We start from the raw sequence: 144,179 nt of genomic DNA, 5'->3' as shown, positions 1-144,179 counted from the left end.
CTGAACTAGGGAGGCGACCCATCGCCTATGCATCTAGGACTCTATCGGCTCAAGAAGCCAAGTATTCTATCTATGAGCTCGAAGGGTTGGCAGTCTTATTTGCCTTAGAGAAGTTCCGTCTCTATCTGGAACATGTCAAATTCGACCTGGAGACAGATAATCAAGCCTTAAGCTGGGTCTTAGGTAGGCCGCGTGGTACTGGTCGTATAGCCCGTTGGGCCATCCGTATTTCTGCCTTCCAATTCGATGTCCGGCATATCAGAGGTACCGAAAATGTTGTCGCTGATGGACTCAGCCGTATGTTTTCCAACGACGTCGAGACCCATGAACAGGTCGACAGTTCATCACCTTCCGAGTCCATACCATCTGGTGTTAATGCCATCTTAACTGATGCTCCCATGCTCTTTAGGGATATCGAGAAATACCAACGTGAAGATCCGACGTTGGCTCCGATAATGGAAACCCTTTCTTCTGGGGAACATGTTGTCCCTTATGTTCTGAGGAATGGTGTTCTATGTTGCCCTTCGAGGCATGATAAGATGATGAAGGTTGTCGTTCCAGCTGTTCCTGTGCCTATGATCTTCAAATACTATCATGAGACCCCATTAGGAGGGCATCTTGGAATCTTTAAAACTCGTGAGAAGATTCGTGAAATGTTCATCTGGAAGGGTATGGACGGTGAAATCCGTGAACTAGTAAAAGCTTGTAAATCTTGTTTGCTCAGTAAACCCACCATGTCCACCAAGGTAGGCCTTTTGTCTTCGCATCAAGCGTCGCGTCCCATGGAACGCCTGTATATCGATTATGTAGGACCCTTCCCCCAGTCAAAGGGAAATGCCAACAAGTTCATCTTTTATGCGTAGATGGCTTTACTAGATTTTCCTGGTTATTTCCGACTAAGCTGGCTACCGCTCAGTCCACCATTACTTGCCTAAATTCTATTTTTGCTTCTTTCGGTCCGTGCCAATATATTGTATCTGATAATGCTAAGGCTTTTACATCTAATTTATTTCGTAAGTTCTGCTTTGACCTGTCCATCTCTCATGTGACAACTTCTGCTTATTACCCTCAACCATCTCTGGCTGAACGGGTTAACCGTAATCTCAGGTCCGCGCTTATTGCCTATCACCATGAAGATCATTCCAGGTGGGACACGTCCCTGCATTGGTTAGCTTTTGCTTTGAATTCGGCGGTTCACGAATCACATAAATTTACTCCAGCTTCTTTGATGTTCAAATTTGTTCCCAAAACCCCTCTCTCTAACCTCTGGTCTCTGAGTGACATTCTACCTGAGACAATAGATCCGGACAACATTAAAGATCTTTGGAAGAAGGCTAAAGCCAATCTTAAAGTGTCTCATGAAAAGGTTAGGGAAAGGTATGATCGTGGACGGAGACCCACCAATTTGAAGGTAGGCGACCAAGTGATGGTCAAGAATTTTGTTCCCGCGGGCAAGCTTGCCCCCAGATTTCATGGGCCGTGTGTCATTCTCGATTTCCTGACGCCGGTTACGTTATTATTAAGTAATCCAGCTACCGAGAGGATATTTAGGTTTCACCTGTCACTGGTGAAACCGGTGTAATTTCTGGGTTAACTTGCTTCATATAATCGTGAAAGGAATATGAAGGTTATATTTTTTTTGAGTTTTCACTTTTAAGGCATTCTGCCCCTTCTATAATATTTTGTTTCATATGTAAGTTTTTTGTAAACCCCTCCCGCACGGTTAAACTGCCATCCTGTCCTTGCCACGGCCATTACCACGCTCCCGCCTCCTGCTCCACTCTACACAGTGGCTTAATTAAGGCCATGGATTTTTGCACGCCGCTGGCCCCTCAACCTCTCCACAAAGCCTGTGCCCTCAACAAAATGATGATGGTCCAACAATTCTGCCGCCTAGCTTTAATGTTTCAGTGCCCCCGCAGCCGCGCGGCGCCGTGCGGCGACTGGGTTAGAGGAAGGGCCCCCTCTTCCCCAGCGAGGGCTACATGTGCACGGCGAGCCGGAGCCCTCCTCCCGGCCGAGGCTGATGTGCGGCGCACGACCTGCTACTGGCCCGCAGCCTGTATCTGTTCACCGCGGGCGCGGCGTGCTTCAACACCACTGCTCCCCTCATAGTGCGGGCGAGCGGTATCTCAGGGTACTTAAGGGGTCCGAGCGGCCTCTTCTGGACGCAAGCTGCAACGGCCGGTCTGGCCATCCAACTTCATCAACATCAACTACATGGAAATTTACTGTCAGCAATTACTGCACTTGGGAATTCAACAGCAATATTTGGTGGACCTTGCAAAATTTTTCTTCACTTTTAAGTATTAAAAGTTTATCTTCTGAATTCAACTTCTATAAAACATAAAAACTTTACTTCACCAAGTTACAACAAAAAATTTGAAACTGAATTAAACCATATTAAGAAAATCTTATAAATACTTCTGCAATTAATCTCCATATCAACATCAAAACTTGGACCTTTCCAAACAAATTGCATGTGTCACCCCTGGAGGAACTTTTGGGGGGGGGGAGGTCTGTACCGGGCGGTACACCTCCACGCCGCTAATTTAAAATGTGCGCCAATTGAAACTCCTCTGCTGGAGGAAGTCTGAACTTTATTGACGGTATTAATTTTCAAATTTCTCAGAAGATGTCACTACGTGGAAAATTTGGAGTTTTTGAACTGTGTCATTTTCGACGTATTTTTGTTTTGCTTGTAGAAAGAAGTGTGAACTTTCTCTTCTAGAGGACACTACTGAAGATCAACAATAGTGCACCCTAGTGCGGAGTGAAAGAACTGTTTTTTTTGGAGAAATTTTTATTTCAAAAGTTTGTTTCTTGTTAAATTTCTTTCTGTTATTGTTTAAGTTGGCTGTATACCCCTCTCTTTCCCCTTGTTTTGTATTTAGCCAATCCCGAATTTCTTTTATTAATTTCTGACCAATCGGATGTATCTCCCCCCAACTTGAATATGTTGCTGTATCCTACCCAATAAAGTTTTTGTGGGAGGGTGTTCTCATTCCCCTAACGCCTCGAACATTCCGCGAGAGGATATAAACTGCTGATTTTAGGGTCTCCGGGCCACTTCTGTTCCATCTTTCAGTGTGTAAAGTACATAGCAGGGGGCGGGAAGCGCCTCTTTCTTCGGCGACAGTCAACAACCAGGTAATGGCCGACTAATTACTTCTTTTCTTGCTTGCTCAGCAGTTTAACTCTCGGGGCGGGTCCGAAGTTTTTCCATTATGTAACCTTCCTTAAAATGTAAAGAAACTTGTATCTATTCTATCTTTTAAACTACATATTGGGATAGAGAGTGCTTAACCCTCTCGAGCTCCCACTCATATTGTTTTGAGGTGAACTTATATTTTTCTCAACCTATTCTTCTTCGACTTAATGTAAATTGTTTCCTTCTTAAGTCACCTCTTTAGTATGGGATTAGCCCTTGTATTAACGGCCTAGTGCCAAGTAGGTTTTAAACAAAGCGTATTAGGAGCGCAAGTTCGCCTCCTCTCAAATTGTTATTTTAGAGGTCAAGTAATTAATCTTTTCTCACTTAATAGACCTCAGTAGGTTGGGTATTTTACCCCTGTGTCTATGTCCAGAGAGGACAACTTGAAGGTGGAGTTTGGTGTGGCCTTTGAGAGGCTTAAAGTTGAGAGCGAGGGGCTCTTTCTTGAAAATTAAGTGTTGTATGCCTCGAGGAGGCTTTTCTGTGTAATTTGGAGCAAGTGCTCTGGAACATGAACGGGGTTTTCGGCCCCTCTGGTAAAATTTATTTTGGAGTAAAGTCGGGCTAATTGCTCAAGAATTGTGAATTTGGGGCTCGAAGCCCAAATCCTGTAAATCCTGTAATTGGAACTGTTGTTGCCTTGCTACTCTGTACCTGCCGTAATTGTTATTTCTTAATTTTGAAAAGAAAATATAACCTCGTTAAATTTTAAATTAATTTTACTTTCGTAGCTTGAGACCTGTTCACCACCCCGCACCTTCTTTCACCTCTACCTACCACCAAAACACGGTAACAAGTGGTAGCAGAGCGTGGTTGAATGGGTCTCATTTTAGCCCCTTTTGACGGCTAAACAGTGTTTTGATCCGAACTCTAACCATTTTCTCAGTTGCTGGAATTTTTTGAGTTTTTCAAAATTGTTCTGTCATTATGCCCGGCCCTCGCGATGTTCTCCATCTTAACTATTTGCGCAAAGAGGAGTTGATCTGTGAGTTAACTATCAGAAATGTGCAATCTGGAGGCACGGTTGCGGTAGACACAAACAAGCTTAGAGAGTCCCTTGAATTGCCCATTTCCATCCCCACCTTGGGAGAGAAAGAAATTGACGACTCTCTTTCCACGATCGTCGAGAATATTACTGGGCTAGCCTCTGTAGTTAGTTTTTTTGATGAAAATGATCCTTCTCCTAATCAAATTAAGCGTGTGCAAGCCACGCTGTTTCATGTTTCAAATAGAGTTAACGATCTGTTGTCTCTAAAGTTGAATGACGTTCAGAAGAAGGAAGCTCGTACGCTACTTGAAAATATTTCTGAGTTATCTAGCAAGGTCACTCAATTGTTAACTGGGGAAATTCCTCCCAAAATTGATCAACCCACCACGATGAATGCAGGTTCCGAGGAAGAGCCTCCTAAGGGAGAAGTTAATAGGATAACCGTTGCTGATCAAACTATCTCTGCCCCATTGGACAACGAGTCTGGACGCCGGGCATCGTTGAATAATATACGTTCGGAATTAACTTCATTGCCACTGAAACCTTTACCTACTATGTCACCCGGGTTCAGCAGTTTGCCTCATCCATTGGCAATGTTGCTCAGAGGTATCTCTAAGTTTTCCGTTAATACCACTAGTGAAGTAATTTCCTTTTTAAGATTTTTAGTTGAATTTCAGGATCATGCCCTTGTGTTTTCTCTTTCTCCATGTCAAATTTTGCAAATTATCTATCCCTATGCAATTGGTATTCTCTCTGATAAAATAGTAAGAGCCATTGCCGAGCAATCATCTATTGAGGATTTCCACGCCCACTTGCTAGCTAACTTCATCCCGGCTAGGGCCAGGTCCTCCCTTATTCAGAAGTACTATTATCGTGTACAGCGTTTGGATGAAAACTTGGCAGATTTTATCCAAGATATTAAATTCTATACTAGGGTGTTTGCTCTTCATTTTCCTGAAGACCAGATTGTACAGGCTATTGTAGAAGGAATTTCACCACCCTATAGGTCATATTTGTGTTTCGCGGCGTGCCCGAAAACTTTCTCCGAACTTGAAGCGTTGGCCGTCTCAGCGGAAGGAGTGAGATACGCCGATTCCCTGCGTGTCGCGAAAGAACCCCCGCCTTCTTTTAGTAATACTCGGCCTCCACCTCGCCCATCAGTCACACCTCGTAAATGTTATGCTTGCGGGTCGCCTGACCATCTTCGCAATAAGTGTCCACTGATCAAGTCTAGTAGGGCAAATAATGGAGCTGGTTCATCACAAGGCTGTTTTAAATGTGGGGCTTTCTCACATATCGCCAAGAATTGCCCAAACTCAAATAGCACCCGCTCCTGCTCAACTTCTGGTGCAAATTCCACCAATGCCAATAATAAAATGTGACTAGCGGCTTCGGCTGAGTCGACTAATTCTGCTTCTCAAGGCTCAGCCCCTGGCAAAAAGGTCGTGAATTCAGGGAACGTTCAATTTGCAAATCCATCTTTCGAATGCCCCAAAGAATGTCTTAGGATTGCGGCGGATACCCCCGCACCTGTTCCTTTTCTTAAGATTGAGTTAAATAACGAGCCTATAACAGCTATATTAGATTCAGGCAGTGTTTGTTCAATTATTTCGGACCAATGGTATTCAAAATTGAAGTCTGTCTGTAAATTACCTGACTATGGCTCATCTACTGTTCAATATGTTTCGGCTAATTCATCTCCATTAGAAATTTTAGGTTCTGTACAGGTCAAAATTCGTATTTTTAAATTCACATGGAAAACCAAACTGTTTGTGGCTAAGCACTTGTCTTGCCCCATCATACTGGGAGCGGACTTCATTTCTCGCACTGGTCTTGTGCTCGATCTTCAGAGTAAGTCGTGCACGTTCAAATTTGCGTCCAATTGTAAAATTCCCTTGCTAAAGTGTAATTCTGTATCATGTTCATCTATTTCGCCTACCCAGGATGAGATGTTGTTAGACCTTAGACAATCGTCCCCACTCTGGCAAACTAGCGAAACTGACAAACTAAGGAAAATGTAGTTCTGAAGTTCTGGTCTAGATTTTGTTATTTATATATAGTCTACACTCTGACAAAATCTCACATCTGCAGCTCGTTCTGTATGCCTAACACATAAAACCAATAATTAAATATAAAAATTGATTTGACATGAGTAATCACAACTTATCTCAGCTCTCCTAACCTCTTGACAATTTGCAGATTCGTTAGTTTGCCAGAGCAGGGACGACATCTACCTGAGGAGCAGGCTGATAGTATTCGTAAATTATGTCAGTCATTTCCAGAGGTGTTCTCGGATACTCTTGGTGTTACTGACCTTATCGAATACAAAATTGAGGTCACGGATTCGATTCCCGTCCGTTTTCCACCTTATAGGCTATCGCCACCTAAAATGAAGGCTCTGAAAGAAATCATTGATCAGATGTTGAAGGATGGTATTATTAGGCCCTCCAAGTCGGCGTATTCGTCACCTATTTTTCTAGTCCCGAAACCCCAAGGAGGCTTCAGGCTTGTCATTGATTATAGGGCTCTCAATCGGAAGGTGGTGTTACAATCTGTGCCCCTTCCCGACCTTCATTCTTGTTTTTCATGGTTCCGTAAGGCCAAGTTCTTTACTATCTTGGACTTGAATCAGGCCTATAATCAAATTCCCCTTGCCGAAGAGTCTAAACATCTTACAGCGTTTGCCACGGACTGGAATTTATACGAATACAACCGCGTGCCTTTCGGGCTCCCCACGGGAGCAGCTGTACTCACTAGGCTACTAGATAGGGTCTTCTCCGACATCAAATTTGAGTACTTATATCACTACTTGGATGATGTCGTCGTATTTTCAGAGACTTTTGAAGAACATCTAGATCATCTGCGAGAAGTTCTCGATCGCCTTCGTAAGGCTGGGTTAACTGTCAAGTTGTCCAAGGTTGCCTTTGCTAAGCCCTCTATGTCGTTCCTAGGGCATATTGTGTCACCTGATGGTGTAGCGGTCGATCATTCTAGAACACAGGCCATCCGTGATTTTAAACCTCCCAATGACATTAAAGGTATCGCCAGGTTCATTGGTATGGTGAATTTCTTCAGGAAGTTCATTCCTAACTTTGCTAATAGAGCGGCGCCCTTGAACCTTCTTCGTAGGATAGGCATCAAATTCGAGTGGGGACCTTCTCAACAAGCCGCTTTTGAAGATCTTAAATTAGCTCTCTGTAATGCCCCTGTACTTGCTATGCCTGATTTCTCGAAGAAATTCATCGTCCAAACCGACGCGTCGTCGTCAGCAGTAGCTGCAGTCCTTCTTCAAGAGACTGAACTAGGGAGGCGACCCATCGCCTATGCATCTAGGACTCTATCGGCTCAAGAAGCCAAGTATTCTATCTATGAGCTCGAAGGGTTGGCAGTCTTATTTGCCTTAGAGAAGTTCCGTCTCTATCTGGAACATGTCAAATTCGACCTGGAGACAGATAATCAAGCCTTAAGCTGGGTCTTAGGTAGGCCGCGTGGTACTGGTCGTATAGCCCGTTGGGCCATCCGTATTTCTGCCTTCCAATTCGATGTCCGGCATATCAGAGGTACCGAAAATGTTGTCGCTGATGGACTCAGCCGTATGTTTTCCAACGACGTCGAGACCCATGAACAGGTCGACAGTTCATCACCTTCCGAGTCCATACCATCTGGTGTTAATGCCATCTTAACTGATGCTCCCATGCTCTTTAGGGATATCGAGAAATACCAACGTGAAGATCCGACGTTGGCTCCGATAATGGAAACCCTTTCTTCTGGGGAACATGTTGTCCCTTATGTTCTGAGGAATGGTGTTCTATGTTGCCCTTCGAGGCATGATAAGATGATGAAGGTTGTCGTTCCAGCTGTTCCTGTGCCTATGATCTTCAAATACTATCATGAGACCCCATTAGGAGGGCATCTTGGAATCTTTAAAACTCGTGAGAAGATTCGTGAAATGTTCATCTGGAAGGGTATGGACGGTGAAATCCGTGAACTAGTAAAAGCTTGTAAATCTTGTTTGCTCAGTAAACCCACCATGTCCACCAAGGTAGGCCTTTTGTCTTCGCATCAAGCGTCGCGTCCCATGGAACGCCTGTATATCGATTATGTAGGACCCTTCCCCCAGTCAAAGGGAAATGCCAACAAGTTCATCTTTTATGCGTAGATGGCTTTACTAGATTTTCCTGGTTATTTCCGACTAAGCTGGCTACCGCTCAGTCCACCATTACTTGCCTAAATTCTATTTTTGCTTCTTTCGGTCCGTGCCAATATATTGTATCTGATAATGCTAAGGCTTTTACATCTAATTTATTTCGTAAGTTCTGCTTTGACCTGTCCATCTCTCATGTGACAACTTCTGCTTATTACCCTCAACCATCTCTGGCTGAACGGGTTAACCGTAATCTCAGGTCCGCGCTTATTGCCTATCACCATGAAGATCATTCCAGGTGGGACACGTCCCTGCATTGGTTAGCTTTTGCTTTGAATTCGGCGGTTCACGAATCACATAAATTTACTCCAGCTTCTTTGATGTTCAAATTTGTTCCCAAAACCCCGCTCTCTAACCTCTGGTCTCTGAGTGACATTCTACCTGAGACAATAGATCCGGACAACATTAAAGATCTTTGGAAGAAGGCTAAAGCCAATCTTAAAGTGTCTCATGAAAAGGTTAGGGAAAGGTATGATCGTGGACGGAGACCCACCAATTTGAAGGTAGGCGACCAAGTGATGGTCAAGAATTTTGTTCCCGCGGGCAAGCTTGCCCCCAGATTTCATGGGCCGTGTGTCATTCTCGATTTCCTGACGCCGGTTACGTTATTATTAAGTAATCCAGCTACCGAGAGGATATTTAGGTTTCACCTGTCACTGGTGAAACCGGTGTAATTTCTGGGTTAACTTGCTTCATATAATCGTGAAAGGAATATGAAGGTTATATTTTTTTTGAGTTTTCACTTTTAAGGCATTCTGCCCCTTCTATAATATTTTGTTTCATATGTAAGTTTTTTGTAAACCCCTCCCGCACGGTTAAACTGCCATCCTGTCCTTGCCACGGCCATTACCACGCTCCCGCCTCCTGCTCCACTCTACACAGTGGCTTAATTAAGGCCATGGATTTTTGCACGCCGCTGGCCCCTCAACCTCTCCACAAAGCCTGTGCCCTCAACAAAATGATGATGGTCCAACAATTCTGCCGCCTAGCTTTAATGTTTCAGTGCCCCCGCAGCCGCGCGGCGCCGTGCGGCGACTGGGTTAGAGGAAGGGCCCCCTCTTCCCCAGCGAGGGCTACATGTGCACGGCGAGCCGGAGCCCTCCTCCCGGCCGAGGCTGATGTGCGGCGTACGACCTGCTACTGGCCCGCAGCCTGTATCTGTTCACCGCGGGCGCGGCGTGCTTCAACACCACTGCTCCCCTCATAGTGCGGGCGAGCGGTATCTCAGGGTACTTAAGGGGTCCGAGCGGCCTCTTCTGGACGCAAGCTGCAACGGCCGGTCTGGCCATCCAACTTCATCAACATCAACTACATGGAAATTTACTGTCAGCAATTACTGCACTTGGGAATTCAACAGCAATATTTGGTGGACCTTGCAAAATTTTTCTTCACTTTTAAGTATTAAAAGTTTATCTTCTGAATTCAACTTCTATAAAACATAAAAACTTTACTTCACCAAGTTAAAACAAAAAATTTGAAACTGAATCAAACCATATTAAGAAAATCTTATAAATACTTCTGCAATTAATCTCCATATCAACATCAAAACTTGGACCTTTCCAAACAAATTGCATGTGTCACCCCTGGAGGAACTTTTGGGGGGGGGAGGTCTGTACCGGGCGGTACACCTCCACGCCGCTAATTTAAAATGTGCGCCAATTGAAACTCCTCTGCTGGAGGAAGTCTGAACTTTATTGACGGTATTAATTTTCAAATTTCTCAGAAGATGTCACTACGTGGAAAATTTGGAGTTTTTGAACTGTGTCATTTTCGACGTATTTTTGTTTTGCTTGTAGAAAGAAGTGTGAACTTTCTCTTCTAGAGGACACTACTGAAGATCAACAATAGTGCACCCTAGTGCGGAGTGAAAGAACTGTTTTTTTTGGAGAAATTTTTATTTCAAAAGTTTGTTTCTTGTTAAATTTCTTTCTGTTATTGTTTAAGTTGGCTGTATACCCCTCTCTTTCCCCTTGTTTTGTATTTAGCCAATCCCGAATTTCTTTTATTAATTTCTGACCAATCGGATGTATCTTCCCCCAACTTGAATATGTTGCTGTATCCTACCCAATAAAGTTTTTGTGGGAGGGTGTTCTCATTCCCCTAACGCCTCGAACTTTCCGCGAGAGGATATAAACTGCTGATTTTAGGGTCTCCGGGCCACTTCTGTTCCATCTTTCAGTGTGTAAAGTACATAGCAGGGGGCGGGAAGCGCCTCTTTCTTCGGCGACAGTCAACAACCAGGTAATGGCCGACTAATTACTTCTTTTCTTGCTTGCTCAGCAGTTTAACTCTCGGGGCGGGTCCGAAGTTTTTCCATTATGTAACCTTCCTTAAAATGTAAAGAAACTTGTATCTATTCTATCTTTTAAACTACATATTGGGATAGAGAGTGCTTAACCCTCTCGAGCTCCCACTCATATTGTTTTGAGGTGAACTTATATTTTTCTCAACCTATTCTTCTTCGACTTAATGTAAATTGTTTCCTTCTTAAGTCACCTCTTTAGTATGGGATTAGCCCTTGTATTAACGGCCTAGTGCCAAGTAGGTTTTAAACAAAGCGTATTAGGAGCGCAAGTTCGCCTCCTCTCAAATTGTTATTTTAGAGGTCAAGTAATTAATCTTTTCTCACTTAATAGACCTCAGTAGGTTGGGTATTTTACCCCTGTGTCTATGTCCAGAGAGGACAACTTGAAGGTGGAGTTTGGTGTGGCCTTTGAGAGGCTTAAAGTTGAGAGCGAGGGGCTCTTTCTTGAAAATTAAGTGTTGTATGCCTCGAGGAGGCTTTTCTGTGTAATTTGGAGCAAGTGCTCTGGAACATGAACGGGGTTTTCGGCCCCTCTGGTAAAATTTATTTTGGAGTAAAGTCGGGCTAATTGCTCAAGAATTGTGAATTTGGGGCTCGAAGCCCAAATCCTGTAAATCCTGTAATTGGAACTGTTGTTGCCTTGCTACTCTGTACCTGCCGTAATTGTTATTTCTTAATTTTGAAAAGAAAATATAACCTCGTTAAATTTTAAATTAATTTTACTTTCGTAGCTTGAGACCTGTTCACCACCCCGCACCTTCTTTCACCTCTACCTACCACCAAAACACGGTAACAATTATTATTATTATTATTACTATTATTATGCTTGTTTTACTTTCTAGTAACTACTTCTATGGTTTTAAAAAACGTCCTTTTGCAGCAGTTTTATCCCGCAGGAATTTTTTTACCAGCCAGTATATCTATCGACCCTAGCCTGCCGTTTTTGTGTAACTTCAAATAGGCCCTACCATCGAACTGAGTCGGGATCGATCCCACGAACCTCAGCTCAGATGAAAAGCTCTCTATCTATCTATCTATCTATCTATCTATCTATCTATCTATCTATCTATCTATCTATCTATCTATCTATCTATCTATCTATCTATCTATCTATCTATCTATCTATCTATTATTATTATTATTATTATTATTATTATTATTATTATTATTATTATTATTATTATTATTATTATTATTACCCATACATCTTCATTACAGAATGTTATGCCGTTCAGCGTTCAGTCTGCAAGCCTCTGTAAATTTACTAACCGCCATCACAAATGTGTAAATAGGTCTGAGACCTCGTTTAGTTCTATACCTGTTATCTTTAAATCGTTAGTAACTGTCTCTAATCATCGTCGTCTTGATCTCCCTCTACTTCTCATAATACCCATAACAGAGTCCATTATACTTTTAAGTAACCTATCCTCCTCCATTCGCCTCATATGACCTCACCACCGAAGCAGGCTTATGCGTACAGCTTCATCCATCGAGTTCAGTCCTAACTGATCCTTTATTTTTCTAATTCCGATTACCCTCCTTCCATTGTTCCCGCATGTTTGTAACAGCAATCATTCTTGCTACGTTCATGTCTGTTACTTCTAACTTATCAGAAACGTGTCCTGAGCCTACCCAGCTTTAACTCCAGCTAAGCAAAGTTGGTCTGCAAACAGACCGATGTAACGAGAGTTTCATCTGGGAGCTGACTTCCTCCTTACAGAATACTGTTCATCGCAAATGCGAGCTCACTGGTTTAACTTCACTTCACCTTGATTCAGTCTCACTTACTATACTACCATCCTGGCAGAACATTCATCCTAAATACTTGTGACACAAACTGCGTGACCTACTCGCTCGGTATTATTATTACTATTATTATTATTATCATTTTGTACAAATAAGTTACTTGAAGTTTCTTCTGTTCCTGAATCACATTTTGGCGGGACAGTGACACAGGATTGCATATATCGTACAATATGAAAACATTTTGATTAGCTGACATTTTACAAAGAAGATGTATAACTAGCGTTCGCAACAAACCGTCAACCACTAAGGAGTGAAGAAGTTGCGACTGAAGATATGTAAAGACAAAGTAGGCCTAATCAAAGAATTAATGTAAAGGATTAGAAGTTAATGAGAAGCAAATTGCCGTTCTACCATAAAATTCTTTCCTGTACTCACGAAATGGTACTCTCTAAGGTTAACGTACATGGTCATCCCCGCGATACTCGTACGGTATTCCTTATGCATCTCCACGTTTCCAAGTATTTTCGTGTGAAAACTGTGGAAACTTATGCATTTTCACACCCTCTTCCTCCTTATTCCGTACACATTAGTTAATTATCATTAACCGAGCGAGTTCGGCGTTTGGTTAAGGACGCGCAGCTGTGAGCTTGCAATCGGGAGACCGTGGGTTCGAACCTCACTGTCGGCAGCCCTGAATATGGTTTTCCGTCGTTTCCACATTTCACACAAGGCAAATATTCGTCTCTACCTTAATTAAGGCCACGGACGCTTCTTTCCCACTCCTAGCCCGTTCCTATCCTATTGTCACCATATGACCTATCTGGGTCGATGCGACGTGGCGCCAATAATAAAGAAAATTTATCACTTGATAGCATGAATATAGTGCTACAGAATATCTGACAAGGGAACTGGTTGGGTTGAACCACACTAATATCAATGAAACTTACAAGGACGCGCTATTAAGACACTACAAACTTTATGGTAATAATCGTTCTACCGTAAGGTAATATTTATCTAGTTTGAAAACGGTAATTTTTCACTACAGTATAAACTGGAATGTGGCGTATTTAATGCAGTGATTGCAATGAAACGGCTAGGTGATCGATTAAGATATCAAAACATCGTGCACGCATGCTGTCGTTACACAGACCGCCCACGGCATGACAAAATGGGTCGTTCTGGACAGACATCCGGCAGTTTCTACGTATATCCAAATAAAATACTATATTAAAAGCATCACGCTAATGTATAGATCAATATTTCATATGATATCGTCCCTAAAGAAACAACAACGCGTATCTGACAATGCTCTTCCCTCCCATTTTTTTCCTTAAGACTGATCGCGTCTTTCGGCCACGGAAGTACACTGTATAACAAAAAAAAAGTCGACGCACCAGGGAGTAATTGTCCGATGGCGATAAAAATAGGTGGATGTGAGGAACAGACATAAGGAAACAAACGATCAAAAGTGTAGAACAATCGAATGATTTATTGCAGAGTTGCAGCGTTAAAAATTGAGGATGTCAATAAGGTGTTGGTCTACCCCTGGCCTGGATGCAAGCTGTCACTCGACGTGGCATAGACTGATAAAGTTCTCGGATGGTGTCCGATGGTGTCCTGCGGAATTTCGTGCCAAATGGTCTCCAACTGTTGGGCTAAATCAGCGACATTCCGGGATGTTCGCAATCGCCTTCCCATGACGTCCGAAATGTGTTCTATGGGGGAGAGATCAGACGACAGAGCTGGCCAAGGAAGGATAGGGTAAGCTTGAAGACAGTTCATAGCAACACGTGCCGTGTGGGGCCGGGCATTATCCTGTTTGAAAGTAAGGCTTGGATGTCGCTGAAGGAATGGTAACACAACCGGCCGTAGAATGTCATCAACATACCGCTGTGCTGTCAGTGTGCCAGGAATAATGACCAGAGGGGTCCGGCTATCAAAGGAGATGGGACCCCAGATCATCACCCCCTGCTGTGGGGCTGTGTGGCGTGCGATAGTCAAGGCAGGATCTCCACGCTGGCCTGGACGTCTCCAAACACGTCTGCGGTTGTCGTCAGGGCACCGCTGGAAATGGGACTCGTCACTAAAGACTATTCGTCCCCAGTCAGCGCAGTTCTACGTTGCTCGAGCGCGGCACCACTGTGTTCTGGCTTGACGGTGAACAGGCGTGAGTGGTAAGCGGCGTAAAGGACGGCGCGAGCGCAAATTCCTCTAGCTCAGGCATCTGTTGATTGTCATGGTGGACACATGTGTGCGGGTCACACCCTGGATCGTTGATAACGACGACTCCGGTGCTGTGACAGCTGTTCTGACAATCGCTCTCTCAGCCCGTGCTGTTGTGGCCCTCAGTCGACCACTGTGTCCTGACACTGATGCCTGCCGTTGCTGACCCACGCTTGCCAGCATCGTCTGATAGCCGCATCACTTCGACCCAAATGTCCACCGACAACTCGGTTCGACCAACCAGCTTCTTTCACTCCGATCGCACGACGTCATTCAAACTCTGACATCTGCTCGTAATGAGCACGAATCCTTCGGCGTGACAATCTTGCAGCCGACGTCAAGATATCGCAGTCGAATGCAACAGCTACTTTGAGCATACGCTTCAGAATCGCGCCTTGTATACACCTGAAGCATGCGAATTTCGGATGCGCGGGAGCCCCCGCTATTCATTTATTGGATACGAAAGTTCAATCACTTGCTTGTTCTGTCCGAATGTCTTTGCATACGTAATTTCCTTACAATCGGACAACGCCTTCTCGGTGCGTCGTTTTTTTATAGAGTGTATATGCAGTCCATCAGAACTATTTTCGTTGAGTTTACTTTCATACGCTCATGTGTACAGGAAAATGAACCTTACCAGACCGGACGTTTTGTTTTTTTGCTAGTGGGTTTACGTCGCACCGACACAGATACGTCTTATGGCGACGCGAACAAGACCGGAGTGTAGGAATGTTTGTTTGTATGACATATTTACGCACTCCCACAGTGTAATGTATTTAAGGCCCATTTACCTATACACATTTGAATAGGAAAATGACACAACGAAAAAATATTCAGATGGACTGCATATCCACATCATCCTTAAGAAACAATATCGTGTATGTGAAAATATTTCCTTAAAACTTGTCACGCCTCCCAGCCACATAGGGATATGCAGACCATCAGAAATATTTTACCTGTGTTCACTATCCTTTGCTTTTGTGTAAAGGAAAATTAAGTCTGATTATATTACACTGTAGGAGTCCGCAAATACGTCATGGAAACCTACATTCCTACAATACCGTATGGTAAGGTTCATCTTTCTTTACAGATACGCAAATGAAAATGAACAGAACCAAACTTGTTCTGATGGGCATCGTATCCATGTGTGGGTGGGAGGCGTGACCGGTCTTATGGAACATAATGGATAGAGAGAGTATTATCAGATAAGTGGAAGCGACTATATTTGGCTGGGAGGCGTGAACAGTCTCAAGGAGAAAAAAAAGATATGCAGAGCGTTGTAGAATGCGAGGTTTTTCCAGCAGCGAAGATATGCTAACTGACCATTCATCGAAGTTTCATGAACATCTGTCGGCTCCATCCAAGATCAACTACAATATCTTCTTATTTTCTTCTTTTCTTACCGCTCTTCCCACATATATGGGGTCGCGGTTGCGAACGGTGTCGTACATGTGGATTTGGCTTTATTTTTCGGCTGGATGCCCTTCCTGACGCCAACCCTACATGGAGAGATGTAATCACTGTTGCGTGTTTCTGTAGTATTTGGTAGTGTAGTGTGTTGTCGGAATATGTAGAGGAAAGTGTTGGACAAACACAAAGACCCAATCCCCGGGCCAGAAGAATTAATCAGAGGCGATTAAAATTCTCGACCTGGCCGGGACCCTCTGAATCGAAAGCTTCAACGCGGACCATTCAGCCAATGAGTCGGACCGAAGATCAACTACAGTATATCAGACCTTAATGCATGGATCGATATTACCTAAAATGGCGCCGCTATCGCTTTGTCCAAATGCAAACGTGAACATTTGCGGAGCTTCAGTTTAGTTCCGTCTGTTCGTTTAGTCTCAATACAAACATTAGTATAGTGATGTATTTATTGTAATATGGTTTTAAAACTATTTTGATATATTAGGACGTGTCGATCGTATTGTGTGTATGGATGTAATTCATATTACAGCAGGTACACTCACGTTCAGATCAAGTGTAATTAATGCATCGTCATGATTTCGTAGTTACAAATATTTTACTAGGTGCACTAAAATATTCGAGTATAAATTTGCCAATAGGGAGGATGTTTTCCGTGAACTTGGTGAGCTATTTCTTCCTAATAATGCCAAATTTCTGTGTTGGTGCCTATCTTAGTACATTTCTCAATTTTTTTGCTAGGGGCTTTACGTCGCACTGACACAGATAGGTCTTATGGCGACGAAGGGATAGGAAAGGCCTAGGAGTTGGAAGGAAGCGGCCGTGGCCTTAATTAAGGTACAGCCCCAGCATTTGCCTGGTGTGAAAACGGGAAACCACGGAAAACCATCTTCAGGGCTGCCGATAGTGGGATTCGAACCTACTATCTACCGGATGCAAGCTCACAGCCACGCGCCTCTACGCGCACGGCCAACTCACCCGGTATATTTCTCAATTAACATAAGTTACCTTTTGAGGTTTTTAAAAAGTGAGGTTATAACAAGTGATAAATCTGTTTATTTTATCTGTGAATGAAGATTTTATTGAAAACCTACAACCTGTTTTCCAGTCATTGACCGGGTCAGCGATGTAATGAATGAAGCAGATGTAGGCTGTTAGTACGATGAGGTCGCCACTCCCAAAGTGATTTATTAATGAATGATATATGCTATGAAATGAGAATGGAGAGTGTTGATGGAATGAAAGATGACAGGGAAGACCGGAGTACCCAGAGAAAAATCTGTCCCGCCTCCGCTTTGTCCAGCACAAATCTCACATGGAGTGACCGGGATTTGAACCACGGTATCCAGCGGTGAGAGGCCGACGCGCTGCCGTCTGAGCCACGGAGGCTCTTGAAGATTGTATTCTCTTTGTTAAATTAAAGGACACGTTATCAACTGATATACTGTCACTTACATTTCGTATTTACTTTGCCAACGATTTGGGCGTTAAAGTCCTTTATACCAAAATGCATATGCCACCACAGAACTTCAAATCCATTCTCCTATTCATTATCTGATGTGGTACAGATGTAGTATAGCAGTCTGGTGAGTCATTATCAGAATTATTGTTATGAGAGAATAGAAATTCGTGACAAGATTATGTTTCTAATAAATTTCTTGAACAAGGTAGGCTATTATACCGCATTTAAAAGCGTATAGATATATACAAGTCATTCAAATAAATGTATTTCTAAAACAAGACATAGGCTATAAACAAGTATTGATTTATAGGAAGAATTTACGGTCTGGAATAATTTACTAAGGGTGCACCCTACTATGTCTATACCAAATCGGTAAATTTCCAACTTCTATAAAATCATTTAAGAAAAGACTAGGTAAACAAATGATACGTAATCTGCCACTTAGAAGACAGCCCTAACTTCAGATGATTGATTGATTGATTAATTAATTGCTTGCTTGATTGATTGATTGATTGATTGATTGATTGATTGATTGATTCGTAACTGCCACAATTTGAAACGCGTCATATATTCCCCCAGGACCGTTATTTTAGAATTCAAACTCATATTACCTATTTGCTGGACCGTACTAGTTCATAGAAAAGACATACTTTGATTTTTTCACATAATGCTTTTCTAAATATCGACTATTTCTAGATAGTATTGGTCTATTACGCCGGCCCCCTGGTGTAGCGGTAGTATGCCTGCCTCTCGTCCGGAGGCCCTGGGTTCGATTCCCGGCCAGGTCAGGGATTTTTCTCTCGACCCGAGGGCTAGTTCGAGGTCCACTCAGCCTACGTGATTTGAAATGAGGAGCTATCTGACGATTAGATGGCGGCCCCGGTCTCAAAAGCCCAGAATAACGTCCGAGAGGATGCGTCGTGCCGACCACACGGCCCATCGTAATCTGCAGGCCTTCGGGCTGAGCAGCGGTCGCTGGGTAGGCCAAAGCCCTTTCAAGGGCGTTAAGTGCCGTGGGGTTTGGTTTGTTTTTTGTTGGTTGTTGGTCTATTACCCCAAGTAAAGTATTCTGTTCGTTATTATTGACAACTTAGCAATTCAACACGGTAATGAGAAGGTTAGAGCCTCCGTGGCTCAGGCAGCAGCGCGCCGGCCTCTCACCGCTGGGTTCCGCGGTTCAAATCCCGGTCAGTCCATGTGAGATTTGTGCTGGACAAAGCGGAGGGGGGTGGGCAGGTTTTTCTCCGGCTACTCCGGTTTTCCCTGTCATATTTCTTTCCAGCAACACTCTCCAATATCATTTCACTTCATCTGCCATTCATTAATCATTGCCTCAGAAGAGTACGACAGGTTTTGCCAGCCGGCACAATTCCTATCCTCGTCGCTAGATGGAGGCTTCATTCATTCCTATCCTGAACCGGTCGAATTACTGGAAACAGGCTGTCAATTTTCAATCAGAAGGTTATGTTTATGTATTACAGGCTTGTAATACAACCGATGTGTCGGCCATGTAGATTTTGTATTAAGTTCTGATACTCTCGTACAAATAGATGGTCGAACTGGTCCCTTGTGAAGTGCGATCTGAGGATACGTACACTTTCTGGCGATTGCATTGCTTGACATCTACTCTGTCACCCCATGCTGGAGCCTTTCACTGCTTTATAAGAGTTTGAGCCTGCTAATTATAATGGGGTACATCTTTTCATCAGTAATAGCGATCCTTAAGGCAGCTTAATGCAGGGAATGTGATTTGAAACAACCGAAAATAAGGTGAATTATTTGAGAAATGAAACGAGAAGCGGTCTTACCTTTCTGTCCAGGTTGGTATTTCAATTAGGACACGACCTTGCAGGTATGCTGTCAAAGGAAGCTTTAAGATAAGGCTCTGAGGAACTCAAACATAATAGTTAAATGAACTGCGCTGTCGGGAGTTAGTAAAAACTGGTTTGAGAAGGAACTGGAATTCTGTATTTCCCTAGTGTTATCTGTTTATTTGGAAAGAACACAGAACTTCAATTTCACTAGTGTGATGGTCCTTATGGCGTAGATTTATACCATGCGCAAGGGCACACTTAAAAAAAGACCGAACTCGAGGATGCTCTTTGTTTACGATTTAAAATCCTCCTTTCCTTTATCTTCTCGTGATGTTCGTTAAGGAATCGTCATTTAGGTTAATATATATTCCGAAGAAACAGGTAAATTGCAGACTGAGATCAATTATGATAACTTTAAAGTGGTTAATAAATATTCTTTTACGAGGTTAAAATGCTTTTAACGTGCTAGATTCGTGGTAAATTTTATATGTTATAGCACTCAGTAACGGTCAATAAACACTCGTGAAATTTCGATAGAGTGAGAATTACAATGTGGATCACTCTGTCTTCCTTAAACTACCAATCTGTTGCTACGAACTTTGTCACGTTGTTTTATGTATACCATTACATGAGTATGTTCTGATGATTGAATTGTTTAAGACTTTTTCATAGAAAAACTGAGTGAGTAGTGAGCTGTTTCCTTTTCATAACCGTCCAAGCTGGAATAGGCCTTTCTCCTAACACACTAAGCTCTATAGGGTAGGGAAAGCTTCTTACCGGTTATTACTGGTTAGTCTAAGAACGTAAATCCTGGTTTGAAACTGGAGATAAGTTTCCTGCGAAGCTTCCCGTCCTCTTACTGAGTGACCCAGACGGTTGAGGCGCTGGCCTTTTGACTCCAACTTGGCAGGTTCGATCCTGGGTTAGTGCGGTGGTATATGAAGGTGCTCAAATACGTCAGCATATTGTCGGTAGATTTACTGGCCCGTAATAGAACTCCTTCCGGACAAAATTCCAGCACCTCGGCGTCTCCGAAAACCAAAATAAGTGGTTAGTGGGACTTAAAAACAATAACATTATTAGCGAACTCTGTATCGTTTCGTGGCCGAGGACGTTATTCCTGGCCTTAATTATGCCATGGAATTCTCTCATCCTTGTGAGGCAAACTGAAATGTAATCAATTCCCAGAGTTAGTGGCCGATGTGACCATGAAAGCGCAGTAATTCAACTAAGGTATTGTTTCTCTGAGTTCCTATATCGACAAGTCGTATGTCTAGGCAACAGTGGTCCTGTCAGACCCAAAACCTTTCAAATCGAATGAGTGGCTACGGGATAACGGATATGAGTCATTTGACTGGGAGATTACATTCGACAGAGAGTGGGTTTGAACCTCGCCGTCCATTGCCATAAATATGGTTTCCCGTGGTTTCAAATGTTCACATTAGACGAATACTGGGATACATCTTGATTAAGGCCACGGACGTTACTTTTCTTGTCCTTAATCTCAACTACTTCATCATCTTCGAAAGTTTTTGTGAGTTTATACGACGTTAAACAAATGACAATTGATAGACCCTGTAAGTGCTCTATTCACCACAGTTCATTTTTAAATACTTTGTTTGATAAGAAGGAAACCCTACTTTCCAGTGTCCCCTCAGTCAATTTAACTTCAAAGATTTACAGTCTGTCGAAAGTTCTAATTATAACACACCTGTAAACAAACACACAGTAATAAACAAGGAATGACCTGTTTCTGTTTTATGCTAGTGGCTTTACGTCGCACCGACACAGATAGGTCTTATGGCGACGGTGGGTTAGGAAAGGCCTAGGAGTTGGAAGGAAGCGGCCATGGTACAGCCTCAGCATTTACCTGGTGTGAAAAAGGGAAACCACGGAAAACCATAATCGGGTCTGTCAACAGTGGGATTCGAACCCACTATCTCCCGGATGCAAACTCACAGCCGCGCGCCCCTAACCACACAGCCAATTCACCCGGTGATGACATGTTTCGTCCTACAGGAACATCCTCATATTCTATCAAATCACTTTAAATCATGCACACATATGTATAATATCGTTTACGTTGGGTAAGTTGTGAATTGGCAATTTCGAGGTGACAGTGGAGGACTACTATAATCATAATTTGTATCATTTCTTCATAACGTCACCAATTCACATTTATTGACAAGTTTATGCAACGTAAACGATATTGTACTGTCCGCACACTTTATCTTGATGCATTTGTGTACGGGGTGAGGAGTAAGGAGGGAGCTGTCCCGGTATCGATAGTGCTGCCTGGTGCTGCCAACTGAATGAAAATGAAATCTGAATTGAATCGAGAAGATGATCGATCGATATGAAATTTCTAAACCGTTATCATCTTAAGCCAACAACTATGTCACATACACATTATATAACATTATAAAACATATCTCTCGATGCGAATCTTGTTCCTAGCATGAATTCTATACTTTGACTTTGATGTGTAAACAACAACAGTACCAGTACGTAAAGTTTACGCCAGATGTCGCACAACGATGCTTAAGCGATTCATAGTTTGTGTTTCAGAGGTTGCCGGTATGAATCTCGAAGATCGCCGAGGTCGACCGCTTCAGCCCTAGGATGTAAATGCACCAAGATAAAGTGTGCGGATAGTACATATGTGTGCTTGATTTAAAGTGTTTTGATAGAATCTAAGGATGTTCTTGTAACAGTGAAACGTGGTATTTTTTGTTTATTAGTGTGTGTTAGTTTACGGGTATATTATAGTGTTATGTGTGTTATAATTAGTGCTTTGGACAGAATGAAAGCTTTAAAGTTACATTATATTTTAATACTCTCATATAACAAAACGTTTCTCCACCTGAAGATCCACAGTAAAAATCTCGGTAACCAACTGTGTAACTATTGATAAAGAGTTAGTTCTCTGGGCTCATGGACACAATTTTAAAACTGGGATTTAATAGTGCATGGTTGCGAGAGCTGGTCTAGTGATAGCGTATCTGCCCCTTACCTGGACGCCCCGGGGTCGATTCTCGAGCCGGTCAGGGATTTTTACTTGGATCCTTAGGTTCTTTCTTTTCTGTGCTAGCTGTTTTATGTCGCACCAACACAGATAGGTCTATGGCGACGATGAGTTAGGAAAGACCTAGGATTTGGAAGGAAGCGGCCGTGGCCTTAATTAAGGTACAGCCTCAGCATTTATCTGGTGTGAAAAAGGGAAACACGGAAAACCATATTCAGGGCTGCCAACAGTGGGATTCCAACCCACTATCTCCTGGATGCAAGCTCACAGCCGCGCACCCCTAACCGCACGGCCAACTCGCCCGGTGATCCTTGGGTTCGTTCGAGGTCCACTCAGCCTATGTGATCGGACGGTCATATAACGGCCTCGGTCTCGAAAGCCAAGAATAACGGCTGAGAGGATTGGTCGCGCTGACTACACGGGGCCTCGTAATCTGCAGACATGTGAGCTGAACAGCGGTCGCTTAGTATGCCAAGGCCTATCATGCCATGGGATTTGTTTGTTTGACTACGGGAGACTCGCGTCGGTGTTGTTGACCGCCACGTCAAAGAAGATTCTTTCTCTTCAGACGGTTAAATGGACTCATATAAGTTATACCGATTGTTCTGCCCCTATTCATCATCATCATCATCTGTTTACCCTCCAGGTTCGGTTTTTCCCTCGGACTTCGCGAGGGATCCCACCTCTGCCGCCTCAAGGGCAGTGTCCTTGAGCTTCAGACTCTTGGTCGGGGGATACAACTGGGGAGTATGCCCAGTACCTCGCCCAGGCGGCCTCACCTGCTATGCTGAACAGGGGCCTTGTGGAGGGATGGGAAGATTGGAAGGGATAAGCAAGGAAGAGGGAAGGAAGCGGCCGTGGCCTTAAGTTAGGTACCATCCCGGCATTCGCCTGGAGGAGAAGTGGGAAACCACGGAAAACCACTTCCAGGATGGCTGAGATGGGAATCGAATCCACCTCTACTCAGTTGACCTCCCGAGGCTGAGTGGACCCCGTTCCAGCCCTCGTACCACTTTCCAAATTTCGTGGCAGAGCCGGGAATCGAACCCGGGCCTCCGGGGGTGGCAGCTAATCACGCTAACCACTACACCACAGAGGCGGCCTCTGCCCCTATTCACTCAGTTTTAAGCAACCCGCAGATTAAAGCCTAACCTAAAAACACTGACCTTGGCTACTCACAGCGATGTTTGGTCTTACTCCGCTTTCTATTATTCGTTTCCTCCTGTCAAGGAAATCAGTATTAACGATAAAATACCGAATGATTGTTATGAATTGTGAAATTTCTACATCACAGAAACTTCATGTACAGAGAATATGATGGCTGAATGACTAGAAGAAGTGTTCATATAATACTGCCATATGACGGCTAGTGATAGCCAAGCGTGCCTGAAGTAAGAGAAGGAATTCGATGCTCGTTTGTCGGAGGTTCGGATGCGATATAAGATGTTTCTTTTTATTTTGTTGTGAAATGTTTGTGTGAGTCACGTTGTTGAAAACACATGTAAATCATGATCAATTCGCATGTTGCAGGTACTCTTGTTGTGTTCATTTCTAAGTATCTCTCAAAAGAGCTATTTGAATTAAAATAAGCTATTACCAACAGAGGTGCAATGGGCTTGTGTATGGCCATTCGGTTAATGAAGGAAATGTTCAAAATGACCACCTGCTTCGTTAAAGTATATCTGAGTATGGTAGAGGTGAGTCATTCTTGCTTACTGCAGCGTATGTGGTGTAACCTGCATGAACTTTGCTGAAAATATTACTATGTGCTGTTGCATGTGCCCTACGTTGTCCTTCGAGTCGAACATGAATTGGTGTGTCATAATGGTGACTGTAAGTCCAGTGTGCTTCATTCGTTGTAGCCATTTGCCATATAAAAGTCGCATGTATGCTTTCTTTCTGAAGGTGAAGTGACTTTTGAGACTTATGGAAGCTAAACCTTAATAAATTGAACCTTAACTACGAATGACTTAAGAGTATAAAAATAAAAATGAAAAGCTGGCAGCTAGATTCGAACAATGAATCCCTCGGAAAAATCACACGCTAGCTGCGATTATTACCATGTACGCACTCCAGGCAAAGAATAACAGGTCTCGCATCTCTGTACTAATGGAATAATCTACGCTACCGCTTCGAAACTGATCTTGAATGTTACAAGATCTGAACTCGAATATGCAGACAGGTTTACCTTGCTGCAAACACCAAAGCGTGCTAAAGAATCATGTCTCTCTTGATCCCAGGTAGTTGCAACCATTCCCTAAGAGTAGAGTATATGCCTATTCTCCTTCTCCTTCTTCTTCTTAATCTGTTCACCCTCGAGGGTCGGTTTCGAACTCGGACTCAGCGAGGGATCCCACCTTACCGCCTCAAGGGCAGTGCCTGGAGCTTCAGACTCTGAGTCGGAGGATACAACTAGGGAAGATGGCCAGTACCTCGCCCAGGTGGCCTCACCTGCTATGCTGAAGGGGAGCCTTGTGGGGGGATGCGAAGATTGGAAGGGATAGACAAGGAAGAATGAAGGAAGCGTCCGTGGCCTTAAGTTAGGTGCCATCCCGGCATTTGCCCGGAGGAGAAGTGGGAAACCACGGAAAACCACTTCGAGGATGGCTGATGCGGGAATCGAACCCACCTCTACTCAGTTGACCGACAGTCTAGCTCGAGCAGTCGAGGAGAGAGGTTGCGTAGCGAAGTGCGTGCTGTAAACATGGTTGGCATTGAACAGTACCGGGCCGCTATTGGGAAATGGCAGGCAAGGCAGAAGAAGGAGGTCAGGAATGGATTGGTGACGGACGGATTGAAAATGAGTGAAGCGGTGCTGGTGGTGACAGTGATAGCAGTGTTACTGGTTATTGGGGGGGTGGAAGTGAACCCAGGCCCAAATACCAGTGGAAAATTTAGCGCAGAGGATTTGGCCGCACTCAGGGTGGTTGTAAGTGAAGTGATGCAGGAAAAGTGTCAATGGGATAAGGTGCAGGAAATAAAGGACATGATGGAGGAGCAGAGAAGGGAGATAGGGAACATGAAGAAATGGCTTGAAACGAAGACAGAGGAATCGAGCAGGAGAGTGGTCAATAACGAGAAAGAAATCGAGTTATTGAGAGGGGAAGTGAAGCATCTGAAAGACGAGGTGATGAAGATGAAGAAAGAAGCGGAGGGGTACAGGCAGGAGAGATTGAAAAAAGCCATATTTTTATATGGAATTGAGGAAGGGGCGAGAGAGAGCAAGATTGAGCTGATATTTAAGGTGGTGGAAGCTATACGTGATGTTATGAAGGTAAACTTTAGTGAGGTAGACATTGATGATGTAGAGAGAGTTGGTAGAATCAAAGGTCGGAGGCCAATTAGGGTTACATTGTTCTCAACCCTAATGGCAGATTCTGTGTTAAGAAACAGCAAGAATTTACAAGGGCGGAAAATAGGGGTGAAAGGAGACATGGGAAGAGAAGGAAGTGAAAACGCGAAGATCTTGAATAGGCACCTTTGGAGAGCGAGGAACCAGGGGCTAAAGGCCCGAATAAGAGGTCTGAGGTTGGAGGTGACGAACGGGCGATGGGTCAGAGTTCATTCAGTTTCTAAGCTAAAGGAAATGGACGAAAACGAGAGGGTTGAGAGTGGTGAGAGGTCAAGGCAAGATGGGAAGAAGAAAGAAGAAAAGAAGAGGAGGAGGGACGTGGCAGGAGAGCAAGGCATCTCGGAGGAGAATGGGCAGTGCAGCCGGGAGACAGAAGACCAAGATAGTGAAGTGGACGGTGAGAGTGGACCGCAAGAAACTGGGAGAGGAGAGTGTAGTGGTGCAGTGAGTAAGAAAGGACAAAGGGAGATGGATTCAGAAGTCCAAAATAGTGAGGGGGAGAGTGGGGGTGAGCAGCAAGAAGAGGTGAGTGCAGGGTGCAGTGGTGTAGCGAAAAAGAAAGGTCAAGAGGAGACAGATCGACAAGAAGGTAAAAAACTTATGAGTAAAGTCAGGAGTAAGAGCTTAAAAGACATATGGGGAAAAGTACGTAAAGGGATGGAGGATACAGAGGGAGAGAGGTCGATAAATACTAGAAGTAAGAATAGAGTGGGAGACCTAGAAGGGAGGGAGGGAAAGTTATAACAATTTTGGAAGATAGGATGTGTGAATATTGAAGGAGTAAGGAGCAAATTAGGAAACAAGAAAGTTAGGGAAGTAATTGAAAGTTTCGATGTTGTGGCACTCTTAGAGACGTGGTTGGAAACAGGGAGGGAGATTACATGGAAGGGGTTTGAGATAAAATATAAATATAGAAGAAAAGAGAGGAATAAGGGACGAGCACCAGGAGGGATGATAGTTCTAATTAGGGAAGAAATTAGTGAAAGAGTAGAGGATATAGAGACCGATATGATGGAAACCATATGGCTGAGATTGAATTTGGGAGAGAGAGAGGGACGGAGGAAGAAAATAAATCTAGCTTTTGTTTACTGTCATCCTAGTAATTCAGAATATGCAAATAAATATTTTTTTGAAGAGTTATTGGTGGATATTGGTAGGATAAGGGGAATGTATCCAGGGGAGGAGGATATGTTGTTATTTGGGGATTGGAACGCGAGAATAGGAGAACAGAGCCCAATTTATAGTAGGGAGGATGGAATGTGTTTGTTAGAAAGCAGAAGGAGTGAGGACAAAATTACAAATAGTTATGGAGAGAAGCTCCTAGAGATGTGTGCTGTGGGAAACTTGTATATTCTGAATGGGTGGATAGAGGGTGACAGGACGGGGAAATTGACATATGTTACGGAGAAAGGGGGTAGTGTGATAGATATGGTTCTGAGCTCGGAAGGGATGATTGAGGAAGTTGTAAGTATGGAAATAGGAGATTGGATTGAGTCACACCATTTCCCGGTGAGGGTTATGCTGAAAAGAGAGGTAGAGAAGCGTACAATGAAGGAAAATGAGACAAAGGATAAACGAGGGAGGGGTTATAATAAGTACAAATGGACAGAGAAGGTAGGCCGGGATTGGAATAGGGTAGTAAAGGAGGAGTTACATCTTCTGAAATATGGGTGGGAAGGGGCGTTAGAAGAAAATGATACTGATAAAGCCTTGGAATTGTTGCTACATCCAATAAAGATGATAGCGCAGAAGGTGAAAGCTAGAAAAGGAAATAAGAAAGAGGGAGAAGAATGGTTTAATAGGGAGTGTGAAGGATTGCGGAGGAGGGTGATGGACGCTTTAGGAGAATATAGAAGGAAAGGTGGAAGCCAAGAAAGGGAGTTTTTCTGTAGATTGAGGAAGGAGTATAAAAAGAAAATTTCTGAGACAAAAAAGACGTGGTTAGAGGAACAAATGGAAGCCATAAATAATGACTGCAAGACTAACAATTTTGAGAGAGTCTGGGATAAGATTAATAGAATTATTAAGGGTGGAAGGAATATGGAGAGAACGAGTATTGAGGAAGTGCAATGGGTCAGGCACTTCGAGGAATTACTAGGAAAAAAGGGGGGTGATAGATGGAGAGGTTCGGGAGAAGAAGTAATTTGGAGTAATAGGGGAGTGGCAATTTATGACTTGGATAAAGAAATCACAAGAGAGGAAATCCGGGGAGTGATAAGTAGAGCCAGAGCGAAGTCGGCCGGGGGGTGTAATGGTATAAATAATAAGTTTTGGAAGGAAATTAGTAAAAATGAGATAATGATAGAGGGCATGGTGAAACTATTCAATAGGATATTCGAGGGAGGAAATTACCCTAGGGAATGGGAAACAGGAATTATATGCCCTATATACAAGGGAAAGGGTAGTAGGAACGATGTGAACAGTTATAGGGGTATATCTCTGTTGGATTCTCTGAGTAAAATATATACGGGGGTGCTAGCGAACAGAATAAGTGGGTGGGCGGAAGAAAATGGAATTTTGACAGATTACCAAGGGGGATTTAGGAAAAAGAAAAGAACAGTGGATAATATAATGATAGTAAAGACTGTTTTAGAAAAGTATAAGAATATGAATAGAAGTACGGTTTATGTAGCAGCAATAGATTTTGAGAAAGCTTTTGATAAGGTAAATAGAGAGGCCCTACGAGAGAAATTAGGTAGGCTAGGGATTTCGGAGAAGATGTTGAGGGCAGTGGAAGGAATATACAGGGACGTCAGGTTTTGTGTAAAATTGGGAGAAGAGAGAATGAGTGGACCATTGGAGTCCAAGGTGGGTTTAAAACAAGGTTGCAAGTTATCGCCCATACTGTTTATTTTATTTATAAACGATATTTTAGAGGGGTTTGGGGCAGGAAATTGGGCTGTACCGGTAATTAATGGTTTGGAAGTGCCAGGACTGATATTTGCGGATGATGTGTTATTGATGACGTTAACTTCAGGGGCGATGAATAGGGCCTTAGAGTCAGTGATGCTATTTGCGAGGAAATGGGGATTGAAAATTAATGGAAATAAGTCTAAAATATTGATAGTACAGGTGAACAAAAGAAGAAAGATGGAAGGGAATTGGGTAATACAGGGAGAAAGACTGGAACAGGTAAGGAAGCTGGAATATCTAGGAGTTATTTTTAATGATAAAGGAACTTGGAGTGACCAGATCAAAAGAATGAAATATAGAGGCTTGGCAGCCTTAGCCTCAGTCAGAAATTTGCTACTCAAGTTCCCGGGGATCAGTTATAAAACACTGAGACTCGTGTTCAGGTCGGTAATAGTGGGGAGGGTATTATACGGAGCAGAAGTTTGGGGGCTGGATGAAAAAAGAGAGGAACTAAGAAAGATTGTTAGTAGTTTTGCTAAGTTAGTGATGGGCTTACCGAGGTGTACAGCAAATGTAGGGGCGGAATTAATGTGTGGGGAGGATTTGGAATCAGAGGGTGTGAAAAGAATAGTTAGATATTGGATGAATTTAAAAAGACAGGAAGGTGGGAGAGTTTTACAGGCTGCATATGTACAGCAATTTAAGAGCATGTATAAGGGGGGATGGTTAGAAAAAATAAAAGGATATTTAGAGAGGATAGGATTAGGGCACCTGTGGGGGGAGGTTTGGTCAAAGACAGAAGTGAGAGGGATGAAAATACTAGAAAGGAGAATTAGGGATATCCATAGGCAGAAATTATTGGGGGAAAGCAGACTAAGAAATTCGCTGATTGTTTTGACGAAAATAGAGGAGATAGCAGGGTTGAATATTAGATACGTTGATAGGTCAAATCGATATGGGATGATGTGGTGGCTTTTAGGTCTGCCAAGGAATAAGGGCTGGTTACAGGGCAGGGATAAGACAAGGTGTGTACTTTGTGGAGATGTGAATGATGAGTTTCACTTGCTAAGAGACTGTGAGGGAACGAGGGGGTTAAGACATAGATTATTGAGTGCCGAGAATCGGGAAGTACTGGGGAGAGGGGATGAGAACGCAATACTGAGATGGATTCTTAAACAATGGGAAAAAGGGGGTGAATTGAACAGGTATTTTTGTGCGACAAAAAAGGCCTGCGAGAGTAAAATGAAGGAGAGTGAGTTAGAGGGTGGGCAGGGGAATAGGGGGGTAGAATAGTTATCTGTATAAGGGAAGGAGATAGTAGGTTAAAATTTTAATGGTTTAGTGTATATAGGGACTGAGTATTTAGTTAGGGGAGTTGGGTAAGAGGACAGGATGGCATGGTCTGTTTGTTTTATGATATGTCAGTAATTGTTATTCATTGTAATTTTATTAGGCTAGGATGGTAACTATTTGTGAAGACTGAAATATGGTAAATAATTTGTGAAGGCTGAGACGTGGTAAGGGTGAAGTGATATATTTATTGTGATATTTGGAGTTGACGCTGATTGGTAAGTCTTACGATATGTCAGTAATTGTTATTCACTGTAAATTTATTAGGTTATGATGGTAATTATTTGTGAAGGCCGAAATGTGGCAATGGTGAAGTGGTATATTTATTGTTGATGTATATAAGAGAGAGGATAGCATGATAGTGTGGTATGAGATTGAGAGGTGGTATATGAAGCGATGTGTTGGTATTGAAGGGTAGCTGTATTAGCTTTTAGTTGGGTAGGAGGTTTATTTAATGCTAACTAAGTGAGTGTTAAGAGGGACAAGAGTTTTGGATGGTAGAGATTGGAATGTGGTGTTGGTGAAGAGATGGTATATGAGTGTTTGGTATTTTAAGGTGAAGATGGCCTGGTATCTAGATACGATTAAGGTAAGATGTGTCATATTGCTGAAATGAGGTGTTGGAGAAGTGGTGGTATAAAATGGTCGCAGTTATTGAGGACTATGGTTGAAATATGGTGAGAAGCGGTGTTAAGCGGTGTTATTTTGTAAATCTGAGATGTTGTAAATTTAGATTTAGTGGTGTATTGTGGAAGGTATAGGAGGTGGATCTGGAATGGAAATTGTGGATAAGAGGTGGTATCTGAATCCGGGAGTTGGTATGTAGATGGTTTATTTATTGCTGAATTAGTTTAGATTTATCGAAAAAAAAAAAAAAAATGTGGTGTGGGAGAAGTGTTGGTATAGGCGAAGATGGTTTGGTAATGAGATGGTTTAATTTATTGCTGAAACTTTTGGAGTTGGAGAGATGATTGTATTAAGTGCGGGTTGGTAAATGTAGTGTATGATGGATTGAAGGGCAATTGCGGAATGTTGGTTGTTATGGTTTGGACAGAGAGTAAGTTAGAGGACAATGAAGATGACGTATGTGCTGAATCCACAAGGACACGGAATGAGTGGTGGTTGCGATAGCAAATGTAATGCTGAGCATGGCTTGGGTTTTAAAATGAGATCAAGCATGGCTAAATAATGGTCAAGTTGCAACATGAGAGGTAGTAATGCATTGAAATAAAAGTGGTATTTAAGGTAAGTGTGGAGGGAGACCAGTGTTGAAATTTGATTGTAAGTTATTATGATTTTCTGCTGGGTTAGGATTGTGTTATTTATTGTTGTGAACGTGGAGGACTTTTGTTTGTGTTATGGCTGGTTAGAATGTAAGTGCTGACTGTCGATGTTTTGGTATTGATCGGGAGTAGGTCAGGGAAAAGGAATGTGACGAAAGTTGCTGTAGGCATAAGGACAAGTGATGAGTTTGCTGGATCCTCGAGCCGAGGACTGCTACAGAATTGTTATCATTTTTGTTATTATTTATTCCTATTATCTCTATTATCATTATTTTATTTTTATGTATTATATTATTATTATCATTATTTTATTATTATTTTTATTATTATTATTATTTTTTTAATTATAATTATTAATATTGTGTCTTATTGCTTTGTGAACATGTAATGGGGCGGAAAGCCTGTTTGTTCATAAATAAATACTAATACTAATACTAATACTCAGTTGACCACCCGAGGCTGAGTGGAGCCCGTTCGCGCCCTCGTAACCCTTTTTAAATTTCGTGGCAGAGCCAGGAATTGAACCGGGACCTCCGATTGTGGCAGCTAATCACGCTGACCAGTACACCACAGAGGCATATACAGTACCTATTACTTGGCTAAATGTGTCCAGCATTATGTTTCAGGTGGTATTCACAATGAATTTGTCCTTAGTCGGTGCTTACGTGGCGACAATTATTATGTCTTTTTATTGTAACGTCCTTAGAAGAACATCTGAGACTTCAGAAAAGTCAAATCTTTGTAAAGGATGCCTAGAAGGAGACCAAATAAAAATTTTAAATTGCGTGACTCAATAACATTTCGAACCCCCACTGTAGCTTATCCAAGCATATTTAACATGCCTAATTCCGTGCAGCTAGTTCCAGGTTGAACGTTTAGTTCTTACAACTCGTTTTGTAAAATTACTGATGTGTTACAACCTTATGGTCCAGTTTCATGACTTAATTGAACGCTGTAACGGTAGTAACTACATGGCGTAAGCTATCACATCTGCTGTACAGCATTTGCATGCAACAGATTGTTGAATACTGCGAAAAACGCGTTTCTATCAATTTCGATGTGATGAGACTATACAAAATGGCGGTGAATTGACATGGATGTAATTGGCCCTAACCGATCATGTTTTCTATGACACTGTGACCATACTTTTCTGTCAAAAGGAAATGGCCTCTTGAACCAATCAGGCGCGCAATTTTTTCACAGGCATTAAATGTGTGGCTATTGTTTGTACAGTACAGTAACATTTCGTAAAAATAACTGGGATTGGACTCCGCTCTACATAAAATGGTAGAGATTTTTGAGATGGGCCTCACTTACTGACCCTTGTACCGTTTTTTGCAATGTGCGGCGAAGTCTATATCGGACTTACTGCACATACAATTGCTGTAAGATGTTGCGCAAGATTGGACTAGGAGACATTTAAATCCTAGCTGGTTGCATATATCATCATCATCATCATCATCATCTGTTTACCCTCCAGGTTCGGTTTTTCCCTCGGACTTCGCGAGGGATCCCACCTCTACCGCCCCAAGGGCAGTGTCCTGGAGCTTCAGACTCTTGGTCGGGGGATACAACTGGGGAGTATGACCAGTACCTCGCCCAGGCGGCCTCACCTGCTATGCTGAACAGGGGCCTTGTGGAGGGATGGGAAGATTGGAAGGGATAGGCAAGGAAGAGGGAAGGAAGCGGCCGTGGCCTTAAGTTAGGTACCATCCTGGCATTCGCCTGGAGGAGAAGTGGGAAACCACGGAAAACCACTTCCAGGATGGCTGAGATGGGAATCGAACCCACCTCTACTCAGTTGACCTCCCGAGGCTGAGTGGACCCCGTTCCAGCCCTCATACCACTTTTCAAATTTCGTGGCAGAGCCGGGAATCGAACCCGGGCCTCCGGGGGTGGCAGCTAATCACGCTAACCACTACACCACAGAGGCGGCCTGGTTGCATATATATGGGAAAAAATAGAGGCAGCTGTACCACCCGGTATAACACTGATACGAATTCCCAGCTCTGAGAGCAACAATTCCGAGTAAGATATCAGTGCTTTATTATACTTCTGTTAAATGAGAGGGTACTTATTTCAACATTTGTGACAAAATTCGCCAAGCAAAGTGAAAAGGAATCGCCCTGTATGGACCGCTAAAAGAGTGTCGGCCCCGGATCATAAGATAGAGGGTTCAAACCTGGCAGGCATAGCAGAATTTATGAACGGTGGTAAAGGTTCATTCGATATTCCATGTGGTACGATGTCGGCACCTTTGGTGTACAACAGAAAACATTAATTGTAACTCAATCACAGGCCGTCCAATAGTGATGCTTGCACACGGTACTTGAGGACATACGATTATTATTATTATTATTATTATTATTATTATTATTATTATTATTATTATTATTATTATTATGATTATTATTATTATTATCATTATTATTATTATTATCAACAGCTGAAAAAGTTATAGGTATATGTACAAAACTGACTATTGACTACTATAATGTGGATTATTTTACAGCATTATAGTTAAAATATATTATGATTATTTCTTGGCTGACTTTCCTCAATGACGGCCAAGTTTCGAATTCTAGTCAATCCCGGGTTGACATTTTTGTCTCCTGAAAAGTCACGAAGCATTATGCACCCAGCCAAAACAGAAGTGTATGCCAGATAGGGCCCCGTGGCAGTCTATCGGATGACTTTTGAAGATACAGGGACCCCAAATGTAGTGCTCTTTGTTTTTCGTGGTATCGTTGCATTAACAAACGCAGGACGTGCATAGTGCAGTACCGATTGTCCCTTAAACGTTTACAAAGCTACATTGGTTCTGGGTGATGTTGAGTAGGCCGTGAAGACGGCAGTCCAGAACAGGTTCGACGATCTTCGTTGTATGATATAGTGGACGAATTGGACGGTGGCTGGAACAGTCCACGACATCACTTCTACCCTTCCATATTGGCACTGTTATGCTAGTAAGCCAGATGAATGGTTCTTTGATTTCGACAATGATTCTGTTGAATAAATCCGCAGGGGATTGAGCCGCCATATGTCGAAGCAGTGTCCATACCTCAGCTGGAAGTTCATCTAGTCCAGCCGTCTTCCCATTCTTCATTTTCTTTATAACAGCGTCTACTCTATCAGCATATCGTCGCTGCCGGGACACAACCTCCTTTGTGAAGTGTTCTAGCTTAGAATTTTGGCCGGTAAGTTTCTGTCATCTAAGGTGCAATATTGTGTGAATATTGACGAGGCATTCTCGCTTTTCATAATATGCTGTGGGTCAGTAAATCTCCTAAACTATTATCACATAGGAGGTTTTGTCCCGGCAACGCCGATATATATCAGAGGCAGGGCCGAAACAAAAAATCTGAGTTTGGTATTTGAGGATGAGGGAATTCCTCATTACAAATTTTCTCAAAATGCCTCCCCCGACGGCCAAGAATTTCATCTGGTTTTTGTAGTAGTTCGTTCTTTATCCTTTACACTTATGACGTTCCGATTGTCCTGCGTGGAGCAGTGGCGATTCCTTGCCGGCTAGTAGAACGACTAATCGTCCTCTGGGTGTTCAGCTGGTCATAGACATCTAATTTTGCCTTTGCACTTCACTTATTGCTACTGACTTCAGCTGTCTGTATTGTTGACGATGTCCTAATACAAGTCTTATTTGCCTTAATGGGCTTTTGAAACATTTGTATATGTCCACCGCCATGCCTGCATATTGACGAAATGATGACCAGGCCTTGTCATTCCTAGGATGATTGTGGCACACGTCTTCATGTGTTTAGTGGCTGCTGACGAGACCTGAGAAGCAGTATCACCAGGTTGTAGAGCATCTAAAGTAACAAGGGAGAATTTCAGCTGGGTATGATGCTGATTTATTTATTCCTTCAAGCTTTCGCCTGGTGATCCAGTCGAATATTGATTATGATGCTGATGATGTTTGTTGTTTAAAGGAACCTTCATCTCCTAGTGGTACGAAATGAGACGAAATGCAATGACAATTTAAAAATCCAAAATTCATCCACTGACCAGAATTCAAAACATGATGATGGAGAATGAATTGATGAATAGAGTTTAAAACAATCAGTGGATCCGACCCACAATGCCTCACCTTCCCAGAAAATACATTACTGAACAAGGGATTGCTTCCAAAGCACTGTCCTGAATCGATGGTATTTGTTGCCTAAATTTGTTCAAAATTGAAGTCAACGTCCCCTCATAATGGTACTTATCGCTAGTAAAGTGGCACCATGGTATTTGTCAGGTTGCGGTACTAATCAAAAGGAGCGTAAACTCACCGTGTTCCAAACATTATGGTACTAGTCAGACCTGTGGTGTTTCTCACATAATGGCGCCATCTCAGACAACGCAAACCCATGGTGTTACTCATATAGGTGTACTAATCACAGGGGCTCGTACTATCCCGTGTTGTTTCTCACACAGTGGGTACAAATCACAGGCAACTTAAGCCCGTGATGTTCCTCATATAGTGGTACTAATCACAGGTACTGGAAACCCACATTGAACCGTTCTCTGCTGCTACTAATCACAAACCTACTGTGTACCTAACATAGTGGTACTACTCGGAAGTAAAGGCGACGGGTGGTTTTCTTCGCGTGATGATACTAACCAAAAGTAGTTTCATGGTTCTAATTCAATTATCCCTTGGTCGCCCCCTTTTAGACGCCTCTCACGACAGGCAGGGGATACCGTGGGAGTATTCTTCGTCCGCGTCTCCCATCCACAGGGAGTAGAGAGAGAAAAAAGGAAAAAGAACGGTTCCGCCATTTCGAAAAAAGAAGTAACGGACGAAGAAAGTTAAGGGCCAAGAAGGTCGTGATAATGAAAGACTCCCTAGGCCTCAAATACTCTAAGGCCATCGGGGTCGGAAAATAACAAGAGTTGACCAAGGGTGGTCGGACAGGATAGATGAATGTGAGGAGCCTGGTACAAGTAAGTGGAAGGAATGCCAGGACTCAGCTAAGGACCCCGTGGTCGTCTAACCATTCTCCCAAGTTGAGAGCCCCTGGGGTCCCTTTCAGTCGCCTCTTACGATAGGCAGGGGATACCGTGGGTGTATTATTCATCTGCGTCCTCCACCCATAGGCGGTCCAGTCGAATCTTAAAGCTTGGCAGGAGCAGACGACGGTGAAATTTAATGTTGTCTGACGGAATAACCTTCGTCTCAGTTACCGACTTCAAATCACGTTTCCTTATCAATAAAGTCGATTAGTTTATTTCTTCATCTTCGACTGTAGGTGATGAAGTGCGAGTGACGCGTCCTGAAAAATGTGCTGACAACCGCTAAGTCATAAGCTTCGGTGCAGTCCATGATTCGGTTCCTATCCACATTCCGCACTCGTTAACATTGACTACGATGGATTCCTTTCTTTTTTAACGGATAATGTGGTCGGTTTTGTTTTTAAGTGGTCGTATTTGGGAATTATATCCAAATATAAATATTTTTTGTTAAACAGAAAGAATTTGTCCATTTTCATGCTTTTAATTTTGAGTGCTTTGAGTCTTTTGGTTTCGTAATTGGCCAGACTGTCTGAAAAATTTGTAATATATGGAGGCATTCCTTTTCAGTTTCAACTCAGTAATTGTGTAACTGTTAGGTTTTCAGTCTGCCGAAACTACTTTTGTGTGATAAATTTATAAACTACCTGGAAAGGAAAACATACGGTAAAACAGTATTATACTTGCCAAGAAACAACTTGATAAAAATATAATGCCGTCTTTCGTTTTTGACAGAACGTCATCATGTTCTATCAAATCACACTCAAATATTTAGAAATATATGAACATTTATATTTATTTATGTTTAAAAACTTAGGAATTTGAAATTGGAACTAATGTTATTAAAGTTCTCTTTTCTCTCCGTTCTAAGATACCATGGATTCTGTCATAAATTTCTAGTCTTGTACGCTATGCTCATATAAATAACCGCCGATTAATAATAGGTTGTAATACTCGAGAGCTTGCTAGTAACTTTAAAGGCCATTCCAAAACTCGTGCTTTTCGTTGTCAGGGCAACCAGTTTTTTGAGGATAACGTGAAGCTACACGTAGGGCTTTGGTGTCACCATTTACCTTGTCTGACATTAGCCAGATAAACGAATCACTTCGATAACGTTATCTCGGAACTTGGAGCATACCGCCTTGGCCACGCCATTCTGATTTGGTGTTTTTCCATGATAGAATAACTTTTACCCTTCTCCAATTCTTAGATGAGGGCAATGTCGGTGTATTGTTCCTTTATGACATCAAGTTCACGACTGCGAGTTGTAAAGAGTATCAGTTTTCTTTCTTACAAATTGTTTTTAAGTCGCACCGACACAGACAAGTCTCATGGCGACGATGGGATACGAAAGGCTTGTGAGTGAAAAGGAAGTGGCCGTGGCCTTAATTAAGGTACAGTTTATTCTTCTGCCTCTACTCTACATGATGAAGTGCGAGTGACGCTTCATGAAAAACGTGCTGACAACTGCTAAGTCATAAACTTCGGTGTAGTCCATGATTCGGTTCCTATCCACATTTCGCACTCGATGACCTTGACTACGACGGATTCCTTTCTCTTTTTACCGGATAATATGGAAATGAAATTTGCCTGGTGTGAAAATGGGAAACCACGGAAATACAACTTCAGGGCTGCCGACAGTGGGGCTTGAACCCACTATCTCCCGGATGCAAGCTCACAGCTAGGAGCCCTTAACCGCAGGGCAAACTCGCCCGGTAAGTATCAACGTTTAGACGCCATCCTGATTTCGTGGACTTGCTTAGTTAGCCCACCCCGTCTTTGACTGGGTAGTCCTCGCCCAACACTCGCACCACCTGGATGAAGATGATGTGCGTCGGGTGAGACGGGGAACGCTCTAACATTCCTTACATACTTGCATACTTGTAGCAATGTCTGACGCAAAGCATTTTTAGTGGTACTCCCATCAGGAAAACATTTAGGCCGTTCCTGACATGGAGAACAGAGGCCTCTTATTGCCGCTCCACTGGCGAACAGACGCTACATGCAAGGAGGTTCAGTAGTACCGGTATTTCCCCTACTGAGCGCTCTTTGCCCTCCTAGAAAACTTTTCCTCTCTAAGCCTTTCGCTTTTGTAGTGGATCAGGTGATTTTCCGCCGCCTGACAATCGGCGTGTAGTCGCTAGCTGTACTGTAACAGTATCAACTTGTCCTAACTCCTGTCCGTAAATTCGCATTTTTGCTTCATATTTCGTTTTTATCTCTGATTAGGTGTATGAAATTAGAAAGTAAGTCCATTTTAAATTTATTTTGACTCTCTATCTGCCTGTCAGTTACGACATCACGGGAAAACGGCTTCACACCATTTTTGGAAGCTCGGTATTAAAGTTCAGGGATAGGGGGTTGTTAACGAGGCTTCATATTATATGCTTAAGATACAGTGGCGTAGTAAAACTGAGAGGGCCGGAAATGGAAATGAAATTGTTCTCCTTTAATATTAGCTATATCGGAAAACTGAACACAACAGATGATGTACAATATATAATTTCATGTTTTACTGATCTTTGCCGTAAGAGCAATTATAACGGCGATATCCGAGTTCATTACATTTTTTCAAACTTACGAATATATCTCTGAACTAGTTCTACATAAAACGTGTACATAACAAATGGAACTTCCAAAACATATACTACCGGGCGAGTTGGCCGTGCGCGTAGAGGTGCGCGGCTGTGAGCTTGCATCCGGGAGATAGTAAGTTCGAATCCCACTGTCGGCAGCCCTGAAGTTGTATTTCCGTGGTTTCCCATTTTCACACCAGGCAAATTTCATTTCCATATTGAACCCATGACCTTTGTGCCCTAAGAACGTTATGCATTATATAACAATTAAATTAAAAGTTGGATTCTTGATAGCATGGATTTGACACGTGACGAGGGGGTGATTACCTTCGGTCCCACGCTATGGGGTACGTGACGTCAACCACACGTGTCGACGGCGGAAGAATCTCAAGTCATTTTTATGAACTATTTCAAAGCGCGTGTACACGGCGTGACCACGCCAAGTCAAAAAAATATAGTGCCTATCAAAGGAGGTCAATCATCTCACAAATCGAACCCGTAAAATTTTTAAATGTCCATGAACACTACCGCCAGAAATGTAGCAAGCATGTAGTCACTTTCAAAACTCTTGAAATTGCAGTTTAGGTAAGTCAGAAAATTTATAGGAATTTTCTTGGCGGCAAAGGGAGAGATCCGAAGAGAGGGGGTAACTGCTATAAATATAAAGGGACGCCATGACGAAGCTTCCTTCTTCGGCATTTGTGATACAAAGCGGACGAAATTGTTGAGCTGCTCTGCGAAATCAAATCAACGAAAGTAGACTGAGTTCGACTGCAGATTTTAGCCATTGCGGCTAAGTCTTGACTCCATGGGGAGATAGTTTTCTTGAGAGAAATAAGTGTATCAGATAGGACGGTCAAAGTACTGAAATATTCTAATGTGATTAAGTAATTCGTGTGCGGGAGTAATTATAATCCATCGTGTGCGTTCAAGCAATCAAGTGAAGGGTATTTTCTTTTTTTTATGCTTTATTCCAGGAAACCTGAAGAAACACAATGATATGTACAGCCATGAATGTAAAAATGGCTAAATAAAATGCCGGGGTCGCAGGTGAGCCCTATGACGAACAATGGTGTGACTACATAAGGTAATGTGACTTTCCATCTTACTACCTCTTATATCTCGTCTCGTGATTTCTAAAAGTGTATTTGCATGGGGATATACGACGCAGTGGTCGCCCTACTAAGTTTTGTAAATGTGAGAGTACGACTAAAAGAGTCATTTGTTTTATTTTCCACTTGGATAAATTTTTGAAGTCTTGCGAGGGCCGTATAATGTTGTAAAAAGTTATTGAATAGGATTCCGAAGTGATATCACGTCCAATGTAGATCGTCATCCGTGTGAGTGTACTGCCTATATTTTGTGATGTCAAATTAAGATGTTCATTCGACGTAAAATTCTTCTGTCTGCAATTTGACGTTAATAATAATAATCCATGGTCACTCATTTTCAATCGGGCCGGGCTGAGTGGCTCAGACGGTTGAGGCGCTGGCCTTCTGACCCCAACGTGGCAGGTTCGATCCTGGCTCAGTCCGGTGGTATTTGAAGGTGCTCAAATACGTCAGCCTCGTGTCGGTAGATTTACTGGCACGTAAAAGAACTCCTGCGGGACTAAATTCCGGCACCTCGGCGTCTCCGAAAACCATAAAAGAGTAGTTAGTGGGACGTAAAGCAAATAACATTATTATTATTATTTTCAATCGAGTGGAAGCGCGCTGTCGGGTGAGAGCCAAGGGTGATGAATTTGGTCATGGAGAGAAACGTTTTTCTATGCCCATTTTAAACTGTGTCTGACTGACAATAAAAAGATCTAGTAGAATGTTTCAGTCATTTCTCGTAAAAATCAAGTTATTAAATACGATATAATTTATGCGAAGTTATTCATGATTAATGCATTGTGCGATATTAGACGTCGGTATTTCTAGTGAGGATTTTATTCCAGTTCTTTGTCGATGATAATTGTGGAGCTGGGAAACAGAGGTTAGTTTTGTGGATCAGGTTGGACCTGTCATTGAAGCCGGGACCCTGAAGCCCGAGGAGTGTTTTATATGAGTTGAGATGAGATGTGCGAATCAGGTTAGAGTCCTGTCATTGAAGCCGGGATATGATAGCCCGAGGAATATTTATAATGTTGAGAATGGAAAGAAATTCATAGAAATCCATAGCGGTATAATTGGCGACGCGTATAATTAGTGTGGGCATCTTGAAGCATATCTGTGCATTTTGTTGGTTAGAATATCGTATTTGTTTAATTATGTCGGCAGAGTTTAAAGGGAACATTTGAGAAGTCAGTCAACTGTGAATAAACCAGGTGGTTCCTGTAACTGCCAAGCGAGCGAGGGGGGTGAGACACCTCAGCTATCTAACGGGACAGGCTTGGTATTGAGACTGTATTCTCGGCCAGGGAAACGTTAAAATGCTGGATTTAGTTGAAATTTCATAGCCGGTAATGATCTAAGTATTGTGAAGTACTGTAATTGGGGACGTAATGAACATTTGAAACCATGAACTTTGAGTATAAGGAACAGAGTAACCCAATTTCAGGGTTGTCCAAAATATAGAGCGATGGTCATGATGATCGGTTTGTCTGTGAGGGGTGTGCAAAATTCATAATGGTAATGACGAGATATGACATCGTAATTATATGGCGAGTTGTTTGGTTTGTACGTAGATTATTAGGATATCCAAGTGTTAATAACGGTTAGGATTATATTGAATTTTAAAGTGTGATATCACGAGATGAGATATATAGCTGGACATGAATGATGTAACAAATTCTTTTCCAGCCAGATAAACATCGCAATATTGAATTCACATCACAGCTGCGTAGAAATTTGTGAGGAAACCAGAGTCCGCGGAGGTGAAATTTGTTGTTTGTTAATATTTCGTTAAATCATTTAAATTTATTAAATTATTAAATTCAGTGAAACCGCATTTTGAAATAACTTGAATCAAGCGAATAACTTGGAGATGCATTCTGGAAATTTTAGTTTGTTGTCTGGGGAATATTAAAAATAAAGTAAAGATTAAAGGGACATATCCGAAGAAAATGGATTTTACTGCCACAAAGTTTGTGAGCATTGCTATTGTTGTAATTATTGAACTTTGATTGATTGAGCAGTGAATGTGCTGGGGATAGTAAAGTGGAAACTTTGGTCATCAACCGATGTAACTTAATTGTGTTTAGCCTTCAGCCTAGAAACTTGGATGGTCAGGGGGTCATCAACCTCAGTGACTTAGAGTAGGGCCATATGCCATTGTAGCATCATTTCCTTGCGGTCATCATCCACAATGACTTTAAAGTAACTTAGAAGATTAGAGGTCGGTCCATGACATAGACGCAGGTCACATCGATTCAATTAAGGGTCCATGCCGTAGAACCACTGTGTGGCACACACCGATTGGACGGCCTTAATTATAACCAGAGTCCAGAGTTCGTGTTACGAGGGCTGGACCATAACGAATCACTATGATGGTACATGTGGTCTCACATGGAAGCCGAATTTAAGGATTTCCAGACTTTCCTTTCTTAAATGATTAATAATTGAGACAATGGTTTCTAGTAAGAATGTCCATCAGGCAGTTACGTTAAAGTCTCACACCAGTGTTCTGACCATTATGTAAAAATGATTGTGGTGTCCAGTGGACACAATTGACTTCTATGATACCAGTGACAGATTGCTTCAGAATTTCCTGAATAAATAGGAATCTTTTAAACAGACCTTTCATTCCAGTAGATAGATTAGAATTAATGAACCCTACCTTTACCTCAGCAAGTGACGAAGAACCCGAAACGACCCAAGAGACAGATCTCATGAGCTTTGCTGATAGGTAAGGAAGGTAGGTATCCCTCAATATGGACCTAAAGGGTTCAATATTATCCGGTAAAAAGAGAAAGGAATCCGTCGTAGTCAAGGTCATCGAGTGCGAAATGTGGATAGGAACCGAATCATGGACTACAAATGCTGGGGCTGTACATTAATTAAGGCCACGGCCGCTTCCTTCCAACTCCTAGGCCTTTCCTACCCCATCGTCGCCATAAGACCTATCTGTGTCGGTGCGACGTAAAGCCCCTAGCAAAAAAAAACTTATAGCTACTGGATACACGTTTTACCCAACGAGTTATAATAGCGGTAATATTGATGGATTGAGACTTTTTCTACTCAGTAGCCCGCTGGTGACCATCATCGTCGAGGCGTCAAGTCTCTATTAGTCTGGTACCCTGGATACCTGGTTCAAGTCCCGCTGAAGAAAAAAATCTCCACCAGAACTTTGGCCGGCAGATTGCATGCAGAAAGCTTCGATTGAATTCCAATCTTCTCCGCAGTGCTCAAGTGGAGTGAAGGCATATGACGCAGTAGTTGGTGATTCGGATAGGGGCGTTAGGCTGACCGTTTGGTATTATTCTAGAGGAGTAGGCATTGTGCCGACAACAGATTTCACCATCTACCAACCTCATTATCATCCTCATCCTACATCAAGACACAGAGGTCGCCCATGGTTTTCAAATAATAAGGCCTGCACCAAGCGAGCCGAACGCGTCCTCGGACACTACCGGCGCTAAGGACCGTACTCTAAATAAATAAATAAATAAATAAATAAATAAATAAATAAATAAATAAATAAATAAATGCAGTTTACAGAGGCCATTGCCGGCGAGCGTTTTTGGCAGGGAAGTACTGTTCAGTCGTCACAGTAACGAATGAACTGGGGATAGTGGTGGCTACTGTGGTAACTTTGCTGATGGTTTCTATAAGCTGCAAAACCGAATGTATATTAGCACCTTCGATCAGCATGTTAACGAAGATGACCATGCTGTAGTCCTAAAACAGTTTTTTCAAATTTCCATTCTTTTTACCAAAGTCAACTTTAGGGGTCACTTGCGTGATTCCTAAAATAATGTAGCTTATCTCATTCAGAACGTGATCAAGGACATCAGTGAATTATGCCATATCTCAAATGTTAATAGTAATTCTAAGAGGCTTAGAAGTATGAAGTTTTCCTTGGTCCGTCTCTGTGATGTAGTGGTTAGTGTGATTAGCTGTCAGCCCCAGAGGCCCGGGTTCGATTCCCGGCTCTGTCAAGAAATTTGAAAAGTTTTACGAGGGCTGGAACGGGGTACACTCAGCCTCGGGAGGTCAACTGAGTAGAGGTGGGTTCGATTCCGACCTCATCCATCCTGGAAGTAGTTTTCCGTGGTTTCCCAATTCTCCTCCAGGCAAATGCCGGGATGGTACCTAACCAAGGTCACGGCCGCTTGCTTCCCTCTTCCTTGTCTATCCCTTCCAACCTTCCCCCCCCCACCAAGGCCGCTGTTCAGCATAGCGGGTGAGGCCACCTGGGTGAGGTACTGGTCATCCTCCCCAGTTGTATCCCCAACCCGATGTCTCACGCTCCAGGACACTGACCTTGAGACGGTAGAGGTGGGATCCCTAGCTGAGTCCGAGGTAAAACCAAGCCTGGAGGGTAAGCAAATTAAGAAATGAAGGAAGAGCATTTTCTTTTACAATTTAGCCATTACTCTTAGGTACGAAGCGCATTTTAGGTGTACTAAGGATGAACTTATCAGAATATTCCACCAGTTTTCGATATCTAAAAGAGATACAAAGGAAATAAAGATCTGGCTCGATAATTCTTCTTAAAACAGGAAGTGGTCCCTCTCTTCATTTTTCGTCTGTGTGGCAAACAAACTGATGAGGGAGCTGTTGTTAAACTACTGTTAAATATTTTGAACCTGGTCAAACAGTTGATTTCTTTGATTGTGATTCATACAATCAGTTCAAAGAACGGTTAACAATCTTTAATCTTTTTCTGATTTTGTTAAAGCTGTGAAACGGGCATCACCTCACGCTGAGGAGCCTGTAATGGAGCAAATCGTTTTTTTTTTTTTTTTGTGAGGGAGGATTATTCATTGTCATATCAGCTGAGTTCTATCACGTTTAGGCCACACTTAAATGACATGGCTGTGGTAAAGTTCAACATACGAACTCAACTTTGTGAAATACTCAAAGGCATATTTTTTAAGTCGCACCAACACAGATCAGTTTTATCGCGTCGATGGGATAGGAATGGGCTAGAATTGGGAAGGACGCGACCGTGGCCTTCGTTAAGGTACAGCTCCAGCACTTGACAGATATGAAAATGGGAAACCACAGAAAACATACTTCAGGGATGCCGACAACGGGGTTCGAACACACTATCTCCCGAATGCAAGCTCACGGCTGCGCGACACTGACGGCTAACTTGATCGCTAACACAGAAGTGATTTCAACTTAGCTGACCATGAAGAAAGCAAACTTCATAACCACAAAACTTACAAAATTAATTACATTAAATGTCCTGCCAGGGACTTAAGAAACTAGGTGAAATGTGTGCCTGTTGAAAAGAAGCAAAATCGGCTTGAAAATGTTGGTTGACTGATCTGAAACGAAAGACATCAATCTAATTTCAAAAGAAAACTAGAACGTAACCCTGACAATTTTCGTATTAAAAAGTAAATTTGTTTATGGCCCTTCATACAATGACATTTATGAATTTATGCAACAGTTATCTTTCAACGTTAAGTGATTTTTAAACTGAAACAAAAGGCTGTTCTTTCACATATTTAAACTTGTTAAACCTCAACCGGAATTTCTTTCGTTTTTAATTCACCCCTTTTCATGTATAAATACAAAAGTGAGAGATCTTGACATGCGGTTGTTAAGTGTCTGTAAAGTACATTTTTAACAAGGGTTAATTAGCATTGAACCTAAAATCCACTATGTAGATTGTGAATAGTCCAGACCAACTCCAGACAGACAAATCTTATCATACTAATTTATAACTAAATATGCCTCCCCTGTGAATCATGTGACATTGCTGCGGTGGGGAGGGTTGCGTGTCCCAATGAAGCAGATAGCCGAACAGTAAGTGTAACCATATCGGATGGGTATCTGTTGAGAGACCAGACTAACGAATGGTTCATCGAAAGGTGAGTAGCAGTCTTTCGTAAGTTGCAAGGGTGGCATTGAGGATTACTGAATGGTGGTGTTGTAATGATATTTAACAAGGCTTAGCTGTGTTGATACTGCTTCACAGCTGAAAGGAACGGGAAACTTCAGCCGTAACTAACTGCGAAAGACATGCAGCTCTCTGTATGAATAAATTATATACTGATTATGGCTTCCTCCAGGTAGAATATTCCGGAGGTAAAATAGCTCCCATTCGAATCTCTGCTTGAGGACTATACGCAACTGGCAAGAAAGGCAGGATTTTTCGTCATGCAACTACAGAATTATCAACAAAACATCAAACATAGGAAATGCAGGAGTTGGTTTACTAATGAATAATAATAAAGGACAGCGGGAAAGCTACTACGACCAACATAGTTAATGAATTATTGTTGTCAGGATAGACACCAAGCCAATGTCCAACCACTATAGTGCAGGTCTATACAAATTCTACTTCTTCAGCAGATCTATACAGATTCTAGTTCTGCAGATGATGAAGAAATCGAAAGAATATATGAAGAGATAAAATATATAATACATTATGTAAAAGGAGACGAGAATCTAATTGTGATGGGAGACGGGAATGCTGTAGTGGGCCAAGGAAGGGAAGAAAATGTCGCAAAACAATTCGGACTGGCACGAAGGAATGAAAGAGCAAGTCGGCTAGTTGGAATCTGCAGTGATCATAATTCAGTCCTTGCTAATACTTGGTTCAAACACCACAACGATATCTGTATACGTGGGAAATACCTGGATACACGAGAATTTATAAAATAGACTTAATTATGATAAGGCAAAGTTTCACAAATCAGATGTTGGATTGCAAGACATTCCCAGGAGCAGATGTGGACTCTGAGAGAAACTTGGTGGCCATGAAATATAATCGGAAGTAGAAGAAATTGAATAAAGGAAGGAATGCAAGAATATGGGGTCTAGATCATGTGATGGATTGTTTTGAGGGACATTTTGCGCAAGGTATCTACGAAAGCCGGCTGGTTGAATTCTGCACCGATCATAATTTATTCCTTGAGAACACTTGGTTTAAACACCACCAAAGACGGCTGTATATATGGAAGAGACCTGGAGACACTGGAAGGTATCAAATAGACTTCATTATGATTAGGCAGAAATTCAGAAACCAAGTGTTGGATTGTACCACAACCTGTTGGGTCATGAAATGTCATATGAAATGGAAAAAATTGAAGAAAGGTAGAAATGCAAGGAAATCGGTTCTAGACAAATTGAAAGAAAAGAGTGTGAGGGATTGTTTCAAGGAACATGTAATACAAGGACTAAATAAGAGGGCTGAAGGAAGCACAGTAGAGGAAGAATGGACAGTCATGAAGAATGAGATCAGTAGGCTGTTGAAGAAAAGTTTGGATGAAAGGAAAGATCACCTAAAAACAATGGATAACTCAAGACGTACTAGACATGACTGAAGACCGACGAAAGTACAAGAATGCAAAAAATGAGGAGGGAAAAAAGAATACAGGCGATTAAAGAATGAAGTTGATAGAAAGTGCACGTCAGCTAGTGAATAATGGTTGAAAGAGAAAAGCAAAGATGTTGAATGTTGTATGATTGTACGAATGTTAGATGGTGCATACAGGTATATCCATGAAACATTTCGATAAAACAAAAGTAAGGGTATTTAAGAGTTCATTTGGAAAACCACTTCTAGGGAATGACGACAAGGCAGAAAGATGGGAAGAACATCTTAAACAATTGTAATTAGGGAAAGAAGCAGATAATACGTTCCTCGAGCAAGAAGAGTGTGTTGATATTGATGCAATGGGAGAGCCAGTTTTCAGGTCAGAATTCTACAGAACTTTGGGAGACCTAAATTAGAACAAGGCATTTGGAATTGATGACATACCATCAGAATTACTGACTACCTTAAGAAAAACTAGCTTGGGGAGGTGACTCCATTTAGTGTGTAAAATGAATAACACACTAGAAGTGCCATCCTATTTTAGACAGAATGTTGTTATAAGTATTCCCTAGAGATCAGGTGCTGACAAGTGTGAAAACTATCGCGCCATTAGTTCAGAATCTCAAGTTTGCAAAACTTTAAAACGTATTATTTACAAAATAATATAAAGACAAGTTGAAGCTGAAGTTGGAGATCACCTTGGCTTCAGAAGAAATGGAGGTAAACGTTAACCAATCCTGATTTTACGTTTGACATTTTTTTAAAGTGGTATTTGTTCGGAGCGTCAACCCATGTGGATCTTTTGCCCATACTGGCACCTTATTGTATGAACCTGCATGTAATTGGAATGGCGATAGTGTGGAATGCTGTGTGTGAGGAAAGGAAGATTAAGGACGTCACAAGCACCCAGTCCCCAGGCCAGGGATAATAATCATTACAATTAACAAACCCCTGACAAGCCCGGAAACGAACCCGGGGCCGCCCGGTGACAGGCGGACGCGTTGCACCCCCCCCCCCACGGGGCCGGACTACGTTTGTCCTTAATCGAATTCAGAAAGACAAGCCAACGCGCACGACATTCGTAGATCTAGTAAAGGCACTCCATTATATTGATTGGACCAAGCTATTTTGTAGGCAATGTGTACAGAAATCAGTCATCAGTGATAAGAATCGAAGGCTATGAAAACGAAGCAGCAATTCAGAAAGGAGTGATATAAGACTTTTGCTTGTTCCCTTTCCATTTCAATGTTTATACAGAACAGGTGGTAAAGGAAATCAAAGAGGAAATTAATGGAGTGTAGTAGTTGAAGAAGTTCAGATGCACGAAGTATTAGATTAGGAAATGAAATCTCACAGGAAGCAGATCAATATAATTACTAGGTTAGTGGAATAATTAATGATTGCGAAAGTAAGGAAGTCAAAATGCAGACTAGTACAAACAAGGAAAGACTTATTTAAAGAAAATTTGCTCATTTCTAACATTGAAATAAGAATCAGAAAGACTTTTTTGACAAATTTCTTCTAGAGTGTGGCATTGTATGGAAGTGAAACATGGGTGGTAACTGGCTCAGAAACAACGATAAGGAAATACAGGAATAATGCAACGTATGAATATGATAAACATATTAAAGTAGATATAGGACGTAGTAGTTACGTAGAAATGAAAATGTTAGCAAATGATAGGGTGGAAATGAGAGACAGAATTACTGGACACACCTTGAAACACCTAGGAGTTGTTCAGTTAGTTTGCAGGGAGGTAGAGATGGTAAAAACTGTAGAGGAAGTCCAGCGTATGAATATGACAAACAGTCCGGCTCCATGGCTATATGGTTAGCGTGCTGGCCTATAGTCAGAGGGGTCCCGACCGAGCTCGATAGCTGCAGTCGCTTAAGAGCGGCCAGTATCCAGTATTCGAGAGAGAGAGTGGGTTCGAACCCCACTGTCGGCAGCCCTGAAGATGGTTTTCCGTGGTTTTCCATTTTCACACCAGGCAAATGCCGGTGCTGTACCTTAATTAAGGCCACGGTCACTTCCTTCTCACTCCTAGCCCTTTCCGTCCAATCTTCGCCATAAGACCTACCTGTGCCGGTGCGACGTAAAGCAAATAGCAAATAGAGGGGTCCCGGTTTCGATTCCGTGTAGGGTCGGGAATTTTAACCATCATTGGTTAATTTCGCCGACTCGAGGGCTGGGGGTATGTGTCGTCTTCATCATCATTTGATCCGCATCACGATGCGCAGGTAGCCTACGGGCGTCAAATCAAAAACCTTCACCTGGCGAGCCGAACATGTCCTAGGACACTCCCGGCACTAAAAGTCATACGCCATTTCATTTCATATGGCAAACAGACGAGAGTAGTCGTAGGATGTAATAGTTGCATAGAAATGAAATTGTTAGCTCAGGTTAGGATGGCATGGAGGGCTCCATAAAACCAGTTTATGGACTGATAACACAAACAACAACAACAACAACAACAAGAAAAACAACTAAATATGCTAAGCAAATAGGCATATCTATTTTTCCAAGTAAGATATATTTTTTCCGTCAAAAATGTTGTTAAATCTGGTGGCCCTAACGCCCCTTGCGATCTAGGTTTATTCAGCTTGCCGCCTTTATTACATGTCTTAAAAACATCTATCCCTCTATCTAAGTCAGGATAGTCTAACGAAGCGTGTGGTTATGGACTAGAAGACAGCAGGAATCTTGAGCGACACTAATAATTCCTTACAGGCACGATGATTGAACTCGTAAAACGAGCCAGGATACGAAGCACGTACCTTTCAAGAGGTGTAAATATAGATCAGGAACAGGAATTGTAAAGTCTGGGAACTTCCCGCTGCTTGTTAAGCCTCATAATAGCTCACTTTGCATGGGCGCAGTCGGAGATATAATAGTGGACAGAGGTGCAGGGCGCGGAAGATCAACATTCCACGCAAATAGGTTTTTATCATTTTACCTCCAATTGCCTGGGATGAGGCAGGGATTCTATAGCGGTTTCTACAGACGGGTTTGTTTATGTAGCCCTGTAAAGGCCGTTGGTATCGTCACCTAGGGTACGGAGCTGATTTTGATGAGGTTAGGAAACATGCGATATGATTTTAGTAACCTACACGGTTTAACTCAGCACTTTCCCGAACTGACATCCTCCGTGTTCGATACCAAGCTGCGATCGATGTTGTATGGACAGTTTGTCAAGTAGCAACATCTTTGGCGTAACGGATTGGCATTCCTCGGCGACGAGCTGCCTAGGGTGACCAGGATTAGCCGGCTTCTGCGCGTACACCAGTTATTTTACGTGGCCCAAGAGGAAAATATCCAAGGACGTAAGGTCCGGCGATCTGGCGGGCCGGAAAACAGCTCCTCATCTTCCTGTCCATTTATCATAATACGTGGCATGGAGATGGTTCTGGACGACCACCACTGCTTGGAATGGAGACCCATCATATTCAAAACTACATCCTACAGCGGTCAAAGAGTGGCACATGTTCCAACAACGAAGGATATTGATCGTGGTGAAACTGCAGATTGCGTGCTCACGTCAGAAGACCCTGAAAGTAATGTGGACCAATGAAGTAAACACTCATAATGCACACCATCAGTTCACGCCTCCACTGTACCTAAATATCTGCCTATCGTACTCAATGGGATTTATTTACATTTCAACAGTGTATTTTATCGCGATTAGCAGTGCCACTCTTCTGGAACCGCGATTCGCCCGTAAATAGGATGCTCGCTAAAATCGCTGTATGACTGCCCACAAGCTGTAGGGTCCATAGACAGAAAGCTACCTGTACTTCGAAATCATGACCGTAGGGCTCGTGGTACAAGTGCAGATGGTAGTGGTGAAGCCGATAGGTGTGCAATAACCACATAACAGACGTCCGGCTGAAGTTCGTCTGTTGTGAAATAGCTCGTGTACATGTGTGTACGTTATATCGGATAGCGTCCAACATATACTCGTTATTGTGAGCAGATTTCAGAGGATGATCTCGAACAGGCCATGTCTTTCCCAGGGACGCTGTTGCAAGCAGATATTTTTCTCTACTCCGAAATTTCATGCCGGCCGGTTGTCGTCTAACCGGATAGCTTTCTTGACATAGGCTTTGTACGTGGGATGCATTCTGTCTATTTTTCCCATAGATGAGTAACATATCCACATTCACATCGCTGGAATATATTACGAGGCAATGAAGAAGCTTTGCGTTGTGTTGTGTTCTGGCCTGTTAGTTGAGGTGTTTTTTTTTCTTTTCTGCTGCCACTCAGCTCCGCTAGATGTTATTACAAAGACTAACCGGTCATCGGCGGGTATACAACGGCTCGTTATTGATACAATATGGGCTTCTTCAGACATAATGAACAAGTTTTAACGTGAAGTAAAAATGCACATTAGGTTTCATATTCAGACAAAGTGTCACTGTGTCCAGCATTTAACAGGCCACATCAGCAGAACGTGGAGAATCATGCCCTTATTACCATTACCATTATTATTATTATTATTATTATTATTATTATTATTATTATTAAGAAGGCCTACATTATAAGGAATGGTGTAAGGGTAGTGTATGCCCTCTTATCTGAAGGACTTAGATTCAATCCCCGACTTGTAAAAGGAAGCTGAAAATAAAAGCAACGAGTATGACATGAAAATGGGTATTTCCAAGACTGAAGTGAAATCAGGTGGGGAGAAACCTAAGAAAATAATCATACAAAATCGGAAAAGGTATATCATTTCAAGTACTTAGGGTGTGTATTCTCCCAGGATGGTAATATGTTATAGAAACTGAATCAAGGTGTAGAACTAAAAGTAAAGAAATGAGCTCGCGATTGCAATGAACGATATTCTGTAAGGAAGAAGTGAGTTCTCTGAAGAAACTTTATTTACAACGTCCAGTTTTAATATCACTTTGCTGTACTGGAGTGGACATGGAGTGGATTCAGTTTATCTTCTTCAGGTGAAATGAAATGTCGTATGTCTTTTAGTGCCGGAATATCCCAGGACGGGTTCGGCTCGCCAGGTGCAGGTCTTTCTGTTTGACGCCCGTAGGTGACCTGCTCGTCGTGATGAGGATGAAATGATGATGACAACACATACACCTAGCCCCCGTGCCATTGGAATTAACCAATTAAAGTTAAAATCCCCGACCCGGCCGGGAATCGAACCCGGGACCCTCTGAACCGAAGGCGAGTACGCTGACCGTTCAGCCAACGAGTCGGACATCTTCTTTAGGTAATAGACTTGAAAACATGAAAACTGCTAAAAACAGATGGGAACAAAAGCAGGAGGGTACAGGGATGGGGAGATCAAGGCTAATTTAGGAATTCATTCCACAGGGAAAGCTATAAGACCCTTCTTTAGGAAAACTGTGGATAGGAAGGGCATTATTAGATACGTGGTTTGCTCACGCAGCGACGATATTAAACAAATAATTTCCTAACAGTTCAAAGAAAAGGTAATTAAATACACGAATCCCTTTAATATCATCCTTGTAATTATTTATCTGACGAGTTTTCACTTAACGAAATCCTCTTAGGAAACATCAGGAAGAACTGGAATATCATACATTGACTGATATAGTTACCCGCTAATTTTCACTACTAACCTTCAGGTTTCTCAAGAAATAAGCGACCATGAAATCATCTCTTGCTGCTCACGTAAACAGAATGACCTAACATATAAGGTCAACATTAATAAAGCAGAAATCCCCAGTCCATAAATAAATCAGTAGGAACTCTTTATTTAGGAGTAGAGCTCCCCTGATATATCTGGGTAACACTGGGGCAATCATGGAGCCTGAGGTGAGTCTGGCTACCAGTGTTTCCACTTATTTGAGCCGATTTCTCCTTTCAGCTTTTCTGTCTGGTCGCTCTCAATCATTTATTACTTCTCTCTACAACTTCGATCGTAAGAGACTTTGGAAGCTTACTATTCTCCCATCCTTCCCGTAGTGCGTTAGTTCGGTGCGGGATTTTGGGTTCGATTCGGAGTCGAAATTGCTTTAGCCCAGAGATTAAGTGTTTATTACGTCAATATTACACCTACCGCACTCAACACCATTAACACTATTCTCCTCAACATTTTGAAGTAGTTAGTATCAAAGTGTAAACACCACACCCCTCGTCAGAGAGTATGCTTTACAAGGGTTGCACCAAGCTTAAACAAACACACTAACCACCTCTTTTTCTCCTCCTTCTTCTTCTTGTTCTTCTCTTTATTGTTATTATTTTATTCCGAGAATTTTTCTTTACCATTTCATGGAGGTGCCCACGTTTTTCTTCTTCTCCTCCTTCTTCTCCTACGATACATACCTCGAGAGGCTACAAATCTCGTTGCTTTGCTCCTTAAATCCACAACCATCGACAGGGCGAAGTGTACCACAGCCGTGTTGCCTAAGCAGTCACTGAATAGTAAATAGGAAAATAGAGTGAGCTCTGAGTGCACCTTGGCGCACATAAGAAGGAAAATAACTTTAAGGAAAGATTTTAAATTTTATTGCAATGTATCAGTTGTTTTAGGATCTTAAGAGAACAGTTAATGTTTGCTATACACTATCTACACATAGGAAGTCGCAGGGATTCGAAAACAGGACACTCGGTTTCGAAGTAGAGAATTTCGATCATGTTGCTGGCGTGTTCCTCTAGATAATAATTTCGTGTGGCTATTTCTAGCCGAGTGCAGCCCTTGTAAGGCAGACCCCCCGATGAGGGTGGGCGGCATCTGCCATTTGTAGGTAACTGCGTGTTATTGTGTTGGAGGATAGTGTTATGTGTGGTGTGTGAGTTGCAGGGATGTTGGGGACAGCACAACCACCGAGCCATTGGAATTAACCAATGAAGGTTAAAATCCTCGACCCGGCCGGGAATCGAACCCGGGACCCTCTGAACCGAAGGCCAGTACGCTAACCATTCAGCCAACGAGTCGGACTTCCTCTAGATAAAATATATATACATAATTTAAATATTATAAATCTTACTTATCTTACGGGGTACATTACTGCAGCAAACATGCGGTATGTAATACATTTACAGAAGTAAAACTATACTTGTTTCACTTGATTTGCAGATAAAATTTCAAGTATTAGGGGTCAGTCCGTTGAAGAAAATTAGTGTGTTTTATCACAACCAATGGTTTATGGACAGCATTTTGTATATACTCTGTAATTCTACAATTGATTAATGAATCTTAAGGTGAGTCGTACAGTTCTCTGTGTACAGATTCAAGTTCAAGTGTTACAAAATGAGAGATTTATCTTGTTACGAAGAACGCTAAGAGTAATACAAAATTTTAGAAACAAGCAATAGTTATAGAGGATCTATTGTCTCACCGAATATATTGGCACCTGTAATCAATGTCATGTGTTTGTCACAAACGTGTTTGTAAAGACTAGCCATGATTGCCTTAGTATATTAAAGCTAGTTTTTCATTCAGCCACATCAAGAAGCCATTAAGTTGATAGTCTTGTACACCGATAACATGCTGAGAGTCTTTCGATGTTACCTCTGTCAAAATTCCTTTTAAAATGCAGACAATACTTAGAGTAAGAATTGGATGCAGTTGGGAAAGAATGTTCGGCATATAACATAAAGGAAATGAGCTCTGAAAGGTTTCTAAACCTCAGCTGTATTGGAGAGCATTTTATCTAGTTCGCCTTTCAACAGAGAATTGATTTTACAAGCGTCATTTCAAAAACTTCCCGTTGCATACTTTCATAAACAAGTGAGCAACAAATGCTGATGGTTGTTAAATAACCGGACCAAGCCACACAGCTTTATATAAAGGCGTTTTCATGTTCAAACGTAATTACCGTCGTAAAATTGAAATGTAATTTGATGAAGAATGTTTTGAATAAAGATGTGGTACTCCATTGGCTGTTTAATTGATTTATGTCTATTTATGTGATCAAAATTAGTGATAGGAAAGGTAAATTGATTCGGAAGAGTCGAAGGGAAATTTTGTGTGTATAAAGGGTGGCTGAAGTGTTATTTCAGAACTAATTTCATTATTCCCATCACTAACGAGTATTTTCTAACTATACACCCGCATATTTTTCCATAAATATCCCTGGCGGCAAAATTCCGATGCCTTCCTAGCCTGATCTTTTCATTTGCGGGCACATTTAACTTCCAATTAAAAAAATAAAAGCACAGTTATAACTATTTCGTCCCTGGAAGATCGCAGTACATGTCCTCTCAAACCTAACTTGCTAGCTCCGTCACAACAATGTATGTAAGCTCACCGGACAACTGTTACCTTTTCCTGTGCGGGAGTATCTGTTTTAGGGCCAGGGATTTTACGTCTGCCCCTGTTCTAAATGCCTGTAGAATGTGTGTTTGCGTTGGGACTGGGACCGGGTTCGGTCCCTGTGCGATCTCAGTCCGGGGCTCTGTGCTGATGAGTTGGTTATCAAGTCCAGAGGCGGAGTCACACGGTATTAAATGATGCATGTAATAATTTTTCCAGGGGTGACTGCGCCCCTGGGGTACAAGTCAGGTGATTTTTCAGGACAATCGAGATGTAGTAGGGCGGGAACTTGTTCATAAAACCAGTCACATATGCGTCCAGCCCGGCGAACTTTGCTGTTAACATTGTAGACATGAAATGGCTTTTGGGTATATGCCGTGTCAAGAAAACAAGGTGATACTCTTTACATTTTACAGAAAAATTTGCTGAGCGTCCTCAGAATTAAGTAGAAGTCTTCCTTGTGAACAGTCGAGATTTTCTTCTGAAAACGCCGAGGAAAGTTCTGTCCGAAACGTAAAGAGTTGTCCTTTCCCACTGTCATACCAACACTAGGCCTACTTCTAGTCATTCAGCCATCACATTCTCTGTACATGAAGCCTCTGTGATACAGAATTTTCACGATTATTTACCATCATTCTGTACTTCATCGTTTATTCTGATTTCGTTCACAATAATAAACGAATTATAGAACGCGTAGTAAGACCAGACATTTCTGTGAGTAGCCAACGTCAATGTTTTCAGATTAGGCTATAATCTGAGGGTTACAATAAACTGAGTGAATAGGGACAGCCCTACCACTCGGTATATCGTCGTTGAATGAGCAATACCGCATATCCGAAAATACTCTTCCTATCCACTAGTTTCCGTAAGACTGGTCACGCCTCCATCCATATATGGATATTCAGCCCATTATAAATAATTTTGTTGTCTTCATTTTCTTGTGCTGACTTCCTGGGTTTGGGGACTGGATGTTTGTGTTGTTTGACCATCGCTGCACCTCATGCACCACACTTACTATTTCCTCTACCACTATAACACACAGTTCCACATACACTCCTGATTCCACTCACCCTTGTCGGAGGGCCTGCCTTACAAGGACTGCACGAGGGTAGTAGTAGTCTAGGTTAAACATTCTACCCAGCCGGGAATCGAAACCGGGACCCGCTGAATCAAAGGCGAATTTGCTGACCATTCAGCCTATGAGCCGTACTTATTGCAGTAAATGTGAGTTAACCTGGAATTATCTTTATTCTTTTCTAGATGGTGGTGCCGTTGGTAATAGTGCATGGGGTACTATGTCCTTGACATTACCAGTTTGCGGTACCATATCACATCTATTAACAAAATTTATGACTCGACATTCACTTTTAAAATCAGCTGTAACCTCCGCTTATGTGGCAAGAAAATTTGCGGCTGAAAGTGTCACAAAGTCTCACTCCTCATCACTATCTCCGTCATCCCGATCACTTTTGTCACCATTCTATAGTGAGAAAATAACAAGCCGAAGGACTTAATCACCAATTTCCAATTCCGCGATTTTTGAATCAACGAAATTGTCAAGGTAATATATTTTAACTGTCTGTGAATTATTCAGTTTCGTAACGAGTTAATGTTAATGTTATGCAGTCACCATATTTCATACATTACAGTAAAACTACGAATTACCACTATTAAAGATAATGATGGAAGGATGATAAAAAACTTACTGGTACCAATGATGAAGTCTAGTATTAAAATAATAATCATTAAACTGGTACTACCTAAAATAAAAGGTGCAATATTACTGAATTTACTTGATGATGATGATGATGATGCTTGTTGTTTTAAGGGGCCTAACATCGAAGGTCATCGGCCCCTAATGGAACGAGATGGACGACATGATACATGATATTTAAAATTTTAAAATATATCCACTGACAAGAGTTTAAAAAAATGGTGATGAGAAAATGAGTATGAGATTAAAACAACAGTGGATCGAATTCGCAATGCCTTATTTTCTAATGAAATAAGAGAAAATACAGGAATACATTAGTCGTTAAAATAACACATTAAAATACGCAACACAAACTAAAATGAAGTCAATGGGATAAAAGCGCAATTGACACAAATACACGAGGACAAAGAACATCATTAGACACGATAAAACAGACCACTATCCCTCTTAAAAAACGAATGACGAGGTCTGCTTACTGACTGAATTTACTTAACGGTACGAGTATTTTTTTACTTCTTCCCACCATGTCTGCTCTTGATAGCCGATTACAATATTTGAAACAATGCTAAATGCTAAAAATAAAAGAAGATCTTGAGGTTTTGAATATGTTCCTTCCTCACAAACCATGAAAGTTCTGAATTCAAAAATAATTAGATCAGATATGTGCAGTTATTTCGAAGTTAATATTGCATGCCTATGTTAATAGGATATCTTTTAATTTTTACATAACTGTTGCATCCTCCATCTGTTCTAATTTGTTCGTCATATTCGTACCTTGGCCTACCCCTACTGTTCTTGGCCCCTACACTTCCTTCAAAAACCAACTGAACTAGTCCCGGGTGTATTAAGATGTGTCCTCTTATTCAATCTCTTCTTCTCGTCAAATTTAGCCAAATCGATCTCCTCTCACCAATTCGAGTCAGTATTTCTTCATTCGTGATTCACTCTATCCGTCTCACCCTTAGTTTCCTTCTGTATCACCACATTACAAAATCTTATCGACGGCTTACTTCTAAAACCTCGCATGCCCCAGTGCTCTTCCTATCTATTATATTCCTTAAGACTTGTCACGCCTCCCAGCCACATATGAATATGCAGCCCATCAGAACATTTTTCATTGAAATGAACCTTAAATGCATTATACGGTAGGAGTGAGTAACTTCGCTTTCACACAATATCCCTACAATACTGTACGGTAAAGTCTATTTTCCTTTACACGTCAGCACAGGAAAACAAACCCAACGAAAATTATTCCGATGGACTGCATATAAATATGAGGCTGGGAGGCGTGACTAGTCTTAAGGAATATAATGGACAGGAAGAGCAATGGGACATACGAGGTTTTAGAAGTAAGCCATCGTTATATTCCTTTTCTTTCTGAACTGGTTGCCGTCCATATTTCTCTTCCATACCATGCCACGCTTCACATGGAAGTTTTCAGAAACATCTTTCTAATGCCTATGTGAATGTTCGAAGTGAGCAAATTTCTTTTCTTGTGAAAGATCTTCCTTGCCTGTGGTAGTCTTCATTTTCTGTCCTCCTTACTTCTGCCATAGTTAGTTATATTACTATCTAAGTAACAATATTCATCTACTTCCTTTAAGTCTTCATTACCTAAGCTAATACTACCTGTGTCACCTGACTTCGTTCAACTGCACTCCATTACTTTTGTTCTGGACTTATTTATTTTCATCTTGTATTCCTTACCCAAGGCTCCGCCCATACCATTCAGAAATTTCTCTAGTCTTCTGCAGTCTCAGATAATAATCAATGACATCGTAACATCTCAGGGTTTTGACTTCCTCTCCTTGGATTGTGGTTCCCTTTCCAAATTCCCCTTTGGTATCCTTTGCTGCCTGTATAAACAGTAAAACAAATAAATATAAATATAAATATAAATATAAATATAAATATAAATATAAATATAAATATAAATATAAATATAAATATAAATATAAATATAAATATAAACAATAAAAAGGAAGGGGAACAAACTGCAGCCTAGCCTCACTCCTTTCTGGATTATTGATTCTTTTTCAAAGCCCTCGATTCTTATCATTACCGACTGATTTCTATACAGATTGCAGATAATACTTCGATCTTGGCATATGATCTCGATCACGTTCAAAATCTCCTAATGAACATTATAGAATGTCTTTTCTAGATCTACGAACGTAATATACGTGGGCTTGTCCTTCTTAATTCGATCCACTAAGATCAGACATAAAGTCTGCTTCACGTCTTCCTATATTTCTTCTGCAGCCAAATTGATCTTCTGCCAACTCAATTTCAACTTATCTTTCCATTCTTCCGTTAATAATAAATGGTAACATTATGCAGGCGGCGTGAGATACTAAACTACTAATGGTGCGGTAGTTTTCACACTTGTCAGCACCGGCTTTCATGGTAATAGGTATAATGAAATTTTGCCGAAAATAGAATAACACTTCTCCTGTCTCATACATTTTACACACTAATTGGAATAACGTCGCCATGCTGGTTTCTCCTAAGGCAGTCAGCAATTCAGAGGGAATATCATCAATTCCAGATACCTTGTTCCATATATGTCCCTGAAAGCTCTTTCAAATTCTGACCTAAAAATTCGGCCTCCCATTTCGTCAACATCAACAGCCCCTTCTTGTTCCATATGAAGATCATCGACGTCATTACCGTGATACAACTGTTGGAAAAGTGCTGCCATCTTCCTGCCTTGTCTTCATTCCATAGAATAGGTTTTCTATCTGAGATATTAATACTCATACACCTAGTTTTGCTTTCTCCAAATGTTTACTCGATTTTCCTCATGTAGCATTTACCACTCCTACAAACATACAACCTTCAACATCCTTGCATTTCTCCTTCTGCCAGTTTTCCTTAGCTGCCCTGCACAAAAATATATTCACTTTATTCCTTAATCGCCTATATTCTTTTCTGCTCTCTATAGTTTTTGCATGCTTGTGTTTTCGTCTTTCATCGACCGGGTCTAGTGTCTCCTGAGTTATCCATTGATTATTAGTTGATATTCCCTTTCTTCCTAACATTTCTTCAGCACTCCTACTGACCTCAGTCTTCACGACTGTCGATTCTTCCTCTCTTGTGTTTTCTTCAGCCTTTTCATTTAGTCCTTATGCAACATGTTCCTTGAAACAATCCCTCACGCACTTTTCTTTCAACTTGTCTAGATCCCATCTCCTTGAATTTCTCCATTTCTTCAATTTCTTCAACTTCTGATGACATTTCATGAATAGCAAGTTGTGATCAGAGTCCACATCTGTTCTTGGGAAAGTTTTGCAATTGAACACAAGGTTTCTGTATATGTGCCTAATCTTTATGAAGTCTCTTTGATACCTTCCAGTGTCTCTCAGTGTCGTATACAGCCGTCGTTTGTGGTGTTTGAATCAAGCATTAGCAAGGACTAAATTATGATCGGTGCAGAATTCAACCGACTGACTTCCTCTGTGGTCTGACTGTAATTCTCATGAAATTCATTTACATCAGCCTACCTTATTGATTGACTGACTGTTCGATTGATTAATAGATAGATAGATAGATAGATAGATAGATAGATAGATAGATAGATAGATAGATAGATAGATAGATAGATAGATAGATAGATAGGTAGGTTGGTTGGTTGGTTGGTTGGTTGGTTGGTTGGTTGGTTGGTTGGTTGGTTGGTTGGTTGGTTGGTTGGTTGGTTGGTTGCAATTTTAAGGAGATATGCAACTTAGCACCATCATCCTCCCTTAAATAGCAATAATATTTTAATCAGGGAAGATTGTATTTCAACTTGTTTGTTGATATCACGATCATAGCCCTGCAAACCCCAGTTCAACGAAACACAACCAACCACATGGATGCCACTTTAAAATTAAAAAAAACCATATTAATTGACAGGGATTTTAAACGTCCGCCACCTTGGTGAGAAGCCAGTGGCAATGTCACTCAGCTACTAAACCTCAAAACAGTATATTCTATTGTTTTAAACGTTGCTGTAAAAATTTAAACATTTAAATGTGTTTTTAAGTTGACGAGAATAGCTCATTTTGTGATTTCTACAATACTTAGGGTCTGATATTGAATGGAGGTTCATTTATGGGAGAAACAGGCTACCTAGCACACTGAACACAGTAACCAACTCAACGTGCAGCAGTCTGTTGTCCGAACCATCAGTCCCCTTTGTTTTGATTCTGCTTTCAGTTGAGCTGACCTGCCAATGGAAATACTCTAATATAAAATATATTGAGCTCTACTTTTTTTATTTTAAATATTGAAATCGTCGGAAAATAAAACGGTTTTTATAATAACTTGGGCTTCACGTTCTCATTTCTAGGAAGTACTTTCTCTAAATGGAGTGAACAAAAATATTTGCTTCGTTGTAAGACATCCCGATACCAAATAGTACGGTTTAATAATACGTGAGGAAATACACAGTGATTCTTTACATACTACATTTCGTGAAATGTTTTGCAATTTTACTCAGCCATTTGTGACTTCGCGTGTGAGTTATTAAAATTCCAATTTTTCCTGCTGCAGTACGTAAATCATTCTAAGAAATCCTCACAAAACATCAACAACGAGTTTTAATTCACTTGATTTTTAACAGTAACTGCAAACAGGATAAGTTGTGCAGAGTGTGTGAAACTACACGTCACCCATTGTGTGATAATATTCTACCTAGTTATCCCTCAACTTAAAAAAAAATAGAATCTACGTCAGTGTCTTGTAATGTAGGCCTACACCATTGTATGTAGTATGTTGTACCTTTTTGCGAGGCAAAGGAAACTGCTGAGAAGAAGCGAGTGAAATTCTGACTGAATGTAGAGCAGTTTAACTTTGAATTGTACAGATCATTTTATGATTTGCTTGCGGATATTTTCTAATAGAATATCAGTTATCATTGTTTCATTGTTGTCGGTGATTTTGTCATCGTGTCACATTCTGTTTCGGGTTTTGACAGTAGAAGTTTGTAACCAGTTGAAGTGACGTAGTAGTATCTTAAAACAATATTTACACCACTAATGGCATATTTTTAGATGATCACACCGAACCCATGAGTCCCAGAGACGAGAAATTTACTATTTTATAGGGTTGGGTAATAGTCAAGAAGGAGTCCCATTTTTCAGTTCTGGAATCTTCTATATTAAATCGAATGCTTCAAGATGGATACGGCCTCGCCACGTGTGAGCCTTTCACCCTGTTCTGACGGGAGAGTCCTGCTCGAAACCCATGTGTGTTATCGCCAGAGTTAAAAACGCAGTGTTCACGATTCTCAAGACTCCAACGGTTTCAAACGTGTTTATTTGGAGATTTGGAGACTGAATCTGTGATGGGCGAATTTGTCCGCATACTTTGAGTACCAGCACGACAAAGACACTCAATAATCAATAAAATGTAATTTTTGAGAATTATTGCACCACACGTTTACGGCGGGAAGCATTTGTCAATATACTTGGCGTAATCATATTTCTGGGGGTTATTTGCTGAAAATGTTCTTTTGTTGGGTTTCTATCTACAGAATAATATTAATACGAGCTCTAAATCAATATATCGATGGCTTACTTCTAAAACCTCGTATCCCCAATGCACTTCCTATCCATTTCCTTCCTTAGGAATGGTCACGCCTCACAGCCACATATGGATGTACAGTCCATCAGAACAATTTTAGTTGTGTTCATTTTCCTATGGGTGCGTGTAAAGGAAAATGAACCTTAAATACGTTAAACTGTAGGAGTGCTTAACTTCGCCATGAAAACAACATCCCTAAAATACTGTATCGTAAGGTCCATTTTCCTTTACACGTCAGCACAGGAGAATGAACACTACGAAAAAGAACTGATGGATTGGATATAAATATGTGGCTAGGAGGCGTGAGCAGTTTTAAGGAATATAATGGGTAGGAAGAACATTGTAACATACGAGTTTTTAGAAGTAAGCCGACGATATCAAGATTGTCTAGTATAGGTTCTTTGCAGTCAGTTACTCGTCACTGTGCTCCGTTTCCAGCAAACAATCCATGGAAGTTCGGTGCCTCGGACCACTATAAAACGGAGTTGTTTAATATCACAGCCACATTGGTACTAATGGCAGCTAAATGAAGATAGGTGATTGGCCTGATCAAACCAGGAAGGCATTATAAATGAGCCAACCCGAGAGGGATAAGTGAGGAATAGGGTTTACTTTCCTGCCACGACCATGCAGACTGGCCCGTAGTTAAGGTCCAAATATATCGTGGCTGAGGAAGCAATACCGCGTGTCTGACAATGCTCTTCCTATCCATTTCCTTTCTTAAGACATGTCAAGCCACCGAGCTACATATTGATGTGCAATCCATCAGAATAATTTTCTCTGTGTTCATTTTCCTATGCGAACCCATACAGGTAATTGAATGTTAAATGCATCGTGCTGTAGTAGTCCTTAAATACGTATTGCTAACAGATATTCCTATACCACGGTAAGGCGAGTCTCATTTTCCTTTAGGCCCCCGCGATAGAAAATGAACACAACAAAAGATTGTTCTGATGGACTTCATAGCCACATGTGGCTGACAGGTACGACGAAACTTAAGGAAAATAATAGATGGGAATTCATTGTCAGTTACGCGGAATTACTTCCTCAGCAAATTTATTTTTCAATATAATTGTTCAGTTATAGGCGTCTGTTATGTTTGGCATTGTTCTGAATGTAAATAACTCTTGCACATTAATGTTATTCACAAGACAACTTCACTTGAAACATATTGGAAGATTTATGGAATATTTTGTCGTTTTAGATGTTGGCTGGAAGTTCATCGAAAATTTCTGGTATTGGTCAGTTTTATACTGTCGACTGAAATACAAGGCAGTGGACGTACTGTATTATAAGTATTATGAATATAATTCCTGTCGTTGAACGAAGCGATTTACTTTAGAGCGTTTAACATATATTCGAAGACACTCATAAAATCGTGCAGCTTTCTCTGCAAATATTCCAGGACGTCGGAACCAGAGACAGAAAGGAGGCAAATTTGTGGGGAGATAGAAGTGAAGTGGTTCGCACTTACTGTTTGAGAGCACTTATCTCTGTCATAACGATGTGCTACGAACTTAGAAATACCACATAATCTAATTAGTATTCTGGGTCCTTTAAAATATTTACAATGAGTGTGAGATATGAGGAAGATATGAGGTAGATAATTAGCTGTGTCTTGGTTCTTAAGAGAGACTCAATTAACGCGAGAGGAGTTAACAAAAGCGCTGCAGCTATACAACATACGGTAATGGAGAGAAGTGCATAGCTTTAAGTTACTGTGAAGTGCTATCATCGCTTACCGGTATCTATTAAATTCTTCCAGTAGCGAGTGAGGATGTGAGCGTATGCTGATAAGAATATTCAGAGAATCACACAGTGCATACCCCTTATATCTACGTTAAAAGGATTACACGGTATACTTGTGGATAAGCGAGGCTCTTTATATCCTGCTTAGTATGTACTTCAAGTGATGTCCAATTATTATATCGACGGCTTACTTCTGAAACCTCGCATGCGCCAGTACTCCTCCTATATATTATATTCCTTAAGACTTGTCACGCCTCCCAGCCACATATGAATATGCAGCCCATCAGAACTTTTTGCATTGCGTTCATTTTCCTATGGTATAGTGTAAAGGAAAATGAACCTTAAATGCATTATACGGTAGGAGTGAGTAACTTCGCTTTCACACAATATCCCTACAATACTGTCCGGTAAAGTCTATTTTCCATTACACGTCAGCACAGGAAAACAAACCCAACGAAAATTATTCCGATGGACTGCATATAAATATGAGGCTGGGAGGCGTGACTAGTCTTAAGGAATATAATGGATAGGAAGATCATTGGGACATACGAGGTTTTAGAAGTAAGCCATCGACATTCTGATAGTAAAAGAGTAAGTTACACTAAAAGCTGGTTAAATGATAGTTGGAAAGTGTTCAAGTTGGCGGGTTCGATTTCGACTCAGTCTGGTAGTATTTAAATGTACTCGAATACGTCAACCTAAAGACTATCCTGTTTACTGGCCTGTGAAAGAAATCCTGTGGGATAAACTTCCGGCACATCGTCGTCTCCAAAATCTGTAAATGTAGCTACTAGGGACGTAAAACAATATTATAATTATTGTTATTGTTATTATTGTTTCTTTTCGCTATTGCTAGTCAGGTTCAGCACCTTTAAAGCTAGACCCTACGAAGAGAGTGGGTGGTTTCTGCCGTGCATAGGAGACTGCGTGTAAATATGACGCAGCAGAGTGTTGCGTCTTGTGTACTGTATGAGTTGCTGTGATGTTGGGGACAACACAAACAGCCAGTCCCCGGTTAAGATCAAAATCTCCGAGCAGGCCGGTAATTGAACCCGAGGCCCTGAGAATCACTGGCCAATAAGGTGAACATTCATCCAAGGAGCTGGACCTTGTTAATCGACGGGAAAGTATAACTAAATACAACACTTTATGAATATTTGCAGGATTCATAAAATAGATCTTATCTCATCTCTACCTAGTATGAAATAAAGTCCTCGATCCTGTCTGCCTCTCTGCCTGTCTGTCCGTCTATGACCACCGGGTGGAATTTGATAACGTTTTCACAATTCTATTAAGCATTTACTGAGAAAGGTTTATTCATACAAACCTTCATCTATGATCAAAGGAAGATCAGCAGTAATGATTTCAGTGAAAAAAGCCGAAGAAAAACGGCCGTTCATGTACCTTTTTAGCTTACGCTTGAAAAAACGTTGAAGGTAGGCCTCCATCTATACTGCAAGCGTAAGAATTGTACATTCATACACCCATCATCATTATATACTCTTATGCTTCTCAGCGTTCAGTCTGCATGCCTCTGTGAGATTGCTGACCGCCACCATATTTCTCTGTTGCTAACTACTTCTGTGGCCTCGTTTATTCCTATACCTCACATCTTTAAATCGCTAGAAACTGAGTCTAATCATCCTTGCCTTGATTTCCTTCTACTTATCTTAAACTCCATAACACAAACCATAATTATCCTAGGTAACCTCTTCTCCTCCATTCGCCTCACATGACCCCACCACCGAAGCCGGTTCATGCGCACTGGTTCATCCAAGGAGTTCATTCCCAACTTATAATTTATCTCCTCATTCCTACTACCTTCCTGCTATTGTTCCCACCTGTTTGCACCAGTAATTATTCTCGTTACATTCATGACTATTATTTCTAAGTTATGAATAAGAAATCCTGAATCCCCCAGCGTTCACTCCCGTAAAGCAAAGTTGCTTAGAAAACAGACCGATGTAGAAATAGTTTTGTCCGGGGGGTGACTTGCTTCTTATAAAATAGTGTTGATCGCAACAGCAAGCTCACTGCATTAGCTTTGATGCACCTTGATTCAATCTCACTATACTACCATCCTGGGAGAACACACATCCTAAATACTGGAAATGATCTACCTGTTCCAGCTTTGTATCCCAAATCTGGCATTGAATTTCATTGGATTTCTTTCCTACTCACATGAATTTAGACTTGGAAACGCTAATATTCATACAATATTCACGGCACCTAGGAGCCTCCGTGGCTCAGGCGGCAGCGTACGGGCTTCTCACCACTGGGTCCCTTGGTTCACATCCCGGTCACTCCATCTGAGATGTGCGCTGGACAAAGCGGAGGTGGGACAGGCTTTCTTCGGGCACTCCGATTTTCCCTGCCATGCCTCATTCCGGCAATACTTTCCAAAATAATTTCACTTCACCTGTAAGTCACTAATCATTGCTCCAGAGAAGTCAGACAGGCTTCGGCAGCCGTCACAATTCCTATCCTCGCTGCTAGATGAGGCTTAATTCATTCCATTCCTGACCCGGTCGAAACAGGCTGAGAATTTTTGTTTTCAGTCATTGCACCTATTTTCAAATTCCATGATATTAGATTGCAGGCTTTCGGTACAATCTGCCATTGAGACCAAGTCATCCGCACAGGCCAAACTGCTTACTAAATATTCACCTAATTGAATCCCTCCCTGCAACTTAATACTTCTCAGCAGATGATCGATGTACAATATGAACAACAAAGGTGAATGAACCCGGCGATTTGGCCGTGCGGTTAGGAGCACGCGGCTGTAAGCTTGCATCCGGGAGATAGTGGGTTCGAATCCCACTGTCGGCAGCCCTTAAGATGGTTTTCCGTGTTTTTCCATTTTCACACCAGGCAAATGCTGGGGCTGTGCCTTAATTAAGGCCACGGCCGCTTCCTTCCAATTCCTAGGCCTTTCCTTTCCCATCGTCGCCATAAGACCTATCTGTGTCGGTGCGACGTAAAACCACTAGCAAAAAAACAACAAAAACAAAAAAGAAGGTGAAAGATTACAGCCATCTCTAACACCTGTAAGTACCTTAAACTGAAAATACATTCTGTCTTCAAACCACACTGCAGCCCAATTGAAAACATAAATGCTTTTGGTTGATTTTAGTACTCTACGGTTCTACTGTTAATCTCATAGTTCTTCAGCAACGTGAACATCTCCTCTCTCGGTACTGTGTCACATGCATTCTCTATATCTATGAAACATAAACTTAACTGTGCATTCCTATTGTAGCATTTTTTCAGTTACTTGGCGCATACTGAAAATCTCATCCTGACAGCCCCTCTGAGGCCTGAAACTACACTGGTTTTCATCCAACTCACTCTGAACCGCTGATCGCGCCCTCCGTTCCAAAACGATACTGAGTACCTTGCCTGGTATACTGATCAATGAGATACCTCGGTATTTGGTGCAATCATTCATATTCCCTTGCTTACTATTGCAATTATTGCTTTTGTCCAATCAGAAGGTAAACACACCATGCTAATCTTATTACTTAAGGAAGCCATTTCATCCCGGCCATCCCAGTATATGTCAGCATTTCAGGTATAATTTCATCCATTCCTGCTGATTTATGACAATGGAGTTTATTTACCATCCCTTCCACTTCCTCAAGTGTAATTTCACCAACATCATTGTCGTCCTCCCGAGGAGTTCGGTTGTTCACGAGATCGCGTGGAAGATATTTCCTTTTACACTGAGAAGATTTTAAATATTTTCCTTCGACCAGTTCAGTGATTCCCGGAGATCTATTATGAGTTCACCTGAATTATCCAAAACACTATTAATTTCATTTTTCCCTCCGTTTCTATGATTTTTTCGATAGTTGCTTTACGTCGCACCGACACAGATAGGTCTTATGGCGACGATGGTACAGGGAAGGGCTAGGAGTCGGAAGGAAACGGCCGTCGCCTTAATTAAGGTACACACCGGGCGAGTTGGCCGTGCGCGTAGAGGCGCGCGGCTGTGAGCTTGCATCCAGGAGATAGTAGGTTCGAATCCCACTATCGGCAGCTCTGAAAATGGTTTTCCGTGGTTTCCCATTTTCACACCAGGCAAATGCTGGGGCTGTACCTTAATTAAGGCCACGGCCGCTTCCTTCCAACTCCTAAGCCTTTCCTATCCCATCGTCGCCATAAGACCTATCTGTGTCGGTGCGACGTAAAGCCCCCAGCAAAAAAAATTAAGGTACAGCCCCAGCATTTGCCTGGTGTGAAAATGGGAAACCACGGAAAACCATTTTCAGGGCTGCCGACAGTGAGGTTCGAACCTACTATCTCCCGAATACTGGATACTGGCCGCACTTAAGCGACTGAAGCTATCGAGCTCGGTGATTATTTATCACTCTTCAGATAGGATTCACTGCTGTTTGACCTAGACTATCTCAGTCCTTTCTGGATCCATTTCTGATACGCCTTCTTTTTTACGTTTACAAGCTGCTCTCACTGCATTACTCCACTTTTTTCCATCTTCACGCACAGTTGTTCCCGGGCATTCCCCTGCTATTTCTACTACAGCATTCCTGTATGCCACCCATTTCTTTTCTATGTCCTGAACATATTTCTTGTCCATTGTTTGGAATTTTTCACTTATTGTATCTATGTACTTCTGTTTAAAACTCTCGCCCTGGAGACGGACTTCATATTCTCTATTCTTGGTCTAGAGGTACTCAGTTCTGTACAGATCAGATGATGGTCCGTATCATCAAAATATCCCTGGAAGACACTCCTAGCAGATTTCCTGAATGTACAGTCGGTTAAGACATAGCCTTTTATGGTTCTGGTGCTCCTGCCCTCCCATGTGTAGTAGCGAATAGCCTTATGCTTGAAGAATGTGTTCTTAACTGCTAATCCCAAACTAGTTCAGTAGTCGAAGGAAACGCTTCCCATTCCTACTAGCCTCCATAACTTCGCCACATTTATCAATTACCCATTCATATACTTCAGTTCTATTTCCAACTCTAGCATTGAAATCGCCCATTATCACTACTCTATCCTTGCTGTTGTCAATGGCTACGATGTCACTCAATGCTTCATAAAATTTGTCGACTTCATCCTCATCTGGAAATTCCTTCAACTTCAAAATCTACTCACATGATACACTCGTTTACGTGCCTAACTGAAGCTATGTTGCGTGCAAAAGGTCGGTGGATTGTATAGTCCTAACCACTTGATCACAAGGAGAGACATGACTCAGAATAAGTCCGAGATGCCGACTCGCATTCCATAGCACCCGCTATCCCGACTTTCATGACCACTTACTAGGCCACTCAGCCGTTGCCCATGGTTCACGGACTAGGACGTAACCACATTAAACCACACCACGAGCCACCAAGGTTTGTTCAACATCAAAAAGTTCTACAAAAATGTACGTGGCGGGATATATCTGTCTTTAATACATAACCTATGACTGTTCGTATGTTAAAGTTTTCAGTAAGGGAACGTCAAATTAACTTTTAAATAATTTGTTAAAAATTGTAAAATAAATTGTATATTCACCTCAAGTAACTAACGTAGATTAAAATGTAATTTACAGAAATTAATTTTCAATATATACTTTCGGAGATGACGTCCTTTTCAGTTTTTCACGTAATCTCCACCCTGAACTATGGTAATGTAAATGACCGCCTTTAGAGCGACTGAATACGAGGGCTGTAACTAAGGTAGTGGCAACGTATTCCAGACACTCGCAGAAGATCGGGCATGCGTAAATAGGATATGGGAGCTGTCGCGTGGCGCTGTTGTCGATGTGTAGTTTGCATTTGACGGGAAATCAGTTGGGAGTGTTGTGACTGCGTGGCGTTGAAGTGAAGAGTGTCGATTTCACCGCTCTAAAGCATGTCTTCAAAGGTGATCAGCGTTCGTGGATTTGAATGGAAGTTGCCCGTGGCAAAATTGCATCAGAATGTTATCGAAGATTACGTGTAGCCTTTGGCAAGAATGCATTACCGAATAGGATCCGTGCATATAGAAATGTGCTGCTGCGGGTGGAAATTACGAGAAATACTTAGGGGCATCTTCATCAACAGTTGACCATAAAAATCCAGAATATGTTTAATGTTTATATACATATAGTAAAGCAAATAACATTATTATATACATATATCCAATCATTTTGCAGTGGCCCTATGTTGCTGAATCCCTTTCTATGCGTTTGTCTAAAGCCATTATTAAAATCTATGACCACATTCCCTATGCGTTGATCCGGCCATGTTTGTGACGTAGGTAGCCACCGTGATGGATCACACTGGCGTGAAAAGTAGAGCATTGCGTCCCTGTATATTCCGTTCCCAAGTTTTGTTTTGTTTTGTTTTTGACACAGTATATGATACCTATGTATGTTTATTAAGCTAATTTCTTATCTTCCCCACCCCCTTTATAATTAATATAATTATCATCCTTCATAGTTTTAGCTTCACTGGATAAAAAGACTAGTGCCTGGGTATATCGCAAAAGCGGAACCCAATAATAAATTAAGAAGGAGAATAAGTAGAAGAAGAAGAATCATTTTACAATGCTATGTAGTAGTAGTAGTAGTAGAAGAAGAAGAAGAATCATTTTTCAGTGTTGTCTTCATATGATTATTTTTAATGGCATAGCGTTCGGGGGGAACTACTGTATACGCTTGTTGGCAGCATTAATAGATACTGATATGCAAAATGTTTCTCCACGACCTCATGAAATGCATTTGAAAAGACGGTGGATCATAGCAGCAAAGAGCATGAAGAAATTCGGAATTCATACAATTTAATTAATACAAAATAGCTCTTCACAACTTGTATTTTAACCATTTTATAAATAGGTTAATAATTAGATACAAATTATTATAGCAATGTAATATTTGCAAAGCAAGCTGTAGCAGGCCATCTTTTTAGAGCACACACATCATAATAGATACGCATTGTATTGTGCTGCCATAGTCTTAATTTTAGCCAGTAAAATAATAATAATAATAATAATAATAATAATAATAATAATAATAATAATAATAATAATAATAATAATAATAATAATAATAATAATAATAATATACCGTACAGTACTACAGACCAAAGTGTGAAATTTTATAGTATTATGTTACAATCTAAATCCAAATCTACTTACACAAATAGGCCTCCATTACGCACGCAATATCAATAGCTCATAAAATATCGCATTTTCTTTCTTTCTTTTTTCTTTCTTTCTTTCTTTCTTTCTTTCTTTCTTCTTCTTAATCTGTTTACCCTCCAGGGTTGGTTTTTCCCTCAGACGCAGCGAGGGATACTACCTCTACCGCCTCAAGGGCAGTTTCCTGGAGCTTCATGTTCTGGGTCGGGGATACAACTGGAGAGGATGACCAGTACCTCACCCAGGTGGCCTCAGCTGCTATACTGAACAAGGGCCTTGCGGGGGGATGGGAAGATTGGAAGGGATATACAAGGAAGAGGGAAGGAAGCGGCGGCGGCCGTCAGTTAGGTACCATCCCGCATTTGCCTGGAGGAGAAGTGGGACACCACGGAAAATCATTTCCAGGATGGCTAAGGTGGGAATCGGACCCACGTTTACTCAGTTGACCTCCCGAGGCTGAGTGGATTCCGTTCCAGCACCTCGTACCACTTTTCAAATTTCGTGGCAGAGCCGGGAATTGAACCCGGGCCTCCGGGGGTGGCAGCTAATCACACTAATCACTACACCACAGAGGCGGACATAATACCGTATATTACGTCCGTAAATTCATGTTGTCGCCCCGAGGTGGTGCACATTTTTTCAAGCACACCCCGAAAGGAAATGACCTGCGTGCACCGTTCTAAACATATACAAGTTTCTGGCAATGCCAGGATTCAAGCCCGGGTCTCCGAGGAAGGCAGCTAGTAGTGATAACCGTTATGTTACAGAGATGGACTTGATCGCATTATAAATACAGACACACAATATAAATAATCACTTATTGGGAACTTAAAGTGATTCTGAACTATTCTTCTCAGCGATAATTTTTGATAATGTGCATGCGGTCTCAATATCACTAGTTTCAATACGTCCAACATCAAGCCTGAGTATTTTTATCAGAAAATGTTCCTCTATTCTCTTCCCCCTGTTGTAGTTCTCTTTCACTACGTTTGAGATGCGAGGTCAAGACCATTCACACGGTCGATCAGTACGCGAGGTGACATGCTCCGAGCAAAATGCATAAACAAAAGCTGAAATGTGGTTACATTTCCCAAAAAAAATTATTCGCCTTCATGAAATAATGATTGTTACCAAGGCCTTCCTTAAAAACATGGCTATGTTTAAAATTAATTAAATGAAAATTTAAATTAATCGCTTCCCTAGCAGCATTAACCTGCGCTAACATGATATCGTGTTAAAAATAGACAGCATTGTTGAATGTGTATATGAACACTAAACTCGTTATCACCACTTCTATTATTTAAATTACTACATTGCCTTTATCGTGAAATCTAGAGAACCAATGTTTCTTTCTGATCACGTTTGCAGTTATTGCTCTGTTGCTATTTCCTGCGAACTGTTTTTCTAGTAAATTTTTTACATGACCACTTTCTGCAAGTTTGGAATATTGTGCCAATTGTTGTTGCATAAAACACTCTGAAATCCCACTGTTATTATTTAGTCGGCCATGAGAGCACCCGGTGGGACGACTGCGGATACGTGCGCGGTGAAATGCATTGACTTATAATGTTCGCCACTTACAGCGCAGTTGTGCATTTCTTCCATGAGCGCACGGAGCCTATAGGACGGTTACACGGTGGGTCAAGCCATACCTTGCGGGTCGGAAAAAGACTGGGTACTTGCACTGCACAGGTCGGCTGTCTATTCCTCAAGATCAGAAGAACAGATTGACATCGAGAGTGGTCTCGTTTCGGTAGACCGTCGATGGACTCTCCGGGAACGGTTTGACACAAACTGACTAAATGACTTAACATGAGAAAAATAGGAATGTACTGAAACACTGCCCACAGATGTCTCACTTGTGTGTGTGCTTTTAAAGGAAGCTACCTAGTTAAATGATGAAGTTAAAATTTAATATATCGCATGGATGTGATCAGTGAGAAGTTTCGAACTGTAGCCAGAAAGCAGATTCAGGATATAGAAAGAGAATGGGTGGCATACAGGGATGCTGTAGTAGAAACAGCAAGGGAATGCCTAGGAACAACTGTGTATAAAGATGGGAAAAGACGAACATCTTGGTGGAATGATGAAGTGAGAGCAGTTGTAAACGCAAAAAGAAGGCTTATCAGAAATGGCTCCAAGCAAGGGCCGAGGAAGACAGGGATTTGTACGTAGATGAAACAAATAGAGCGAAACAAAACGTTGTTGAATCCAAAAAGAAGTCGTGGGAAGATTTTGGTAATAACCTGAAAAGGCTAGGGCAAGCAGCAGGGAATCCTTTCTGGACAGTAATAAAGAATCTTGGGAAGGGAGGGAAAAAGGAAATGAACAGTATTTTGAGTAATTCAGGTGGACTCATAATGGATCCCAGGTAATCACTGGAGAGGCGGAGGGAATATTTTGAACATATTCTCAACGTAAAAGGAAATCTTCCTGGTGGTGTTGCGAACATCCAAGCTCATGAGGAAGAGGAAAATTATATTGGTGAAATTACGTTTGAGAAAGTGGAAAGGATGGTAAATAAACTCCATTTTCATAAATCAGCAGGAGAAGATGAAATTCCACCTGAAATGGTGAAGTGCAGTGGGAAGGGAGAGACGAAATTGCTTCATAGAGTAGTAAGATTAGCATGGAGTGTTGGTAAGGTACCTTCAGATTGGACAAAAGCAGTAATTGAACCTATCTATAAGCAAGGGAACAGGAAGGATTGCAACAACTATCGAGGTATCTTATTGATTAGTATACCAGGCAAAGTATTAACTGACATCTTGGAAGGGAGGGTGAGATCGGTCGTTGAGAGGAAGTGGGATGAAAACCAGTGTGGTTTCAGACCACAGAGGGGCTGTCAGGATCATATTTTTAGTATTGGCCAGGTAATTGAAAAATTCTACGAGGGGAATAGGCTGTTATATTTATGTTTCGTAGATTAAGAGAAGGCATATGACAGCGTACCGAGGGAAAGATATTTGCAGTACTCTAGGACTATGGAATTAAAGGTAGATTATCAAAAACCAATGAAATGTATTTATGGTTACAATTGGGCTTCAGTGAGAATTGATGATAGAATGAGTTCTTTGTTCAGGGCACTTACATGGGTTAGACAAAGCTGTAATCTTTCACCTTTGTTGTTCGTAATTTACATGGCTCATCTGCTGAAAGGTATAAAATGGCAGGGAGAGATGCAGTTAGGTGGAAAAGTAGTAAGCATTCTTGCCTATGCTGACGACTTGGTCTTAATGGCAGATTGTGCCAAAAGCCTACAGTCTAATATCTTGGAAATTGAAAATAGGTGCAATGAGTATGGTATGAAAATTAGTCCTTCGAAGATTAAATTGATGTCAGTAGGTAAGTAATTCAACAGAACTGAATGTAAGATTGGTGATACAAAGCTAGAACAGGTCGACAATTTCAAGTATTAAGGTTGGGTGTTCTCCAAGGATGGTAATATAGTAAGTGAGATTGAATCAAGTTGTCATAAAGCTAATGCAGTGAGCTCGCAGTTGCGATCAACAGTATTCTGTAAGAAGGAAAGCAGCTCCCAGACAAAACTATATTTACGTCAGCCTGTTTTCAGACCAACTTTTCTTTACGGGAGCGAAAGCTGGGTGGACTTGGGATATCTTATTCATAAGTTAGAAGTAACATATTTGAAAGTAGCGAGAATGATTGATGGTACAAACAGATGGGAGCAATGACAGGAGAGTACTCGGAATGAGGAGATAAAGGGTAATTTAGGAATGAACTCGATGGACGAAGATGTACGCATAAACCGACCTCGGTGGTGGGGACATGTGAGGCGAATGGAGGAGGTTAGTTTACCTACGAGAATAATGGGCTCTATTATGGAGGGTAACAGAAGTAGAGGGAGACCAAGACTACGATGGTTAGACTCAGTGTCCAACGATTTAAAGATAAGAGGTATAGAGTGAAATGAGACCACAGCACCCCTAGTTGCAATTAGAGGATTGTGGCGACGTTTAGTAAATTCACAGAGGCTTTCAGATTGAACGCTGAAAGGCATAACAGCCTTTAATGATAATGCATGTATGTGTGCATTGCAAGCATACCACCCCGCCATAGCCCCATAGAACCACATGACAGCATCATTGTCCCCATAATTTCGGGCTACCGCCATATAGCACCATACGCCAAGGCGTTCGATGGTATGGGACCTTTTCAGTCTAGAGTCAATTGCCACCTCATCTGGAAAAACGAAGAAAAATAAACTTCAAAGTGATGGGTGAGCAAAAGCTCTTTCGTCCGTCCAAGGATCAACTGCACTCCTCCGTTCCAAAGAATTAAACCAACGGCGTCCCAGGGCCATGGTACGTTCGCGACAAAAGATCATAATATAACAACACTTAATTAACTTAAAGGCATAAATGAACGGAGGGAAACTTAGGATGCAATGTTTTTCCGACAAAATAACAAGCAAAGAAAAGTAAAAAGCTATTTATTACTCCCTGATAAAATCATGATCAATTTAAATTAACCCTGAATAATTCTACTATAATGAAAATAAAATATACAATGTCCGATGGAATGATTACAAATGTGGAGATTAATTTTCTTTTTGATATGACAATAAGTATTATATTAAACAATCGGTACAAAATAGTTTTTAAGAACAGAAATATCCTTATAAATGCGACGGTTCTCATTACAAGCCTTCTTCACTATTAGAAGAAACAATTATCTATGCGAAAGATTGGTGACAACTTAGAGTGATCGCCTAACTAATTATACTACTAAATAAATAAACAAAAGAATAAGCGAACACTAGTGGATAAAATCATAATCATTAAAGTAATATTTGACTGATGTCGGGCCCAGAAATCGAACCCACATCACAATGAATCCTACGACCAATAACGAGACAGAACCCGTTTTGAAATCCAAACAAAAAATTAAACACAACTCAAGGAGCATATTAAAAAATATGTACACATATTAAAAAACAAAGTATAAACAATATACGCATGCAACTGGCTGTATAACGTAAAAGAAATATTGTGTGACAATGAAAATCCATGGTCTGCCTTGGAGTTCGAACCGATGATCACCAGGCTGTCATCGACAAACGGGTCTCTAAAAACTCCCTATCTCAATTATTCATAAGGTCGACAAATCAATAATAATACTGGCGTTCCAGTTATTTAATTTCTTTACAGAATAAACATGAACGAGTTAAAAACAAATCCTTTAAATATAATCGGGTTTATTCGAAACCCCAAACATTCAATCTTAGTGGACAGGCTTGAACAATACACTTGGCAGTTTCCTTCCTAATAAGGGGTTGCTAGCGCTCCCTCTTTCTGAAATCATAAATCATACAACGCAGAACCGCACTTAATAATGGGTGGCCGCAGATCACTTCTTGTCAACATCTCAAGGCGAAACAAACCGTTTCCCTGAAAATACATCTTGGTAAATAATAGCATTTCAACTGATATCCTCATATCATATTCCAAAGCTCCACTGGCTTATTAATTAACTGCCCTGTTACAATTCTTTAATTCAATATCAAGCCACTGTTCATCTTTTCAATTTCACATCTATGGACTTAGAATGTCCAGGTTCACATCAATCCGACTACATAGAATATCTCAGCCTACGTTTTCCTACAGTTTGAACTCAGACAAAAATCAAACATGGATTTAAACGTATCCATAATATTATTCTAATATTACAGAAAAGCAAATACTTGACATAGAAGGAAAACTTTTATCTAAAATGGGAGGGCGTTTGTTTGTTGTCCAGGCTTGTCACAAGTTGCGCATATAATTAATACAGCCATCTACATATTCTTATAATGCAGAAATTACATTAAAACAAGAGTGCCTTTCTATCTTAATGATTATTACGCCGATAGTGCATTTTGAAGACACTGTCCCATGAATTACCAAAATAGGCTTGAATATTCCATAAAATATCACGGTTTGAAATTATCAATAATAAAAAATCTATATATTTCCCACCTAATCTCAAGCCCTCTCAGACTTACTGATATGTTACCATTACGTCACGTACAAGCATTACATTAAAATTATATTTTCCATGACCGAAATGTTAGCCCTTTTAATAGAATTTTAGTCCCCATCTAGATGAATGTATAAACAATATGAAGACCACTCACAAGCTCTTTCTCTCTAATTCAAGAATACATTCAATTTACATTACTAACCTAATTTATGTGATCTACATATTACATAACCGTGCATTTATTTAGATAAACATTTATATTTTTAGTACTTATCATCATGTCATGAAATCCGTGGTTCGGGCCCAAGAAAAGGCCCTTATCGTCGCTTAGCCTCTCATGTAGCTGACGTGGATCAAAGGTTCGAATCCCGTTCTCTTCCTGCTGATGACGTTCTTAATCCCAGGGTCCTCTTCTTCACTGTAACAACTCTAATGACGTTGAAATAAGTTGCGTCACTCAAAACTACAATTTTTAAAAAATGTAACACAGTTCTCGTGGTCACGTTACTTAAATACTTTCTATATTATCACCTGGACAAGCTTCCTCACACCTCGTATTGGCAAAATGTATATTATCACTCCTAAATCCAGGTAAGTCCAGAACACCAGCGGACCGTGGGTTTGCCTTCAATCTTTCGCGTCAAGTGGATATTGTGTCATCATGGCTGTCCCTTTTATAACATTACCCCTACACACACAATAGACGGCGGTCTGCCCCACCACATTTTTTAAAATTAGTTGTTCTACGTGTTGTATGACATCGGTAACGCGCTCAAATGTGTGACTCAGACTCCTAAGTACTCTTGTTATGTGCGGAACACGCTTCGATCGGCGGTTTATTTAAAATTTATTATCAAAACGATGACTTTACGGGGATCCCCCGTGAGGAGTCTGCGTACTTAGTTGGCGTGGGTAAGCTACTAGAGGTTATATAATCAGATGGTAGCGCATTTTTCCACATGTTAACATTTTATAAACTACTCGTATTTGACAGAGGTCTGTTATGAAAACATATGACATGCCGAGGTTTCCCACACTAATTGTTATGCATATCTCGAAATCTTACAATACAAATCAAGTTTGTTCGTTGGCATTGCCGTGTTTCGGCCATTTTTAGAGGGCGGAGTTTTTAATATTGATTTTCTTTCCTTGTCATTTTTCATAGATCGCGCTCTGTCTGGGGATTCCTTCAGCTATGATGGACTCATGTTTACCAAGTTAGATGCGCTGTGCAAACAGATGCAACCTAATGCAACTTTCTGTACTATGTACAAGGGAGCTCAACAAAAGTTTTTCACTGACTTAAATAATTATTAAATAAATATGTACATGACCGATACGTTCACAGTATGTATTTATGTATGTATGTATGTATGTATGTACTTATGTACGTATGTATGTACTTATGTACGTATGTATGTATGTATTCACTTCATAGAAGTATGCACAGTAGTTTGTTATGTGCACTTTTTCACTCTTCTTATCACTAGCAGCAAAATTACGAAAGCTCATTTATCGGAATAACTCTTCAGAGGAAAATCAGTTCCAATATAATCGTCGGTACGACACACGATGGAATGGTCTATTTACAACTGTAGAAGTGTTCTAAACTCATGAATGTTTGTACGTTCAAATAGAGTGTTAAGAAGAAATCGTCAAATCGGCACTGTCTTGTTCACCCGCGCCGAATGTTTTAATGCTGCTTAGAGTTAATATCACTTTTATTAAATGCGCATCATTAGGCACTTTCATTGCGTTATTTGCTTTAACAGACTAAGTCTTTATATATTTCACTGGAAAATTGCGTTAATATGCACACGATTTAAAATTATAAATGTTCCAATTTAAAAATAAATCTGGTGTGAGTACAAGTTCTACACACTCACTTTCAACAGAGTTGATGTTCAAACACATTATTCCACAGTTTATGTTACTGTCACAAGTTCTCGAAATACTCCCAGTAATTCGTGAAGACTAAGTTCGTATTTTAATTTTTGAAACATTTCTATGTCCAAAAGTAGCACTTTGAATAATTAATAATAATGGCGCATGGCCCCCGGAGAGGCCTGGTTGGAATACAAATCTTTTGACGACAATTAAGGAAGAGTTCTTACCGGCGAACCTCACTCGTGGCGGCATGCTCGAACCTTGGCGTAGACACTCACGGTCAATATAGTGTTGTTCCTTCAACTGCTAGTTATGAACTGACTCTTACTTGGCGAAGCGCTGTTCTTTTATACCATTTTGCCGAGTCTGACTCAATTTCCTCGTGTCAGAATTGATCTCATTTGAAGTGGAAATACTCGTAAATCTCTGGGCCGGTTTACCTGAAATTTGGATATGTTTGACTTTAAATGATGGGCTACAAAATGACGTATTCCATAACTTGATAGCTTGTCCAGATAAGTATATCGTAAAAGTATGTGCTGTACACGTGATCGGCAGTCACAGCAACGTGAGTTCCTTGCGTAGAGCTCGTGACGTAGTTACCCGCTCTGTCAACACAAGTTTCAGCTGTGACTTTGTTTACAACGCGGTACCTTGCGATGAATTAAATTATGTTCCAGAACGCTGGCTGCTCCTGGTACAATATTTAGATACGAATAGAAAGTCATACTGTACCGGAATTGGGTGTATTTATGTTTCCTCTGAAGAAATGTAGCACTGCTGACCCCTCGTCTGTTTGTAGAAAATAGCATAAAACAGATGAACCTCACGTGTAGGGAAAGGCCCTATTAGATAGAGTTCAATGCAAGACTTAATTTACAGTATTTCGTAAGATATTATGGCTGCTGTGTCTATTTGCACTTTTAAGTAGTCCAGGGGGAGTGATTACGACCACATAGAAACATTATTTTAACTGAGCGAACAGAGCTGTGCACGGCTGATCTTCGAACAAATTGCGTACATCACTAACATTTATCAATGGCAGTAGCAATAGAAACAGCAGACTTGTTAATATATAGAGAGACATTGGTAGAACTTGGAAATGAAGTTATGGTGTGAGCAGCCTTTAAACGTACAAATCTGGAGACGGTGAAATTCAAAACGTTGCTGGGAGTGAAAATTAGGCTGTTTTTGCTTTATGTATGCTCCATCATCATTACTGTCATATACAGCGGAGTGTAAAACCTATTTATTTGTTGAGTCTCCTATGTCCGTTGAGGTGTTAAAAAACTGCACTAATGTGCTTCTTGAGTTGTTGATGAATCATATGATCCTGATGTACACAACATCTTTCAAATAACTCAGTTTTATTTTGCTAGGGGCTTTACGTCGCACCGACACAGATAGGTCTTATGGCAACGATGGGATAGGAAAGGCCTAGGAGTTGGAAGGAAGCTGCCGTGGCCTTAATTAAGGTACAGCCCCAGCATTTGCCTGGTGTGAAAATGGGAAACCACGGAAAACCATCTTCAGGGCTGCCGATAGTGGGATTCGAACGTACTATCTCCCGGATGCAAGCTCACAGCCGCACGCCTCTACGCGCACGGCCAACTCGCCCGGTAAATAACTCAGTAAAGATGCGTTTAAGAAGGATGATCGGAAGGTTAAGCTGCTATTCCACTCCGTCTAAACTATTATTCTGGTGAATTAAAGCAAAAATCTAGATTATCTTTCAGAGGCAGGACACCGAAGATGTCGTTCAATGGCATTGGTCCACTTCTTAAATTTCGTCACTATAATAAGAAGAATGACGTAAAGCGTGTTGATATCTTTCTTGTTTGTGTAAGTATAAAATAAATTGTCTCCATAACATTAGAACTTATTGCTTTATCTTATCACCGAGTGTTACGTTTATTATTTAAACACCATTTATTAGAAAGAAACGGTTGCCCATCACAGAATCACAATTACATATCTACAGGTTTATCTAAGCGTGTACTATGTCCATGGACAATGTCGCATTCGTACTGCAAGCACATAGAGTTTAATATATGGTAGACGGACGAAAGCTGTGTTGTTCTAGTGTGTGGGACACTCAGCAGGATTACTTGTATCGAGAACTGGGAATGTTCTGAAGGAAAGCAGCACGTTTTGTTCTGGGTGATTTCCCATAAAAGAAAAGAGTAATGAAAATGCTGCAAGTAGTCGAACTCATAACATTAAAAATGTTTGTTGTAAATTAATGAAAGTCACACAGAAGCCTAACATGTGAACAGGGACAAACTAATGAATAACATATATGACACTTCCTTTACTTAATCCAATTAGTAAATTCTTGGTGAACATATAAACATCTTTCATCTTTATCAATCTGCTGAAAGAGTTTTAAGAATGTATCAAACTGTAAACACTTTTAATAAATATAGTTCTATCATGACATAACATTTGCCTCGCACTGTACGCATGTGGTATAGCGCCGACTCTACAGGAATGAATTAATATTTCATTCCTCGTAACCCGTTGAGTATTTAAAGGTAATGCTCAAAAATGTTTGAAAACTTTCTTATTGGATAAATCATATCGTCGCTGAGGAATCAATACTGGGTATCTGACAATGCTCTTCCTATCCATTATTTTAATTAGAACTGGTCACGCCTCCCAGCCAGTACAGGAAAATGAACCTTAAATACATCGTACTGCGGGAGTGCGCAAATTTGTCATGCTTAACATATACTCCTACACAGCGGTACGGTTACGTTCATTTTCCTTTACACCTCTGCAAATGAAAATGAACACAATGAAAATTGTTCCGATGGACTGCATATCCATACGTGGATGAAAGGTGTGACCAGTCTGAAGGAAAATAATGGACAGGACGATATTGTGATATACGCGGTATTAATTCCTCCACGATGATAAACTTACAATTTAAAATTTATCTTTGCATTTATATTTTCCATTTCTTGAACATCCATTCCCCAAAAAACTCTAACCACCTCCGAAGAATATCCTGGGCATGGCCTTGAAACAAATTATAGGGAATCTACCATCTGGGCGACAGCCGTAAATGCAGATCAGTGGTGTCGGAAGGAATGATAATTGCATTGAATCGTTTCAATTTTTATGTGACCTGTGTTCAAAAGTGTGTTCGTTATTTTATTTATTCAACTAACTATGTTTACGCAACATAAAAGGAAAGATGTGATAAATTTATTTTTATTTTGTCCTGTACAATTGTCGGAAAGTATTACTACTTTTTTCAATAATATACTGGATAAAGATGTGAAGAAATTTCAACTGACAGGTTGAGCCCATACTCCTACATATTCAAAAGGACCGCCGCGCTGATATGTAGAGCGAGCAAACGGGGTATGTACATCCATTTTTATGTAGAACAAGCCTTCTGGACGAAGTTAGATTCACTTTCATTAATTGCTTCCCTTGGTGGGGAGTATGTCGGACTTCGAGTGAGAAAGGAACATATCGGAAGACTTCGGAAATTGATCATTAAATTGTTTGCTGTTAACCAATGTTAAAAGAGATTTCGGGAATGTCATTAGAAAGGAATTAAATAATAGGAATTTCTGGAATTATTTGGTACAGTTCCCTTCACAGGGCAAAATATAATTAATTATGGCTGGAGGAAAATTCGACTGTCTTTCGCCAGAGTGAAAATTCCACGTGTCAGGGCCACCCATCTGAAAGATGCGGGAAGAATAGACGAGGAGTTCATTAATTACGCCCTTTATAGAAACAGGAAAAATCAACGAACAACACCAATGTGACTGGGAGAACAGGCGGAATCTCTTGTGTGAGTTTTAGAAAAATAGGTGTAACAGTCTGGAAGATGACATAAGATTGCATAATGCGTTGTCAAGCGTCACTAGATTTCTTATAAGTACTCCCCCTTCCACGAGAGAACACACTTATAATCCATCAGTTCAAGAAGGTGAACTTGCGAGATTCTACGATAAGAAGTGGATTTAGTAATTTAAAGTTTTGAGGAGAGAATAGGAATCTCAGAAGTCACATTCGGCTTGAGAGATGCGGTAAGAAGTTCAAAATGTTGAGGAGTAAATTAAATAACATTCTGCTAGTAAATTTGCCATATTCACCATGGTGCGGCGGTAACTATAGAGGTAGCACTTTCGGCACAATTACAGATCTGTCTAATTCCAATATTTTGTATTTGTAGTTATAAATGTAAATGATTGTCCTCTTAAATCAGTTAGTAAATAATGATAATGCGTTTTACGGCATTTGTAGCGCGTATAGATATACATTTGTTGCGAGGGTGATTTTGTGTCATGTCCGTAGAAATGGTTTAAAGAAACAATATAAGTGCGACTTTTGGTCATTTCGTAGCCGCAAGGCGCGTAAAACTGTGTTAACTTTCTTAAATTGTGAAATGAAATATAACAAGGAAAATCAGTTAAACACGTTCACGTAGGTGAAAGAAGCCATCATGATGAAGTAAATATAACATTTATAATCGTGATAATGTCAAATGATAGTAACATCATTCACGCCAGGAGTAAAGTGAGATATCAATAATAATACATTTAGCAGTTGTGTGAGCGATGTTTGTAAGTTTGTATCGAAATCCGGGGAAGTGAGATAATTTTGACATTTGGAAATGTATTTTTTGTGACACCGAGTATTTCAGCAGTGGAGTCACGGTATGCTATTCTGCTCCTGAGGTCTGGGGAAATTTAGATAACTTTTTGAGCTTATTATGAAGTTGTTTGGTTATGGGATTAATTGTACTTAAAATTTGTTTAAGGTCAAGAAGAAATGGTTCGAAATAAAAAAAGGGAAATTTATGAGAATAATTAGGAAGAGAGTTTGAGGAAGAGTAAGCCCTGTATTTTATGAGTGGGATGTTCTAAGCGGGATGCCGAAGAGAAAAGGACCTGTAGTTTGATGAAGATTAATGTTTGTGACAGGGCGTAAATAAATGATGTGTGATATTTCCGAGAGAGGCTCTATAATAGGAGTGAGACCGTATAGATATCCTGACTTTTGTTAAACAAAGCGATAGAAAAATGGAAGGGTTGTCAAATAGAAGTGAGTGCTCTGTAACGCACATTTTAAGTACAAGCGATTTTCTCCCGTGATTCTTATTTTACGTAAGACTCCAACTAGAGCCAGTTAAGTCAAGTTGATAATTCCTTATCATACCAGCGGAGTGCATTTTGTTATAACCGACCTCATGAATAAAACACATTTTTACACACGGTCGATGCAGTATTTGCTTCTTGGAAATTGAATGTTCTTCTGTATCATTACGAGGCGAAACAATCGTGATTTGGAAACATTGCGGGTGAGAAAGTGAGTTTACCAGATTGAGAGTTTACCATGCACATGTTTGATGAAAGTTTACTTCACTGCAGAGTTCACAATGTCACAAGTTTCGAATGTTGGCATTGCAGGTTATTTGGAGCCTCAGAGTTTTGACTATGGAGCCAATATCGTGGTGATTGTGATTATTGTTTTCATTCGTATCACGTAATATAAGACGAGAATGGAGTTTACTTTTATTTGGTGAACTTCACCGTATGTGTTTGAATTTAAAAAAGTGATAGATTGAACTATTCGAATACGTTATTTAAATCCGATATCGTAATTTATGGTAAGAAATGGACATAGTTAATACCATTCCAGATTCGATTTTTGTTTCTGTAGCAGATTTCACTTCATATGTTTGAATTTCAATGAGAATTAAATTTAAATATCAGAGCATTGTTTCATATATTCGAGTTCGCCCAAATGTATCAGTGATGTGCAGACACCTTAGCGTTTTCTCAACGATAGGATCGGGACACAGTGTGTATACATTCAACTTAGAGGTAAGGCGTTTTAATGAATCGACTTTAACGATAATATTGTCTGCAGTAGTGGATGCAGAAATGAAAGACTTTAACAGGCATTATTTAGGCCATGTTTCGGCGTAACATTTACAACCTGGAAAGTGCTTACATGATAGCGTTGCGTCATTATTGGTTTAAATGTAAGGGTTGTAACAAGTGGAAACCTGGCTAATGGAGACTGGTCTCCACTACTTAGCAACGTGTGTTCAAGTTTGATGACTTTCCATTTTAATTTTTCATTGTTAACAGCAAGGATAGAATAGTGCTAGAGGGCGATTTCAATGCAAGAGTTGGGAATAGAACTGAAGGATACGAAAGGGTGATTGGTAAATGTGGGGAAGATATGGAAGCTAATGGGAATGGGAAGCGTTTGCTGGACTTCTGTGGTAATATGGGTTTAGCTGTTACGAATATATTCTTCAAACATAAGGCTATTCACCACTACACATGGGAGGCTAGGGGTACCAGATCCATAATAGAATATATCTTAACAGACTTCGAATTCAGGAAATCTGTTAGGAGTGTACGAGATTTTCGTGGAATTTTCGATGATACAGACCACTATCTGATCTGTAGTGAACTAAGTATCCCTAGGACTAGGATAGAGAAAGTGAAATCTGTCTGCAAACGAATAAGGATAGAAAATCTCCAATACGAGGAAATTAGACACAAGTACATGGATATGATTAGTGAGAATTTTCAAACAGTAGACAGTAAGCAGGTTCAGGATATAGAAAGTGAATGGGTGGCATAAAGGGATGCTGTAGTAGAAACAGCAAGGGAATGCCTAGGAACAACTGTGTGTAAAGATGGAAAAAGGCGAACATCTTGGTGGAATGATGAAGTGAGAGCAGCCTGTAAACGTATAAAGAAGGCTTATCAGAAATGGCTCCAAACAATGGCCGAGGCAGACAGGGATTTGTACGTAGATGAAAGAAACAGAGCGAAACAAATAGTTGTTGAATCCAAAAAGAAGTCATGGGAAGATTTTGGTAATAACCTGGAAAGGCTAGGTCAAGCAGCAGGAAACCTTTCTTGACAGTAATAAAGAATCTTAGGAAGGGAGGGAGAAAGGAAATGAACAGTGTTTTGAGTAATTCAGGTGAACTCATAATAGATCTCAGGGAATCACTGGAGAGGTGGAGGGAATATTTTGAACATCTTCTCAATGTAAAAGGAAATCATCCAGGTGGTGTTACAAGCAGCCAAGCTCATGGGGAGGAGGAAAATGATGTTGGTGAAATTACGCTTGAGGAAGTGGAACGGATGGTAAATAAACTCCATTGTCATAAGGCAGCAGGAATAGGCCTAGATTAAATTAAACCTGAAATGGTGAAGTATAGTGGGAAGGCAGGGATGAAATGGCTTCATAGATTAGTAAAATTAGCGCGGAGTGTTGGTAAGGTACATTCAGATTGGACGAAAGCAGTAATTGCACCTATCTATAAACAAGGGAACAGGAAGGATTGCAACAACTATCGAGGTATCTCATTAATTAGTATACCAGACAAAGTATTCACTGGCATCTTGGAAGGGAGGGTGCGATCAGTCGTTGAGAGGAAGTTGGATGGAAACAACAGAGAGGCTGTCAGGATCAGATTTTCAGTATGCGCCAGGTAATTGCAAAATGCTACGAGAAGAATAGGCAGTTGTGTTTATGTTTCGTAGATCTAGAGAAAGTATATGACAGGGTACGGAGGGAAAAGATGTTCACTATACTGGGGGACTATAGAATTAAAGGTAGATTTTAAAATCAATGAAAGGCATTTATGTTGACAATTGGGCTTCAGTGAGAATTGATGGCAGAATGAGTTCTTGCTTCAGGGTACTTACAGGGGTTAGACAAGGCTGTAATCTTTCACCTTTGCTGTTCGTAGTTTACACATATCATCAGCTGAAAGGTATAAAATGGCAGGGAGGGATTCACTTAGGTGGAAATGTAGTAAGCAGTCTGTCCTATGCTGGCGACTTGGTCTTAATGGCAGACTGTGCCGAAAGCCTGCAGTCTAATATCTTGGAACTTGAAAATAGGTGCAATGAGTATGGTATGAAAATTAGCCTCTCACACGAAACTATCTTTACATCGGTCTGTTTTCAGACCAAATTTGCTTTACGGGAGCGAAAGCTGGATGGGCTCAGGATATCTTATGAATAAGTCAGGAGGAACAGACATGAAAGTAGCAAGAATGATTGCTGGTACAAACAGGTGGGAACAACGGCAGGAGGGTACACGGAATTAGGAGATAAAGGCTAATTTAGGAATGAACCCAATGGATGAAGCTGTATACATAAACCGGCTTCGGTGGTGGGGTCATGTGAGGCGAATGGAGGAGGATAGGTTACCTAGGAGAATAGTGGACTCTGCTATGGGGGGTAAGAGAGGTAGAGGGAGACCAAGACGACGATGGTTAGACTCGGTTTCTAACGATTTAAAGATAAGAGGTATAGAACTAAATGAGGCCACAACACTAGTTGCAAATCGAGGATTGTGGCGACGTTTATTAAATTCACAGAGGCTTGCAGACTGAACGCTGAAAGGCATAACAGTCTATAATGGTAATGTATGTATGTATGTATGTATGTATGTATGTATGTATGTATGTATGTATGTATGTATGTATGTACGTATGTATGTATGTAGGTTTTTCTTTTACTTCGAGATTTATTGTTCGAGTGTACGGTATGTAATGATAGTGCAGTGTGATTGCACTTGGTTATTGTTTTGCATTAAGGGATTTGTACTACGAATGCGGTTTCGATTTATCAGCTGTTACAAATATCTGATTACACGATATTTACATTAGACTATGTAGGTGAGACCTTGGTCTACAGATCACTATGTTGTGGACGACGTAACCGTCCCGTAACCTAAAAGTTGGTTTAGTAAGAAGGCTTTTCGAGTGATATACCACTTTTATTTAACTTCAGTGTTTGGCGCTTCTTCTAATCGCATAGTGAATTAATGATTTCCTCCGTTTCGCAGTTTTGTTCGTTCAGAACGAGGTAACGTAAGATCATCTCGGATCAAGTTTGTTTGGTTCATTCTGAACATCTCTTTGGAATGATGAACATTTCAGCATCGGAATTCATCAATAACTTCAATGTGTCATACTCTAGGCGTGCGTAAATAACGGCATGCTAACATACATTCCTACATTACGTTACGGTAAAGTTCATTTTCCTTTTCACATTCGCATAGGAAAATGAACACAAAGTAAATTGTTCTGTTAGACAGCATTGTGGCTGATAGGCGTGCCCAGTCTTAAAGAAAATAATGTGTAGGAAGAGCATTGCCACATTCGCGGTATTGCTTCCTCAGCAGCGCCATGTTCGTTGCATTTACTTTGGAGGAATGGGGTATTTCATAGTCAACTCTCAGTCAATACAGGGACAAAGAAGCGCATTAATCTCGCTGTAGGATAACACAAAAGTTGCATGTGAAAATATTATACGTTAGTAACATGTTGTTGTTTAAGTCATCAGTCCATAGACAGGTTTGATACAGCCCTCCATGCCACCCTATCCTGTGATAACATTTTCATTTCTTCATAACTACTATATCCTACATCTGCGCTAATCAGTTTGTCATATTTGTATCTTGGTCCATCCCTACAGTCCTTACCACCTACACTTCCCTCAAAAACCAACTGTACAAGTCCTGGGTGTCTTAAGATCATTCTATCGCTTCTTCTGGTCAAATTTAGCCAAATCGATCTCGTCTCACCAATTCGATTCACTATTTCTTCATTCGTGATTCTATCTACCCATCTCACCCTCAGCATTCCTTTGTAACACCTCATTTCAAAAGCTACTATTCTCCTTCCTTCTGACCTTGTTATCGCCCATGTTTAACTTCCATACAATGCCATTCCATGTATTCCTTCTCAAAAGACTCTGTCGATACCATTCAACAATTTCTCCAGATCTTTTGCAGCGTCAGATAAAATAACAATATCATCGGAAAATCTCACGGTTTTGATTGACTCTACTTGGACTTTGATTCCCTTTCAAAATTCCTCTCTGATTTCCTTTATCACCTGTTCTATGTAAACATTGAAAAGGAGAGGTGACAAACTGCAGCCCTGCCTCACTCCTTTCTGGATTGCTGTATTTATTTCAAAGCCCTCAATTCTTATCACTGCAGACTGATTTTGTATAGATTGTAGATACTTCTTTTTTCTCGATATCTGATCCCGATCACCTTCAGATTCTCAAACAGCTTGGTCCAATCAAAGATCGAGTGCCTTTTCTAGGTCTAGGAAATCCACGGGCTTGTCTTTCTTAATTCGGTCTTATAAGATGAGGCATAAAGTAAGTATTGCTTCACGTGTTCCTATATTTCTTCAGCAGCCAAATTAATCTCCTGCCAACTCAATTTCAACGTGTCTTTCCATTCTTCCGTAAATAATACAGGTTAACATTTTGCAGACGTGAGATACTAAACTAATGGTGCGGTAGTTTGCACACTTGTCAGCACCGGCTTTTTTGGGAATAGGTGTAACAATGTTCTGCCGAAAATGGGATGGCACTTCTCCTGTGTCATACTAAACGGAATGACCTCTCCATGCTCGTTTCTCCTAAGGCTGTCAGTAATTCTGAAATTGTGCTATCAATTCCCGGTGCCTTGTTCTCAATTAAGTCTCTCAAAGCTCTGTCGAATTTTGACCCAAAATTGGGTCTCCCATGTCATCAGCATCAACAGCCTCTTCTTGTTCCTGAACCATATCATATACTTCTTTATCTTGATAAAAGGATATGTTCCTACCATCTTTCTGAGTTGTCTTCCTTCCCTAGAAGTGGTTTTCCATCTGAGATTTTTATATTCATACACCTAATTTTCCTTTCTCGAAAGGTCTCCTTGATTTTCCTGTATGCAGCATCTACCTTTCCTAGGACCATACAACATTCAACATCTTTGCACTTCTCTTTCAGCCATTCTTACTTAGCTGTCCTGAACTTTCTATCTACATCTTTCTATATTCGCCTGTATTCTTTTCTGCCCTCCTCATTTTTGCATTCTTGTACTTTCGTCGTTCTTCAGTCAGGTCTAGTACATCATGACTTATCCATTTTTTTTATTTGATCTTTCCTTTTTACTAACTATTCTTCAGCAGCCTTACTGATCTCTTTCTGCATGACTGTCCGTTCTTCCTCTACTGTGTTTCCTTCAGCCTTTTTAATTAGTTAATGTGTTACATGTTCCTTGATACAATCCTTCACACTCTTTTCTTTCAACTTGTCTATATCCCATCTCCTTGCATTCCTTCCTTTCTACAATTTCAGATGGCATTTCGTGACCAGTAGGTTGTGGTTACTGTCCACATCTACTCCTGGGAAGGTATTACATTCCAACACCTGGTTTTTGAAACTCTGCCTAATCATAATGAAGTCTATTTGATACTTTCCAGTGTCTCCAGGTCTCTTCCATGTATTGTGACCTTATCGGTCATGTACATATTTATTTATTAATTATTTGGCAGTGAAAAACCTTTGTAAAGCTCCCTCGTACTTGTTACAAAAAGTTGCATCAGGTTGCACCTGCTTACACAACCTTTGTAGCCTGCTAAACACCACTCCGTCTTAACTAAAAGAGTACACAGCTAGAGAGAGAGAGAGAGAGAGAGAGAGAGAGAAGAAAATGTCAAGCCAGAAAAATCGATAATGATACCTTCACCCGTTGAAAAAATGGCCGAAACACGATGTTGCCAGCTCGCAAGTTGCATTTGTATGATGAGATTTCGAGACATGCATAATATTTAATATGGGAAACCTCGAGATGTTATATGAATTCATTATAGACTTCTGTCAAAATTCCAATTCTTTATAATATATTAACGTGTGGAAGAATACGCAATCGTTGCATTATATAACACGCTAAGCGTTAGGACGCTTCCTTTGTACGCAGCACCCTCATGGAGGACATTGTAGGGGCATTTTTTTATAATTAATTTTAAATAAATATCCGAACAATCCAGGTTCCGCACATAACCAGACTACCTAAGAATCTGAGTCACACGTTTGAGTGTATTACCGATGTCATACGACACATGGAACTATTAATTAAAAAAGTAGTGGGGATTTGCCACTGTCTCTTTTATGAGTGGGGGAAAGTATATAAAAGGAATAGCGGTAATGACAACAGTATCCACTTGACGCGAAGGATCCAAGGCAGAACCACAGTTTGATGGTGTTCTGATTTATTTACTGTTTCAGACTGCAAATACACATTTTACATCTTCGAGAATATTATAATTGTCTACAGACAATAGTATTTAAAAAAGTTGAAGTTATGTGACCGCAAGAACGGTATAATTGTAATTTTTTTAAGTGATGCAACAAGTGTTAATTTCATTAAAGTGTTATAATTGTATTTTTTTGTGTTAAAGTGACGCAACAAGTGTTAATCTCATAAAAGCTGTTATAAATGTAGAAGATAACCATTGGATTATGAACGCGCTCAGCGGGAGTAGCAACGGACATGAACCCGTGACCAACGTCAACACCATGGAAGCTTAAAAAAGGAAAAATGAGTGTCTTTCCCAGGACCCGAACCTTGGATTGTTACGACATGATGATAAGTACTAAAATGAAATAATTTTTTAAATAAATGCGAGGTTATTCATTATGCAGATCACATAAATTAGGTTAGAAATGTAAATTCCATGTATTTTTTAATTAGAGAGAGAACTTGTGAGTGGTCTTCATATTCATTTATGTTCATATCATGGAATTAATAGTCTACTCCATGGGCTTAAATATATATATATAATTAACGTAATGCATGTATTTTATGTGATGATAAAATATTAGTCTGAGAGTGCATAGATTAGGTAAAAGTAATAGAATGTAGATTTGTTTTGGCACTGAGCCAAACCGTAATTTTGTATAATTTATTTACGTGATATCCAAGCTTATTATGATAATGCATGGTGATTATGCTTGCAAATATGGACTATCGGCTGTTAACATCAGGAGAGGAAGGCACTCTTATTTTCACGTAATTTGCATGATAAAATTTGTAGATGGCTGTATTAATTATTTGCGTAACTTGTGACATGCCTGGACATCGAACAAACGCCCTCCTATTGAGATTAGCGTTTTCCTTTAATGTCGAATATTTTCCCTTTCTATATATGAGAATAACATTATGGATATGTTTAAAATCCATATTTGATTTTATTGGTTTGAGTTTAAAATGTAGGAAAAACGTAGGCTGCATTCTGTAATCGGATGGAAGCGAACCTGGTCATTCTAATTCTGAGGATGTGAATATGATAAGATAAAAGGTGGCCTGATATTGAGTTAAAGAATTGTGATAAGGCAGTGAACCAATAAGCCAGTGGAGCTTTGGAAATATGATAGGAGAATACGTAATGAAATGAGATTATTTAACAAATATGTGTTCCAAGGGAAACGATTTGGTTTCGCCTTGAGATGTTGAAAGGATATTTCTGCCACACCGGGCCATTATTTGCTAGGGCATTGACGTCCAGAGATTTACAACCTGAGGGGAGACGGAAAAGGGCTTGCCCCTTGTAGAGCATTACACTATACTGTATTGTTCGAGCTATTCCACTTAGAATGAAGGCAGCGCGACACCGATTATAGTTTAAAGGATCCTTTTACTTTTCCATGTAAGATTTTGTAATAATATTTAACTAACTGGAACACCAGTATTATTATTTATTTGTTGAACCTATGATTAATTAAGAAAGGGAGTTTTTATAGACCCGTTTCTCGATGCCATCCTGGATATCATCGGTTCGAGTTCTGAGGCAACCATGGATTTTTGTTGTCACATAATTTTTTTTATACAGCCAATTGCATGTGTATATTGTTTATTGATTCTTTTCATATTATGTGTACATATTTTCCTCTTTTATACGTTCTTTTAGTCGTATTTCACTCTTTATATGGATGACAAATCGAGTTTTATTTTCGTAATTTTTGTCAGTGGATTCATTGGGATGTGGGTTCGATTTCTGGACCCGACATCAGTCATTTTATTTTGATTAGGATTTTATCGACTAGCATTCACTTATTCTTTGTTTACTTTTTGTAATATAATTAATTTAGCTAGGTGACCACTTCAAGTTATCTTCAATTTTTTTATTGTTGTATAAATAATTGTTTCTTCTGTTAGTGAAGAAAGTTCTTACTGATAACCGTCGCTTTTATAAGGATATTTCTGATTTTAAAAAAGTATGTTATACAAATTATAATGTAATATTTATCATCATGTCGGGAAGAAGAAAGAGGTAAAGGAGAAATAAAATTTTGACATTTTACAATTTGTATTTAGTCCATTGGACATTGCATATTCAACATTGATATACTATAGATATTCAGGGTCAACTTTTAATTAATTTGATTTATCAAGGCTCAATAAATAGGTATTTAAACTTTTGTCTGCCTGTCATTTTGCCGAATAACATTGTATCCCATGTTTCGTTCCGTTCATTTATGCCTTTAAGCTAGTTATGTGTTATTTTCTTTGATCTTTTGCCGCGAACGCACCATTGCCCTGGGAGGTCGGTGGTTTGATTCTATGGAACGGAAGGGTGCAGTAGACCCTCGCACGGTCCGAAGAGCTTTTGCTCACCCCTCATTCTGAAAAAAATTCTTTTTCGTTCCTTCCTGATGAGGTGGCATTTGACTCTAGACTAAAAAGGTCCCTTTCCATCAAGCGCCTTGGCGTGTGGTGCTATATGGCGGTATCCCGACATTTTAGGGATTATCATGCAGTCATTTGGTTCTATGCGGCAAATAGCGTGGGGTGGAAGGGTTGCAGTATACAGCCGTCTTTTGTGGTGTTTTAACCAAGTGTTAACAAGGACTAAATGATAATCAGATACAGAATTCAACCAGTTGGCTTCTTCTTTCATTCCTTTGAACCAATCTGAATTCTCCTACGACGTTACATTCTCTTCTTTGGCCTACCACTGCATTCCAGTCTCCCTTAATTATTAGATTCTCGTTACCTTTTACATATTGTATTAAATCTTGTATCTCTTCGTATATTCTTTCGATTCCTTCATCATCCGCTGAACTAGTGGGCATATAGACCTGCACTAGTGCGGTGGGCATTGGCTTGGTGTCTATGTTGTTAACAATAATCCTTTCACTATGCTGGTCGTAGTAGCTTAGCCGCTGAACTATTTTCTTGTTCATTATAAAACCAACTCCTTCATTTCCCCTGTTTGATATTGTGTTGATGATTCTGTAGTCACCTGACAAAGAATCCTGTTCTTCCTGGCAACGTACTTTACTTACACCAACTACTTCTAACTTTAGTCAATCCATCTCCCCTTCCAGATTCTCTAACCTACCACAACGATTGAAACGTCCAACATTCCACGCTCCGACTCGCAGAATGTCAGTATGCATAGGGGACTAATTTACCTCCGGAATATTACAACCGGGAGGAAGACATCATCAGTTTCTCATTCATACGGAGAGTACTGCGTGTTCTCGGGAGTTAGTTACGGATATAGTTTCCCGTTGCTTTCAGCCGTGTAGCAGTATCATCATAGCTAAGCCATGTTACGTAATATACAAGACCACAACATTCAATCATCTAGATTGCAGCCCTTGCAACTTCCGAAAGGCTGCCACCCCCTTTCGATGAACTATTCGTTAGTCTGGTCTCTCAACATATGCCTATCCGATATGGTTGCACTTAACGGCTCGGCTACCTGCTTCATTGGAATACGCAAACCTCCTCACCGCGGCATGATCATATGGTTCACAGTTACATAATACTCAATAAAACGCTATTTTAACGAAAACAGCACAGGTCTCCCGAAAACTAAATATCCTCTCCAAGAGTGAACAATCGTCGTGGGTTATTTATTTAGTTAGTCTTTGGTAGAAATATGATGTAAATTATTGTGTACGCAGAATTTTTGTCATTTAATGTGGTGGACTTAAACTTCTGACCAGAACTGTACAACCTACAATAGGCTCTTTAATTCTAAAACAAATACGTGGTATGATGAATTTAGGCTATATACGCAAAGAAGACAACAGTAACAACGAGAACAATGGTTAATGCTATTGCATTATTATCGCTTTTACACGTAATATAACCGACCACAAATAGCACGGACCAAATTCAGAGCCTTGTACATACTTCTATCATTCAAAATTAAGTTCTAAAAAATGACAGGAAATATTTTTTGTTAATATGTACAGCTTGCTTCCTTGTATTCGATTACCTCCAGTGTAGCTGAATAACAACAAGTCAAAAAGGAATTCAATGCAGTAGTACTCTTTCATTTGTTTTTATTCTCTCCAACTTGTATTTCCATGCAGCTGCTTGAATATTGAATGTGTTGTGCTGCTATTCAGAGCTTCCATCAGTACAATTCATTTTGTAACATAGAATTGTTAACATAAATGTATGAAAGCCAAACATGATTCCAGATACTTTATAGTAGCGGTTCCTCACAGTCCAAAATTAGAAGCCAGACTTTCACACGTATTCCCTTGCACAACGTGTCATTATTCGTAATTCATTCGAATTTACGAAAGTGGAACATTTATGTACTTTACTTCTGAAATGCACTTGTTTGGAGGGATATATTTATCTTGGATGTTGAGTATTCAAAGCCTGGTGGGGTTAGATGACTTTTAAGAGGCCTTAGCTGCGAACGAGTAGTGTCAGTAGATTTAGTGACACCCTTGAATACATTACATGGCAAAATTATAGTACTCCGACGTCCCCTAAAACCTATAACAATTGTCAGTAGTTTGTATTAAGAACTTTTTACGGTTTTCCGAAATTACGAGGTGCCGGAATTTTGTCCTGCAGGAGTTTTTGACGTTCCAGTAAATCTACCGACATGAGGCTGGTGTATTTGGACACTTCGATTTACCATTATACTGAGACGGAGTCGAACTCACTTTCACCAACCTACCATCTCAGCCACTAAGCTCGGCTGATGATGATGATTACGGTTATTATTATTGTTATTATTTATTATCAAAAAGAGAAGTAATTATAATCACTCAATAAATACTTTTGATCATCAGAGATGCAAGGGTGTTTCCGTGAAGTTATTGTCGCTGCTGATCAAACATATGTTATACCTTGTTTCACACGTACATGTTTCATGATAAAAATAAACCTACTTGATTAGCAAATTCCAGTATAAGCTGAGTATTTAATCAAAGAATTATCTTAATCAGTTCCCGAGGAAATGCCAGTTGGGTAGGAGTCAGTTGTCAGTGCGTGACCTCAAAATCCACGCCTCCTGGAAGACGAATAGGTGTGACGTTTCATCTCCTGTCTCATCTCCATGCTCAGGGTTGTCCAAAATATACACCCAAATGTTATACGATTCCTTTTTCACCCAAAATTCTAATCATCGTGAGGGCCCCAGCTGAGGTCTACGTATGGGGTACACAGAAGTAGTAAACATTTGGAAAACGAATTATAACGAGTGTGAAATTTAAAAAATGGTGTACTTTCTATACAACTATATTTATATATATATACTATACTATATTTATTTACGAAAATGAGAACGAGAATCTACCTGAAAGCAACAAATATTTCCGAAACGAAAGAAACGCAGTTTTTTTTTTTTAATATTTGGAAAATATAATTTCAAGTGACAATTGTGTTATAATATTGTAAGCAAGTGTGCACTGTTTTAATACATTCCTGCCAGGCTGAGTAGCTCAGACGTTGTGATGTTGGCCTTTCGACCCAACTTGGCAGGTTCGATCCTGGTTCAGTCCGGTGGTATTTGGAGGTGCTCAAATACGTCAGCCTCTTCTCGGCAGATTTATTGGCAGGTAAAACAACTTCTGCGGGCCAAACTTCGAGTACCTCGGCTTCTCCGACAACCATCCAATGTAGTTAGGGGGATGTAAAACCAATAACATTATTATTAGTAGTAAATTGCTTTTCGCACTACTTCACACGGCGTATAGTGTGGCATAATAAAGAGAATTGGTGAACACGACTTTTCATTGGTTTCTAAACAATTTATGTATTGTTGACTAGAAGCTTATGAAAACTTTTCTGCTTGACTACTTTAATATTTCACTTTTATGCCCGTGGGGTGACACAGACCATTAAAAGCTGTGGAGATGAATGACAAACAAAAATTTCCAAGGTGATTTTAATAATTTCAGATCGTATAATTTCCACAATATTTCAGTGAGTTACGGAATTCAATATGTTACGAATTGTCTTATATTATCTGGCTTTATTATTAAATAGCATACGTCGGCAGGGCCTATTTATATAAGTTCTTAAGTCACGAACTTAAAATTGAGCGGACTGTTAAAAATGGAAGTTACTTTTAGTATAACAGCCATAGACTGATGGTGATTATACAGGGTCTTCTTTCTGGCTCGCTCCGCAGCACCTCACAGAGCACGGCTCGGCTGGCGCAATGACACTCCATCGCTAGCCGCTAGAATGCGCGCTTTTCCTCCCCACTGCTCACGGCAATTCACACATATAGAAATCAATTTCTAGTGAAACTATTAGTCTAAATACCTACCTGGAATTACATTTGATGTACAAAGTGTTGTCCCCCAGCTGTCAAACACGCCTGACACCCCGTAAATAGGTTTGCAGACACTCGGCGAATCTCAGCCCATGTGATGTTCGAAATGACTTGTGTAATGTTCTCTTGTAGTTCGTCTCTTGTATGAAGATTTTTCACATAAACTTTCCCCTTCAGCATCCTCCACAGGTAATAATCACAGGGATTTAAATGAGGAGATCTAGGGGGATAATTAACCACATGATCTTCGAAAACTTCCAGTATTACTTCCATAGACCGGTTAGCAGTGCGTGCCGTCGCATTATCTTGCATAAAGTGACCATTACTCCTTTCTTCTTCCGTCAGCTCTTGAAGGAATGGTCTGAGAATGAGGTCTCTATTGATGGCTTACTTCTAATAACCTCGTATCTCTCAATGCACTTCCTATTCATTTTCTTCCTTAAGACTGGCCACGCCTCCCAGCTACACATGGATGTAGAGTCAACCAGAACAATTTTCGTTGTGTTCGTTTCCTATGGTTATGTGTAAAGGAAAATGAACCTTAAATACCTTAAACTGTAGGAGTGATTAAATTCGCCATGAAAGCAACATCCCTGCAGTACTGTATGGTAAGGTCCATTTTCCTTTACACGCTCTGCAAGGGAAAATGAACACTACGAAAAAGGTTCTGATGGATTGCACATAAATATGTGGCTGGGAGGTGTGACCATTGTTAAGGAATATAATGGGTAGGAAGAACATTGTAACATACGAGGTTTTAGAAGTAAGCCAACGAAATGCTGATCGCTATATCGAGTCCTTGATGCTGCAAAGCCTTCGAGTATGTACATAAGTAAGTTATTCAGTGAATGGCGAGAAGTATAGTCTGTTTAAATGCCTGAGATATTTGCTTCAAAAACAGAAATGTGTACCAGAAATATCTAATACTATTGAGGCCCTCGAAAATTAAATCAGATGACTGATAAGTGAAAGTTTTGAGGTGGAGGTACGAGTGTTTCGGAATATTTTACACCGATGCAGCGTTCGTATCTAAAATGATGGGCATCATTTTCAACAGCTATTTTGATGAGAGGTAAGATATACATTAGTTCTGAACTACGTTCATTACTAAGTCTTGACTAATAATTTAGGTCTGCCATAATGAAACCGAACGTCCGCCCACACTGCTGCAGCTTACTGGTGAGTCTAACAAGGGGTTCCGGATGAACTTCTGCCTGACATCCGCTGTAGAGTGCGGCAACTTTCTGCTGCCTCCCAGTGTAATAATTATATCTTCATTACATATGCTTGTAAATGTCCCTCCATGTCACTTGCTCCGTCCCACCTTGTTATGTGTTTGTTCTTCATCATTATTAAAAGACAATTCAAAATAATTGCATGATATTTTGCATCATAGTGTAATTTATTTATGCAAATAACATGTTCTAGACTATTGTTTGGCATACGTGTTTTAACTTTTCAAAAATAAAGATAAAAGAATTTAAAAAATAAAAAATAAATGATAACAATAAAAAATAAAAATAAAATAATGCAAAAATAAATAATATAGAATAGAGATACAAAACAAAGATAAAAATAAAGAATTGAAAAAATAAACATGAAAGGTATCGCTTAAGAAAATATTTTCTGAAGGAATATTTTCAAATTCTAGATTATATTATTGCTATACATTTTTAAATCAAAATAATCATGAAAATACTCAATGAATCGTAGTGTGGTTTTTCTAGTGGCTTAACAAGTTACTGATAGAAGACTTTCGACAACAGGATGATGGAAAGTTAGAGGGAGGTCTTCTCCCTGGAGGAGTGGAAGGTAAACACTTCCACTTTCGCAAAATCGGTATTAAGTATAATGGAGTAGTTACCTCTATGCCCTGCCACCTTTGTCCCCAGGAATCAACCTGGTACTCACTTTAAGTGCAGGCTGGTTTAACTTCAGGGCCATCTGCCGTTCTAGAAGTGGAAACACCAATTTTAATTTCCTTTTACTTACTGACAGGGAATCGAACCCACGTCCTTACGGGTGAACCGAGCAGGCCCTTACCGCCACGGCTAGGCAGCCCCTAGAAGGAAGAGGACGTGATCTCCATTAAGGTACAGCCGCAGTATGAACTGTAGTACTTATAGTGCAGACCCTGTGTAGCAGCAAAATATTAATATACAAATTAGATTTTTAAAATTACAGGTACTTACTAATCTTCCCAAAAATCTGTACATTACTCGATAAATGGTAATGATTGTACGTCAAGCACGCAAAATGTTGTTAAGTAGTACATGTAGTTAGCGAGCTGCAAAAATTTGAATTTTACTAAATATAAACTAGTGATGCTATCCCACCCGACCTAAGTCTATTTAGCCATCTCCATACAGGCCATAAAGACCCTTAGCAAAGCGTAAGATAAAGGCTTCCAAAATCCGTAACCTCCGCCTAAGTGGTATTGTCCCCGTTTATGTCAAATTCTAATGTGCACCGGGCGAGACTCTGAACCCAGGCGTGCCCGGTTTTTGAATTACCGTAAATTCAATTTTCTGGGGTTTACATCATACCAGAAACATCCTTCTTTTATTTTTTTGCTATTTGCTTTTCGTCGAACCGACACAGATAGATCTTATGGCGACGACGGGACAGGAAAGGCCTAGGAATAGGAAGGAAGCGGCCGTGCCCTTAATTAAGGTACAGCCCCAGCATTTGCCTGGTGTGCAAATGGGAAACCACGGAAAACCCTCTTCAAAACTGCCGACAGTGGGATTCGAACCCACTATCTCCCGGATGCGAGTTCTCAGCTGCGCGCTCCTAACTGCACGGGCAACTTGTCCGGTGAGAAACATCCTGTCATATAAGATAAACCCTACGACAGTGTTAAACAACAGTTCAAGGAAACGAGCGAGACGATTAAAGAAAGGTAAAACATAACATTTATTACACAAAGACATTACATTAAACTTTAAAAAAACTATTCAAACATCTGAAAGACATGATGGATTGCCGCATGATCGTTAATTTTAATTAAATTTTGACGAGAAAACTTTGAATCTCATACACGTGCCATACCACGGTGAGATCCTAACCTGTGCCTGTGTTTTCACCTTGGAACTATCTAATTTACTAGTATTTGTACTAACGGCGTAGGTCGCTAAAATGTAAATAATCAGCTAACCTCATATCTTCGTCGCCGTGCCAAAATTGGAAACGTGACATTGCTCTTCCTATCCATTATTTTCCTTAAGACTGGCCACGCCTCCCAAACATATATCGATATGGAGTCTATCAGAAAAATGTCCGTTGAGTTAAAAAATTTCCTATGCGGTTGTGTAAATGTAATTGAACCTTAAAGACATCATACTCTGGGAGTGGGTAAAAATGTCACGCAAACATACATTCCTACAGTGCGGTAGAATAAAGTTAATGAACTCAACGAAAATTGTTCTGATGGACTGCATATCAATATATGGCTGGGAGGCGTGACATTCACGGTTTTGGCTCAGCAGCGAGGATATATCGATGGCTTAGAATGAATACCTCGTATCTCACAAAGTTCTTCCTATCCATTATTTCCCTTAAGACTAGTCACGCCTTACAGCCACATTTGGTTATTCAGTCCATCAGAACACTATTCGTTTGGTAGATTTTCCTATGCTGCCCAGTAAAGTAAAATGAACCTTATAAAAATTATACTCTAAGAGTTAGTAAATACGTCATGCAAACATACTTTCCTATAGTACAGTACGGTAAGGTTCATTTTCCTTCACACATCGGCATAGGAAAAAAGAACACAACGAACATTGTTCTGATGGACAGCATATCCATGTGTGGCTGCGAGGCGTAACCAGTCTTAAGGGAAATAATGGATATGAAGAAATTTGGGAGATACGAGGTATTCATTCTAGGCCATCGATATGAACATAATACATGGCGGGTGGGTGGGTAAAGTGCGTTAACTTCACATGTAGCTGAAATTTAGTTACCAAGTGCGCCGTGTGGAGGAATGCGAGATCCCCGCATGTGCATAGTGCACCAATTCATAGAATCGAAGATATGACGTTGTGTTTTCTGTATTGATACGCCAAAATCACATTTCCGGGTTTGTAAAGAGCGTTATGTCCAGCAGGTTGTGATTAAAACGAGTTTCACCATGGAGTACTTTATGCGTGCGTATAGAGCGTTATCTCCCTCTCCACAGGAGTTTCTGCTGTATTCTTCTTTCAAAAATCGTTACAAGGCGGAGGTCAATCATGAAACAATGTTTTCCGTTGCATGTGGTGGACAAAATAAAAACAGTCATGCCGCAGCCGTGTGCATGACTGCCCTACACGATTCAGCCACCCTTGAGACTATTGAACACAAATTCCTGGTGCCCGGTCATACAGAAATAGGAAGTGATACGGATCATATGTTATAGTAAAATACAAGAAGATATTTAAGGGTAATATTGAACTCTCGCATGATTGGGTACAGCTTATGAGACAGGCTACAAGAAAAAACAAGCATTCATATTCAAACTAATGCAAGGAAATGAGTTCCATTATTTTGCCTCAGTATTGGAAGGCCTCTGCGATCTCGACGGTTTGATAACAATGCTGACCAGCTGGACTGGCGGGATGTCAAGTGGCTACTTTATGAACAGGAAGAGTATTGTCACACTTGCGGTATTTGAGATAGTCGGTTCGAACCGTACTGTCGGCAACGTTGAGGATGGTTTTCCGTGGTTTACCATTTTCACACCAGACAAATGGTGGGGTTGAACCTTAATTAAGGACAAGGCTGCTTCCTTTCCACTCCTAGCACCTCCCCGCCCCATCGTCGCCATAAGACATATCTGTGTCGGTGTGACTTGCAACAACCGAAAAGAAAATAACTGAACTTAATCGTCGTTCAAACTGACAGAGTAAATATAGAACGTTACTTAACTACATTACTGAACACTTCCAAATAATAATAATAATAATAATAATAATAATAATAATAATAATAATAATAATAATAATAATAATAATAATAATAATAATAATAATAATAATAATAATAATAATAATAATTGTACCGGGAGGTACACCTCTACGCCGCACATTTAAATCTTGCGCCTAAAAGAACTCCTCTTCTGAAAAAATCTTGAACTGGAAACTACACCTACTTAAACCGTTACTCAGAGGATGTCAGTACAGAAATCTAATGAAATTTTGTTATTTTGAAGTTTCATGTACTGTATGAAATTCTACGTGTTTTGTTTACCATTTATCAAGAAGTTGGAACTTTCTTCAACGGAGGTCACTGCTAAAAAACTATGATCATGAACCCTGGTGCGAAGTGAAAGAACTTTGATTTGAAGAAGTTTTGAATTCCTAAGTTCTTTTTTTACTAAATTATGTTCATTCATTTTTGGGTTGGCAATAATGAACTTTTCTTTCCGCCTGTTTTGAATTTTACCAATCATGAATTTCTGTAATTAATGTTCCGCCTATCACAGGCTTCTTCCTCGATTATGAGTGTCACTTTTGATGTTAACCAATGAAGTGAGAGGGTGTGGCTGGTTGATTCATGAAAGGTCTCGAACTTTCCCCGAGGGCTTATAAACTGCGGATTTTCACGTCTCTTGGACATTTGATCGTCATCTAACTTAGTGTGTGTGTCAAGCGGGAGGCGGGAGGCGCCTCTTTCATCAAGCAGCAGTTCTTCAGCAAGGTAATGGCCAATTAACATCTTTAATTCTTGCTAGCTCTGCAGTTTAGCCCGAGGGAGAGGTCCGAAACCTTAACTATGTAACCTACTTTTCCATAAATGTAACATCTGCCGGCTTTGTAATAACTTCATAAAACTTTAACTGTAAATCGGGGATAGAGAGTGATGTACCCTCTCGAGCTTCCCTTCATATTGGTTTGAGGTGACTACGTTTCGTAACTGGTTTTCTTCCATTCCGTAATGTCTTAAATTTTATTTCGTATACGAGTCACGTCCATAGTTTGGGAATAGCCCCTGTTTCATCGGCCTAGTGCCCCTCAGGGTTTAGAACGCATATTTAGGAGTGCAAGTGCACGCCTCCATTCAATTTGTGTTTCAGACCATTTACTTAACCTGTTCTTTTCCGCTACGGCCCAATAGGTTGGGTACTAGATACCCCTGTTTCAAATTTGTAAGTTTGCCTTGATGGCAAGTGATTGTAATTTTCTGATATCACCTTGAATAGGCTTGGAAAACGGAGAGCACGTTAGCTCTTTTTCAAGTGTTGTAAAAGTGCCTCTAGGGGGCTTGATATTGTAAATTACGAAGCTGGTGCTCCATTGTATTAGGGGGTCCTGCCCTTGTAAAATTGTGCTCTTTTGTAAATTTGAGCCGAGTGCTCAAGAATTGTGAAGCAAGGGGCTGGAAGCCCTGATTACTAAACAGTCACTAAATTTTGGATTTTCTTGCTTTGTCTAAACTTTGTCATGGTGCCTGATATGTCATTGTTATCTCACTAAGTGAGAATTTGTTAACTTGTTGCTTTTTGAAAATATAACCTTCCACTTCAGTTTAATTTCTTTCTTGACATAGTAGTTAGACCCATTCCCCCCGGCACCTTCTTTCACCTATGCTGGTCCACGGGTAGCCCCGTAACAATAATAATAATAATTGTTACGGGGATACCGTGGTGGACAGAGGTGAAAGTAGTTGCGGGCATGAATGGGAGTACTAGAGTTTAGTTCTACATGAGAAATTTATCACGCAACAAGCAGAGTCGTCTTACTAAATACCCTGTGATATCACAAACCTCATACAGAATCAAACCCTCGTATCTTCGGAACAGATGGACAATAAGTAATCATATTTTCCACTTAGATAGTATGTGCTGTCACTTGAATTCGTTTACCAAAAATGCAATAACTTTCCACAAACGAATTCCTCTATAACTGGCTAGGATGTGCCCAACTTTTTAAAATCTTGAGAATTTTTGCTGCTAACCAACGTATATATTACATGTACATTTATCAAAGGAGAAAATATACTGCAAAGGAGTATATCATACACTAAAAGCACTACCAGGTGAGCAATTCGTCACGAATTTGAAATAAAGCTCTTAATATATATCCAAATCAATAACGAGGCCCTCAATGAATGTGAGTAATGTTCAGCACAGAGTCAGGTACATCCACAGACTGTATCTCTCTCTTAAATCCCTGTTAACAGATTGAATGTATTGCATTTCTTTTCAAACATATTGACTTCCCATCCGTACTTCAATCTTCTCTCGGTTCATCACAAGATATTATTCCTAAGCTCTCAAACTGACACTCCTACGCAGATACTCGGTGAATAACGTCGAGGGAGAGTACTTTCGACACTGATTTGGTTTTGAGTTGCACATTTATCTCCTTTTCGATAGTTGTAGAAAATATCTTCTCTTCGATACGTACTCCGTATACACTTAGTGTACTCTTGTTTCATAAATATTACTTACGTTCTCCTTCGTTGGAACGTTATTCGGTTTTGTATAAATATGTTCCTCTAGATTTGATTATATTATAATATTTGTGTCACTTCCCACTATCGTTCTTATGTAACAGTGTGAACGGGATATTTTCCTCAATTCAAATATGCAGTATATTTTATCATCATTTGCATGGTATATCAATGTATGTATGTTCAGTCTTCAGCCCTAAGGCTGGTTGGATCCTCAACAGCTCTGCCATCAGCTGTAATTCATGGCCTAAGCATCACTGAAGAGGCATACTAGGGAAATGAGGAGTGAGGTAGTTTCCCGTTGCTTTCCTCACCAAGCCAGAAGTTGCTATTACATATCAGTCTGCCAAGCTCACTGAAATGCATGCACCAATCGACCCTATGAGCAACATTTTCACACCATTCGTTGCAGGGACTGGCTGCAGAAGGAATGGCATTACTAGCATCGCTCATACCTCAGTCACTTTCATAGTGTCAAAGCCAAGGATAAGATAGAGACAGCTCAATGAAAGTAACACAATTGCTCTAGCCTATACCAGAAGACATAGTGCACTGTAAACACTAGGTCCTGCCAGCAAAGGCACGGTATATCAATATGAAGGTAAATACCTTTGACTAGCCGAGATAGTGCAACATTCAGTGATGAAAATATGACACAAGCACCTGAAAAATTGGAGTTGTTTTCGGCCTTATGTCAACAGAAGTGAGATCTCGTAAGAACAAGAATGACTTGGATAAGAACTGATATGATTCTTTTTCCCGTAAACTAGATAAATGAATTCGTTTAAAGTGGATTTATGACTGTAGTTCGCTCCACTAGAAGGGCGCCTTGAGTGAAGACCATTTTTTCAGGAATCATTATAAACTAAAACGTAAGCTGTGAAACACTGAATCATATGCATCATATAATTTAAATGCACATTTTAATGACGGTCTGACATTTTTTAAAATGAAATGAAATGAAATGTCGTATGGCTTTTAGTGCCGGGATATCCCAGAACGGGTTCGGCTCGCCAGGTGCAGGTCTTTCTATTTGACGCCTGTAGGCGACCTGCGCGTCGTGATGAGGATGAAATTATGATGAAGACAACACATACACCCAGCCCCCGTGCCATTGGAATTAACCAATTAAGGTTAAAATCACCGACCCGGCCGGGAATCGAACCAGGGACCCGCTGAACCGAAGGCCAGTACGCTGGCCGTTCAGCCAACGAGTCGGACATTTTGTTAAATGAGAAAGAGTAAAGTATAATTCTAGCGGTTTACCGCATAAACCATTCTTCACGCTACTGTGTCCTCGCATCGGGAGTTTCAGTTGAACAGCTGACGATAGCTACCCTGAGTGGTATCCTTAGACATTTTCATGCAAACTCACACAAACATAGTATTGACACTGCGAGTTATTACCTGTCTCAGGTCATCTATCCTTATTCTAGGCTCGGATAATTACAGCTCATCTTTCGACCATACTTGTGCAGTGGTTATTCATCATCATCTTCATCATCTGTTTACCCTCCAGGTTCGGTTTTTCCCTCGGACTTTGCGAGGGATCCCACCTCTACCGCCTCAAGGGCAGTGTCATGGAGCTTCAGACTCTTGGTCGGGGATACAACTGGGGAGTATGACCAGTACCTCGCCCAGGCGGCCTCACCTGCTATGCTGAACAGGGGCCTTGCGGGGGATGGGGAAGATTGGAAGGGATAGACAAGGAAGAGGGAAGGAAGCGGCCGTGGCCTTAAGTTAGGTACCATCCCGGCATTTGCCTGGAGGAGAAGTGGGAAACCACGGAAAACCACTTCCAGGATGGCTGAGGGGGGAATCGAACCCACCTCTACTCAGTTGACCTCCCGAGGCTGAGTGGACCCCGTTCCAGCCCTCGTACCACTTTTCAAATTTCGTGGCAGAGGCGGGAATCGAACCCGGACCTCCGGGGGTGGCAGCTAATCACGCTAACCACTACACCACAGAGGCGGACGCAGTGGTTATTACCATGCCGAACTGGTGAAGTTATTTTCCTACGTCCTTTTCCTGGTCCTAGCCCTGACCTTGTGGGTGTCTTCACGGTGGTCAGGAATAGAGGCAATGAAATGAAATGCAGTCCCCAAGATTAGCACAAGGTTCATCAGCTTTAAACGTGAAAATATTTTCTTAAACAACTAACCGCAGATCTTAGAAAAACATGTTGCAAGGCAGTTTCCACATAATAGTGAACGTGGAGGTTATGACTGGGGATTTTCCAAACCTAAACAATGACTATAATATTCTATTTCACGGACGTTCTATTATTTACAATTATAATGGGAACTTGAGATACAATGTAAAATATGGCTGCTATCCTTTCGAAATATATGTGAATTCATAAAGATTGTAAAGGATCAGGAAAGAAACCACTGGCACGTTGACAGAATAGGCACTTTTTATATTTGTATATTGTAGTGTATTTGGACTGATTTTTGCTTGAAGTTCAGCTTCACCAGTAGTATATCGTCACTTAAATACATTATATTGTCGGAGTGCACAAATACATCATGTAAAACATACATTTCTATATTGCGGTACTGTAAGGTTCATTTTGCCTAGCACGTTAGCATACGAAAATGAACAACAAATAATGTTCTGATAAACTGTACTACATATCCATATGTGGCTGGAAGGCATAACCAGTCTGAAGAAAAATGGGTTAATGGAACGGGAGGACATTGTCAGATACGCAGTAGTGTCCGTATGTTCATAAATCGAAGCTTTAGGAAGTAATTACCTGCAGAATATTCAGTACGGCTGGATGTTCGCAGAAATGCTGGAAATATGCTGCCAGATATATTTCTTGACCAGAAACTAATGGAAATCATTCTTGTATTGCTCTTCTTACATGAAGTCTACTGTGTAGTTACGCGCCATTTTGTATATTTCCACAGATGAGGAATTGGTAGATGGATAAGTAAAATTCCACCATTGATATTCGATTTCTCGGTAAGCAACTACACATAACTATTGTTCAAGGGAATGTATTGTTTACTCTGCAATGCGTCAAGATTTGACAGCGTCTTTAGACTAAAATCTGAATACTATTGTTCCCCTTGTTATACTACAGGCATGTACTCTAATTTACAATATTTCCTATCAACCTTTGAATGTCGGGTTTTATTAGAAAATATTGATCCTTTAATTGTAAACGTGAATGAGGGAGTAATGAATTCACAGACACCAATCATCTGAATCCCCCCTTTATCGTATTTATCTGCTGATTGACGTGAGGAAATTACTTCGTGATGGACCCTGGATAGTCTGGATGGAATAGTTACTCATTTTCTATCAGCTCTTGTTATCAATGCTAGTAGTATCACGTTAAATGTCTAACCTTATCAGTGTCTTTATAATAAATTTTCGATGTTATTGATATATAATGGAAATATCTATGGTATATCCAAAAGAATGCATCACAGGGACGAATGAATGTTTCGAGAGAGAGACTAGCCGTGGGATGAAACCACCGTGTAAGGACTGAGCCATATATTTTTATAATCGGAGTAGTTTAGGCTGGCGTTGGTGGAGATAGGCGCCGGTCATGTAGAGTTTATATGGACGATCTGGTATGTCATTCAGAAATATGTCGTTCATATGAGGGTGTCAAATATAATGTATTTTCCAATGTTTCCCAGCTACGGGCGGTTATGACATTCGATTATTACCTGATTTCATCTCCAATACTTTCAAATTTATATTTTCTGCTTCCCCTTACAACCCCGTTTTATTGTGTCGTGGCGCATGATGGATTACACGCGCTTTTATTCCCGACATGAAAACAAAAAGTATTGAGCAGGAAAACTGTTCTGTCTGTTCCAAGTTAGCTCGCTGCACCGTGGGACCTGTTTCAAAGGGGTCACAGCAGAATCAGGGAGGCTCCCAGTATATGTCAATTGAACACAAATATTATATAAGTGCTGCTTCCAGTTACCCTTCAGTAAATGACTGAACTATACATATTAGCGTCAGATAAGGCCAGGCAAATGCTCGGAGAATGTCATAGAGCAAGACCTGAGGTATCTATTCCACTTGCAGAACTGAGTGGTTCAGCTGGTAGAGCAATGCCCTTCTGAGCTCCAGTTGGCGTATTCGATTCCGACTTAGTCTGGCGATATTTGGAAGTACTCTAAATACACCAGCCTCGTGTCGACAGATTTACGGGCATGTAAGTGAACTCCTAGATCCGAAAATACTAAAAGCAGTTCGTAGAACGTGAAGCCAAATACATTATTTGTCTTATTATTATTATTATTATTATTATTATTATTATTAATATATTCTAATCATAGTCTAAAAGAATTACGGACACACACATTACCACGGATCCTGTATTAATACAAGTCGCTAGACTGTTTATACACAAGGGGTAGATGATAAAATACTGTATATTCCTATACAAAAATTCTGCGTTATAATAATCATCGTTCGTTGCTTAATAGTTTAGTCTCCAGGGTTGGTTTCTTCCCCGGACTCAGCGAGGGATCCAGCTTCTACCACCTCAAGGGCAGTGTCCTGGAACGTGAGATATTGGGTCGGGGATATAACTGGAGAGGTGTAATGATGATGATGATGCTTGTTGTTTAAAGGGGCCTAACATCGAAGGTCATCGGCCCCGAGAGGTGTAATAGTGCCTCACCCGGGTGGCCTCAACCGCTACGCTAAACAGGAGCCTTGTTGTGTGATGGGATGATTAGGAGCGATAGGCGAGGGAAAGGTAAGGAAGCGGCCCTGGCGCCAAGTTAGATACCAACCCGGTATTTGCCTAGAGAAGAAGTGGGAAACCGCAGGAAACCACCTCGAGAATGGCTGAAGTGGTAACCGAACACCCTCTACACAGTTGATCTAATACCATGTTTCAAATTTCATGGCAGAATCGGGAATCGAACTCAGCCTCTGGGAGCGGCAGGTAATAACGCTAACCACTACACCACAGAGGCGGTCTACAGGTAATTAACTTATTTTATAACTAATTTTATAAGTCCATGGATGAATGCTACGAAAACACTGCTGCAGTAATGCAATATACTTCAAATATTAATTGCTATGAAGAAAGCTTGTATGGTGATGCTGAAAATCTCCGGAAGAATCAGACCAATCGAAAATTCGTTGAAATGTCAAGAGATGATAATGTTTTAGACACTGAATCAGCCAGGTATGATCCGAAGATAACAGTTTGTTCCTTATTTTTATAAGCAGTTCTTCCTCCACCATTCCGGGAATGTTCCTCTTTATGCTAGAAGAGGATATTGTCCTGTTAGAAGCTCCATGCAGTCAATGTCATTGCTTATTTTGACATCAGAGCTTAGCTAAGCAAGGGTCAAATGATATTGACACATTGAACCCTGTAAACTACCGTTCCACCGTCGGTCATTGCCACAGGTGCTTCAGTACAACAATATTGATTCTCAGATCTTAGGGTGTGTATGATTCTTTCTTGTCAATTCATCGACCGATCGACAGGGTTCAGAGGAGAGTATAACTACTTCAAATAAGGAGCAAAATATGTTTACTAAAAATTTTTGAATTAAATCACAAAAATCTCGGTTACTGAACAACAAAAAAAAAGAAAGAAAAAAAGAAATGAAATATTTCCAACAATGTTGTTATAAAATCAGTCACATTGCATAACGTGAACGGCGAAAGTATCTAGAAATTGTTTACATTAGGGTCTTCCAAGGTTTGGAAACACAATATATGAAAGTAGCAAGATACCCGCACTTCGCTACGGTATTATAATGAAATTTATAATTGAATGCTTAACGTTTTATATATAGCCGACGAAATTCGCGATCTAACTGGTTTTCTGAGAGAATCCGCCCAAATTCGCGATCTGACTCGTTTTCTGAGAGTTTACGGCAAAGTTCCTCCCAGTTTTCAATCTTTCTTTCCAGCAATCGATTTCGTACTTCCCGGGCTAGGTCAGGTACTCCACCCGGTCAGTTCGGTCCCTAAATCTTTGCCATCTTTTCCTATAAGCATTTTTAATATGGATCAAATCCTTGAGAAGATCCGGCGTGGTGCCTTCTTGAGTGCCACGGCGGTACTGAACCCGCGGCCGGACTGCAATCGTGGTCTTTACCCGGCCAGGGCCCGTTTCCAGCATGGTAGGCACATTTCGACGACGGTCCTGAAGAGTATTATTATTATTGTTATTATTATTATTATTATTATTATTATTATTATTATTATTATTATTATTATTATTATTATTATTATTATTATTATTATTATTATTATTATTATTATTATTATTATTATTATGCAAGATCGCTACTTGGCAGTAAATTACATCTGCTGCCATTGTCATTGCTGACAATTTGACCAGCACCATCGTCGCGCGTAGGCAAGTGCGCGAGATATCTGGCGACACGAATGATATACTTACGTGCATTATTGACCTTATTATAGAGGTGAACAATAGAACGGTCAATAAAATTCTTATCGTTTATTTCAAATGTGTTTAAATTTTTATTTATTTGCCAGGAGAATCAACTGTAATCTATCTTTATGTTCTCCAAAGGAAAATATGGTTCTTGAAATCGAGAAAGATTAAAATGATCACTTTATGATCAGAATAAGTACATTATGAACAGTAAAATCAATTGGTCTCAACTCCTTTTTCATCCCACCGCCGTTATGTTGATTTACTCCTCCCGCGCCAATAAAGAAGGCGTGTTTCCTTTTGTTTAAAGAGGATTCCAAACACCAATTTTTACATCTGTTGCCTTCAGTTCTGAGATATAAGCCTTCCCATTGTGATAGTACATATATCACACCCTCGCAATATATGTAGAATTGAGAGATGTTATTGTCAATATTCGATTTATTATTACATTTATTATTATTAATAATATTATTATCAGTATTTCAGTTGTATATTTTGTCATTAATATTTGTAAGCTGGAAGGTATCCATATGTAGTATGAGTAATTTGTTTTGTATGGCTGGGAAAACATTGCTTTAATAACTCTGGTATTTTTATGATTCATGCCGGCATCGCAGTGTCTTATGAGATGTACTTCTTGTTGTTGTCTTCGGGAAGTTCTATGAGTCATGTAAATATCCCAGTCTGGTGAGATTAGCTTGTTATTTTAAAAGGTAAGTTCTATGACTCATGTGAAACACCCCAGAGTTTGTTTATGTCTTGGGACCAAGAAGGAGTTCACAGCGTGGACTTGACAAGAGGATCTACCGTGATTGGCTGGCGAGGACCAATCCAGACGTATCATGTTAGAGGAAGGGGAATGCTGAGGTCTTTATACACTTCGACATCACAGCGGAAGGAACTACAACTGGACACACGGTACGGGAAAGAAGGAGTGCTGGCACACTGTGCGAGAAGGAAGTAGTGTAGACACACTGTACGGGTAGGAAGTGGTGATAACACGATACTGGAGTGAAACTGGATATGCGGTGCTGGATTGACGCTGTTGCAATATACTGGACTGGACTTCAAACGTTTGTGAAAGTAGTCTTATTTGTGGAACGTAGTATTTTTATGTTTGTGAAAAGTGACTGACATACAACTTAGTATTGTAGCACTTGTAGCGGCCTGGCATTATATGTTGGTGAAAGCTATCTCAGACTTTCCATAATTTATGTTTAAGATCGACAAGCGTGTGTTGCTCAAATGTATATATCTCTACAACAAGTGTTAAAGTCAGTGAACACAGTATTACGAGGTACAGTATCCGTGTGATATTATATGTGCTGATTATGAGAATCGGCAAGTCGTGTTGATACAGAGACAGTGAAGGGTTCTTATCTACATATATGTTCTGTATTCAACGGACTAGCTACAAACGGTGGCTGAGTTCTCGCTTTCGTTTTCCCACTGTTTTCATTGATGTTGTTGTAAATATGGAGTCTTCCAGCAATCTTTTGTTTGTGTATTATAAGAGTATTTTGGTGTGTTGATGAGGTGCTCATGCACGGATTTTATTGAAAATATAGTTAGATATTTTAGAATCAGTGGGGTTATTAATGAACCTAGGTGAAGTTCCTACCTATTTAGTCGTTTTCAGAAGGTTAGGTAAGGCCTGAAGCAGATGTACCAGTACGCAGCATTATGTACACGCCCTGGGATATAATGAATTATCATGCTCTATCTAAATTTGGGGGATCCATTCTGGTGAACTCTGGCGCCCATACTACGGACACTTCGATTAATTATGCTTACTAATTTAATTTATTTCAAGTATTTTATTCAGTTTTTGAGTAATGTTATTTATTTATATATTTATTATTCAGATATTTTATTTGGTATTCATCAATAGTTACACCATAAAAAGAATTCAATTTTTTCACATCCTTTCAAACTCACCCGCACTTAAGTGAATTTGCCGTTAAAAAGCACTTGTTTAAAGTGAAGGATCTTCTAAATATCAATTATCACGACTCCAACAATTTCATTTTTTGAGGTATGTGTCCTCATAAAAGGAATTCAACTCCTTTCCAGCCCCGCCCCCCAGGATGATTTCCATCAAAAACGCTTTTTTTCTTTGTTTATAAAGGAGGTCCAAATACCAATTGTCACGTCTGTAACATCCTTAGTTTTTATTAGATGTAAGTATCCTCATACAATTAATACAATTAATTTTTCAATTCTTTCACCCCCCCTTTCATTGGATTTTCCGGGAATACGTGATTCTTTAATTTTAAAGCAGCTTCCAAATACTAATTTTTACGTCTGCAAATTCCTTAGTTTTTGAGCTAACAGTATCCTCATACAAATAATTCAACTATTTTTATCAATTTCCTTCCCCCTTTAACTTAGGTAGATTTCCGAAAACAAAAAAATACTTATTCCTTTATTTTTAAAGGAGATTCCAAATACCAAATTTCACGCCTGTAACCTTTAGCTTTTGAGGTATCAGTATCCTAATTAAAAGAATTCAGCCCCATTTTCAGGCACCTTTACCCCACTACCTAATTTTTTCTGAAAACAAAGAATATATGCTACTTTATTTTTTGGAGAGATAAAAAATACTATATTTCACTTCGTTAACAAGTTATCTTTTTGAGATACACTGTAGAAATGCTCATTCTAAAATTTCAAACCCGTTTTAGTTCCCATTAAGTGGAGTTTCCAAAAACAAATCACCTATGTTTCTTTACTTTTACAGGAGATTCCAAACACCAATTTCTTCGTCTGTAACATTTTACGTTTCTTACATTATGAACCCATGACCTTTGTGCCCTAAGAACATTATGCATAATGTAACAATTAAACTAAAAGTTGGATTCTTGATAGCATGGATTTGACACGTGACGAGGGGGTGATTACCTTCGGTCCCACGCTCTGGGGTACGTGACGTCAACCACACGTGTCGACGGCGGAAGAATCTCAAGTCATTTTTATGAACTATTTCAAAGCGCGTGTACATGGCGTGACCACGCCAAGTCAGAAAAATATAGTGCCTATCAAAGGAGGTCAATCATCTCACAAATCGAACCCGTAAAAATTTTAAATGTCCGTGAACACTACCGCCAGAAATGTAGCAAGCATGTAGTCACTTTCAAAACTCTTGAAATTGCAGTTTAGGTAAGTCAGAAAATTTATAGAAATTTTCTTGGCGGCAAAGGGAGAGATCCGAAGAGAGGGGGTAACTGCTATAAATATGAAGGGACGCCATGACGAAGCTTCCTTCTCCGGCATTTGTGATACAAAGCGGACGAAAAATTGTTGAGCTGCTCTGCGAAATCAAACCAACGAAAGTAGACTGAGTTCAACTGCAGATTTTAGCCATTGCGGCTAAGTCTTGACTCCATGAGGAGATAGTTTTCTTGAGTGAAATAATTGTACCAGATAGGACGGTCAAAGTACTGAATAAATTCTAATGTGATTAAGAAATTCGTGTGCGTAAATAACTATAGTCCATCGTGTGCACTCAACAAACAAGTGAAGGGTATTTTCTTTTTTTATGCTTTATTCCAGGAAACCTGAAGAAAATTAATAATGAACTGTGAAGCCATGAATGTAAAAATGGCTAACTAAAATGACAGGGTCACAGGTGAGCCCTATGACGAATACTGGCGTGACATGAGGCAGGTGACTTTCCATCTTACTACCTCTTATATCTTGTCTCGTGATTTCTTGTATTTGAATGGGGATATACGACGCAGTGGTCACCCCCACTAAGTTTTGTAAATGTGAGAGTACGACTAAAAGAGTCATTTGTTTTATTTTCCACTTGGATAAAATTTTGAAGTCTTGCGAGGGCCGTATAATGTTGTAAAAAGTTATTGAATACGGTTCCGAAGTGATATCACGTCCAATGTAGATCGTCATCCGTGTGAGTGTACTGCCTGTATTTGTGATGTCAAAGTAAGATGTTCATTCGACGTAAAATTCTTCTGTCTGCAATTTGACGTTAATAATAATAATCCATGGTTACTCATTTTCAATCGAGTGGAAGCGCACTGTCGGGTGAGAGCCTAGGGTGATGAATTTGGTCACGGAGAGAAACGTTTTTTTATGCCCATTTTAAACTGTGTCTGACTGACAAATAAAGGATCTAGTAGAATGTTTCAGTCATTTCTCGTAAAAATCAAGTTATTAAATACGATATCATTTATGCGAAGTTATTCATGATTAATGCATTGTGCGATATTAGACGTCGGGAATTCTAGTAAGGATTTTATTCCAGTTCTTTGTCGATGATAATTGTGGAGCTGGGAAACAGAGGTTAGTTTGTTGATATGAGATTTGTGAATCAGGTTGGACCTGTCATTGAAGCCGGGACACGGAAGCCCGAGGAATGTTTTATATGAGTTGAGATGAGATGTGCGAATCAGGTTAGAGTCCTGTCATTTGAAGCCGGGACATGATAGCCCGAGGAATATTTCATAATGTTGAGAATGGAAAGAAATTCATAGAAATCCATAGCGGTATAAATTGGCGACGCGTATAATTAGTGTGGGCATCTTGAAGCATAATCTGTGCATTTTGTTGGTTAGAATATCGTATTTGTTTAATTATGTCGGCAGAGTTTAAAAGGTGAGCATTTTGAGAAGCCAGTCAACTGGAACAAACAGGTGTTTCATGTAACTGCCAAGCGGACTGGGGGTGAGAGGCCTCGGCTGAGCGGGGATGTAACGGGAAAAGAGTGGAGTTGAGATTGTACTGTAATTCTCGGCCAGGGGAAACGTTAAAATGCTGGATTTAGTTGAAATTCATAGCCGGTAATGATCTAAGTATTGTGAAATACTGTAATTGGGGACGTAATGAACATTTGAAATCACGAACTTTGAGTATAAGGAACAGAGTAACCCAATTTCAGAGTTGTCCAAAATATAGAGCGATGGTCGTGACGATCGGTTTGTCTGTGAGGGGTGTGCAAAATTCATAATGGTAATGACGAGATATGACATCGTAATTATATGGCGAGTTGTTTGGTTTGTACGTAGATTATTAGGATATCCAAGTGTTAATAACGGTTAGGACTAGATTAGATTTTTAAGCGTGATATCACGAGACAGGATATATATAGCTGGACATGAATTATGTAAAATTCTTTTCCAGCCAGATAAACATCGCAATATTGAACTCACATCACAGCTGCGTAGAAATTTGTGAAGAAACCAGAGTCCTCGGAGATAAAATTTGTTGTTCGTTAATATTTCGTTAAATCATTTAAATTTATTTAATTATTAAATTCAGTGAAACCGCATTTGAAATAACTTTAATCAAGCGAATAACTTGGAGATGCATTCTGGAAATTTTAGTTTGTTTTCTGGGGAATGTTAACATGTAAAGTAACGATTAAGGGGACATATCCGAAGGAAATGGATTTTACTGCCACAAAGTTTGTGAGCATTGCTATTGTTGTAATTATTGAACTTTGATTGATTGAGCAGTGAATGTGCTGGGGATAGTAAAGTGGAACTTTGGTCATAAACCGATGTAACTAAATTGTGTTTAGCCTTCAGCCTAGAAACTTGGATGGTCAGGGGGTCATCAACCTCAGTGACTTAGATTAGGGCCATATGCCAATTTAGCATCATTTCCTTGCGGTCATCATCCACAATGACCTTAAAGTAACTTAGAAGAGTAGATGTCGGTCCATGACATAGACGCAGGTCACATCGATTCCATTAAGGGTCCATGCCGTAGAACCACTGTGTGGCACACACCGATTGGACGGCCTTAATTATTCCCAGAGTCCAGAGTTCGTGTTACGAGGGCTGGACCATAACGAATCACTATGATGGTACATGTGGTCTCACATGGAAGCCGAATTTAAGGATTTCCAGACTTTCCTTTCTTTAATGATTAATAATTGAGATAATGGTTTCTAGTAAGAATGCCCATCAGGCAGTTACGTTAAAGTCTCACACCAGTGTTCTGACGTTTATGTAAAAATGATTGTGGTGTCCAGTGGACACAATTGACTTCTCTGATACTGTTGACACACCATGATGGCTTCAGAATTTTCCTGAATAAATAGGAATCTTTTAAATAGACCTTTCATTCCAGTAGATAGATTAGAATTAATGAACCCTACCTTTACCTCAGCAAGTGACGAAGAACCCGAAACGACCCAAGAGACAGATCTCATGAACTTTGCTGATAGGTAAGGAAGGTAGGTATCCCTCAATATGGACCTAAAGGGTTCATTAAAATGGCTTCCAACGTGGTGGCGGCAGTCACTTAACAGTGGGGCTTAAGTTACGATAGCGAGGAGGATCATTGTACACGTTGTGCATCAGTAAAATGTTGCCCAACGTGGTGGCTTCATTCACTTAAGAGAGGGCCTAAGTACATCAAGAGAAGAACTACAAGTTAGGTTGGTTGACATCAGTGAAACGATGACCAATTGTAGGATTGTTATACGTTGGTCGACATTAAGTTGTCGCACCAACGATGGGGCATAAGTCACGATAACTATGAGGGAACCTAAGTCACGATAACGATAAGGATATTTTGGAAAAATCGTGTACTAGAGGAAATGAGAAATAATGTTGAGGCTATGCCACATTATGGATGATAAAATCGTGCGCCAGAGTTGATAGTGAACTCGAAGAAATAGATAAACGCCCGATGAGTAAGGCTAGGAGATACCACTATGAGAATAATTTATCTACTGAATGAAAGGTATAATTTAAGTGTGTTAGTGTAATTTCCCGAATTTTTGAATACTGGTTTGAGTGTTTTGGCTGATCACTTTGATCGAGTGAACATTGAATTTCACATTTTTACTAAATAAAATTTTAGAGAATGTTGCATTAACAGTGTGATGTGTTAGATAGGAGGATGTTGTGATGTTTATCGTTGTAGTCCTATTATACGCCGTGGAAGTCTCGGGCTCACCGATGACCTATCGTTTTCTGTTAAATACAGTATGTTTATGCAGGAGGGAGAATTGATCCAAGGGCAGGTGGTCCAAATGATCAAGGACTTAATGGAGAGGATGGAAGCCAATAGGAAGGACTTAAGTGAGGATATTAAATCTATGAGTGTAAGGTTGGAAACAGTGGATAATAAGCTAGAGACAGTGGACAATAAATTAGATAGTGCAGATGTAGAATTAAAAGGTATGAAGGAAGTTGTTCAAAATGTTGACATTAAAGTGCAGGACACTCAGGATAGTTGTAAGGAAGCTAGCGTTGATATTAGGAAGGACATTGGTGATTTAAATGTGAAGGTGGAGCAGAACACTAAAGCACAGGTTGACTTTAAACATGAAATAAATCAGCAGTTCATGGAAACTCGCGAGCTACATCGTGTTCTCAGTGAAAATCAGGACATAATCAGAGGGGACCTCGATAGGCACGTCAACGAAAGTAGGGAACTACATAAGCAGTTGATGTCAGATCAAGCTGAGCTTAGGGCCGATCTGAAGACAGAGGTAGAGAAGTTCAACATCATGCGTGAAGACGATAAGTTAAAGGTCTTCACAGCAATGAATGAACATAAGGAAATGTTGTGTAAAGAGATAGCCGTCGTAAATGACAAAGTAGACCAGATATCCGAAGACGTCAAGGCAACTGTAGACCAGCGTATTGAGGCCATTGACTTTAAATTAATCCAGATGAATAAAGAGGATATGAGAAAATTAGGTACAACTCAGGAAGAAACGGCTAGGAGCATTGAGGAGGTACAAGCAGATATTGAGGAACTAGGAAAGGATCTAGGCGATACAAGGGTAGACCTATCGAAACAACTTAAAGATACCCAAGGTAAGGTCATAACACTGAGCGACGAGTTGACATCTGTTCATGAGGCTCTTAAGGGGGAAGTTAGTGCCCAGAAATTAGAACTGGATGGGTTAGTGAGCAATATCGTAGGAGTCCAGGCCAAGATAGAGGAAGTGGTTAGTAAATCTCGCCACACCTCAGATATGTCGTTCAGTTGTCCTAGCAACACTAGTAGTCCCATACATCTTACAGGGAACGGACAATTTGACAATTCTACGCATTCTCAGGGGCAAAACGTCACTAATGTCATAAACATGATTCGACTTAAGGAAGATCAGCCTAAGAAATTTGATGGCAGTGGTACCCAGACGCCAAAGGGTTTTCTTAGAGAACTTAGAGAGTATATTCGCGATAATAGGATACCTGAAGAGAGGCAACTAAGGACTGTGGAACGGTACCTAGATGGAGTTGCGTCGCTGTGGTTCAAAGGTTTCCGATATAGCTTTGACACGTTCGAGGAATTTCAGACCGCATTTTTGGGCAAATTTTGGAATTCTGAGATTCAGCAGAACCTAAGGCTAGAGTTATATAGTCGCCGGTATAACACCGCAGGACCGCCGAAATTTTCGTTATACTTTACCGAACAATTAGTTAAGTTCAAGGAACTTGAATCAGCCCCAAGTCAGCAAGAACTGGTTCAGGCTATCCAGAAACAGTTCCCACCAGATATCCAGAGAATATTAATTGCTGCGAAGGTCGAAACCCCGATGCAGGCAGAATTGATATTGCGACAGCTGGACCAGACCCATTCGCATCAATGGGCCCCGCGAATAGTCAGGCATTCAGAGCACCAAGTGAATGTCGTGAATCACAGCCAGGAGAGCGCGCCAGATAGGGAAGTTCCACGAGCACCGAGATATGAGAATGAGGGGCGGCGGTTCGACACCAGGCCATACCAAGGTAGGAAGAACTGGGAACAGCCCAGATACCATCATGAAGAGTGGGACAGACGCCGAGAGCAATGGAGAAGAAACCAGGGTCGATACCAGGGGAACTCAGATCTAAGACGAAGGAACCCACGCGGGAATGAAGGCAACAGAAGAGGGGATGGTTACGAAACTTCCAGACGTTCTGACCGTTGGCACGGGCCTGAAGAGAGAAGGAGAGAAGGGGACCAGTATTTGAGAGAGCTGAGGTCAGGTACCGGACAGGACAAATGGAAGGACAGCATCCAACGAAGGGAATTCAACACTGACTGTGTAGGAGCTCAAGACATGTCCCATACTGGAGCTATCCGAAAGACCTACCACCAGGATAGGGAATTAAACCCTAACGCGCCTCATTTCGACGAAAGTCTGAATTCGTCAAATGAGCGGAAAAAACCGCCAAATTTCCAGTAGTGGTTACGAGACAGGATTCCCACACACAGCCTGAATATGTTTCTCGCGACGGCTGGATAGTAGCCCAGGTTGACTCCTGGATTATACAACTAGATGAATTAGTGGAAGACCACCTCAGACAGGAGGTTAGGAAAATAAGAGAGCTACCAATCATTAATGTCAGGATATGCAACTTTAAGGTGAGCTGTTTATTGGATACAGGCGCCAGCATCAGCTTAATTTCACAAAATTTCTTTAACGAATTGTCTACTCGGAAGAAATTGCCAGAAATTCCTGTAGCAAATATCAAAATTAGAGGAGTCATTCCCGACAAAACTGCCATTTGTAAAACGCAGACATTTTTGGATTTGCAGATAGGAGACATGACATTTTCGCATCCTTTTGTCATAATTTCAAAGCTGCACTATAATGTTATTCTTGGAGCAGACTTCATTTGTGAAAGTAATGCCGTCATCGATTTAGGAAGGAGAGAGGTGAAATTTAGGAAGGATGACGGACCGGAATTAGTAGCTCTAAACGAAGAATCATTGGGTCAGACTGGGAGAAGAATGTGTGAGGAAGAAGTCCATTTCACTACCGTTTCTAAGGAGGCAGAAGAGGAGATAGAACAGGGAACAGAAGAGGTCAACCAGGAAGAGTGGGACGTCCTCGAGATTGAATTGGGAAAGGCTGTAGAAGATTTGATAAATCAGAAAGTATCAGAATGCCCAGGGACGGCGGAAGAGAAGATGAAGTTGAGGGAACTACTTCTCAAATATCAGGATGTATTCGATTCAAAGCCAGGATGCATTCCAAATTTCAAATATGTGTTGGCTGTAAATAGTTGGGAGCCGTTCAAACGTAGGCCGTATCCCATTCCGGAGAAACATCGCCAGGAGGCTGGAAAATTATTAAAGAGATGGAAGAAAGTGGGTTGATTTCCAAGGCAAATACACCATTCGTTAATTCCTTAGTTACCATTCAGAAGCTCGACGGGTCCCTGAGGGTGTGCTTGGATGCGAGGGTCGTAAATGACAGGCTAATCCCTGAAATTGATAGAGCTCCTCCCATCAAAGAAGTTATTAGGAGGTTTAGGGGCAAGCGCCGCTTCACTAATATTGATCTGACCTCGTCGTATCATCATATAATGCTCGATGAGAAGTCAAGATTGTTTACTGGATTCCTGTATGACCAGCACACGTATGTTTTTAACCGTCTCGCGTTTGGAATAAAAACGCCGGTGCAGCTCTCATACGCGCCCTAGATCGCAACCTCACCGAACAAGTTAAGGCCATAACTACGCGATATGTCGATGACATATTGCTTTCGTCGAAGGATTTCGAGGAAAATCTTCATCATCTCGAGTTGCTACTCGAAAATCTCAGGGTGGCTGGTTTTAAGATCAACTTGAAAAAATCAAATTTCGGACAGGAGGAAGTTCTCTTCTTAGGACACATAATTGATGGTGAAGGAGTACGCCCTAACCCAGTGAAATTGCAGGCAATTGACAACTTTTCAAGGCCTATCAAGGTAAAAAGCGTCCGACAGTTCTTGGGTATGAGTCAATTTTTCAGTGATCACTGTCCAAATTATACGGAGGTTGTGGCTCCATTGCAAGATTTGCTAGTAAAGAACAATCGATGGAAATGGTCTAGGGAACATGAGATTTCTTTTCGGGATACTAAGGAGATGTTAGCTAGAAGTGTGAAGCTAGGGTACCCGAATTTCGATAAGGCCTTTATCTTGCAAACTGATGCTTCCACCGTAGGGATTGGTGCAGTTTTATACCAAGAGGAAGGAGAAGAACCCAAGAAGAAGAACTACTTGGCATTCTTTAGCCGTAAACTTAGGAAACACGAGCTAAAATACAGTGTCACTGAATTAGAAATGCTTGCAATTGTTCAATCACTACAGCACTGGAGAAAGATGATTTTTGGATTCCCTGTAACCATTAGGACGGATCACAAGGTCTTGACCTTTGTGATGAAGACGGTAGTTGCTAGCGAGAGAGTAGCTAGGTGGGCACTGTTTATCCAGCAGTTTGATCTGACCATCGAGCACTGTTCAGGAATGTCAAATGTCCTGGCGGATGCCCTAAGTCGAAACCCAAACGATAACGAACATGAGGGGAACTTCGTGGAGTTAACCGACGAAGATAGAACCTTTCTAAATGAGCTGACACGATTGCCAGAATGTCAACGACAGGGCCAGTTCTGTGGCAGGTTATTTTCGTTGTTGAAGGGAGAACTTCCACATGACGACCCAGGACGTGGAGAAGTTGAGAAGCTAGCTGAGAGCTATTTGTTTGTCGACAACACCTTGTTGAAATTCATAGACAAGGATCACACTAAATCTCGAATTGTGGTACCACCACCACTTAAGAAGGGTCTTATAAGGCATGCCCATAGGATAACCGGTCATGGTGGGATTGACAAGGTCACCGCCACCCTTCAGGAAACGTTCACCTGGGTTCATCTACGAGAAGACGTGAGAAGCCTTGTAATTACATGTGACACATGCCAGAGGGTTAAGGCGAACCCGTACCTCATTCGACAGGCACCGATACCTCTCTTACCAGCTAAACCTCGTGAATTGTTCGCGATGGATATTTACGGAGTCCTTCCCAAGTCACGTAGAGGGAATAGATACGTCTTGGTAACCGTGGACGTATTCTCTAAGTTCACATCGTTATGTCCATTACAGAAAGCAAACACTAAATTGGTATTAAGAGCTATAAATAGGACCATAATTCCAACTATGGGGAAGCCCATGTTTTTATTAACTGACCACGGCACACAATTTACCTCAGCTCAATTTAAACAGGAGTTGCAAGGGCTTGAAATTCGACATATTCTTAGTTCAGTTCGCCATCCTGAGGGAAACCCGTCAGAGCGAATTATGCAGGTCATCGCGAAGTTCTGTCGGATCTTCTGTGCTCAAGAGCATTGGAGATGGATGGATGTGTTACCTATCATAGAAGATTGCGTGAATAACACAATCCACTAATCTGTAGGGTGCGTCCCAAATGTGGTTCATTCCAATATTTATCCTCTGAGACCATGGCACGCAGTGGTGAAGTGTCCGAGCGACCCACGGCCGACTCAAGCGATGCGCATTGAAGAGACAGCTAGGCATCTTCGTCAGCAAGCTGACCGACGTTTGAGACGCGTCAAAAATAAGAGATTTCATCGGCCCTTGAAAGAAGGCGAATATGTGCTTGTTCGTAAACCCGCTCTTTCAAAACCTGAGGACAAGTATTACGCGAAGTTTGCACCGTTGTATATGGGTCCATTTAAAGTCATCCAGAGTTTCCGAAATAATTCCTATAAAATCCAGTCGTTAGATGGACGCTCTGAGGCTATTTTCAATGCAGCCAACTTGAAGGTTTATCGCAAACCTGAAGATATGGCGGACCAGGAAGTTAACCTCATTGAATCAGTGGTGGATCAAGATGTGGAACCGCTCGAAGAAAAGCAGGATGACCCACTGAAACGATGTAGGGAATGCAGGCAAGTCCCAGACTCTGTGATATTGAGAGCATTTGAGGAGTATTGGAATCTTACAGAGAAAATCTCGATAGAACAGGGAGAATTTGAGGAAGGTTCTGAGGAGGAAGACTTTGGCAGCGAGGAAGACTTTGACGGCGAGGAAGGGATAAATAGCTCAGTCGAAAATTCAGTGGAGAACTACTAGGAAGCCGAAGGCATCAACCAGTATCCGCACACCAGAAGATGACCAACTGCATAAGAGAGAAGAAAGGAATTTATGTGCAAAGGTCATGTTTCATCAGACGTCAAAATTAGAAATTTCGCCATCTGGAGTATTTAAAGGAAATTCCTTGTCACTGTGCGAAAGGAATTCGTGTCTTGGGGGAAATATGAACCCATGACCTTTGTGCCCTAAGAACATTATGCATAATGTAACAATTAAACTAAAAGTTGGATTCTTGATAGCATGGATTTGACACGTGACGAGGGGGTGATTACCTTCGGTCCCACGCTCTGGGGTACGTGACGTCAACCACACGTGTCGACGGCGGAAGAATCTCAAGTCATTTTTATAAACTATTTCAAAGCGCTTGTACATGGCGTGACCACGCCAAGTCAGAAAAATATAGTGCCTATCAAAGGAGGTCAATCATCTCACAAATCGAACCCGTAAAAATTTTAAATGTCCGTGAACACTACCGCCAGAAATGTAGCAAGTATGTAGTCACTTTCAAAACTCTTGAAATTGCAGTTTAGGTAAGTCAGAAAATTTATAGAAATTTTCTTGGCGGCAAAGGGAGAGATCCGAAGAGAGGGGGTAACTGCTATAAATATGAAGGGACGCCATGACGAAGCTTCCTTCTCCGGCATTTGTGATACAAAGCGGACGAAAAATTGTTGAGCTGCTCTGCGAAATCAAACCAACGAAAGTAGACTGAGTTCAACTGCAGATTTTAGCCATTGCGGCTAAGTCTTGACTCCATGAGGAGATAGTTTTCTTGAGTGAAATAATTGTACCAGATAGGACGGTCAAAGTACTGAATAAATTCTAATGTGATTAAGAAATTCGTGTGCGTAAATAACTATAGTCCATCGTGTGCACTCAACAAACAAGTGAAGGGTATTTTCTTTTTTTTAATGCTTTATTCCAGGAAACCTGACGAAAATTAATAATGAACTGTGAAGCCATGAATGTAAAAATGGCTAGCTAAAATGCCAGGGTAACAGGTGAGCCCTATGACGAATACGGGCGTGACATGAGGTAGGTGACTTCCCATCTTACGACCTCTTATATCTTGTCTCGTGATTTCTTGTATTTGAATGGGGATATACGACGCAGTAGTCACCCCCACTAAGTTTTGTAAATGTGAGAGTACGACTAAAAGAGTCATTTGATTTATTTTCCACTTGGATAAAATTTTGAAGTCTTGCGAGGGCCGTATAATGTTGTAAAAGTTATTGAATAGGGTTCCGAAGTGATATCACGTCCAATGTAGATCGTCATCCGTGTGAGTGTACTGCCTGTATTTGTGATGTCAAAGTAAGATGTTCATTCGACGTAAAATTCTTCTGTCTGAAATTTGACGTTAATAATAATAATCCATGGTTACTCATTTTCAATCGAGTGGAAGCGCGCTGTCGGGTGAGAGCCTAGGGTGATGAATTTGGTCACGGAGAGAAACGTTTTTTTATGCCCATTTTAAACTGTGTCTGACTGACAAATAAAGGATCTAGTAGAATGTTTCAGTCATTTCTCGTAAAAATCAAGTTATTAAATACGATATCATTTATGCGAAGTTATTCATGATTAATGCATTGTGCGATATTAGACGTCGGGAATTCTAGTAAGGATTTTATTCCAGTTCTTTGTCGATGATAATTGTGGAACTGGGAAACAGAGGTTAGTATGTTGATATGAGATTTGTGAATCAGTTTGGACCTGTCATTGAAGCCGGGACACGGAAGCCCGAGGAATGTTTTATATGAGTTGAGATGAGATGTGCGAATCAGGTTAGAGTCCTGTCATTTGAAGCCGGGACATGATAGCCCGAGGAATATTTCATAATGTTGAGAATGGAAAGAAATTCATAGAAATCCATAGCGGTATAAATTGGCGACGCGTATAATTAGTGTGGGCATCTTGAAGCATAATCTGTGCATTTTGTTGGTTAGAATATCGTATTTGTTTAATTATGTCGGCAGAGTTTAAAAGGTGAGCATTTTGAGAAGCCAGTCAACTGGAACAAACAGGTGTTTCATGTAACTGCCAAGCGGACTGGGGGTGAGAGGCCTCGGCTGAGCGGGGATGTAACGGGAAAAGTGTGGAGTTGAGATTGTACTGTAATTCTCGGCCAGGGGAAACGTTAAAATGCTGGATTTAGTTGAAATTCATAGCCGGTAATGATCTAAGTATTGTGAAATACTGTAATTGGGGATGTAATGAACATTTGAAATCACGAACTTTGAGTATAAGGAACAGAGTAACCCAATTTCAGAGTTGTCCAAAATATAGAGCGATGATCGTGACGATCTGTTTGTCTGTGAGGGGTGTGCAAAATTCATAATGGTAATGACGAGATATGACATCGTAATTATATGGCGAGTTGTTTGGTTTGTACGTAGATTATTAGGATATCCAAGTGTTAATAACGGTTAGGACTAGATTAGATTTTTAAGCGTGATATCACGAGACAGGATATATATAGCTGGACATGAATTATGTAAAATTCTTTTCCAGCCAGATAAACATCGCAATATTGAACTCATATCACAGCTGCGTAGAAATTTGTGAAGAAACCAGAGTCCGCGGAGATAAAATTTGTTGTTCGTTAATATTTCGTTAAATCATTTAAATTTATTTAATTATTAAATTCAGTGAAACCGCATTTGAAATAACTTTAATCAAGCGAATAACTTGGAGATGCATTCTGGAAATTTTAGTTTGTTTTCTGGGGAATGTTAACATGTAAAGTAACGATTAAGGGGACATATCCGAAGGAAATGGATTTTACTGCCACAAAGTTTGTGAGCATTGCTATTGTTGTAATTATTGAACTTTGATTGATTGAGCAGTGAATGTGCTGGGGATAGTAAAGTGGAACTTTGGTCATAAACCTATGTAACTTAATTGTGTTTAGCCTTCAGCCTAGAAACTTGGATGGTCAGGGGGTCATCAACCTCAGTGACTTAGATTAGGGCCATATGTCATTGTAGCATCATTTCCTTGCGGTCATCATCCACAATGACCTTAAAGTAACTTAGAAGAGTAGATGTCGGTCCATGACATAGACGCAGGTCACATCGATTCAATTAAGGGTCCATGCCGTAGAACCACTGTGTGGCACACACCGATTGGACGGCCTTAATTATTCCCAGAGTCCAGAGTTCGTGTTACGAGGGCTGGACCATAACGAATCACTATGATGGTACATGTGGTCTCACATGGAAGCCGAATTTAAGGATTTCCAGACTTTCCTTTCTTTAATGATTAATAATTGAGATAATGGTTTCTAGTAAGAATGCCCATCAGGCAGTTACGTTAAAGTCTCACACCAGTGTTCTGACGTTTATGTAAAAATGATTGTGGTGTCCAGTGGACACAATTGACTTCTCTGATACTGTTGACACACCATGATGGCTTCAGAATTTTCCTGAATAAATAGGAATCTTTTAAATAGACCTTTCATTCCAGTAGATAGATTAGAATTAATGAACCCTACCTTTACCTCAGCAAGTGACGAAGAACCCGAAACGACCCAAGAGACAGATCTCATGAACTTTGCTGATAGGTAAGGAAGGTAGGTATCCCTCAATATGGACCTAAAGGGTTCAATATACTGTAGATATAGTCTTTCAAAAAAATTCACCCCCATTTTTCACTCCTGTTTAACCCCCATTAATTTGTTTTTCCAAAAACAAAATACGTGTTTCTTTACTTTTAAAAGAGATCCCAAGTACCAATTTTCAGGTCTGCAATACATTCAGTTTCTGAGATATAAGTATCCTCATTTAAGACATTCAACCAATTTTTCACCCCTTTACACCTCTTCTATTGGGATTTTCCGAAAACTAAAAAATACATGTTTCCTTTTTATAAAAACATATTCTAAATACTAATTTTTACATCTGTAAACCTTTAACATTTTGTGATATAAATACACTAATTTTACAATTTCACCTCCCTTTTCAACCCTTTAGCGACGGAATATCCAAATATGCTCTCTTAGCAAGCACCTACGTGTTAATGTAAATATATCCCCCAAATGTCATTTCTTTATGTACAGTAGTTTTTGCTCGGCGATGATGAATCTGTTCGTCTGGACAAGTTATATTTTATGTATATACTAGCAAGATACCCGCGCTTTGCTACGGTATTATACTCAAATTTATAACTGAATGCTTGACGATTCATATATAATCGGCCGAAATACGCGATCTGACTCGTTTTCTGAGAGAATCCGAAAAAATTCGCGATCTGACTCGTTTTCTGACAGGTTACGGTAAAGTTCCTCACAGTTTTCAATCTTTCTATCCAGAAATGGATTTCGTACTTCCCGGGCTAGGTCCAGATACTCCGCCCGGTCAGTTCGGTCCCTAAAACTTCGCCATCTTCTCCTATAAGCATTTTTAATATGGATCAAATCCTTGAGGAGATTCGGCGTGGTGTCGTCTTGGGTGCCTTGGCGGTACTGAACCCGCGACCAGACTGCGTTCGTAGTCATTGCCCGGCCAGGACCCGTTTCCGCATATTTTTACGACGGTCCAGAACATAATAATAATAATAATAATAATAATAATAATAATAATAATAATAATAATAATAATAATAATAATAATATTAATAATAATAATAATAATAATAATAATAATAATTGTGGGTGATATTAGTTGAATTTAGGCTATTATTATTATTAATATTACTATTAGTATTATTAGTATTGTTGTTGTTTTTGTTGTTATTAGTAGTATTATTATTGATATTCTGGACCCCACAGCAAGATGCAAGACAGATACTTGGCGGTAAATAAGATCTGCTGCCATTGTCATTGCTGACAACGTGACCATCACCACTGTCGCAGGTAGGCAATTGCGCGGGATTTCTGGCGGTAAGAATGACATACTGAACCCTTGAACTTACCATTCCATCGTTGGTCGGCCACGGCTGCTACGGTAGAACAATTTAGAACTCTTAAATCTTGGGTCGTTGCGGGAATAAATTCGGTCACGATCTTAACCAAACGATGGGGTTCAGAAGAAAGCCTAACTACTTGAAATGAGGAGCAAAAATGTGCTTACTAACTTTTATTAAACTGAAATAGCACGATAACATCGTTAATTTAATATGCATTCTTGCCACAAAATATAAAAAAATTTAATTATTGATTTTTGAAAAGTTCCAAACACAGTCACATTACATAACGTCACTTCGTTTCTTCCAATGTCGAAGAGTTGCTTCGGAGAAGCTAATATGTTAGTGGACAGTGAAACTGAAAAACTGAAAAAGGGAAGACCTGAAAACCGGGCACCTGTTATTCCAAACGAGAACTGAGAGTTAATCCACACGATCCGTGGAAAATCTGACTTTCAACAAGTAGAACGCCTGATTTTCTCTTAATTAAGGTTATCCACCAGTCAAATACCCTTCACGGATACGGAACATCCGCCGAATGGACCCTTAATCGAACCAAACTGACTATCAGTTGCTTTGGATAGGTTGCGAAATATTATGGGAAAGCATGGTGTTCACTACAAGTTAATGGCATCATTCACAATTGAAATAAAATTCCACCATGTATTTGTCATTCATGACACCCTTAAGTGATAAGGTAATCCCGATGCTAAACGTGCATCACCCCAAACAGCTGTTCGGAAGGAACCAACAACAACATGATCCGGGAGGATCTTACGTTAAGTCGTTCTAAAGGAACAAAACTGCGAAATGCAGGAAACAATTATTAATCATGCATTTAGAAGAAATGCCAAACACTGAAGTTAATCAAAAAGTGAAAAGTCACTTGAAAATATTATTATCGAACCGATTTTCAGGTTAGAAATGGGTTTGTTATGCTTAATATATTTACCAGTCCACGCTAAAATTTACTACAATTTTAAGGAATTCTTTCCCTTGACAACAATGCTACCAGTACAGATCTCTCTATTTACTGTCTGTCCCAACACACTACCTGTAAAGTGATTACTTACTTACTCTAACTATGAATACGAATGAAAATATGACAAGATTAAAAATGAAATAAAATACTGGCTGACGAATCGAAACCGCATTCGCAACTCAAGTCTCACTCTAAAACACTGAGTGTCAATATGCACACTATCAACGAAAACGGACGTCAAGACGAGGAAACAATAAAGTCCGTAAAAATAAATTAACATCTCGAAGTCATACAGCTTAACACGCACGAAGAAACACAGTAAAAATATTTAATCTAGATCGGGTCGATGTCCCACACTTGGACAGCCCTCAACTCGTCTGATAGCATTCCCGTTATCTCAATGAGAGCTTCGCATAGACCCTCTACAATAAATCAAATCGTACTGTAACGGCTACCTTCCTCCAGGCCACTTCCACAAAAAGAACAAACAAAAGAAAAACATCTAAACCGAGACTTGAGTGTGTACAGCTACCATCCCAGACCTATCGTCGGGCTCACTTGAAATCTGTACACCCTAAACCTAATCATTATGTACATGATGCCTTCCAAATTCTATCGTCGGGCGTGACCTAGGACGTCTCATCATCAATGACTCCAAGAATAAACACGTGACGTCCTAAATCTATCGTCGGGCGTCAAAGTGGGTCGTACTACGCCTCCCTTAACATATCAGGCGAAATGCAATTCTCAAACAACTCTGATATTTAACACTAGATTTCGTCAAACAAATACGCACGACGGAACCCACGTCTCTATTATCAAATGAATGCAAGTCGAAATACAGCAAGTGTCTACCTCTCGAAAAATACAGTAAGTGTCTACATCATTATAATATGTGAACTCAAAAATAAATATACGTGACGAACGGTTCTCCACCTCGAACACAATCTCAGCCTGTGCACTGAAGTATTAGGGAAGCAAATGAAAATTCCCAACACACGTGTACCCTTTTAGTGGACGCCTTCAAAATAATAATCATCACCATCGCATTCGAAATTCTCAGATCGCCTATCATCAATTCCAACCATCTTATCCATGACCTCTCCAATGAACAAATTAAATATAACCCAACCGTGTGTCAAAAGTACTCTTTGATCCTGGGGATCGTTCATTCTCTTATCATCCATGCGGGCTTTACGTAACTTAGATCACTGGATGTGTACTACCCAGCCTTTAACATTTTACAAGAGTCGTTTTCACTTGGAATCTTTCTATAAATTTCACAATGCTTCACATCATAGTCATCTCAAATTCGGATTGATTGCGGAAAACAATACAGCCTGCCTCACACAGCCTGTTCCTAAATACTTCCTCTACAAAAATACAGCTTGTCTCAACACTCTTTCTCCTCGCTTTTCAGCGGTATTACTTCCATCTATCTCGTCTCCACATACATATCAATTCATCGCTCTCAATTCCTTTTCCTTCAAGATCCTTTTACATACATCGATCCCCTGGTAAAACGACAACCATTATTAAACACATCTCTTACTTTACTATTATTAAGACTTTCGGACCTCAAGAATCCCAGAGCACACATCGACCTTTCGCAATTCAAGTATACACGATGTCTCAAAATTTCCTTCCCATTAATGACTGTGACTCTAACAAATTTTATTGACATTATCTAAATATGCTTACGATCCTTGTAAAAATAACTGGTTAAATGTAATTTAACAGAGAGGAATTTCCTTATCCCGCGGTAAACATTATTATTATTATTATTATTATTATTATTATTATTATTATTATTATTATTATTATTATTGACCAACATTTCTGAATGCAACTGACACCTGAAATTACGATATTCGCCACGACAAATTTACACTTATTACGTTCACAAACCCGCACTTTGAATGATATCTCATCTCAACACAAAATTTTAAGCGTCGCATGTTACCGTTCTTGACATGAACTTTACACACTGAAATTTTCACACGCTGACCAAAATTTACAACGCCTTTCGCCTGATAATTACGAATATCACCCGACAATCTCTGGAAATTTTGTTTAGGACAGACAGTAACTAACTAACTAACTACAACATAATATAAAATAGACAGACCTGCACATTGGTGACATTCTCAGCATTCTGATTACATCATCACCAGCAACCTCGTACTTAGCCACTCATTTTCACAGATAACATTTTCATTTTTCAAAAACTCACTCATCCAAACACTACCCTTCACACACACGAGATTAAAATTACCATATAAATAATGCACTTTCTCTGTAACTTGCACCACGAACTTCCCTCGTTCTGCAGTCGACTATAACTGTCTGATGCGTTTCCCAGAGTGGTTTCTCTCCCCGTTGTTTCAATAAGAACAGGTGTTCGGCCGATAAGGGAGTAGAACTATTTTGAATCGCTTCCCCCAGACCTTCTTCACTTACAAGAGTACACGAAATGATAAAAATAAAATCTGCTGTGTAATTTTCAACCAGCCTACACCTTCCCAGTTCGTCTGCAAACGTTCAGAACTTCTCCAATCACTTTTCTTCTTAACTAAGTATATGGACCTTAGCCACGAGCATGTATTGAATTATTGTCGGTCAATCTGGCGCGAATTTCTAATGACGACGGGCACAAGCTCCCGCGGCTTCAAGTTCCAGATCGACACTGAAAAATCTATGGTGGGGGGTTTCTTTTATAATTTCCGGAAGGACGCTATCCCCTCTATGAGGCTTGGTTGTGAAATCTGCCAAATTTGCTTCTAATAGACCAATTTTGATAAGACTTGTCCCAGAACTCCGGACAGACTTGCACTTATGTTCGATGTTAATTTTATAATTTTCCTACACTCACAACACGGGAAATAAATTGTTTCTGCCCGTGCGTTTCGCGCGTTTTCTTCCTTCCATGACCTTGGCACGTGTAGCTAGTTCGCTGGTCTCACGCTACCATGTACTTGGGCTTAAATGCACTTAAAATTTTCCCTGGTGGCTCTGTCTTCACGGAGGGTGTATGAATAATTTTGCTTCTTTATTTCTTCATTTACTATATTATCAAAATCCCTCATTCTGCAGAATTCCATGGATTAAAAGAATTGTCGGGCACTCGAGCTCCACCGAGGTGTCCCGGCAATCCACGAGCTCGCCGTAAGGAAGAACTTCCCACGCAACATCGGGCTCTTGGGAGCGCAAAATGGCTGCCCTCAAACATACAGTAGTTTCTGAATACCAAATAAATATTTGAGAAAAATAAAAATTTTTCTCACCGTAGAATTATGGGTTCAATACTTCCGTGTATTATTGACCTTATTATAGAGGTGATCACTTGCACGGTTAATATCATTCCTGACGTTTATTTCAAAAGTGTTTATATTAATATTGATATGCCAGGAGAATTTACTGTAATCTAGGAACGTTCTCCAAAGGAAAAGGAACCAAATGAAAGATTAAAAATGATCGGTTTATGATCAGAATAAGTACATTGAAAATAGACAGCCTGTTTTCAGTCAATCGAAACTCGGACAACATTGACCCAAACGATCCAAACGATTAGCGGAAAATCTGAACTTCAACAAATAGAATTCCAGATTTACATTTAATTAAGGTTATCCGCCAGCCGAATATTCTCTCGGATACCGAAACATCCCCCGAATGGATCCTTAATCGAACAAAATTAACTATCAGTTGCTCTGGATTGATAACGAAATATCATTTCAAAACATGGTGTTTGTTATAAGTTAACAAAAATAATATCGAAGTCCGAAAGAATATCACACATTTTTTGTCATTTCATGACACCATTAAGGTCAATTCTCCTTTATACGTCGGCATAGGAAAATGAACACAACGAAAATGCTCTTACGGACTGAGGCGTGACCAGGTTTAAAGAAAATGATGGATAGAAAGAGCATCTCCATGTACGTATTATTGCTTCCTCAGCAACGAAACAACTTATATATCGTCGTTGCCGGGACAAAACCTCCTATGAGATAATATTTTTGGAGATATACTGATCCGCAGCACATACATTATGAAGAGCGAGAATGCCTTGGCAACATGCACACAATATTGCACCTTAGATAACAGAACCTTACTGGCCAAAGTTCTAAGCTAAAATATTTCACATAGGAGGTTTCGTCCCGGCAGCGACGATATGTTATCGTGCAGTATTGAGGATCACCGAGCTCGATAGCTGCAATCGCTTAAGTGCGGCCAGTATCCAGTAATCGGGAGATAGTGGGTTCGAGCCCCACTGTCGGCAGTCCTGAAGATGGTTTTCCGTGGTTTCCCATTTTCACAATAGGCAAATGCCGGGGCTGTACCTTAATTAAGACCACGGCCGCTTCCTTCCACTTCCTAGGCTTTTCCTATCCCATCGTCGCCATAAGACATATCTGTGTCGGTGCGACGTAAAGCAAGTAGCAAAAAAACAAAAAACAAAAACAAAGTATTGAGGATCGACTAACATGGAGGGTAAGCAAAATGCTAGAGGCATCAATTCTCTTGTGCCACCTTCAGGCACGTTGAAAAAATGGGAAAGTTACGTGAAGGAAGTGTTATCCAGAATTTAGGTGAAGACGGATGTTGAGAAAAATAGAAGGGAAAGTGGAAGGTAAGAACTAAGTGACAGTACTGTAGGTGGTATCTTTTCAAGCTGGTACCAACAACGTACGGCAAGCAAGAATATATGCCAACATATTTGGGAATGGGTGGAATTTGATTACGAAAGCGCGGGAGAAGTGTAAGGGAACGGAGATTGTTATCACTAGGCTTCTGGGTAGGAGAGGAATCATGGTTTATGAGTAGGCTATGTAATGTGTACATGGGAAACGGGCATGAGATTTGTAGATCCTAAAGTGTGGGTAGGAGATAAATATCTAAGCTCAGATGTCCTTCACACGAACTGCAATGGTACGTATAAGTTAGGAAGTTTGTTTAGAAGTGCTATACGGAAGTACATTGAGGGAAAGGAGTTATAATAATAATAATAAAAATAATAATAATAATAATAATAATAGTAATAATAATAATAATAATAATAATAATAATAATAATGTTTTATTTATTCTGACAAAGTTAGGGATGTACTCCCCTTATTACATATAACCAGTCTTAACCCAGAACACTGTTAATAATAACTGATGCAAATAAAATGAAAAAGTGTTAACAATAATAATAGTAATACTATCTATATATCGATGGTTTACTTCTAAAATCTCGTATCTCCCAATGCACTTCCTATCCATTTTCTTCCTTAAGACTGGTCACGCCTACCAGCCACATATGGATGCACAGTCCATCAGAACAATTTTAGATGTGTTCATTTTCATATGCTGACATGTAAAGGAAAATGAACCTTAAGGAGTGCTTAAATTCGCCATGAAAACGACATCCCTACAATACGGCATGGTAAGGTCTATTTTCCTTTACACAACTGCGCAGGAAAATAAACACTACGAAAAAGGTTCTGATGGATTGCATATGAATATGTGGCTGGGAGGCGTGACCAGTCTTAAGGAATATAATGGGCAGGAAGAACATTGTAACATACGAAGTTTTAGAAGTAAGCCGACGATATATAAAATAAGAGTTTTGTCTGTACATTGCTCAGAATTAGAAACGAATGGTATTTCTGTATCGGCCATGTCCACAGTAACAAGGAAATTAGCCGGGCTGAGTGGCTCAGACGGTTAAGGCGCTGGCCTTCTAACCCCAACTTGGCAGGTTCGATCCTGGCTCAGTCCGGTGGTATATGAAGGTGCTCAAATACGACAGCCCCGTGTCGGTAGATTTACTGGCACGTAAAAGAACTCCTGAGGACTAAATTCCGACACCTTGGCGTCTCCGAAGACCGTAAACGTAGTTAGTGGGACGTGAAGCAAATAGCATTATTATTATTATTAACAAGGAAATGCATTTTTTACTTTTCCGTAATGTCTGTCTGTCTGTCTGTCTGTCTGTCTGTCTGTCTGCACACGCATCACGAGAAAACGGCTGAAGAGAAGTTAATGAAAAACGGAATGTAAAGTCGGGTGATGAACCACTACAATCTAGGCCGTAAATAATTGTATTCACGCTGAGTGAAATGGCAGTTTAGGGGAATGCCAAAAACTTAATTTTTAAATATTTATATTAAGAGTGGTCGTATTTTAATGGAAATAGGTAGACAAATACTGGAGATAAGTCGCTATAATATGGGATATACATAATTGTATTCACGCTGAAAAAAATGTTTGTTTAGGTAAAGGCCTAAAATTTGTTGTTCAAATATTTATTATATTAGTGGTCGCATCTTCACGAAAATTGGTATGCAAAGTCGGGGAATAAGTTGCTATAACCTAGGCTATCAATAATTTTATTCACACTGAGTGAAATGGCAGATTAGGGCAAGGCCAGAAATGTAATCTAGCCCTATATATATAAAAAATAAGTGTTTTTTCTGTACATTGCTCAGAATTTGAAAAGAATTGTAATTCTGTATCGGTCATGTCCACAGTAACAAGAAAATCCATTTTGTACTTTTCCGTAATTTTTGTCTGTCTGTCTCTCTGTCTGTCTGTCTGTCTGTCTGTCTGTCTGTCTGTCTGTCTGTCTGTCTGTCTGTCTGTCTGTCTGTCTGTCTGTCTGTCTGTCTGTCTGTCTGTACACGCATCACGAGAAAACGGCTGAAGAGAATTTAATGAAAATCGGTATGTAAAGTCGGGTGATGAACCACCACAGTCTAGGTTATACATCATTTTATTCAAGCTGAGTGAAATGGTAGTTTAGGGAAAGGCCTGAAATTTAATTCTCAAAGAAGTTATTTATGTTATTAGCGGTCGTACCGATAAATACTACATAAGTAACATAGCTTTAGTTATGTCGTAAGTTAGCAGTAGTTATGTAAGAAGTTATTAAATTTTCGATCACTTATGTCTTATACATTGTTACCGTACCGCATATAATCACAGAGATATTCAGGAATTTGAATTTTTGTTACTAAGTCCATATCAGCGCCGAGTCACGAGAAAATGGGTAAACAGAATTTAGTGAAAATCGGTATGTAAAGTGTGAGAATAACGAAATACAGTCTACGATATGAATAAATTTGAAAGACGCCCTAATATCACAGAGTCGAAAGAAAACTAATGTGAAGGCCTGCAATATAGAAAGCTCATACACTTTATCAACAACAACATTACATTGGCCATTGTTTGTTGTGATGTGCTTTTTATCTTCTGTTTCCTCTCATCCCCGATAGATAGGATTACTGCAGCGTACCGAGGTTTTTTTTAAAATTTGCTTTACGTCGCACCGACACAGGTAGGCCTTATGGCGACAATGGGATAGGAAAGGAATAGGGGTGTGAAGGAAGCGGCCTTGGCATTAATTAAGGTACAGCCTGGTGTGACTGGTGTGAAAATGGAAAACCACAGAATACCATCTTCAGGGATGCCGGCAGTGGGGTTATAATCCACTATCTCCCGGATGCAAGTTCACAGCTGCGCTCCCCTAACCACGCGGCCAACTCGCCTCGTCGTACCGAGTGTAACAGCCTGCCTGTATATTGGTGGGAAGTAGCTGGGGTGTAAGATAACTTTCTTCTTTAGCATGCCATTCCTCTGGTTCATATATTTTCTGATATTACTGGTACGTAACACACTTGTTCATCATGGCATTCGAGCTATTCAGTCCCTACTCTGAGGCACCAATTGGAATGTGTGGTGTGCATATTTAACGGAATAATAACAGAAGAGTGTTCACGGCAGTCTGCGACCAGGTTATTCCAGCTCTGGAACTTTGGACTGTTAGATCGGCACCGTATTACTGTTCGTTGAAAGTGAGAAAGTGTGCGGTTTTTCCTTTGGTCGAGTATTTTATATGATAACATTGCTTTCAATCGCTACATTCCTACTGACGTTTTTGTGTTGACCTATTTTGAATTCAGTTAGGAAAACCACCACGTCAGTCTTTCTGAGAATCCCGTAGCGAAGCAGAGGTACACAAGCTAGTTAATAAATATATTGACATTTAACAATCATATCTTCCATATAATACACATCGTATGTAGAGTACACGAAAATATATGAATAATGAGTACTATAATACAGTGTGATTCAGAAGCCCTTTCCATTATCGTTTGCTACAGCCCAACTAACGTGCACATGATTACAGGGGTGCTATTCCCCTGCAGGCGTACTGTATGGTACTAATCTTCAGTGAGCACATTTTGCACACGATTATGAAACCTAGCGAAATGTTATAAAACCCGTTCGCCTTGAAATCATGTAGCAACCCCTTTTTACCATGTAACTATGTTAATGTGTCGTGTCTCATGACTAGGTGTAACGAAGGGGAGAATAATGCATAAAACTAAGTAACAGAGCAGCAATTAGTATCTTAAACACCAAACGGGATGGCGTATGTACTCTGCTGTCATCGTACTACCAGCATGTTTCCAGCAAAGTAGCATAGCGGATATGGTTATGCGTTCGCCTAGCAATCGGCGAAGTGTACAAACAGCGGATCGAATCCTGCATTGTTCAAATAATTTTGCATTGGTATGATGTTTGAATACGTATACAAAGGCCAACGTTTGCCACATTCAAACCGTAGAATGGCACTGTTATTCATCTTGTGGTCTGCGCATACTCCGCTGGTTAGGGCCTGAATGTACTGTGGTCTCTGCTACCATTTGGCATATTTTCCACAGAGGAATACGTTGGCATGCTCCTCATTTATGGGGAAGCACTGCGTCTGTACCATGAACGGTACCCCGTCAGGCGACACCCGGTTGCTAGGCCATTCCGCCGTGTTGAAAGACGCCTAAGGACAACAGGAGTGATTTCCAACTAGCCACCAATCCAAGATAGGTCGGTTACATCGTGTGAAACAGAAGAAGCCGTTCTGGAGACAACTCGTAATAATCCAAACATCAGTACAAGGGCGATTGCACGAGAGGTGAACACCAGCCAGCCGTCTGTTTGAAGAATACTGCACGAACATAAATCCATACCATCTTAAGCTACACCAAGAGTTCCATGGGCGGGATTCCGAAGCTCGAATGGAATTCTGACAGTGGCTTTTAGGCAGGCTTGACAATGATGAAGCATTCGTATCGCACAACTTGTTCTCGGACGAATCGCGCTTCCACAATAATGGGAACGTCAATCGCCGTAACATGAACTATTTGAGTCCGGACAATCCTCACCGGGTGCGACAGGCGGCCCATCTAGTACGATGAAGAGCGAATGTTTCGTATGGAATATTGGGGGTAGCCCGACTGGACCTTGTTTCTTTGAGGGCCATTGGACGGGCCCACGCCACCTGCACTTTCTGATTCAGGAACTCCCACTGCTGTTGGAGGATGTCCCTTTGCACGATCGCTTGACGATATGGTTGCAACAGGATGGAGCTGCTCCACCACATTTGACTTTGCCCCTTCGTAACAATCTAAACGAGGATTTGCCAGGGAAATGGATAGGATGTGACGGCCTTGTTTCTTATCCCGCCAGATCATCGGATTTAATACCGTTAGACCTTTTCTTGTGGGGACATTTGAAGAACGTCGTTTACACTCAAGGGCCGGAAAACTTCGACCATCTCCGGCAAATCGTCAAGGACGCCTGCCGAGAAATTACAACGATCTATTGGACACCGGGCCCGAATATGCATAAACCAAAATGGTCATCACATCGTGCATTTGCTGCGATAGAACATTGTCAGGGCAGTTGTGTTCCTATATTTCCGGTCTGTATGCGTCCGGCCTGCTAATTAATTGGCACTTCTTATTACCACAAACACATTCATTCACACACACTTTTTGCATGAAAGCGGTATGTATTAAACAAATATTTCAAAAATGTGTAATCTTCGGCTCGTACTCGAACCTCACACCTGACATGTGAGCCCGCTCCACCACGCCTACACTAACTACCCTGCGGTTCCGTACGCAAGTATTAGGTTTATTCAGTCATAATATCGATTTAGTGTTTCGCCGACGTGTCAGATTCATATGATCTAGAAGGTACACGCATGTCTTCCAGTGTTTAATACGAGTATAACTTACGGCGTCCTATCATGGTGAGGAGGTAAATGTAAAGATATCCGGTTGTGTTGTCTGAGCATACCGGCAGGGCAGATGTTTTCAGGACGGAATGAATATTGTGGGTTGCATACAACTAGATTGGAAGGGGTGCCTGAATCACGCTGTATGCTAATTAGAGAAAGTTTCAAAAGTATATACATTTCTACAATATACTGAGGAATCGCCTTCAATTGAGTGGGGAAGAAGAGGATTAATAAGTATAAGAGGAAGAAGATATGTGAAAGGAAGAGGTAAGTAATGATGAAGTGGAGGTAGGAGGAGGTGTTTTCTGGTCAAAACTTTATGATTCAAGAATGTTTACTTGGTATTTCAACATAGGCTTGTACAAAAGCTGAGCTGCTGAACATGCTTCTGACATTCACATGTAAGACATTCCAATGTCAGACTGTGGTATCGGTGAATTATTTCTTGTAGATTGTAGTTCTGTGTATACGAAGGAATAAACACAGAGAGGGGTGATGAGAGTACAGGGAACTGCAAGTAAGTTAAAGCTGAAGTAGAAATTTTGCTGTTAACCTTTAGACGTATTTTAAAGGAACGACTGGGCTTCAGCAATTTGACAGACATATATTCACCAGATACTGGACGAGGAGTATAAAACGTGGCTGAAAAATTATTTTATGCATGCGGAAATTTTCTCCCGGAACTGGAGTATCTACCGCACAAATACTGTTGCTACTATCATTTTTTTAGGGACTTCTAATTAATAGTACATGATTTTGACTGTACCTGGGTCGTTTAGAGATTGTTTAGAATCGGTACTTCCTTAGTCCTTAGTCGGTCGTCAACATTGCTATTTGTTAACATTTGTTACTTATCCACGAATTTATTTGCTATATCACTCATTCATCGTAAAAGCTTTGGGGAGAAATAGTTGAACCACATTCATCAACGCCATGTGACTTCTGTTTCCGATATAACGTCGCTGAGGAAGCCTTAGATACATCATGCTCTAGGAGTGTGTAACCGAGAAATTTGACCGTACGGTTAGGGGTGCGCAGCCGTGAGTTTGTATTCGGGAGAAAATGGGTTCGAACCCCGTTGTCGCCAGCCCTGAATATGGTTTTCCGTGGTTTTCCACTTTCGCAGAAGGAAGTTTACAAGTAATTAATATAATAATGAGTGTTGTAGGCTACTTTCATTCTTTTCTTGACGTTTCGGTTACAGTATTAGTGAGTCTTAATTAAATATAACTTTGGGTTTTGTGATTAGTGCTATTTTATAATGCTCATAAGTTTGTGCACTTCCCTTGTGAAAATAGGATTTAATGTTGTTCAAAAAATAGTTCCTTTTAAATATTTAAATATACAGTAGTGCAGTTTCTTCTATATCACGAGTGATGTGCAGTATACTCGATTACTTTAAATGATCATTCTTGTCAAGACTACGCATTGCAAACAACAAGTTATAGAAATATGAATTCCTCGAGATGTTTGTATCTGAGAGTGGAATATTTAATTGCTGTTGAAACAAACTGCGCACTCGAGGCTAGTGCAAACGTATTTCAGAGCATCGTATTTCATTTTACCACGATGGTGCGGGATGTTCTCTTATTATAGTTTGGGAATCACATATTTGCTTCCTATATCGAATATTGGTGATGATAGCATCGTGAGACCCTGCCGATTGTTATCGCATACTCGTTAAGCTCAAGCCCACACTTAACCTAAATGGTGGAACATTGTCAAATTGCTTCTAATCATGAAATAACAGCCCCTATTTGTTTACACTGTAGAGAATGAGGGAAGAGAGTAGCGGTGCGTGACATGTATACACTAATCTGATACTTTACGAGTAAACACAGGCTATTTAATAAGGTACATTACGGTCAAATAAAGCTTGATACAACCACCAAAAGATTCGTGACAGCACCGTTTGTGTGCAAGATCGAAAAAAAGGAAGGCTACATAAGAAGAACCATGTTTAATGAACGGTTATCAGGACTATTCAGGGCATCCAGCTGTTGGTCACCGATTACGTAACGTCGAATCTCACCCTCAGCTGTCCATGGTTTCTACTTTCCCTTGCTAGGAAATACTGGAGCAATGCTTGTCTAAAGCTGAGGAGATCTTTTTCAGAAAATTGTGTGTTATGATTGTTTATTATGAAGATGATAATGATGATGATGATGATGATGATGATTGTGTTTAAAAGGGCCTAAAATTCTGGTCATCAGACCCTTATTATTTATTTATGATAGCGTAATATAATAATTATTACTATTATTCGCTTCACATCACTCTAATTACTTTCTTTTGGGTGCCTGTAAATCTACCACGACGAGGCTGGGATATTTAAGTACTTTGAAACATCATTAGAGAGCTGTTCGCGATTCTGCGAACTTGGGTCTCAAAATGCTATCGTTCTACCATCTGAGCCACCCAGTCTGACCCAAAGTTCCTATTTATATAATTCAGTATTGAGGAAATCAATCAATCAATCAATCAATCAATCAATCAATCAATCAATCAATCAATCAATCAATCAATCAATCAATCAATCAATCAATCAATCAATCAATCAATCAATCAATCAATCAATCAATCAATCAATCAATCATCACTGATCTACGTTTAGTACAGTCACCTAGGTGCCAGGTTATCAATTAGTTATTTAACTAGCCTATTAAATGATTTCAGAGAACTTACAAATTCTCGCACAACACATTCGTAAACCATTCCAATCATTAATTTCCCTTCATATAAACGAACATTTGCCCTAACATGTCCTCTTGAATTACAAATTTATCATATCGACGCTGCGTAAACAATACCACGTATCTGACAACGCTCTTCCTATCCATTATTTCCCTTAAGACTGGTCACGCCTCCCAGCCAAATATGGATATGGAGTCCAACAGAATAATATTCGATGTGTTCATTTTCCTTTACACGAATGCAAAGGAAAATGTTTAAATACTTTATCCTCTAGGAGTGCGTAAATACGTCAGGCAAACATACATTCCGACAATAAGATATGGTAATATTAATTTTCCTTTACAGGTTTGCGTAGGAAAAATGAACACAACGAAATATGTTCTAACGGACTGCGTATTCATTTATGGTGGGGGTTGGGGGCGTGACCAGCCTTAAAGGAAAATAATGGATAGAAAGGCATTGTCTGTCAGATATGCGGTATTGTTTCCACTGCGACAATATAATACAAATTTACACCTTAGCATTTCTACGTACATGTATACATAACTCCTGTGCATGACATCATTAACACATAGCTCATCAATAAATGGGATAATCGCTCACTCATGATGCAAAGGAATATTGACGGTTCGTCTGCAGCATTCCCTATCCTGAGAATGGAGGATCGCACCTTGGAGTCTGTCTCAGCTCAAGCTCTTTAAGCTGGTCAGCACATCGCGACGGTACACGTCCTTTGGGTTACACTCATTTTCAGTTACATAATTGTCACTACTTATAGCAATACCCCATACAGTGAAGCCATAAATTACTAGTGAAGAACCGAAATTTTCTGCTAGTAAAATTTTTCACTCTCTGCCAGCCTGCAAACTCAGTGGGGTGGCCAGAAATTTTGTACACAGGAGGTACGTGAGTTAGCATTACATCGTTG

The sequence above is a fragment of the Anabrus simplex genome, chromosome 2 (genome assembly GCF_040414725.1).
Source record: "Anabrus simplex isolate iqAnaSimp1 chromosome 2, ASM4041472v1, whole genome shotgun sequence".
In the NCBI taxonomy this organism is placed as follows: Eukaryota; Metazoa; Arthropoda; class Insecta; order Orthoptera; family Tettigoniidae; genus Anabrus; species Anabrus simplex.
The sequence above is the reverse complement of the archived record's forward strand: the minus strand, read 5'-3'. Positions refer to the sequence as shown.